This window comes from Dendrobium catenatum, unplaced genomic scaffold (genome assembly GCF_001605985.2).
Source record: "Dendrobium catenatum unplaced genomic scaffold, ASM160598v2 fragScaff_scaffold_648, whole genome shotgun sequence".
NCBI lineage: Eukaryota > Viridiplantae > Streptophyta > Magnoliopsida > Asparagales > Orchidaceae > Dendrobium > Dendrobium catenatum.
Window position 1 is genome coordinate 187916 of NW_021319110.1, and position 144179 is coordinate 332094.

Genomic DNA, 144179 nt, shown 5'->3' on the forward strand with positions numbered 1-144179 from the left:
TAAATACGTAATAAATTTAATTATCATGAGTTATCATTGTGAGAAATCCAATAATATTTGTTTTCATCAAAATTGTAAGACTTGAGTCTAGATCTGCAACAATCTCCACATTTTTCATGTTGAAGAACATTTTTGGTATATTATTCAAAATTGTTTTGCTTATCCCTAAGCTCCCCCTTACTAAGAAAATTTTATTAATTATGGGTGAGGAGTTATATAATTTTTATTTTTATTTTTATTTTAAAAAGAAAAATAACACCGAACAAAAAATCATGGAAAATTGGAGTAGGATCAATGAAAAAATTTGGGTACAAAAATTTTTTTAATTTTATTTTAATAGATGAAATAAAAATATTTCAAAGAAAAATACAAGCTACCAACACGTACTACTTCACCTTTTGACATCACAAAAAGAGGTGGAAATATCTACAAACAAATAGGATACTAAAAAAAGGGAAAAGTACAATGATCACATAAACTAAAAAACTAGAACAAGGAGGGGTCCTGATCATATGGAGGTGGTTGGATCGAGGAAAGTTTGTTTCCAAGACAATATATATCCTTATCATATTGTTGATACTGTTGGGCTACATACTAATCAAAGTGAGCTATGTCATTCTAATGTTGCTGATGCTACTCAGCTATATTTTCAAGGTATCAAATGATAATATTAATTGCATTAAAATTAATGTTAGCCATAATGTAATATTTTGCTAAGGATAAAGCTAGTGTAATATTGATACGATCTCCAGCTTTTGGAATTATCAAGTTGCAAAAAATTTGTTGGATGATTCTAGCATCTTGCACTAACATGTTGAAAATAGTATTATGAAAATTAATAGTGGATTCTCTAAGAACTGTATTTATTTGGGTCCAATTATACTCATTGTGTAAAGTTACATGGTAAACTTTCTCACCAATTGTGGAAAGGTGGAGAAAGTCATGGAAATCTTGGTAGGTGATTTAGACAGGTCTCCTATTAAGATAATATTAGAGGGTAGTATCCTCACTATTGATGTGAAGGCTTATGAAAAATTCAAAAATAAGTTCTGAATTGAATAGGTAGGTAATGATGAGGATAAAGCCAAGAGTGGTGTAAGCAAACATATTCAGTAACTGGAAGTTTAAAAGTTCATGGTTGATGATTTTGGGTGGTGTGATCCCGACCATTTTGTACCTCCCATTATCCTCTTTATCAACTACTTCAGGGAATTTATGATCTACAATGCATCAAAAGGAACTCCCAATGAGTGCACAAGAGCACTTGCCTCTATCCATTGCCAAGATTTAGAGCATAAGTGAGAGAAGAGGAGAGTTAGAAGTATTAGAGTGTTCAAAGAAAAAATTTGGATTATTTATATAGAATCTGTCAGCTCATATAGTATGATCATGATATCATATTGGACAATCGAGTTTAATCATTCTGTCCAATCTAATTAGTCAAAAAATTTGCCTCATAGTATAGCTCAATCAGAATCATACTAGATGATTGGAGATAAGCATTCATGCCAAGGAGTAGTATGGATGATTGTTAACTTAGCTGATCGTACAATACAAACATGTGTTCATATAGTATGATTTATTATTTAATATCGAAACGTTTGAATTTAATACATCCAACAGCTACAACATGGTGGATCATAAAGTTCGAAGGTGGCGATAATACATACGATCACTAATAATTGATGAATATGAACCATTAAATGCACTTTGAACTTATCTGTGATGATATTTGTGAAGACCATGTATTACGATGTGTATTATACTATACAATATGAGCAAAAATCAGATATACGCATGAATGGTCAAGAAATATACAGGAAATAAAATGAAGAAAAATCATAATAAAAAGACAACTAAAACATAACAAAAATCAAGTAATCAAGAGAAAATACAAATCAAGCGGGCACACACACACAGAAACACACACACACACACACACACACACACACACACACACAGATATATATATATATATATATATATATATAAAAAACACATCTGAGAAAAAATATATATATATATATATATATATATTTAAAAAACCCATCTGAAAGATTAAAATGATAAATTTACCTTATGATTAGAGCAAAAATTCAGAAAGAAAATAATTGACAATACTAACATCTATAAAAGTTAGAAATCTGAATTTTGTCGACCATAGCATATGCTCCTTATAGATTAAAATCCTTTTTAAACAAAAGCCTAATTTAGAAAAAAATTAGAAAGGAAATGTAATCTTTTTAAACTTGCTTTCAGATATATATCAAACAAAATATCATTGCAAAGTGATGAACTAGAAATCATAATTTTTAAATTCAAGTATAGACAATATCAATTGGCACATAGATTTGTCTTAGATTAAAGATTTGAAAGGAATGGAAACCAACTCATTAATGGATCACTTTGTGCCTCTTTTATCAGTGTTTGGCACACTTTGCATAAAATTTTATTTTGGATACACTTTGTGCATCTTTCAAATTTTGGCGCTATTTGTGCATATTTTCAGCTTTTCGTCTCATATTGTGCATCTTTTTTTTTTCTATTGCAAACTTGATTCCTTTAAAGGTCTTTAAAAACTCACTGCTGTGAGAGTATCTTTCAAATATAAGAGAATAAGAACTCACTCTCTTATAAAAGCAAGAGTAAACCCCAAACTAAATCCTAATCCATATGATATACACAAACAACTTGATCAAGAAAACTTGAAATATATTCAATGATTTGCAAAAAAAATATTCAAATGAGATAGAAGAGAGTTATAAGATGAAACATATCTCTATTTTAAGACACATTTTTAATTTTAAATTGATTTTGATTCAAAAGGAATTTAAACCACTAAAGGTGTTAGAGGAAGAGGGATAATTTTTAACTTTTCTTCCTTTAACTACTTTAGAGGAGTCAATCATTGCTTACAAAAATAGGTAAGATTTTCATTTAAGTTAGGTTTAAGTACTAAAGTGAGTAACGATTAGATTCTTAAATCTTAAATGAAAGAATCAAACAATGCTTAAAATAAAGACAAAAAAACATGAAATAAAAACAATAATTATATTTCAAATTTGCAAAGCATCCTGTTTATAGCATCAATATTTATAACACATAATTTGGTTTTAAATGTGCTAAAGGTTTTAAAAGCTAGTGGATTTATAAAGATATCTAAAAGATAATTTTTAGTGGCTATATGATGTAGCTCTATGTCTACATTGGTGATGTGGTCCCAAATAAAATGGTACTTTAAGTTAATGTATTTGGTCCTAGAGTGTTGGATTGGATTCTTTGAAATACAGATAGCTCTAGTGTTATCACATAAGATAAAAATGGTTCTTACAGGTAGTCCTTAATCTAAAATTTACTGCTTTAGCCAAAGGACCTATGCCACACCACTTTTTAAGGCTATGTTTTCTTCTTTTGTGATGGTCAGGGCTATGGAGTTCTATTTTCGATTAGATCAGGAGACCAAGGATGGTCCTATGAATTATTTGGTTCTAGAATGTTTTTCCTATTGACTCTACATCCTATAAAGATTGGATCAAAATATCCTATAATTTTAAAAGAAGTTCTCTACCTAGGATACCATATTCCCAAGTTTTTGGTTGCTAAGAGATAACAAAGATTTCTCTTAATAGTAGTCAAGTGGGATTATTTTTTATCAGCCTTTTTTTTTTTTTTTGATATAACCCATCGATGGGCCTACAGGTTAACATGAAAAAAGAAATACAAGGTCCTTTACAGGACTTCCATCTCACTACTGCTCCAATGAGCTTCAAGAGAAAAAAAAAAGATCCTAAGAGTCGTATTTCCCAACTAAGCACAACAATAAGGCAACCTAATAACATTTTTAAAATCAAAAATGGAAGCGAATAAATGAACATAATCATCATCGCCTTCCCAACCAAAAAAGGATCCTGCACAAAATGAGAATGAGTATCCGAAAACCTGAAAGACAAGCCTACAAGAACTCTAGATAAAATTTTAAAGAAAATTGATAATAAAAAAATGGCTATGATAAATACAACATTGGCCCCTAATTTTAACATACCAAAACCAAAAATCACTAAGAATTAAGCCACGAAGGAGATGATCCCAAAAAATTAAAGAAACACAAATCGTAGTATTAGAAAATGAGAACAATATGGCCACATAACTGAAGTCATATGTTGGATTATAGCACATATGTGCAATATATGTGCCATCATGAGATAACCCTAACTACCACTCAAATCTCTTCCCAAGGCAAGTCGATCCAAAGAATAATAAGAAACTAGATGTGGCACAAAAATAGGATGCCATACCACAACAACCTCAAATGAAAGACAAATCTATAAAACACACAAAATAGCCAACATAATCTAGAAACCCCACGGGCGAGCAATAGAGCCAAACATCCCACTCAAATTTAAACCCTGAAACTTCATTATGGAAAAGGCAAATTAAATAAAAGGAGCATAAAATATGAAACCTGAGAAGTCAATTAAATTAACCCCTTTAACACAATTGAGGAAAAATTGGATAGAAGGCTAACAAACCCCCCCCCCCCCCCCCCCCCCCCCCCCCCCCCCCCCCTAATGAATCAGCATAACCAATAAAGTACATGATTTGAAGAAAAGGGAGAAACCAACCAAACAACCCAACATATTCCACCAAAAGAAATGAGAGTAGTAGGATGGGGTGAAATCAATAATAGAATGATTCCAATCTTTGCTAAGACCTAACCAACTACAACAGTAGAGCAGCATCACAATAGTTAAACACCAACACAACAAAACATCTTCATAATAAAACACACAGTAGAGGTAAAAACCCAATACATCAAAAATAAAACTAAGGAGATATGACATAAGGAATACACATACTATCAAGTCTAGTTAAAACCAATAGTTTGGCTGGTAGAAGAATCCACGTAATATACAAAATTCATCAAATTGCAACCTAAATCAGCTAAAAAATTAGCAGCAGCATTACCTTCCCTATAAATGTGAAATATAGAATAAATGATAAGGTCCAAGAACTATTTAATCTCTCTAATGATATAGAAATAAGAAAAATTCATAATATATTTATATGTAATGTAATGAATAACAAGTATAGCATCCATCTCAATCCAAAAAATAGTAATCCCTAAGGAAAAACATAAACATAAGCCATACTTTGAGGAATTAATTTTTTCCATGACAGCAGTGTTGGCATCCCCAGAACCAACAAAAGTAGCTAGTACATGAAAGAAAGAATCACAGATAAGGCCACCAAACCAATTTCTTATTTTTGTAAGAATTGTTAGTATTGAGTTTTTGTCATCCCACAATGGGTAAAATCCACTTAACCAAAATATATTGAGAAGAACGGCTATAATTCTCAACAAGAATACAAAAAAAACTCAGTCGTATGACAACAACTTTTAAAATAACTAAAATTAATCAATTTAGCTAAGTATAGTTGCCTTACTTTATCTTTAATCTTGATAAAAATGGTCGAGGCATTCATAGTAATGTTTTCATGCTTCACCATATTCCTACTTTTCCATATAAACAAACATATAATAATGGGTAAAACATTATGAATATGCTTCTTAATAGGGACAATCCAATCTTGCATGATACTAAAAATGTTGGTATATGCCTTTTAAAATTAGGAAACAAAAATATTCTCAAAATATAACCAAACTTTAAGAGCAATGCGACCATTAACATAGACATTATTCAAATTTTTAGTATGATAACAACATTGGAATTTGGATATAATATAAAAACCTTTTTTTCCTAAAGATATCATCAATAGGCACGTAATTGTTAAAATTTTGCAAAAATAAAATAAAATAAGATATCAGAATACCTTCTTGCCAAATGGAGGATAAAATCTACAAATAAGGGTGAACAATCCTAATAGAATTCCAAATCATTTTGAGCACCAAGTTCCCATCATTGGAATTGGTAAATAAGATAGTATCTTCAAGATCAAGTTATAAAGGAAACTTAAGGATAAGATTAATGAAAAAACCAGGAATAAAATCTGCAAGATAATTTGCATTTCAAGTTCCCTCATGAATAAAATTAGAAAATTTACAGGAACTTGTAGTATGAGTGTTGAGCAAAGAGTCAATAGAAGAAAAACCTAACCAATTATCTTGCCAAAAAAAGATTTCACCTTACCGCAATCCCCATTGAATGAAATTTTCAGCATCCCATTAAATAGAGCAAAGCCTTTTCCAGTTAAAGGAATTTCCTTTTTTGACAAAGCAGTTAAGAGGATTTTTGAAAACACCGTATTTAAAGATCATGAACTTTGACCAAAAGCTCTTCTTACATCATAAATTGAACCATATTTTATAAGAAAAGCTAAGAGCCATGTTATCCCAGTTCTTAAAACCTATCTTACCTTCATCATTCATATTGGATCATCTATGCCATGAAGCCCAAATAATAACTGATTTACATGATTTGGCACCCCAAAGAGATTTGTTGAAGATTCTTTCAAGTCTATTGGAAGTATTTACAATCAGGGATAAAGTATGAAATAAGTAGGAATGAATAGAGCAAAGAACACTTTTAAATAACACTAACATACCCCCAAACGATAGGAAATTAAAATCCCAAGTAGATTTTTTTTTTTAATTTTAAAGAAAATGTCCCCAAATAAATACAATCTCTTTTACACTTAAAAAATAGTTTACCTAAATTTTTAGCACAAAGATAATTAATAAACATAATATCAAGCTTGCTAGCCGAAAAGTAAAGAAGTGATCTAATTATTCTTTTGCATATCTTTTGATCAAATAATTTTACATTTAAGTCTTTATCCAATTAAACTGTAGAGCTAATGGGAGTGTTAATTAACTTGGCTTTATCCATTTAATATTTTTTTAAGAATGTCCTTAATGTATTTTGATTGACTAAGTAAAATTCCATCATCTTTCTACTTTATTCTAAATCTAATAAAGTAGTTCAGTTCTCCCATTATACTATCTGAATTTCCTTACTCATTGTTTTAAAAAATTAATCAGATCGCTTTTTATCAGATAACTGAAAAAAATATCATCAACATATATCTAGACATTGAGTAGCTCTTCTCTAACATTTTTGAGAAATACAGTGGATTCTATTGTCCTCTTAACAAAGGTTCTATCAAGTAGGAATCTACTTAGCCTTTCATACCATGCTCTAGGGCTTATTTTAGTCCATACAAAGTTTTTTTTTTAATTTGAACACAAGATTGGAGTATTATGAATTTTCAAAGCCTCGAGGTTGTTCAACATACACATCTTCATTAATTACACCTTTAAGAAATTCACACCTAACATCTATATGGTATAGTTTAAAATCCGTAAAGTAGGCAAAAGCTAGCAGCACCCACATTGCTTCTAGTCTAGCAACAGTGGAAAAAGTATCTTTAAAGTAAATTCCTTTTATCTAGTTGTACCCCTTAGCCACTTGTCTTTCTTTATTTCTTACCACTACACTAGAATCATTCATTTTATTTTTGAAGACCCATTTTGTTCCAATAACACATTGGTGAAATTACTAAATGACAAGAGGGGGGGGGGGGAATTGTGCAAATCTTTTTCTCAATAAAAATAACCCTAAACAGGAGTTCTAATTTTTTTTGTTATTTTTGGAAATTTTACAACAAAACTTTAAGCAAGTTTTCTTCCACAAATTTCACCATGCAATAGTTATAAAAATTAAATGCAAGTAAAAAGTAAATGACGATAAGGAAAAAACACACCAAGAATTTTTATAGTGGTTCGGTCAAAATATGACCTACGTCCACTCCCCGGAGTCCTCCGCTCCGAGATTTTCACTACCAAAAATAGTTATCCTTTTGCCCCCCTCGGCAAGGCAGAGAAGCCTTTACAAACCTCCATTTCACCAACCCGACGTGGCGGAGTGCCTATCTCTATTTTTGCCCTCCTAGCGACGGTAGAGAACCTTCTCATTTTTCTCCCTCCTGGAGAAGGAAGATGTACGAACAGTTAAAAAAACAATTTCGTACTGTACGATATAATATCGTACGGTACGATCCACAAAATACTATTCGTACAGGACGATGGTATGGACAACCAGATGTCGTCTCTGTTCATCGTATGGTACGATCACTATCGTACAGAATGATAAGACAAAAACCAAGAGATCATCCAAGACGATATCCGGGACGATCAAACTTCGTCTCTGTTCATCGTATGGTACGATCTGATTCGTACAGTACGATGTTCAAAATTTAATTAGGCCTGGATTTCATGCACTAATCATGGGTTAATTTAAGTAAGTATTTAAAATAGATCGTACAGTACGAACGGCGTAAAATTATTTACTTAGACTAAACTACGGCTAGGGTTTTGGATCTGAACATATCATACAGTACGAATATATTCATACAGTACGATCTATTCACAGAATCGTCCACATAGCTCGGATCGTATGATACGAATTAAAATCGTACAGTACGATCTCCAGAGAATAAATTCTAATACATTTTGCATTTAAAAAACAAACTCTCCCCCTGTGTGTGTGCATGGTTGCTCTTACTCTTATGCATTTTGTGGCCAGACTCAATAAAATAAATAGAAAAATACAATGTCTGACTCATACTCCTAATCTACCCGTTCTTGAGTCTTCCTTTCATCCTGAGTCACTTGTGATCTTCCTGAAATGTTAGTACTCAAGGAAAATAGCAAATAAAATAATATTCAATGAAAATTTGTTCCAAAACACTCATTATTTGGCATCATGAAAATCTCAAACTCGGGGTCATGGGTTGCAACATTTGGTCCTTAGTTCATTCAACTAGTACCAAAACATCATTTCTAATAATGAATATAGTTCTTCTTGAATGGCTAGGATTAAGAATTAATTAAATAGTTCTTGATTTATATTTATTGGTTCAATCATTGAGATAAATGAAGACTGGTTAACTTCTTTACGAAGTTCATGCCTAGTTCTTACACCATCAGATGGGTCTCGTAAGATTAGTTCTTTAAAATAACATAAAAAAATATCTTAATTCTCTAGGAAAAAAATTATCAGGATTTTCCCTTTCTTCTAGATTTATAGATTCTACTCTAAGGGTGACTTCAATCACTTTTTCATCATCTACCCTAGACCCTCCAGAATTATAAGATTCATCAAAAACATTATGAGTGGTCACCTCTAGCCCGAATATCATTTTATTAAAAACTCCATAGGATTTTATAATAAGTATCTTATGAAGACTCCTTCATCAGACTTATGGTCAAACATTTTAAGTAGGCATTTCCCATTATTTAGAGTAAAAACTTTACATCCATAGATATGAAGGTGAGAGAGGTTGGGTGTCCTACCCTTAAGGATTTTATAGGATTCTTGTTTAGCTTGAATCTAACAATAACCCTATTCAGAATATAACATGTTGTGTTTATCCAAAAATATTTTAGAAGTGAGTATTATGCTAACATGGATCTAATAGCTTCTACTATGGTTCTATTCTTTCTTTCTGCTACCCCATTCTATTGAGGGATTTTAGGAGTTAAAAAGTTGTGATAAATCCCTTACTCCTTACAATAAGATTCAAAATTATCATTTTCAAATTCTCCATCATTGTCATTGTGAATGATCATAATTTCACACCCTAGCTTCTTGTAAATCCAAGTGGAGAATTTCCTAAATTCCTCAAATGGTTCACTTTTATGAGATAGAAATCGAACCAAAGTAAACCTTGAGTAAACATCAAAAATCACATACCCAAAGACTATCCCTCCTAGGCATGTAGCGCTAACATGTCCAAAGTGATACATGTTAAGGGCTTCTAATGTTTACTTGTGTTAACGTCCTAAATTAAATGATAGCAGGATTTAACTTATTTTCTTAACTAACGGGCATCACACAGGTGGTACTTAGTAAAATCTAGTTTGGATTTATGTCTCACTAAGTCGTTTTTGTTGATTTTTCAAAGACGTTTTATACTTTTATGACACAATCTCCTATAACATAACAAGGATTCATTAGTAACAATTTTTAGACAAAGTGAAGTAGCAAAATCAATACAATTCAGATCAAGTATGCAAGCATTATTAATTATTTTTCCTTATTAAATAATATTTCAATTTAAGATAATCATGTAGCTCATAGATAAAAATTTTATACTAAATTATTTATCACTGAGTTATCTAATGCTATGAAAATTATGTTTTAATCCATCTACTAGTAAAACATTTTAAATCATGATTTTTTTTTTAATTTCCAATCAAACCTGATCCAATCACCTACCTAGTGGTGTTATCTCCAAGTGTTACCTTACCCCATACCCTGGCCTCCATCGTGATGAATTGTATTACATGAATGAGTCATATGCCTTAAACATGCACTATCTGGGTACCACATGCTCTCACTGGGTCATTTGTGAGAGCATTCATATAAATTCATCAATGATTAGATTTGGGAACTTAAAAAAAGTTTGGGTTCCACCTTGTGGAATGATCAATGAAATACTTGCATATTATACTGTGATTTATGCAATTTTGGAATCTATAATAAATGTGTTCTATGGTGGATAGAGAAAGTGTAGGATATATGTTCTAGTATGGCAGAAGCATAGCACCTTACTTTTTGGAATAGATATATTAATCTATATGAGTTATGCGCCTCTTCCTAGTTTTAATTGATGCATGTAGTGGTGATGATTTGAAAAATTTTTAAGGTATAGGTGATAGTTTATTTTCTTAAAAGAAATTATTTTATATTGCAAAAATTTGTTTGTACTTTCAAAAGTTGAATTATAAATTTTTATTTCATGCTTCCTATCTTCAGCTTCATCTAAACATTCCTCTAAATATTTAAATGAATTTTCTAAATCAATGTGAGATGCTTTCAAGGAATCATGCTCAAAAGTTAAATTAAGGCACTTCTTATTTAATGCATGAAATTCACTAAGTATAACCATATGACTATTACCCAAAGTGGAGTGATGTTTCCTCAGGCATTCATGCTCCTTTGGCATGTTTAAAAAATCTGAATTGAGGCTTGCATACATTTTCTTTAGCTTTCTATATAGATTATGATTTTTTTTAAGAAAATTCAAATAATTCATCATGAGAAAGCTCACATACGTTCTCTTGATCAGAATGATCAAAATGACTATCTATCATTAAGCACAGGTTGGTTACCTCTTCTTCAGCTTATATCTCAGATGAGTCTAAAGAAGAGTGTTAGGAAAGTTGGTATTTGCGTGTTTTACATTCTTGCAACTTGTATAGTTTTGATGATTTCAAATATTATTATTTTATGTGTTGTTATCTCCTAACATTTTTTGGAAGGATTGTTTTTGCTCTTGTGTGTTCTAATATTTCAGGAAAATCGAACTCTAGACTACGAAGACTTCAAATCAAATTCAGCATGAAATACTTTTAATTTTGAAGCTTGTACTTTTTATTTGAATTAAATTTGAGATGGAGTGATTGTAATTGAGTGAATGAATTCACACACACTAAAGGAGATCTTGAAAAAGATTTGTTCTGATCGTACGGGACGATCAGATCTGTTATCTCCTTGTAAGAGCATTGGAACGGACAGGAACTAAATTGGAAAATTTTTTCTAAGTCCTGATCGTCCAGGATGAAACATTTTCATCCTAGGATGAGTTGCTCTCTGTAAAAAATTTGTCCAGATGAAGTCCAGTTTGTACCGGGATGATGGGAATCGACTATGGCAGTTTCTGGCAACGTTCTGCAGTTTTTAGAACCGACCTTTGATATAACAGTTCGTACCGGACAAAATTTTTCATCCTAGGATGAACCTATTTCATCCCAGGATGAAATTGGTTCGTACTAATGCACAAATGGTTCGTACGGGACAGTTTTTTACATAGTTTATACGTGCTAACTCAGGTTCGTACGGGACGATCCACTGTGCAAAAAAACTTGAAATTAGCAGCTTTTTGGATGGTTTTTCATGTCCTTTCAATATAAGGAGTCCTAGAAACTATTACAAGTGCCTTTGGAGTTGTTTTATCTTGAGAGGGATCATTGAGTGTGAGTGTTTGGGAGAGATTGTAAGAGTGAAGAGTGAGAGATCAAGTGAGGGGTTTGTGAGGGATTCACAAGGTTACTTGAAGAAGAAGATCTCTTTGTTTCTACCCATCTCCTCTGAAGGCTCTCAAGTGAAGTTCAACAACATCGGTCCAGTTCTCTGCCGACACATGGAGAGTGTAAAAGGATGACAAAGTGTATCTTTGACAGTCATTGTTTCTTCGTTCTTTTGGAGAAAAATAGAAGAGAGAACTTGAAAGGGAGAGAGGAAAGGTTGGAGTTTGAGAGGGAGAAGATCCTTGAAGGGGACTTCAAGGGAGTGTGGAGGGGATATTCACACGGTTGCTCCAGGGAACTTGCACCTCAGTACCATCGAATTCAAGGGTCGTCTTAAGGAAAGTTTTGGCTAGAAGAAGATTTCTTTGGAGTTAAAGAACCCGGCTACTCCGCCGTATCAGGGAAGGTGAAAGTGATTTTGTACAGGCTTCTCCACCTTACATTGGGGGCAAAAGGAGAGTCACTTTGTGGTATTAGTGCAATACTCAGAGGGTGCCTCCGGGAAGTGGACGTAGGTCATGGTTTGACAGAACCACTATAAATCTGGTGTTTTTTTTCTTATTTTTCTTCCGCATTTAATTTAATTGCAAGTTGTTTACTCTGATTGAAAAGTTTATTTTTAAAATTTAAATTTAACTTGCATTAATAATTAAAAAGATTTTCTAAAAATCCAAGAGTAGAAGTATAATTTTTAAATTACCAATTCACCCCCCTCTTGGTTAGCCTTGGGACAATCACTTATGATTAACATCCTAATTCATATTAAACGAGTTTCAACACAGAGTCTTCCAAAAAAACCTTATGGGTCTGTTGCTTGCTCTTCTTGAATTTAGTTTTTTCTTCATCCTTCTCTTGATTTGGTCAGCTTTATGATTTGGGCAATCAATCCTCATGTGCCATGGCTTCCTACAATCAAAACATATGACATCAAAAGAAGGCTTGGAATTTTTATTTGGTTTACCTTTATTTCATTACTAACATTGCTTTTACTTTTTCTTCAGAAAGTTTTTAAGTTGCCTTGTCATCATTGATATGTCATCATCATCTTTAGGAATTTAATTATCACATTATAATGAACAACCTTTGAAGATAAAGTTTTCTCTTTTCTTCTCTCACCTACATCTTTTTGTCTTTTGCTCACTCCTTGCTCGTAAGCAGTGATTGAATCAAAAAGTTATCAATTGAAAAAATATTCATGTCATTGGATTCAATAATAAGAGTTATATTTACATCATAAGAACTTGGAAGAAAACCCATAACCTTTTTATCTTTTTTCAGAATTTGTGAGTTCTCTACATAATGCATTAAGGGAACTGATAATTTGGTGAACCTAGTATGCATTTCAATAATAAACTCATTAGGTTTCATGAAAAACTATTCATAATCATGGATCAAAATGTTCAACCTAGATTATTTCACTTCTCTTGTTCCTTCATAGGTTATGCATAGTTTATCCCAAATTTCTTTACTTGGTGTAGAGTATCCTCCCTGAACTATTGTGCATAAGAGATAATCTATAGTTTGTAACAAAGTCGACATACATGTTTTCCGAAAATCCATAGGAATATTTTTAAATAAAGGTGGTCATGTGATTAAATACCCTTATGCAATATTATGATTACAAAATTTAGCCATGGATCATTTTAAAATGTTTTCTATAACTTAGTTTTTAATTCCTTCTCTGATACCACTTAAAAGTTTGAGGAGGATGTGAAACCTCAAAGAACAAGCTTGACTAACGAAGAAGGGGGTGGGGGTGGTTGAATCAATAATTTAAAAATTTTATTAACAAAAATAAAATCTTTTTATATTTTTTTAATATATGAAAACAAATAATTTAATACACTAATGAGGAAGCATATTAAATTTATAATAGTAAAAAATCATAGTTTTTCTACCACACAATAAATCACAAAATAATAAAAGGGAAAAAAATAATAAGAACAAATACAAAAGATTTTATAGTGGTTTCATCCAACCTGAGCAACATCCACTCCCAAGAACCCTCCGTTCCAAGTATTACACTGAAAGTTGTGTCTCTTATTTTTCCCCCACAATAAGGCAAGGAAGCCTTTAAAAAATATCTTTTACCAACCTAGTGTGGCATAGGACCTTACTCTTTTTCACCCTCCTGGTGAAGGAAGATAACCTACAATCCTTTTTCTCCCTCCAGGAGATGGAATATATCCAATAATTAGTGTTGTAGAGTGTATTCCTGGAGCTTCCAAAAGGTCAAAGAAGAAGTTTGAAAGGATGAGAAAGAACCTTGCCTTGTTTATGAATCCCTCACAAAATTCCCTTATAAAAACTTCCCCTCTCTTCTCTCTACCAAAGCTCTCCTAAGTACCACTTTGTTCTCACTAAGAACACCTTAATAATAAAAGTCTTTTAGGTAAGACATTATTAGAGTATAAATTGAAAGCCTCTCTAAAAGCCTTAAATTTTAATCTACCGACTCTGATTCTCCATTATGATCCAAGGTCATCTAGTAGGATTAGATCAAAGTACTCTTGTTCATACTACATAAACAGATAGTTCCTATATGATTAGTTGAAAGAGATAAACTGATCATCTTGGGAGATTAAGGTTATCACCCTATATGATTAGTATAAAATAACCGTAAATAGTACAAACTATATTATCCTATACAATCAGTTCAAGGTCTTATACTGATCATCTAAGATGATAGGAGATGATAAATTATCATCCAATGCAGTGATCTATTTGTACAGTATGAAAATAAGGTATCATCAAGTATGATTAGTTAAAAACTATGGAATTTTCATCTTGTATGATAGGCAATGATAAATTATCCTCCTATGAAAGAATTAATATGTTCAGTATGATTGGTCAAATCATTATGCACAATTTGTATAAATAATATAGATAATTATTCAGTATGATGGGTGCAATTAATTATCATCTCATATAAGAATTAGGTCGTATAATACCATTGATTAAATTATCCAACACAATTCAATAGAATAATTTAAACAAAATTATTCCCCAAATTACAAGATTAATTTAGACACAATTGTCATAAATTATACAATGCATGTATATCAAATAATACAATTATATATAAATGGGAATATTAAAATATTACATAAATTATGATTTGCTGCTAAATATCATTATTATAAATAATCATTTTGTATAAAAAGGATCATCCAGTACGATTTATTTAATCAATCTCAAGTAATAAAGGGTGTCTGAATTAGGGTTTTCTAGTTAACTGATCATCCAATATGATATAAATCACCCTGTATGATTGGTTAAAAAATAGAATCTCCTTTAACTCACTCCCTTGAGAGAGTGTGTGTGTAAGGTTACTTAGCTTTACGATTAGCCAGAATACATGATTGACACAACAAAGGTAAAAAGTGTAAAAAGACTAAAAATACATACTTTAATCCTAGTCTACCCTATCTTGAGTTGATCGAAGTTGCATGTGAGATGTAGTCCAAAAATGTTAATGAGAAGGGAAAAAAATGCAATAAATTCAATTATTAGGAAATAACATAGTGAAAAATCCAATAATATTTGTTATAATCAAAATCATAAGACTTGGGTCTAGATATGCAACACAGGGCCTCCAGATGAAATGTTTTCTATGGTGTATTTGGATTGTGCAAGCGCAAATAATTATTTAGTAAAAATATTTTAAAGTTTTTCTATCTTAAATATTATTAAAAAATAATTTTTAGTTATTTTTATGTAGGTGTCTCATAAAAGTGGAAAAACTCTTAAGTGTTGAATAAGTGTCATAGTGCTTCAACTACGAGTGCCTCAGCATCCATAACAGCCCAAAGCCAGGTCAAGGCTTTGCTGCCCAGAGCCTCAGGGTAATGCGAATTAATTTAGCCCCCTTATAGAGCCATGTTCAATATCAGAGCGCTTTAAACACCATAACTATAGAGTATCATTGTAGCACTAAAGTCCCTAGAATTTTAGTGCTAGAGCAATAAACTATATGATTCCATAGTGCCGGATTACACATTTAAATGTCATTGTTCTCAAAATTTTCAACATCATAGTGGAGTAAGTACCAAAATGAGGAGCCATGCTGACTCTTTCAAAAGACATGCCCGCTCAGCCAATAGACCCATTGAGGTAGGCTAACACTATAGTGGAGACCACATAGCAGTGTTAAGGTTCTAGTTCATTTAAAAACATTGCGGTGCCTTAGTATCAAGCTCCATGACATTTGATTCCATTTTTGTGTTAGTATAAATAATTTTTTAGTATCTTTTAGTGGGTAGTTGTGTCATTTTAGTGAATTTTATCAATTTTTGTGAGTCTTGAGGGCTTAAGTGTAGTGTCCTCTTAGAGTAAAGTCTAAAGGAGGCTTGAGGAGAAAAAATATTTCATCTCAAGATCCCTAGTCTATCTATTTTTAAGCATTAAAAAATTTGGAGGGGAAGCAAGTTTGTAGAGTATAGTATACTATCTGAGTGACATCTGACTTCACCTTTACTCTTACATTTTCTATTACATACAAGTAAGGAATTCTGGTTTGTTCTCTTTAATTTCTATGGCTACCTAATTTCCAAGTTTGGAACTAACGATGTGAATCCTTTATAAGCACTAGTATAAACTAAGCTTTGAATTCATAATGGTTATTTTCAATACCTCATAATTTTAATTTAATCCATATAATGGGCATTTATGTAGATATAGTTTAGTGTGAAAATTTATCTTAATATAGGAATATAGGAACTCTTAGGAGTGTTGGAATGGAACTTTTACGTTCTCATAAATATGATGTTTAATGTTTTAGGTTCTATGGAGATACAATTTTTATAAGAAGGCCATAAACCTCCCTCACATCTCTACAAGCTTGATAGTGATCCAGGGTTTTATATAATCTGATGCATATCAAACATAGAAGAGTCAACTTAGAAAAACTTAGGTAATTCAAAGTCATTAGTTCAAAAAATTTAATCATTTGGCATTTTATCTTTTCTTTTACATTTCTAACAGAGGCAAAATCTTAACCCTTACTTTCATTTAATAGGATGAACATTCTGGTTATAGTAGGAAGCATTAGTTCATTTATATGATAGCAGAACACTTTCCAAGGGATTGACACTGTCTCAAATCACATTATTAGTTGTTTGACATATGCACTTTAGTATTTAGTGGGTATTGCATGACAAAAAAATCTAAGCATATTTCAACCCATAGCATAAACATATTCTTGCACCCACAGCAACAAGATTTTGTCATAGTTACTGGGGAAGTAATATGCAAATGGTAAATTGTTCTATATTATTGAAAGAGATGAGTACTTAATTCTACTAGTATCCTATATCTTCAATCTAGTTTTTTTTTTTTTTTTTTTTGAGGAAATGCAGTATTGCATTAATTATAATATAAAAGACACCTATTACAAACTAGGAAAAGAAAACTAATGATACCTTTTCCACCAAGAAAAAGGATTCTTATTGAAAAATTTGTTAGTTCAAACTTTCCATAAATGATAAGAAATCCACTAATTCGTATTTTTAAACTGTTGAGATACAGGGGATACCAATATAATAAACAGCCCGAAGGTTGGTTAGTATCCCAGAGTTCCCATCCAGTTAGAGAATATGACTTAGTAAAGATTCCATAATCACTTAAAAAAAGGTTCAAAATAACAATTTAGAAAAAAAACAAAGATAAAAAAGTAAGTACAGTTTAACAAAAAATACCAGTAATCACTTAGGAATATATTTGAGAGATATTCCATAAGCTTAAAACAATATTCAAAGTCGGTATTAAAGGATAACATTAATCCAATAATTTTGATAAAAGCTCCATCTTCAAGTATCTTCCTTCAATGATGATATCAATGATAATACCTTCTAGCATTTTATTGAGCTAAAAGAGAAGAAGAACCTCTCATGTCGTTCTTCACTTTGATTTCAGTCATCCTTCTTCTAGGGCGATCTTTCATCGGTCCTAATGATTGAATTTCTTTGAACAACGGGTGTTTAGAACCTGGAGACTTACTCTTTATAAAAAGATTATTGTCTTTTTTAAGAGCAGCTTTTTTAAAATTTAAAGAGATATCCAAAGGTGGAGATGTATCTCTTGGTAAGCAAAGATTGATTTTGAATTCAGGATCAAAATCAATTTTTCCATCAGCATTAAAATTTGCTCCAGCCACCAATTATGTTATAGAAGTTGTACTCACATCCTGAAATTCTGCATCCTGAATTTCAGCAATTTGATAGGAATTGGCATCTATAATTCCTTCATTATTGGATACCTTAATATCTGGTAATTTGAATTCAAGTTTTGAATTCAAATTGTTGTTGAGAAACTGCAATTTGTCTTCTACTTCCACCGGATTATTGAAACTAATTGCTGTTTTTAAGTTCTGAATTTCCTCCTGAATTTCTGTAATAGCTTCATCTGTTTGAGTTAATTTGAATTCAGATTCTGAATTCAAATTGTTGTTCAGCAAACTGCCTTCCTCATACATAGGATCCGTTATTGCTGAATTTAAATTTTGAATTTCCTGAATTGTTTCAACCAATTCTGCAATAGTAGGTTCTTTGGGATAATCTTTTTCCTTATTTTCAGCAACCTTTATATCTGTCAACTGCATTTCAGCAACATCAGCTACAGAATTTCCGTCTCCTTCAACATCTTGTAATACACCATTTTGGATTTTAATACAAGCTTTCTTGGAATCAGCTAAAACATTAGAATGTTTTTTTTCATGGTTCAACCTTTTTTTCTTGAATTTCACATGCGTCCAAGGACCCAAATTCTCAGATTGCAAAGAACTGAAAAGAACCTCTTTAACCAGAGGATTTTGATTTTGGGTTGAATTAGGACAAACTGAATCAATTTTGATTTTGTTTATTATTTATTTCAATTATAATTTAAAAAATAAAAGAAATTTTGTATTTCCTGATGTCATATTATTTTCTTTAATTTATGTGTTGTTAGTGTGGGAGTCCTTATTATTTGATTTAGAGATTTAATGGGCTCTTACAAAAATTGAAATATCAAAAAATATTTTTTACTTCAAGCATTGCTAAATGTACTCACAATTAAGATCATTGAAGACCTCTTAGGGAGTATATCAATGTTGTGGTATATGAAATTCACTAGAATATTAATAAACCTACTATCCAGGAAAATAATTTTAAGCTAAAAACCACCATATCTCAGATGGTTTAATAATCGAAATTGGGGGGGGGGGGGGAACTCCTTTTGAGGATACCAATCTACACTAAAATAGATTCTTAAAATTTTTTATAATATTCAAGTATAGTGGTGCCAGTAATGATGCTATTAGGCTTCATTTAATTTTATCTTTACTAAGGGAAAAAGTTGAGATATTGTTGAATTCCTTTCCCCCAAGCTCCATAAACACTTGGAGTGACTTGGCAAAACTTATTTTTTTTAGATTTGTAATATACATTTAAAATGTCGCTTATTTTTCTTAATTTGAAGGAAATTCATTTATGAATATTGGGTGGGATTTAAGGAGATGCTTAGAAAATACTTTCACCATAATTTACCAGATTAGTAGATTATTCAGACTTTTTATAATGGGATGGTAGGTTCCCTGAGTTCATCAATTGATGTTGCAACTAAAAGATCTATAATATGTAAGCCATTTGATGAAGCCTATGCATGAATTAAGATGGAAACAAATACTTTTTAGTGGCCTTCTACTATGTTGAATCATAAGAGAGTAGCTGATGCATATGAGTTAGATGCTTCGTTAATTTTTATTGCTCAAGTAGTAGTTACTTTTTAAAAAGGGTTAATCTTGGAGTTAGTTTAGAATATGGATTACATATGCTTTTGGAAGATTAATATTTGAATTCTATTAGTGAGAATAGTTCTCAATGGGTTAAGATTGTTAATGTCATTGGAAGAAAAAATAATCCATATTTTAATACTTACAATCAAAGTTGGAGGAATCATCCTAACTTTAGTTGGTCTAATCATAATGTTGGTGGTAGCAATCAGTGGAATGCTAGTCAATTAAATCAGGGAGGAAATTGGAATAATCCCCAACAATCTTTAATCAATCTTAGACCTCCTTATCCCAAGGTTTTATTTAGAATAATAAGTTATAAGGTAGGAAGACATTTGAAAGAGATTGTAATTCAATTGGGAAATAAATTAAAAATCAAGCTGCTTAATTTAAGAGAACAATTATTAAGTCAGGTGACCTGACATAGCTCTACGTTTGGATGCGAATAACATGTCGCCATGTGGTCTTACTCAATACCGTGCGGCCCAACAACTTGACCCAAGATTTCTATGTTCGCTTAATGCTCTTGGTATTGCTCGGTATTGCTAGGTATTGCTCGGTATTTCTTGACAATAATGAAAAATATTGCTCTGTGAAGACCAATATCGAGTAATACCGAGAAATATCGAGCAATATCGAGAAAACTCTGTATTGCTCGGTATTGCTCAGTATTACTCAATATTGCTCAGTATTGCTCGAATTGGCCTTCAAAGAATGGTATTTCCTGTTATTTCCGAACAAAATTGACCAAAACCGAGCAAATACCGAGCAATACCTAGCAACACGCGAACATAGCCATCCCGTCTCTGTTCCAGGCCAGGGTTGTCGGGCTGCACCGTAAATAGTGAGAACACGTGGCACTATTTTAGTGGCGTCTGAACGTAGAGCTACGTTAGGTGACCGGACCAAATAAAAGTTCAATTTAAGAACTTGGAAAATCAAATATGTAGCTTGTAATCTTTTTTAGTAGTATACATCATAAAAAATTACATAGTAATACTAAAATTAATCCAAAGGATAAAGGGATGGATCTTAATGTGGACCAATTGAGGAGTGGTAGTGATGCAACCCAGCCAAATAAAATAATCTAAGCAAGTCTAGATTAAGACTATAAACTTAATACTGCTTGGGAGTTAACCCAAATCTGTTGATGCTAGGTCTTAGTTTTACTGTTGAAGTTTTTGTTTATTTATGTTATTCTAATATTGTTATTGTTGATATCATAATTATAAAAAATGTAATATATCTATGAAATGTGTATTAAGGTAGGAAGACATTTGGAAGAGATTGTAATTCAATTGGGAAATCAATTAAAAATCAAGCTGCTTAATTTAAGAACTTGGAAAATCAAATATGTAGCTTGTAATATATTTTAGTAGTTTACATCATGAAAAATTGCATAATAATACTAAAATTAATCCAAAGGATAAAGGGATAGATATTAATGTGGACCAATTGATGAGTGGTAGTGATGCAACCTTGCCAGATAAAAAAATCCAAGCAAGTCTAAATGAAGACTATAAACTTAATGCTGCTTGGGAGGCAACCCAAATCTGTTGATGCTTGGTCTTAGTTTTACTATTGAAGTTTTTGTTTATTTATGTTATTCTAATATTGTTATTTTTTATATCATAATTATGAAAAATGTAATATATTTATGAAATGTGTATTACTTAGTATGGTTATATTTAATATAATTATTTGTCAATTTTCTTACAAATCACAAAGTGTTAAATTTTAACCAGTGCTATAGTACCAGTTCTTAGAGCACCTCAACATTTTGATTGCCAAGTTTTACAACATTTAAATTAGGAACCACTATGCTGAAGTCTCAATAAAATTAATATTGTGTAATGTTTAGCACTGTCTACTTAAGCGTCGTAGCATATCTTCCACTTATATAATGCTAATCCATGTAGTGTGATAGTTACTACACTACTACAAATCATTATTAAAGATTATTATACGGTGCATCTACTTTCATTCTGATTCTTAAGTAATACAGTGCTTCCCTTAATGCCATAATGTTAGGTCAAAATTATAATTATTTCTTATAGCATCATAGTGGTGGTTGTTCTCAAGTGTCATAGCAGTTTTATGTTTCAAACACTATGGTTATTCCTTGGGTTAAAACTTAATGGTCCATTTTCCCATTCATGCATAGTTAACATGTGCCCTTCATTTTCGACACAATTATTTGTCTGCATGTCATCATTTATTATTTTCAGTAGGTTTGTAGCGATGCCCATTATAGTACCATTGTGCCAGCAACATTTATAAATAGGAAATACAAGTGTTCATTTTCTTTTCACCAAGCTTTGAGATTTCTTTCATCCCTTAATTAAGTTTTCATATTTTTTTTCATTTTAAGTCAAATGTACCTATGGCTCCTAAGGTTTGTGCTAGAAAGAAGAGGTTTGAAACTATGGTGCTACCCATTACACCCAACTATTTATGAATAGGTAATTCATCATTGAGTGAGGTTTTTTAAAATCAGGAGGGGAAGCCATCCAAATTATAGTGAATAGGAGTTGGGATACCCCTTGTGAGGAATCTCATGCTGCTATAGTAAATATTTTTTGTGAGGTTTTTGTAAATGATAAGGAAACCTAGAATAACAAGTGCAATGTTTGAGGTAAGTGGGTGTCTTTCAAGCCCTCTAGTACTAATCACACCTATAAGCTTAGTGATTCAAAAGATAATGTCAAATAAAATTTTAGTATTTCACTAATTTATCATCACGAGGCTTTGATATTACTTTGTTGACTCTTATGTGGGGCTATTTAGAAGGAGAGGTAAAATAAGGAAATAAATTATTTGACCACCGTTATTACCCGAATTTTTAGAACATAGTATTATTTTGTTTCTACTTATTTATTGCCAAGTAAAAATATTAGTGAAGTTACCATGGATCGAGAAGTTTTGAACTATTCCATTTAGGTTGGCCATTCAATCAATATTAGAAACATTATTCATTCATCTCTCATGTATAGCATTGAAGGATCTACCTCTGAAGGTTTAGGATACCCCACTCTTATTTATTCTCTGTGTATAGTTATTGAAGTTTTGGGAGAATCTATAGAAGAGCAATTGTTTCCCATTTTTGTACTCACAAAGAAAAAAATTTAGGGTTTTAAAAGGATTGAAGTAGAGGAAGAAGCCATACCAAATGAGCCCTATCAGAAAAGTCAACCTAATAGTAATCAGTCTAATGCCCATTCCCATATAACTTTAAGTGAGCAGGTGGCTATTAAGAGAGTAGCACGATAGAGTTTCTAATTTTTATGATGAGAGGAGTTGGAAAGCCCATTATGCTGATATGTTGGAAACACATTACCACTACACTTTTAAGTTTAATGGAGCATTTATTAGAATGTTTTGGAGGAGTCAATTTATTAAAAATATGGATCAACTTCATTTTTTTTTGTTACCCTTGTATATGACCACTTTTTTTGGCACCATTTTGTTTTTGATGATAATGAAGGGGAGGAATATAGAGACTCTAAATGATAATGTTTTCTTTATTTTCCTTTGTTGTGCTAATCATGCTTGGAGAAAGTTATATAAAGATCATGGTTTGTTGTTCTTCTTTATTTTCTTAATTACACGTTATTATTTTCATGGGGGAGATCCCTATGTTGATGTGATGATTTTGGATAGCTACTATAGCTCATGATGTGATTTTGTACTTATTGGTTCCATTGTAGTATTGATCACGGATATTACACTACACACTACATATTTGATTTATGTAGTATTATCTGTATGCCTTATGAACGTTGTTTCACTTAAATGAATGGCATGTTTTAGTTTTTTGTGCAGTTCTGTTCATTATATTAGTTATTGTATTAGTTTATTTGTACTCATGTTTTGTAGTTCAATTTATATTTAAGTAAAATTTCCTATATTTCTTGATTATTGGAAATGCCCTCTACACAATACTTGCATTTTGATTATCAATTAGCAAAAATAAAAATATAAATGAAAAATTATTTAATATTAGGAATAATACAAAACTCTAGTTAATAATTTTGATGAATAAAGAAACATAATTTTTAATTTAATAAAAATAATAATTAATTAAATAAGATTATCTATTTTTTTCCATGGCTAGCTAATTTCATAGTTTTAAGCCAATGATGTTAATTCTATACAAGTATTAATGTAGACTCTTGTGTTTTGAATGAATAATGGATATTTTAAGATCTCACATCTTTAATTTAGTCCAAACAAAGTCTATATATTTTATCAAAATTTAGTGTGATATATTGCCTCAATGGAGGAATCTTAGAATCATTAGGAGTGTTGGAATGGAACATTTAAAGGGGATATAAACCTCCCTTCAAATCCCTACAAGCTCAATAGAGATCTACAGATGCATATGCTATAATCCACATTAAACATAGAAGAGTCTACTTAGGAAAACTTAGGTAATTCATAGTCAATAGTAAAAAGAAAATTATCATATAATTTCTTTACTTTTCATTTGCATTCCCAGTAGAGATAAAATCTCAACCTTTATTTTTATTCTATATTAACATGTTAGCAGAATACTTTCTTGTAGGATCAACATCTTTTGAAATCACTTTATTACATGATCAATACGTACACTTGTGTATTTATTGGGTTTTTCATATCAAAGAAAAACTAAGAAAACTTCAGGCAATAGAATAAACATAATTCACACGACCACAATATAAGTAATGTGTCCTAGTATGCCACATGAATATCACATAATCCTTAAAAATGGATTTACTAGTCTATATGGGGGATGAGGTATCACTCTAGAGAAGGATGATGCATATTGTGTTCTAGGATACGACTTCCTACTATGAGTTGGCCCAAGTAAAGTTTGTTGAAGTCTAGTTATAATTTTAATAAAGTGTTTTTTTGAACTTTTTTAAATGCCTTGTTGAAATAATGCTTCATGATCATTAAAATTCATCTTGCTTTAGAAGCAAATTAAATGCTTCTTCTAGCTCATTATGCTCTTTGCTCAAGGAATCGAGCTTTTTTCTTAATGAAGTATATTTTTCACTTAATGCTACAGGCTCATTTTGTAGTACACACTGCTATTTAGTTCATGATTCCAATATCTTATTAATGTGATATGATCATTTCTTAGAATGGAATAATCTTAATTAAGTTGGTATACTCATCTTTTATTTTAGATTATTAAACATTTAGTTAAGAGTGTAGTTTTTTTAATTTTATTTATATGAATAAATATTTATTTTTTGATAGAAATAATAAATAATCAGATGTTAAATTCGACACCTCGACACTGTAAGAGCTACCAAAAACTATTTTTCTTCCATTCAGGATAAGTTGGCTTTCTCCTCTTTTAGTTTAATTTCAGTTGAGTTTGATTCAGAGTTTTTCGAGAATGCCTTTTATAGCGTTAGATTGCCATTCATTAAATTTGACTTTCACACATGCTTATCATTAGTTAGGTATCTCTTGATAATTAGGCAATCAGATCAAAAGTGTCCTAAAATTTTAAACATAAAATAAATCACATCTAAAGAAAGCTTATTAGATTTTTTTACTTTACCTTTCCTCCTGTCAAAGTGGATGGTATGCTTGTGTTTCAAGAATCTTTTAAATTATGAAGTCATTAGTGCGATGTCATCACTTCCATTCTGAACCATTACTTTTAATGATGGCATCCTTTAGCATTATTGTTCGCTTCCTCCATCATTCACATTACCTCGATATATATGAAATTGGCTCACAATTTACTCTTATGAAATAACAAAACCAAGAATATTGTCAATAAAGTAGACATTTAAATATTTTGATTCTGATATAAAATTTTGTTAACCATCTTAGAGTTTAAAAAATCTCTACCTAAGTTAGGTGGAGATGTGATGATCTTAGTGAACCTAATACATATCTAAAATTGATCCGGTAAGTTTCTTGCAAAAGAATTCATACTCATGTAACAATAAGTTTAAGCATGACTATTTAACATAGTTAGTTATAGGTAATATATAGTTTGTCTTTTACTTCCCTACCACTAATGAAAGTAGAAATATGCATGTAATCTTCAAATTTAAGTGTCCAAAAAAATAGTTCAAACACTTAACATTATGTTATGCAAAATCATATCTTCTAAAGACCATTAGTCAAAGCAGATTTCTACTTAACAACATTCAAAAGAAGGTAAGGAAAAAAAAAACTCAAAATCGTATCTTGCGCCATATGCAAAAATCAAATGATTTTGAAAATGTTGACATACAATTTTTTTGGAAATCTAATGGTATGTTATCAACTAGTGGCGATAGGTTCATTGAAAATCATTCTGAGGTGTTATGATTATAGAATTATTCTATTGGATCTACTCTAGATATTTAATCTAAAATATAATTTGAACTTATTTTGATATCAATCAAAAGTTCATAATTTGATTTAAAACTAATTTAAATTCATATGAACTAGTCCTAGAGGAGGTAGGAGAGGGGGGGGCAGTGAATTGGTGTTTAAGAATTTTTTCATAATCTTTTGCTTGAAAACAAAATCTTAAATAATGTTGACGTAAATAAGCAAAATTATGTACCAATTCAAAACAAAAACCAATTGTTGGTATTTATTTTTTATTTTTTGAAGCATATATATATAAAATATTTTAATACAATATAATTTACTCAATTTAAAACAACAATATTTAACAAAAAAAATGTTAAGGGAATGGAAAAAAATTACAAGTGCTAAATAACATGTAGTGCCATCATCATAAGTATTGCAACATAGACATTCATAGCACCCCGACATCTAATTCAGACATTGTAGAACCATTTTCAAATTCTAAGCTTCAGAGCACCAATATAATTAATATCATGGAATTACACAATATAACTGTAATAAAATTTATCCCCGCAACGTTAGAGCCTATGGAAATGAGCATCGAAGCTTCGATCCTTGTAGCACTGCAGCCTTAAAATTCACATTCAAGTGTTGCAACACTCAAATTATGGAGCACCATGATATAATAGTTATTGAGGTTAAAAGCCTCACCAACTTAACTAAAAGATAAGCCATTTCCATTATTAAATGTTCCATGTTAGCTAGTGCCCTAGTTGATCCAACATTATACAGTTGAGGTGTTAGTTCATTTTATAACACCATGGTGCCACCTTATCAAGTTTCATAATGTCGTGTCTAATATAAATAGTTTTTAAGTTCTCTTGCTTAGTGTATTTTGACACTTAAGAAAAATTCTATAATTTTAAGTGTCTTTCTTTATGGCCCACTTAGAGTAATGTCTGGGTGAGGCAAGAAAAGTGCAAGATACTTTTATTGTGGAGATATTATAATTTTTGTGTAAGAAAATCTATGGTTAGTGAAAGGAGTGTGGAGAAGATCATTGATCCTTTGTGGTAAAATTTTTCTTATTACTTCTCTTGTATCTTTTCTTTCAATAAATGAAATAAAAATGAGTATAATTATTGTATCTTCCATTTTTGTCTAATTCTCTAGTTTTTTATTGATGATGTTAAAAATATAGTATGTGCTAACATAGACTCTTGTATCTTGAATACTATATTGATATTTTCAATATCTCATGTTCTTTATTTATTGCATATAATGGCCATGTATGTAGTTAATATCTAATATGGTATATAACATCAATAAAGGAATGCTTGAATAATAAGGTTTAATAAAATGGAATGTTGGCATGCCTAGATATAAGATGATTGAATATTCTAGGTTTTATGGAGATAAAAAAATTATATGAAGTTCATAAACCTATTCTTCACCCCTAAAAACTAAAAAAAAGATTTAGTGATTTGCTCTAATCCACTTTTAAAAATTAAGAGTTACATTAGGAAAACTAATTTATTTTAATTCATTCATCCAAAATACTTTATTTTCATAAGTATTAAAATTTCCTTGCAAGTTTTTATATTATTGACAAAAACTCCAACACATAATTTTTACATTCAATAAAATAAGTTTTGCATTTGAAGTAGGCAGAAGTAGTTTAATTGCAATTATATAGAACACTTCCTTATGGGTTTGTCACTCTAATCTATCAATTTATTAATTGATTTAGCATTTATACTTGCATATTTAAGTGGGATTTTTAATTATATATCAAAGAAAAACTAAGCATATTTCAACTCAGTAATTCTCATCTTCAATTTTTGTGTTGTTGCTAGGGAAGTAATGTGCATTTTGAAATTATAACTATATTATTGAAACAAGTGTATATTTAAACCAACTTGTATCATGTATCTTTGTCCCATTTTAATTCAATTTTCAAAACAACCTAAAAATGTATTTTGTTGATTGATTAGTTCATTATTTTTTTTCAACCTTATTACATAGTTTGTAGATGTACTAAGGTGCTTATTTAATAAAAAATAGAAATGACTCTTACACAATTGAAAAAAAAAAAGATTTTTTAAAATTTTGACACATTGCAAGATCATGTAGAAGGAATCCATCAAAGTATAAATACACCTACCACCAAGGGAGTATTCTAGCCATGTAGTAGAAGGAATCCATCAAAGTATCAATACACCTATCACCAAGGCCAATAGCTTTAAATTAAAACTTTCCCAAATTCAATTGGTTCACAATTCCAAGCTTTGGGGAACTCCTGTTGTAGATGCTAACTTACACTTAGCCAATTTTGAGAATTTTCTACAATATTTATGTATAGTGGTATCAGTGTTAATGTTATTAGACTTAGACTGTTCCAATTTGTTCTAAGTGACAAAGCTAAGATGTTGTTGAATTCTAGGTGAGTTGCCAATTTATAGGGTGAGTCCAAGGTGAGTTGCTGGAGTTTACGAATTGAATGCTTTGCCAATTCTTACTACTGAAGTATCTAGAATTTCTTCAAAATTAGATACTATTAGAATTTATTCAGGATTAAGATAATCTATGTAATTAAAAGAGCATACTTTTTATTCTAATGATAATAGTGGTATTTTATGGATTAAAATTGTGAATTTGAGTAGAAGTTAAAACATTCCCAATTCTATTACAAACAATCTTGTTTGGAGGAACCACACTAATTTTAGTTGGTTAAATAATGTTGGTCATAATAATTAGAGGAATGCAAGTTAATCTAATCAAGGTGAAAATAGCAATAATGATAAACAGTCTGTAGTGAATCCTAGACCTTTGCATCTCACAGAATTTAATCAAATTAATCAATATTGGAGTAGGTATATAAAATTTGAATAGGTAATGATTTAATTAGGAACTCAATTGTAAAGTTAAGCCGCTTTAACAAAAAATTGGAAACCCAATTAGGGAAACTTATAATACCATTTAGTTGTAATCAACTTGGATCATTTCCCAACAATACTGAAGTTAACCCAAAAGAGAACCAAAAGGACCTTAGTGGAATTCACTTGAATATTGCTAGTGATGCATGTTACAATTAATGATCACAAGCATGTGATTTTGATGATAACAAACATTATTGGTTGTACTTTCATATTTCCAATCATTTTGTATTATACAATTTTTTAAACAATTTAGAAAGGCTAATTTTTTTTATTAATGACTTTGAACTATTCATAATGTATGATCAATTTAAAATAGAAACACTAACAATTAAAAAAAATTAAATAAATATTTTAATTTTTTATTTTTGAACTGATCGTATTATATGATGACATTCATACAATGAAAAGCTTAAAAATGTACTTAATTTAATCCCTTCAATTAGTCAATCAAATTATGGACAAATTAATTTTGCCGATCAAATTGTATGATGTTTATTGTACTATATTAAATATAGAGAAAAAAAAGGTTCATCTCAATGATCATCATGGAAAAAATCTTAATTTTGAAGCTAACCCTATGGAATGATGTAAATTATACTATAAGATAGGTTGAGTAATTTTTCAATCATCCCAAATTATATCATGCATGATTACATACATAATTAAACTAATCACATTATATGATCATTATATAATTTTTTCTTAGTTCATCTTGGGACTGTTCCGTCATACTGGATGTTATCTTTATTTTTTTGAACAAATCATAATATAAGATCATCAATCTACTGTATAAATAGTTTTAGCAGAATTAAAATTTTAGTACATTTGAAAACTTTATATAATTTTTTTTTTATTATCTCTAAGAGAGGCTTTTGGCTATTGAATGAATTATGTGAGAGTGCTATGAGATATCCTTGAGAGTGGAGAAGGAGAAGGTATGTTTTATGAGTGGGAGAAGTAGTGTAGTGATTTTTCCCAGGAGGGTGAAATGAGCTTCGAAGGATAATTTTGACACCAAGAGGGTGAAAAAAATTTCAATTCTCCTCCACATTAGTTTGGTGGAAATGATTCTTACAAGGGCTTCTACTCCTTGCTATGGGGGCTAAAAGAGAGACACTAGAGTTAGTGCAATACTCAAAGAGGATGGCTTTAGGGAGTGGATGTAGGTCATTGTTTAAAAAAACCACCATAAAATTTATGTGCGTTCATTCTAATTTTTTTCTTTATATTTTATTTTTTATACTTTCCTTTTTTTCAATTTATATTCTGTAAAGTTATAAGTTAAAATTGTTGTGGTTGAAATTAGTTTGATCTAATTAAATTATCATCATGATTATGGTTGTTATTATTTTTATCGGCTTTCACATTGGTTGATCAAAATACCTAATTCTTGTTTTTGAAAATATAAAATAGGCTTTTTTTCTTTGTGTTAAAGAAATTTTTAAATAACCAAATCTCCCCCCTCTTGGTGTGCCTAGGGCTGTTAAATGTTTCTTAAAACCATCCCAAATGAACTTTTTATTGGTATCAGAGCGAGTCTCACAAGTAGCATTTTACGAAACCTTGAGTAATATGATCCCTCAAATTCTTTGGAAATAGAAAGAAAATGTAGGGTTATTCTATCCACAAAATTTTTATAATATTTGATTTAACTTTTGAAAAATTAGTATGTTTACTTTCTTGCAAATGTATTGATGTTTTCATGTGGAATATGCTTCAAGAGGGATAATCTTCACCTTATAGATTTTTTAATGGTGTTAAAGTAGAGACACCTTTATTGAATTGTGTAATGATGATAGAGAATCAGTTCAATGGAATGTTAAATATTTACACTACTTTTTCTAAGCACTTATGTCTAAATTTTACATGAGAGTTTTTACCTATACCACTGGCAATGACATTTGGGATAGACTATGCATTATATACAAAGGAAATGGTAATGTTAATTAATCAAGTTTGAATATTTTATTGCATGATTATGATCTTTTATTGAAAAGATCCTAATGATACTATCTTAAATATTTATATTAGGGTTACTAAGATAGTGGCATCATTTCTTGATCTAGGTAGAGAACTTTCAAATAATGAGAAAGTTAATAAAATTATATATTATTTACCAAGTAAATATGTTGCCAAAGTCACTTAAATATATGAATCTACAGATTTAAAAGTTTATTATATTGCTTATATTTTCTGCTCTCTCGTTATCCCCGAGAAAAGTTTGAGTCAAAGCTTTTTGGGTATAGGTGATAAAAGGAAGGTAAAAGCTATGGTGTTAAAATCCAATGATTCATAAAGTGATAGTTCTACATCTAATGAGGATGATGACATATTATTGATGACTTGGAAATTCAAGAGCTTTCTGAACAGAAAGCAAAGATGTCATCAACACTAAAATAAAGGTAAAATCAAGAAAAATACAAAGGTTTTCTTTGAGGCTATGTATTTTGAATGCAGGAAACCAGGTCACTTAAAGTCATATTGCCCCAACCTAAAAGCTCAGCTAATCAAGGAGAAGGGCAAGGACAAGACTAAAGTCAAAAAGAGCATGCAAAGAACACAAAAGGCATTTTGGGCAAACTCCACTTTGGACTCATCAGAGCCAAAAGTCGAGGAGGAGGTAACCAATATATTCCTTAAGGAAATTCATAGTCTTGATCATTATGATCAAGATGCGGTAAGTGATATTTCATATAATGAATTATTTGAGATTTCTAAAAAATCATGATGCATCAAGAAAGCTAAAGAAAATGCATGCTAGTTTGAATGTTAATTATAAAAGTGCATGATTGTCTTAGAATTTATCATTCTAATTAAATAAAGAACATGGATCCTTATTGAATTCGATGACTTAAACAATAATCATATTATGTTAACCAAAGAGCATGAGTCCTTAAAATATGAGCATCTTTAACTAGTAGAAGAACACAAAGATCTATAAACACTTGCAACTAAACTTTATCAAAATGAGCATGCATTGAAACTTGAATTTAAAAATTTTGAATGTGCCAATGAGTTCCTAAAAGCAAAAAGTTCACGCACTTCAAAATGATAGAACATCACCTATAGAAACATAATGATATAACCCCACATCACTGCATGAGTTAAAAACTACTTGGAAGTGGTACAACACATTGAGTAGATTAGTGAATCATTTCCCTACTACTAGGTATTACTCTTATGGCATGTTAGGACACATATCCTGCACTTTCACCATACAACATATAAAAAATCTAGCGTGGTGATTAAAATCATTTTCATCCCAGCATAATATGAATGCAATTCATTCATTAAAGCATAAGGTGTAACCCAAATGATTTAGGTTTCCATAACTAACCTTCGTTTTAATTTGTAGGGGTACTCTAATAAAAGGCCAAGTGAGGGCATGTAGTACCTGGAGTTCGTGCTCATGACACATGACTGGAGGTATGAAGCTATTCATTATGCTGGAGGCAAAGGCAAGAGGTAAGGTAACACTAAAAGACAACACCACCAAGAAATTGGTGGGCTTAGGTATGATTGGAAACTCAAAAAAAATTTATTATTGAAATTATCCTTTTAGTAGATGGATTGAAGCACAGCCTGTTTAGTATTTTCCAAATGGTAGAAATTCTTCATATAAACGTTTTTGGACCTATTAGTATAACCATCCTAGGAGGGAAGACCATTGGATATGTGACTATAGATGATTTTTCCAGAATCACCTGGGTTAGATTTCTAGCACATAAAAGTGAATCATTTATAGAATTTACAAATTTCTTCACTTGGATATTGAGAAGCATAAGATGTGAAATATCGACTATCCATAGTAATCATGGGGAAGAATTTAAAAATGATACATTTGAATCATTATGTAAGGAGCATGGTATATAATAAAAGTTTTCTCCTACAAAAGCACCTAAGTAAAATGAATAGCTAAAAGAAAGAATAGAAACCTAGTAGAAGTTACTAGAGCCATTTTAGTAGAATATTCATTTCCTAGATATTTTATGGTAGAAGAAGTTAAGACTACTTATTATGTTTTGAATAGGGTAAATTATAGATTAAAACTTAAAAAGACTTCTAATATGCTACTTATGGATAGAACACCCATTCTATCTCACCTTCATGTCCTTGGATGTAAATGTTTCATTCTAGTAAATGGAAAATCTCTACTAAAAAAATTGACCCTAAATCTGAGGGAGTTTTCATAGATTTTTCTTTTGTAGGTAAAGATTAGAGTTTTTAATAAGAGGAAGCCATCCTTTTAGTATTTGATGAATCAGATAAAATTGGTGATCCTTGGTTAGAAGAAATAGAAGATGTAGAGGTTAACCAAGGAATAAAATCCATTGACCTTGGAAATAGAGAATAACCTCAGGAGCCCTTACCTAGAGAATTAATATATGCTTCTAGACACTCTAGACAACTTATCTCAGGAGATCCCTCTAAAGGGAGTTAGGATTAGGTATGGACTGAGGAAGGAGATTATTCATTCTACTTTATATCTATGATAAAACCCACTAATATAGATCAAGTCCTATATGATGAAATTTGGATCCTAACTATCCAATAAGACTTGAACCAATTTGATAGAAATGGTATTTTGGAATTGATTAGTAGACCTAGGACAAGTGTGTTGTTGAAACTAAATGGGTTTTTAAGAGCAAGATGAATGACTTTATCATAGTAATTAGAAATAAAGACAAATTTATATCTAAATGGAAAAATCAAATAGAATGTATTGATTTTGAGGAGCTTTTTCCCCTATAGCTTATTTAGAAACTATTAAAGTGCTATTAACCTTTGCTTGCTTTAGAGTCTTTAAGCTGTACAAATGGATGTAAAGAGTGCCTTTTTGAATAAGTTAACTATAGAAAATGTTTATGTAAAGCAACACCATAGATTTGAAAATTCAACCTTTCATAATCATATCTACAAGTTGAAAAAGGCATTTTAATGATTAAAGCATGCACTTAGGGCATGGTATTAAAGGCATAGCACTTTTCTTATAGAAATAACCTTTATTAAGTATAGTGTAGATACCACCCTATTCATTAAGAAAGTAGGAGAATATCTGCTCATAATTCAAATATATGTAGATGATATCTTATTTTGATCAACAAATGAAATATGTGTAATTAATATACAAGAACCTTGAGTAGAGAATTTGAAATGAGTATAATGGGAGAGCTAACTTATTTCTTTAGTTTTATTGTAAAGCGAATGGATGATGAAACTTTTCTATGCCAATGTAAACATTCTAAAGAAAAGTGAGATTGAAAATGCTAGAGAAATTAATACACCCATAAGATCTTCCATTCAATTAGACAAAAAAAATGGAAGTAAAAAGTCAGTAGATCAAAAGAAGTATAATGTTTAATAATATCATTTATATATTTGACTCCTAGTAGGCCTTACATTTAATTTGGATTTTATCTTTATGCCATATTTCAAGCATATCTTAAGGAATCATCAATGAAAGTTGTTAAGAGAATCAATAGATACCTTTTAAGCACTTAAAATTTAGGTATATTGTACACTCGAGAAAGCTCCTCACTTGAAATTATAGGATATTCGACCTTAGACTTTTGAGGAAATAAGATTGATAAAAAAGCACCTCTAGAAACTATCAATTCATAGGTCAATACTTGGTTTCTTGATCTAGTAGAAAATAAATCTCTGTAGCCCTATCCATCACAAAGGCAAAGTTTATTGCTATAGGAATTAATGATGCTCAAATATTATGGATAAGGTAATAAATCCTTATCCTTGGACTCCCTGTATATATATTCCCTTAAAAAAAAAGAATCTCATATAGTACGTGGGAGATTAGGAGAAAATACAAGTTTCTTGTAATCTCAACCAAAAATGTTTTCCATCATAAAAAAGGGGGAAGTTATTGCAATCCATGATTATGATCTTTAGATTTTGATAATAATAAATATTATTGATTGAACTTTCATTTATCTTACTAATTTATATTGAGTATATATTTTTGTGTCAAATTTCTGTTAAAGGTGCATGCTATTTTGATGACTGTATACACACATATGAAAGTGAAAAGGTAAGCTTTTGATTATTTGAACTAATTATAACGTGTGATGAAATTATATTATACAATTAGTTAAATTTGAAAAAACTTAAAATAGTTTATTTCATAATTAATGTATTTGAACTAGTCGTATTGTGTGATTAGTTTAAAAGAGAAACATCAGCCATCAATCAAAATTAAATAAGTATTTTACTTTTTAATTTTTAAATTGATCATATTGTATGATGATGTTCATACAGTATTATGTTTGAAAACTTTCTTAATTTAATCCCTATAATTAGTAAATTAAATTAAGGTTTAATTAATTTTTTTAATTGTATTATATGATGTTTATCATACGGTATGGTCAGTAGAGATGAAATCCAATCATTTAAGCTATCATCCTTGAGAAAAATTTAATTTTTTAACTAATCATATGGTATGATTTTAATTGTGTTATATGTTATGAATATATGATTTTCATTATCCTCAAAATCTTTATGTGCATTCACAAAACAATTAAACTAATTTTACTATACGATCAATATTTAGTTTTTGAACAGTTTATTCATGGTCCATTCCTTTGTACTAGACATTATCTAGTTTTTAAACTAATTATATTATACGATCGTTAATCTTACAGCATGAAATGTTTAAGCTAAATTGGAATTTTAGGGTTTTTTGAGACCGTACATAAAAATATTTTCTTACTTATCTCTAAAAGAGACTTTTGGATGATGAAGGAAGTCTATGAGAGTGCAATGAGAGATCCTGGAGAGTGGAGAAGGAGAAGGTAAGGTTTATGAGATGGAGAAGTACTATGGGGATTTTCACATGTTCTCTCCAAGCTAGCTAACACCTTGATTCCTCCATCGAGCTCTATGGATATGTAGGAGTTGCTCTGAGAAGTAAACTGTTAAGGTCAAAAGTTAAGGTTCTCTGCCTTTTTTAGGAGGCTGAAAAAGTATTGCAACATTCTCTACCCTGACCAACAGGGTAAAAAGGGATTGTATGGTATTATACCTAAACTAGGAAGGTGGAAAAATTTCCAAGTATTCTACTTTGGGAGGAGGGTGAAAAGAGCTTTTAAGGTTCTCTGCCTTACCATGAGGGTGAAAATGATCTTGATTCTCTGCCACACTGGGTTTGTGTCAGTAATTCTTATAAGTGCTTATCCACCTTGCTATGGGGGTTAAAGAGGAGACACTAAGAGTTAGACCAATACCATGAGAGGGGAACTCTAGGAGTGGCCGTAGGTCATCATTTGAGTGAACCACTATAAAATTCTGGTGAGCTCATTTTTAATTTTATTTATGTACTTTTATTTTCCACACTTTAATTATTTGTAATTTTTTTTTTTCAAGAAAAATGCATGTTTAAAATTTTGTGGTACATATTAAATTGATTTGATTAAATTACCATCACCATTATGATTATTGTTATTTTTATTAGCTTCCGCATATGGTGATCAAAATATGTAATTCAAGTTTTTTAAGATAGCAAAAAGACTTTATTCTTCATGTTAAATAATTTTTTAAATAACCAATTCACCTCCTCTCTTGGTGTGCCTAGGACAGTTTAATAAGGCTTAACACCATGCATTAAACTTTTTAGCACACCCCAAGAAAATTAATAAATCTAGGTAAGTCAAGTTAAAGTCTATAATGTTAACATTAATGGGAGGCAAACCAATTGTGTTTGTGTTTGAAGTTTTTTCAGTTATTTAATTCTTTTCATATGTGTGGTGCTATTTTATTTTGTAATTTTCATTTGATGTTTCACTTTTGTTTACTATTAGTTTACACTATGTTACTTTGTTATTTACATTTTATTAAAATTTCTTTCTGATTAAAGTTGTTATACACTATCCTTTCTAGATACTTGTATTTTGATTTTTTTAAAAAAATAAAAAATAATTTACAATTTTTGTAAAATTATGATAATAATAAAACTCTAGATTATAGTTTGAATGAAGAATACATAATAATTTGTCCTTTGAAAATCTTAATTATTAACTAATATAGATAACTTAAACTATTGTCTTGAATTGAATTTTGAAACTATAAACTAGCGTATTGATCACTAAATTTAAAAATAAGTAATTAAGTTTAGTAAAAAGATGTAACTTAAATTTGAAATATCATAGTTTACTTGAAAATGGAATTAATGATCTTATTAAATCCTTAGTCTAAATCAATTAGGGTTGTAGGAGGATGAAAGCTAATTTGATATTTAAAAACATTAAATAAGTACTCCATAAATTGTGTAAATATGAAAAAACTAAAAAATGTAAAAAAAAAAAATGAAAAAATATGTGAAAAAGAGAATGATGACTACATTAAAATATCGGTATCAGTTGAAGTTTAAGTTCAAATGCATCCTAACACCTAAATAAAAAGGAATAAGATAAGTGATCTAGTGTATATTATGGTGTACTAATAAACTTCCAATTAAAATACAAGAACAACCAATCAAAGTTATTTTATTAATTTATAAATTTAGAAGAAAATTTTGTATATATATATATATTTGAATCAACCAATAACAAGGGTTGCTGGTTGGGATACTTACTATAACTTTTCAAATTAGTATAATAAATTTGTTCTTTGCAAATTACTTATAGTGTGTGATGTATTATCATACATTTTAGTGATTTTGAATTATTAATTTTTTACTTTGGAAATTAAATGATTAATAAGTGTTTTTTATTGTTACTTAAGGATAAGAAAGGATTTAAGATGGCGGGAATTTATTAAGTTTAAATTATGTATTATTTATTGTATTTAAATTTAACAAAAATATGTTATTTTAGTTGATTTTTACATGAAATACATAGGAAAATGAAAAAAAAGGCAAAAACTATAAGTGTTAAACAACACTATAGTTCCATCATAACAAGGACCACAACATATGTATTCATAGTAACCCTACTATACATTTAGACATTATAGTGATAGTTTCTATATTTTTAAGTGCTGGAGCATCACTAAGGTTAGCATTCCAACATTAAACAATGTTGTTGCACAAAAATTCAGCATCTTAGCATTGGATCCTCTAGAAAATGTGTGCTTGAGTGCCAATCATTGCAATGATTCTATTACAAAATTCATATTCAAGCTTTGCAGTGCTAAAATTCTAGAGCACTATGAACGAGTAGTTGTCAAGATGAAATGTTGTGACAACTCAACCAAAATATGCTCCATTTTAATAATTAACCATGTAAAATCAGCCAAAATTTCAACATTAAGGCACTATTTTTTTTTATACAGCATGTGATAAGTGTAGATAATGCTACAATTTAAGTGTTAATTTCTTGGTGAAAACAAGTTATTTTAGTTTTATTTAAACAAGAAAATACAATAAATGGGAAAAATTTTTAAGTATGGTAAAACGTCATGGCATCAGATATAATACTGCCATGGCTCCATGATTGACAACGTTAGAGCACCTAAATATGAACATAGCAACACCCAGCCTTTGTTTGATAGCATCAGAGAAGTTAGGGATGTAAAGTCCAGCAAGCTATGCCAGCACCGCAGCATTAGAGGAGTTAGCACCGTAAAGCCCAGTCTCTATCTACACAACATCATGGAGAAAAATTTATGCATGACTAAATGAAGGGTGTGCCACGTGGATGTTACAATGCTAAATCATCAGTAGCACCCCGTTGCAATAGTTGTAACTATTCAGGACACAATTTTCTAGTGAAGTGATGTGTCAATTCATTAAATAATGGGTCCATGTTAGTAATCATCGTAGCAGAGGAAACCCTTTAGTTTTGTGACAATAGTTCATTTTATGAGTGTCATAGTGAAAGTGTCTATGTGTCGTGACTCCATAATTATTTTTATAAGTTTTTTTTATGAATAGTAAGTTTTTAATGTTAGTATGGAGTTTAGCTAGATGATTAATTTCAGTCTCTATAGTGCTTCTCTATGTTTTCCTTATGAGTGAAAAATAAGGGAATTTGGGGAAGTATTAGATGCATTCCGTTAAATTTTTTGTCTGATATTTCTGGAAGCAATTATGTAAGTTCAAGGAGGAGTGTAGAGGAGATCATTGAACCCATGCACGATATATTTTTTTTGTACATTCTTTCTTTGCATAATTAATGAAAATGAATATGCTTCACTTGTTCTTCATATTTGGCTAAATTATTTAGTTTTTTATTTATGGTGTAAATGAAATATGGAGTATTAATTAGTTCTCTTAATTAATAATTTTATGATGTTTTCACTATACCAGATCTTCATTTAATGCACATGGTGGGCCTATGTGTAGTTAATATTAGGTATAACTTGGAGCCTAGGAATAAGAAAGTAGGTTTAACTTTATATATTGGATTTGTATGATGCAAACATAGGGATAGAGCTTATCATGCTTCAAATTTATAGAGATGAATTTTCATGAGGGGTTTTAATAGTATATGCTTTGCTCACTCTTCTAAGAATTTCATATGGTGACAGACTATGGGAGTTTAGAGGGGTATTGTGGATAGAAGAGTTTAATGTCTCTTTTGTCTCTTCATTCTTAATTGAGTATTTGGTGATGCGTGTGATCTGAATATCATCCATATAAAAGATAATTGTTAGGAAACCTGTAGCATTTACATTCCATCAATCAAAGATAAATTATCTAAAAAGTGTTTCTTTTAATTATTTTTTTTAAATTAAGTGATTGAATCTCCCCCAAATCTTATTTTAATGGAGTAGGATAATTATTATAGTTGAACTAAATAGTAAAGAAAGTAGAGTGAGAAAGTTTGGGATTTCAAAATTCTATTTTTCAAAATTTTGATTTCGCAGCTTTATCATCGGAGTCTAATGACGACGAACGATCGCCGACCTCCTTTTGCTAGTGGTCTGTTTGAGGAACAACGTTCATTTGGATGTCCCGTAATTAGTGGTGTTCGTGGTGTGACATCATCCCCTCCAGCGTTCAGAGATGACATATTAAATTTCGTCCATGGGGTTAATGTAAATGCTAAGATGAGCAAGCTATTAATACTTAATGAGGGAGCTTTGCTTTTGAAGAAATAAATATCGAAAGTTGATGGTAAGGGAAAGGGAATTCTACTTAAAGATAATATGGAGACTTTTGGTTTATCTGGAAAGGTTCTGTTGGCTAAGGGAGAGATGGTGTATTCTCTATCATCAAACTCTAATGCTAAAATTAATAAAGAGTTTCATGTAGCTAGAATGGTTTCTATAAGTTGTGAGAAGGGAGGTTCTCAATCGAAAGATGCTATTGGTATGAATGAATTTGATGGTTATGGAATGAAGAAAGGTCTGGCAGTTGAACGTAATACATAATTAAATCTGGAGGAGGTTCGGGAATGCTTAACAGCTGATCTGGGCAGATCTGATGAAGTTACTGTTGATTTTCCTAAATGGCCTAATTTTGGAAATCATCAGAATGTTTGGTTAAAAAATGATAACATAAGAGTTACTGAGTTGGAATTTGGTAACTGTGTATCTAAGGATGGAAAATCTGTCAAACTTTATGTGGGAAAAGTTTTAGAGAACACCAAAAAGCTTGAAAAATCTTTGGTGCTTAAAATATTTGGTGGAGATGTTCCATTTTCTTCAGTTAGCTTTGAATTGAGGAAACAATGGGGACAATATAAAAAAATCCATCTCATGGTGCTTGGAAAGGGATGGATTCTATGTTCGTTCTACGAACCTGAGCATATGGAAGCTGTGCTAACTAATGGCCCCTGGTTTATCAATTGAAACATAGTGGTGATTGAAAGATGGACTCAAAGGTTTGATCCTAAGTCGCTTAAAGGACTAGCTTCTCTAATTTGGATCAGGTTTCCCAACATACCACTGCATTTTTGGGATGAAATAAACATATATTGTATAGCATCCATGGTGGGCAAGCCTTATTTGATGGACGACAATTTGTTTCAATGGTCTAGAAGAGAATTTGGGAGGGTATGTGTCCATATTGATTTGAATGCTAAGCTACCTACAGGTGTTTGGGTAGAAGGAGAAGAAGACAAATTCTTCCAGAGAATTTAGTATGAGAGGCTGCCTAACCTCTATTTTGAAAGCAGGAAAATTGGCCATGGTAAAAATAATTGTGCCAAAGTTATCATGGAGAACAGGGTAAATTCCACAAGGCCTTTTAATTCAATTTCTACTAATATGGTGGAAAATGAAACTGCTAAAGGCAAACAAAATTTGGGTAGAGATGGGTTGATTGAGAAGGAAGAATATGGGCCATGGATGTTGGTAATGTATAGGAAGAAAAAATTTAACAATACTATGTGAAGAAGACAACTTTCTTGGGTTGACAGTAGGAGTAACTTTGTGCCCTTGAAGCAAAGTGATAAAATAAAGGAAGTAAGCAAGGTAGACAAGCTAATTGAAGATCAAAAATCTGGGCAAGAAAATCTGTCTGGTAGCAAATCAGATATCTTTAGAAGTGGGGAACAACAAAGGTCAAGCAAATTTGGAGCCTGTGAGTGATTGGAATTGCTTTAGCGCACTTGTGGATCTGGAAGAAGGAGAGTTTGCTCAATCAATAAAGGTTGTCATAGTTGAAGAGGAGGTAAATACATGTGATGGTAATAATGTAATTGTAAATGCTACAGGGAGGGAAGATAAAGAAGGTCCTTTTTCAGTATTCACTGAAATTATGAATACTGGAAGTGAAGGGAATGTGGACTCTTCTCAACCTACAAAGAAGAAAATACCAAAACAGTTGAGGGAATTGGGACCAGTCAACTCTTCATCTAGAAGTTGGAGATTAGAGTTTGATAGAAAAGGTACTTTGGGGATTAATCCCCCAAATCTCATTTAATGTATTCTATAGCTTTTTGGAATTATAGAGGAGCAAGGAAGAGGAGTGCTTCTCTATACCTTACGGAATTTGTTAAAAATAATGGTATGTTATTTTTGGGTTTTATAGAAACCAAATTAACTGAGATCCATAGAAGTGAGACTAATAATATGATTGGAAATGAATGGGACTTTTTCTTTGTTCCTTCATCAGGGTTATCTAGTGGCATTTTCATTTTTTGAAATTCTAATCATGCTGAGTTCTCGGTGGTGGATTTTTCTTATCAAGTTCTTATTGGATATCTTAAAATGTTCAACATAGGTATGTGGAGGGTGGCCAAAGTTTATGGAAGCAGAGAAGTGCAAAAGAGAAGAGAGCTATAGGATATACTAGACAAGTATTCCATTAGAGATTTATTTATAGCAATAGGTGGAGATTTTAATTGTATAATTGGCAAAGAGGATAAAATAGGAGGTTTAAGGTTCATTTTCTCTCAAGGACCAAAGGAGATGAAAGAGTGCTTGCTCAATAATGATTTACATGAAGTTGGGTTTATTGGGCCTAAATACACATGGTGCAACAATAAATGTGGTGGAGCAAGGATACTTGAAAGACTGGATAGGTGTTTAATCAACTTTACTGCATTGAGCTCACCCTACCATTTGGTAGTGAGACATTTGGCCAGGATAGCCTGAGACCATTGTCCAATCATTTTGCATTTTTAGAATTTTAACTCAATCTCTAAAAAGAACATCAAATTTGAAAACTGTTGGGCATCTTATCAAGCATCATTTGGGGTGGTGAGAAAGGAATGGAGGAAAAATTATAAAGGTAGTTGTTCTCAAGTTCTCAAAAAGAAATTTAAAAGGCCCTTGGGGTCTTTGTTCTTTTGGAGCAAGTCTAACTTAAAGGATCTTAATAAGCTTAAAGATGATCTTATGAATGAGATTATGGAACTTTAAAACAAATAATATTCACATGGGTCTCTCTCAGAATTTGATTATTGGAGTCTTAAAGCAGAGGTGAATGAATCAAATTCAACCATGGCTAGATTGAATTCTTGGTGGAAGAAAAGAGCTAAAGTTAAGGGGTTAAATGAAGGAGATGGGAATTCAAAATTCTTCCATTCCTATGCTAGTGCTAGAAGAAACTCCAATAAAATTGTCAAAGTAAAGGATGAGAATGGGATGTTGATGGAAGAGAAAGACCAGATGGAAGAAGTTTTCTTTCAATTTTTCCAGAAAAAATGGGATACAAGAAGTTGCAAGCTAGATGAATGGCTGGTTTCTAATATTTGCCTGGATAAATTGGAAATGGAATTCCCAGAGAAAGATTTTACTATTGAAGAAGTAGAATGTGTTCTGAATCAATTGGGAGGTAATATATCACCTGGTAATGATGGAATTTCAAACTCTTTCATCAAAGCACATTGGGGCATCATCAAAACTAATTTTTGGAGGGCGATAAGTCATTTCCTTATCTATGGGGAGCTAAATAAATAATGGAAGGAAACATTGATTGTGCTTATACTGAACGTATCAAATCCTATTCTCCCATCTAACTGTAGACCAATAAGTCTATGCAATACTGTGTACAAGGTGGCAGGAAGGCTAATATTAAATAGACTAATTGTGGTCATTCTCAAGCTTATCTCTAAGGAGCAAGTAGCATTCATCAAGGGGAGGTCTTTGTCTGACCATGTGTTGGTGGTACAGGAAATTTTTCACAAACTAAGGTTCTTAAAATATTCTAAAGGTCTTGTATCCTGCAAGGTAGACATGGAACAAGGTTATGATTCCATGACTTGGTCTTCTCTTAGGAAAGTGTTGGAGTATTTTAACTTTCCTTCAAAGATATCCAAACTCATCATGGAGTGTGTGGAAGACCCAACATTTTCTTTAATCATCAATGGCAATTGCTCAAATTAGATTCAAGATAAGAGTGGTTTTTAGCAAGGTTGTTCATTGTCTCCTCTTCTTTTTATACTTTTCTCTCAACTACTTTCAAATGCTTTTGCTCAAAGCTCTTATGGTATCAAGATCAACTCTATTATGCCAAGAATTTCCCATATACTTTATGCAGATGATGTGATAAAGTTTTCTGAAGCTAATAGGAAGGATGTTAAGGAAGTTAAGAACATCTTAAATAACTTATGTGAATTGAATTGCCAAAGAATAAATAAGAGCAAATCTGCCATGTTGTTTGGTAAATATGTAGGGAGGAAGAAGAAGAAAAGCATCTAAAGAATTATGGGTTTCAAAATGGTAAAATAATTCAACTATCTTGGATCGAAGATATCTTTAAGAAGACTTACAACTGATGATTTCTAGTTCATTATAGATAGTGCCTTGAGGAAGCTTAATCTATGGGGAAGTAAAATCTTATCTCTGGCGGGTAAGTTGATATTGGTAAAATCTGTAATGTTATCCCTCCCTACTTTTCATGCTACATACTCACTTGTTCCAAAATGAGTATTGGAAGAACTTGATAAAATCTATAGGAACTTCATTTGGAATAAGAAGAATGGATCTATGGGGTTGCACTATGTCAGTTGGACTGAATTGTGCTAACAAATTGGTAGAGGTGGTTGAGGGTTGCATTCAAATGTCACAAAAACTCCTGCTTTGAGAGCTAGATTGGCATGGAGATTCATACAAGACAAAGACTCGATTTTACATATGGTAATGGTAGCTAAATATGGTGTAAGGCTTGACAAGGGAAGTGGTAGAGGTAGATGCTCTTCCTCTTGGAAATTATTGAATGATGGATGCAAAATATAAAAACCTATTATGAGATGGTTTTTAGTGAATGGAGATTCAGTAGATACATTTAAAGATAATTGGATATTGGTTAAATTTATTAATATGTGGCCTACGTTTGTTGTTCCACATGAGGATGGAGCTTTTTTTATCAAAGAATTCATACTTGATGGTTGTTGGAATGAATCGGTGCTGCTGGAAACCTTTGGAAGGGAGCTGGTAAATTTGATCTTACAAATAAGGATTATACAATATGGGGAGAAGGATCGAATGGAGCTGATTCATCAAAAATTAGGAATTTCTATTTCTGGATTAGACTTTAAAGGTCCGGTACAAGAGAGTTGTGATTTTTAGAATTGGGAATGGATTAAAAATGCTAAGCTGAATGCTCTAGTGGAAGTGTTTTGGTGGAGATTAAGTAGAAATGCAATCCCGTCTCTTCAATTTTTATGTTACAGAAGACTCCAACAAAATGCCAATTGTCCTACGGGATGCAATGCAATTGAAGATGTTGAGCATATTATGTGTAAATGCTTGAAGTTTAAAGAGGTAATTTACCATTTAAACCAATGGAGATTTGGAATTCTGCTTTTTGTTAAGATTGAAGAATGTCTTAGATAGCTGGAAGCTAATTCAGTAAAGAAATGTATAATTCTTAACCTGCATTGAAATGCAGTATTCCTATCTTGGAAAGGTAGGAATAAAATGATTCACAAAGGAGTGGTGGATAGTCCTAGTTTTATTGCTTCCAATGCATGCTATGCTTTGGTTTCACACAGCTTTAGTCACTTTCATTTAGGCCACTGGGATTTTAACCAATCATTCAGACTGTCTAATACTTGGCATCCTCCTCCACCCAAATGGATAAAGGTTAATATAGATGCATCTCTACTTTCTTCTTACACAGCAGGGATAGCTGCAGCTTTTCGGGATTGCAAAGGGAGATTCCTATTTGCTTATGGTAGATCTTGTTTTCATTTGGACATAGCATAATTGGAGCTTCTAGAAATTCATTCCTTAAAGGAGGAAATCAAGCATTGGATGTTCAAATACAAACGCATCATTATAGAAGGGAACAATTCAATTATCATTTCTTTTCTTCAAAGAACTTGGAAAAAAGGAAACCACAATGAAGAGGGTATGTAATTTCTTATGAATTTTAATTTTTGTCATTTTCAATTGTATAGGTTGGGAAAGTAATAAGTTATCAAATTTATGTGCTAATTATGCTCTCTTTAGTAGTTTTAGTTGGGATGAATTTTCTTTGAATAAGGTTCCTCCTTCATTCTATAATACATTTTGAAGGAGGAATCAACCTTGTAGTTGCTCTTATTTTCTCGTTTGTTAATGTAAGCTATCTCCGGCTTTTCTTCAAAAAAAAAAAAGAAAATCTAGATAGTACAAGTATTTACTAATAGATATTCTTTATTATGGGATCAATGCTATACTTTATCACAATATTACTTGATTTGACACCTATACTATGTGTTTTAATTTGGGTTTCATAAAATTATATCAAAGAAAACCGAAGATTTTTTTAGGGATTGATAGAGCCTTATATCATTTTCATAATTTGTTAGCCTACTCCACTTCCCCATTTGGTGCCGTTGCAGGGGAAGAATTAGTTTTACTTGCAAATTTACTATATTGTTAAATCAGTTACATAATTTGTCGATTTTTTTAGGGATTGATAGAGCCTTATATCATTTTCATAATTCGTTAGCCTACTCCACTTCCCCATTTGGTTCCGTTGCAGAGGAAGAATTAGTTTTACTTGCAAATTTACTATATTGTTAAATCAGTTACATAATTTGTCATACTATATTCATTTATTCTTTTATTTAAAATTTTTTATAGCATATCTATGGTTTCTTACTCACAATATATAGAGGAGAGGCACATTTAAATTTTTATTATGAAATTGAAAGAACCTTTTCTAAAATTAGAAGCCCAAAAAATATTTTTAAAATGACTGTCCCTATTCAAAACATAGTTTATTCTAGACAACTTAAAGATTTTTCAAACCCTTAACTAGACACAATTCACCATACCATAAATAGACCTTCCATCCATGAAAATAATTTTGTATTAAAACCTATAATAATCTAGATGGCATAAAATTCTAAGTTGTGAAGGACTCCCATTAAAGTACTAACTTACATTTAATAAGTTTCTTATATATTTATGTAACATTTAAGTAAAATATTATTAGTAATGATGCCATTAGGCATAGATTGTTCCCCTTTTCTCTAAGAGATAAGGCTAAAATGTGGTTAAATTCTTTAACACTAGACTCTATTACCACTTGAAATTAGTTGGCCCACAAATTCCAAGTAAAGTATTTCCCACTTTTTAAGACTACCAAGCTTAAAATGACATTACTTCTTTTGAACAGTTAGAAGGAAAATCTATTTGTGAGAGTTAGGAGAGACTCAAGGAGATACCTAAAAAGTGCTCGAACCATGCATTACCTAATTGAATGATAATTCAAACTGTTAACAATGAATTGGTGGATCCCTTAGAGCCATAATTTATGTTATAGCCAAAGTTTCTTTGATTCCAAAGCCTTTTTGAAGATGCTAATGAATTAATTAAAGAAATGGTAATAAATTAATTTTGGTGGCCTGCTGATAGGGTGAATTCAATGACAGTGATTGGAGTTTTTGAAAATGATTCTTTATCAACTTGGACTACACACAGTGTTGAAATATCACAAAATTTAGCACATTAGGCTTAAATTCTGGTTCATCTTTACATTTTGGAAGATAAGAGATTAATGGAATTAAATGATATCCAAGGGATTGAAAATATTAATTTGATAGGAAGAAAAAAAAGTCCATATTCAAATATATATAATCTAGGTTGGGGAAATCACCCAAGTAGAAATTGGTCAAATAATAATAGAAGAAATCAAGAGAATTCTGGTCAAATTTACTAAGGAACAAATTGAAATAATTAAAATATAGTAAATAATATTCTAAGACCAGCATATACTTCTAGATTTAACAAAGCAATTAGCATGGATTTATAATGACATATTAATAAGTAGTGGTCATACAATTAAAATTTTAATTCTAAAATCAAGCTGCTTGAATTAAAAATTTGGAAACTCAACTAAGTCAGAGTACAAATTTTCTCATAGAAGGTAGACTTCTCCAGACATGATTTTTTTTTTCTTTTCATGATTAGAAAGAGTTTATTATGTAGGCTTTCAAAAATCCCTATATTTCAATTTAGGTGACATCATCTCAACTTTTTAATTTAATTAAATCACAAAATGTCCAATATGAGCAATGGGATGCGCTAAGTTCATCAAGCAGAGCGCTTTTTCAATTGTCTTATACAATCAACATCAGAACACACAATCCTCATTAGTAATTAATAATGATTTGATTTCTTAATCATCAAGATTAAATTAGACAATTTAATTAAATATCACTTAGTACAAAAAAGTTTGTACTATATAATCAGAACAAATTTCAAAATTTCAAATTTCTTTGTTTTAAGTAACAAAATTTCATTGGTGGGGTTTCTCTGATCATCCTGTACAATATTTAGATTGTATATTATGATTAATTTTATTAACTTTTAAATTAGTCTTTCTTAATTAATTTTTTTTAACTAATTTATATTTGAACATATTATATAGTACAATCATGATCATTCAATCTAAATTTTAGAAAAATAATAAAATATTTAATTTGAAACCTCTGCATATGTTTGTGTGGTTGTTAAGAAAAAAATCAAAAGGTAAGTTACACACAAATAGAAATATCAAATATATAATATAATAATAATAAAATAATAATTTAATAATGTTTATAAAATCCAAAATAAAATGCCAGTCTCCCACATTACAATAAAAGGTGTACTAATTGGTTGTATGCAAGGATTTAACTAAAGATTGATTGATTTATCCAATTATAGTAGAGTTGGCCAGGTGCAATTTTAACCTAGGCAACAATGTAGAAGAGGGTGACAATTTCAGAGCTTTAGTAAATTCTATTTGATAAGTTTTATGTTTTTAGTAAGCTATTTATAATAAACATATGGGTTAGACAAATATTGAGCTTATTTAAACTAGCTCAAGTAGGTTGATTGGACTAACCCTTAACATAAGAAGATAGGGTTGGTGGGTTTGATGTATGAATATCCTATGCTTTTTTTTGTGGGGTTTAAAATTAATAGGCCATTATTAAGTAGAATGAACTCCTTTTTTTTTTCTAAATCCAAGAAAATAATTAAGTATAATGAAGTATACTAAGTATGTAGTGTGTGAGTCAAGGTTCAAATTTTGTTTTTGTTAAATCAAGGAATGCTTTAGGGTTTAAAGGGGGTTTATGGGAGTTTAGGTAGACTTTATGGAACTTAGAGTTTCAATAAGTAAGTATAGGTAAATTACACCAGTTACCAAACTCATGGAATATGTTAATTATGATGAGAAAGGGATTTGAATTGTAAAGAGTAGTTGTTTGAGAGGAGTAGTGAAAAACAAAAAAGAAATAAAGATAACTACCTATTATCACCAAAGAAAAAGCACACACTTGAAGCCACTAAGCTCTAATAAAATTAAGATCACTTATCCATCAAAAATATTTCATTCCTAAAACTAAATATTATAATTCATATTAGAATATATTCATAAATATTATAATACTATTGCGTAACGACTTTTAGTGGGTAAAAATAGATGAAAAAAGGGAAGGAAAGAGGGGTTAGTAGACATTAAAGAAGTGTTATAACAAACCTTTTTTAATAATTCATCCATATTAAACCATGTGATTGATAACCATAAAGTCCATCGGTGAAAATAAAATAGGCAAAAAAATTATATTTAAAAAATTCAAATTATGTACTCTTTACTGGGCTCTTAATTAAGCATTTATAAGTGTAACTCTTTGATCTTTTACTTGGTTTTAGCCTTAGATCTTCAAATTGCAATAATTATACCATTTGATGTGTTAAATTAATTATTCTTTATTGTCATGGTGACTGATGGTTTCAAGTGTGCATATTTTCTTTGGTGAGAATTGATAGTTAACTTTATTTTTTTTGTAATTTTTCACAACTCATATATAACACCTATTTGAACTCATATTTTTTATGTCAATTTGTAGAGAGATAAGGTCCACATTTGTAGAGAGAGAAGGAAATTTTTTAAATTCATTATTCGTGTAATTTCAATTGTCTTTGGATGTTGACGGAGGGTCGCCGACCTCTGTCGGCCGGCAATATCATGATAATCTGAGATCCGGTGGTGTTCATTTTACTCCTTAGGGGATTAGTCCTGTTTCTCTACCGGCATTCGTTGATGGTAAATATGGTTTTAATCATGAAGTAAATTTAAGATTCAAATCTGGAATGTCGTTGAAGATTAATGAAGGAGTGCTTTTGGTATCAAAGAAAGTTTTTGAATGTGTAGGCAAGGGCATGTCAGTTTTGGTGGAATCGTTGGAGAAATTTCCTTTAAAATCCAATCCAGTTAATGAAGTTCCTTCCAAATCTATTTCTAAGATTGTTATAAATGATCATGGTGAAGATGATTTGTTTGTAAGATGGTCTAAAGGTCTAAAAGAATAGGAAGCTACTGAACCAAATGCAATTATGAAATATAAGTTAGTTGAATATTCAGGCAAAAGAAATTTTGATGATCAGCTGTCAGAGGTTTTAATACAAAATGAAGCATCAGTTAAGGATGATGAAAAGGTTCATAATTATGATTTTAGTTTCGTGTGTAATTGTAACATGGGCATTAAGCAAACAGAGTCTCATATTCAACAAGCTCGGACATCAGCTTGGAATGAAAATTCAAATATTAGAGCTCTAAATGTTAATTATGGTGAACGTTTTATTCAGAATGACACAGTGGTGAAGTTAGGTTTGGGAAATGAGTTAGAAATTCTAAGAAGCTTAAAAAATCTTTCGTAATTAAAATATTAGAGCTCTAAATGTTAATTATGGTGAACGTTTTATTGAGAATGGCACAGTGGTGAAGTTAGGTTTCGGAAATGAGTTAGAAATTCAAAGAAGCTTAAAAAATCTTTTGTAATTAAAGTGTTTGGGGAGAACTTTCCATTGCATTTAATAGGTTTGGAACTAAGAAGACAATGGTCCCAATTTGGGAAGTTTCACATGACATTGCTTGGAATGGGATGGGCTCTTTGTGCTTTTAAAGAAATTGGTGCTTTGGAGTCAATTTTTTCTAGTGGTCCTTGGTATGTCAATGGATATAATATAGGAATGGATAGATGGTCTCCTTCCTTTTCTCCTTCTTCATTGAAAGGGTTAATGGCTCCTGTTTAGATTAGAATTCTTAATATTCCATTGCAATGGTGGGATGAGGTTAATGTTCGTAGAATTTCTTCAATTGTTGGAACCCCTTATCTAATTGATGGGAATATGTTCCAATGGGAGAGGAGATAATTTGCTAGAATTTATGTTTGAATCAAGCTTGATGACAAGTTACCTTTGTTGAAACTTGTTAATTATGAATTAGCTTGTTAGACCTAAGCTTATGTCCTAGCGGCTAACCAAGAGGGGGGGGGGGGAATTGGTATTTTAAAATTTCCCTTTTATATCTTAAACCAATAAAAATCTTATAGTGAAATTTTCTGAAGAAGATTTTTCAACCACTGATCAACAGAAAACAATAAAGTAAAAATCAGCAAAAAATAAAAACACAAAAGATTTATAGTGCTTTAGTCAAACATGACCTACATCCACTCCCTGAAGTCTCCCACTTCAGGTATTGCACTATTACCACTTAGTGTCTCTCCTTTTGGCCCCACAGCTAGGCGGAGAAGCCATCACAAAAACTCTCTTCCACCACTAATCGGTGCGGCGGAGAACAGTCATCCTTTTACACCATCCAAGTGTAGGCAGAGTACCTCCCACTATTCACACTCTCTAAGTGTAGGCAGAGAACCTTCCCGCTATTCACACTCTCCAAGTGTAGGAAGATAACACTTCAACCTTTCACACTTATCCAAGTGTAGGTAGAGAACCCTTCATCCTTTCACACTTCTCTAAGTGTCCTGATGTTCACACTCCTCGAGTGTCGGCAGAGAACCAGATCTCCTTGAAAATATCTTCTCACAAGAAATTTGGAAGGACAAGAGAAAAGAGTGAAGTAATCACATTTCACAAATGAAGATCCTTACCTTTGAGTACCAATTGAACTCTTAACGCTCCAGTAGTAAGAAATATCCTTCAAACACTCTCTCACACTCTCTCCTTCAATATGTCTTCAGTTTGCATGAAAATCAGTAGATAAAAAGATTTCAAGATAGCTTTAAGTGGACCTTTTATAAGAAAGACACGAAAAATCATCCAAAAACTACAAAATTTCAATTCAGTGCATACTCGATTATCCTGTACGATCGAATTTCATACGTACAAACAGTGTAAAAGCTATTGCGTATGAACTCAAAGTGAATTGGTACGAAATTCCTTCGTACCCGATCATCATCTCGTAAAAACATAGTTCATCCAATATGAATAATTATTTCAAATGTTCGTTGGGATGAAAAATAGGATAAATCACAAGTTCAAAGAACAAAGAACATCATCGTGGGAAGACGGTGTCGATTCATTTGGACAAACAAAATAAACTGAAAATCCAGAGGAAATCATTCAGGGATGAATGGCACTATTTATCTGGACGAACAGTTCAAACTGAAAATCTAGAGGAGATCGTCCAGAGTTGAATGAAAATATTCGTCTGGACGAACAAATCAAACTGAAAATCTAGAGGAGATCGTCCAGACATGAATGGGACTGTTTGTCTAGACAAATAGTTCAAACTGAAAATCTAGAGGAGATCATCCAAGGACGAATGGGACTACTCGTCTGGATGAACAACACTTAGAAAAAAATTTACTCACCCTTTGTTCATTCCATTTTTTCCTGGAGGTGTATAATTGATTTGATCGTCCTTTACGATCAGTATTAAAAATTATGAATTTTAAAGTTCTCCCCCGGTGTGTGTGTGCTGAGTTACTTAATTATAATCACACACTCTCTAAATCAAGTAAAACAAATATAGACTCCAAGTTATAAAAAATTACAAGAAGATATTTTATTTGAAGTCTTCAACAATCTGGAGTATTATTTCCCTGAAATGTTAGTACACACAAGAGCCAAAAAACAATTCTTCCTAAATGTGTTAGGAGAAAGTAAAACAACAAACAATAAAATTTGAAATCATCAAAACATATAATTTGCAAGAATGTGAAGCATGCAAAGTTAGTTAGTAACTCTCTCAACAAACTCCCCTTTTTTATGATGGAAAAATAATTATTATTTGTATAAATTTCAAATTCCTAAGTTTCTCCTAAACTCTCCTTGAATAAATAAGCATGTGAGAATAAGGGGCATATTTGTTTAACTAATCCCAATTTTAAATTTTTATAAAAAAATTACAAACACAAAAATACGAACAACATGTTAAAACAGTTACGAATAACACATTTAAAAAATACTTCAAATAACATTTCTCTCCCTTTTTGATAATGGTAAAAAGAGAAGAAGAGACAAACCAAACTAATCCAGAAATATAAGAAGTCATATGAAAAGCCTTTGATAATCGATCCTTTAAAGAGATTGAGCTATATTAGCAAATAGAAATTAAATGCATTAGAGAAATAGACAGATTCATATGATTTAACAATAGATATATTATATACAAGAAAACAAATATCAAAATCATGAATCAACTTAGACAATGAAATGAGCAAAATTATTGCGAAGCAGATGAATAAAAAATTTCTATATTTCAAAATTCAATACAAAATAAAATTGCACAGAAGATTGATTTGAATTTAAAGATTAAAAGATTGTGGAAAGAGCATATACTTGTGGCGCTTTGTGCATCTTTATAATTTTTGTGGCACACTTTGTGCATCTTTTTATTTTTTGGCTAATTTTTTGCCTCTTTTTCAATTTGCGAACCATGGCGCATTTTTTAATATTTTATACATTTATATATTTTCATGTGTATTCTTGATCTTTCCAAAATCAATAATCTAAAATCTCAAATTTCCCTAATTACAACAATATTTATATTAATAATAAAAATACAAACTAATAAAATGTCATAATTGCAATAATAATATAAAAATTATGTTAGTCTAACTAGAGACATGAGATTGACATTCTTTAACTAGATCAAGTTATAATCACAACTTAAATTTTTGAAAAATTAGATTTTCTAATGAAATCAGTTTTATATTGCAATTCTAAATATAGCACTTGTGAGATCAATATTTCAAGGATGATCATCTAGGCTAACACACATTTTTGAAATGAAATAAAAAATAGTAAAATAAGACAGGATAACTTATATTGATATCATTGATAGAAGATAGTATATTATTCATGGATGATATCAATATAAAGACTCAAATACATAAACACATCAACACTAACAAATCACATTACAAAAAAAAATAAAACATAAACATCAACATCACATAACATGACATGAAACATAAAAATATAACAGCTAAAAATCACATCGCATCACATCTAGTTGAGAGAATCATAAAGAAGTACAATCATCACTTAGAGGGGCCCTGATTTGAAGGGGGAGGTGGTTAGTTGAAGAAGTTATAATAGCTACTCATCATAGCCATATTCGAGCCTATAGCATCCAGTTGGCCTCGCATCTAACCCATGTCCTGCTGGTGTTGCACATCCTACTACTATAGATAAGTTTCAATTTGATCAAAGCATTGATCAAAATGAGTCTCAAGACTATCAAAATGCTGGAACAAATCCTAAAAGTTTTATCTAACAGTAAGAGTAGGTGCAGGTGTAGCTCTTCTACTATCCTCCTTAGAGTCACTACTTAGCACATGTGAAGCTCTATAAAGATTTCTCGGAAAGATCCATCATTGTAGTAGATAAGCTCTTCTAGATTTTGAACTAGATGGACTAGGTCATATTTCTTCTCCAAAATTTAGGTCACAAGATGTCCTAAGGCTATATTTTTTTTTCTCTTGTGGAAGACATGGCCAATCTTAGAAAGTCCATAAATGTAGTCAATGATCAGTTGGGCTTCATCTATTGGTTGATTTTTCATAATCAAATAAGTCATTATGGAAAGAAGAGGGGTAATATTTACTCGATCCCTAGGAATAATAGAGGTTCGAGGAACATGCTAAATGGTTCGAGCATTATGATTAAGAGTGGAAACCTTAGGTAAATGGACTTCATTTCCAAACCCTCTAATAACCTCGTTTATCACAGTCCAATCAAAGTTGGAGGAAGAAGTCAAAGTATGGGCTCTAATTCCTTGAGTCCTTAAGTTTAAAAATATTCCCAAATCTACTTTTGTTATCTCTACTTTCTTCTTAAATACATACAACCTAATCACATTTATGTTAGAGTTAAAAGACATATTTTCAAGGAAGTAGTGGAAAGTTTCCTTGTTGTAGAAGTGGACTAGACTTAGAATAAGTGCAAACTGTATAGAAGAAAAAAGTTCCATAATTTTAAAAGTGATTTGTTCATAGAGAAGATTTGAAGGGAGTGATCTTGGCGGATATGAACCTAGGGAAGGACTCCTCATTTGCTTTTGATAGAAAGTTTTCTCCAAGATTTCTAGAGGTGGGTCCCTTAGTAAGTACATTTTGCCTGTCTCTTTTGCTTGAACTAGCCATGGAGAATATCCAGCAGATTTAGAGGATTAAAAGAGTTTTTGAAGTGAATGAGGTTTGAGTTCGAAACTTTTCAATTTAAAGAAAAAATGAATTTTTGTACGAACGAAAATTATTTCATCCAGGATGAATTTGGGTTCGTACGTATGAAATAAATTTCTTATGTACAAATGAATGTGTCCAAAAATGAAATGACTTTTCATAAACATGCAAGTTATAAGGCATCCCTTCGTACAGATTATTGACAAAATGATCGTACAAAAGAACAGGTGTTCATCGAGGATGATCAGTTATTTAAGATCATTTTTATGATGGTTGAAACGTCCCCCATATTGAATTGCCACGTATTCAAATGTACGAACTGAATGTTCATACGTACGATCAGAAATAAAAAAAATGATCTTATCCGTATAACCATCTACATGCGTACATACGATTGAATACATATCAGTAGGATGATCGTCATAATTATACAGATGAACAGCATTAAAAAAAATTGAAAAACTACATGCAAAACCATTCGAATCAGCAGTTAATACGCTACATGATTTGTCCCGTACAAAAATAGTTTCATATAGACGAATTTCACACTTTGAAATTTTTATGCCAAAACTCCAAAATCATGAATCTTAATGTGAAAGTACACAAAACTAACAGACAGGAAATTGCATAATCAAACACGAACAAAACACTGAAAACACTCATAAAAAATTCAGAAAATCAAAAGACACACAAATAAAAATATCAGTGTCGCAGAAACATTTAATTAAGCATTCAAGTCAATTACACAAAGATTTCTTCTTAATGTACTGAAAGTATCAAAGGCTAATAATTTATTAAAAATGTCTGCAAGTTTATTTTTCGTTGATACATGATTGAGTTCAATTTCTCCTTTGGTTACATGATCCCTTATGAAATGATGCCTAATATCTATATGTTTGATTCTTGAATGTTGAATAGGATTTTTAGAGATACAAATTGCACTAGTGTTATCACAATAATTGGGAATTTTTCCCATTATTAATCCTAAATCAATCAACTATTGTTTTAACCAAAGCACTTGTGCCACACAACTTCCTAAGGCAATATATTCAGCTTCAGCAGTAAATAGGGCTACTGAATTTTATTTTCTACCAGACCAAGAGACTAAAGAATTTCCAATGAATTGATATGTTCTAGAACTACTCTTTCTTACAATCCTGCAACCTGTAAAATCCAAATTTGAATATCAAATTATTTCAAATGAAGAGCTAAATTTAGGATACCAAATTCCTAAGTTTTGAGTTTCCAACACATACTTCAAATGTGATTCTTTTGGATCTAATTGAAATCTAGCACATAAATAAACACTAAACATGATATCGGGTCGGCTAGCTATCAAGTAAAGCAAAGATCAAATTATCCATCTAAATTTCTTTTGATCAATAGATTTTACCTTAGGGTCCTTATCCAACTAAACTGAAGAACTCATAGGTGTATTAACAAGTTTTAGCATTATCAATTTCATATTTTTTGAGGATATCCTTAACATACTTCGACTGACTATGAAATTTACCCTCCGCAGTTAGCTCAATGCTAATGCAAAGAAAATAGCTCAAATCTCTAATTAGACTCATCTCAAATTCACTACTCATTATTTTAAAAAAATCATCATAAAGATTTTTACTTGTAGATCCAAAGATGATATCTTCAACTAAAATTTATACAATGAGTATTTCCTCGCCCAATTTCTTCAAAAAGAGATTTGTATCCACTCTTTCTTTTTCAAAGGACCTCTCAAGTAGGAAGGTGCTCAACCTCTCATAATAAGCCCTAGGAGCCTATTTTAATCCATTTAATGCCTTTTTAATTTGAAAATATTATTTGGATGTTTAAAATTTTCAAAACTTGGAGGTTGTTCCACATATACATCTTCTTGAATTACCCCATTTAAAAAGGCATTTTTTAACATCCATTTCATATAATTTAAATCTTCTAAAATAGGAAAAGGCTTATAAAACCCTAATTGCTTCAAGTCTAGCTACATGGGCAAAACTCTCCTCAAAATTAATCCCTTCAATCTGATTATACCCCTTAACAACCAATCTAGCCTTATTTCTAATTACTACTCTTGAGTCATTCATTTTGTTCTTGAATACCCATTAGGTCCAACTAATCTTTGATCCTTTGGCCTTGTAGTTAATTCCCAAACTTGATTTCTTACAATTTGAGTTAATTCATCTTGCATTGCTAATATCTAAAATTCATTCTGAAGTTCTTGATCAATATTTGTGGGTTCTATCATTGAAATAAAGGCTAAATGATTGACTTCTTTGTTCTGTCCATACCAATTCCTAACACCGTCACTAGGTTCATCTATAATTAATTCCTTTGGGTAGTTTTTAGAAAATCTCAAATATCTTGGAACTGGGTTTTCTATCTCCAAATTTTCTTCCAAATTTATATTCTCAATCTTTTGGGAGTTAATATCTATCTCATCCTCTTTAATAATTAGTTTTTCCAAAATTCCAGATTCATCAAATACAACCTGTGTGGTCTCCTCAATTACTAAAGTTCTTTTATTGAATACTCTATAAGATTTTTTAACACTTGAGTATCATATAAAAATTCCTTTATCTGATTTTAGATTAAATTTTCCTTAGGAAGATTTTTCATTGTTATGTATGAACACGTTACATCCAAAAATATACAAATGTGACAAATTAGGTGTTCTTCCCTTTAGTAACATATAGGGTGTTTTATTTAAGTTTGATCTAACATTCACCCTGTTCAGAATATAACATGCTGTGCTAACCGCCTCAGCCCAGAAATATTTAGGAAGTGAGTACTCTGCCAATATGGCTCGAGCGACTTCTATTAATGTTCTATTTTTCCTTTCGACTATCCCAATATGCTGAGGGGGTTTTGGTGTAGAAAAATTGTGATCAAATCCTTTTTCTTATAAAAATTCTAAAATTTTGCATTTTTTAATTCTCCTCCATCATCACTCTGAATTATTAAAATTTTACATCCTAGTTTTCTTTGAATCCAAGTCAAAAAATTTCTAAACTTCTCAAATGATTCACTCTTATAATATAGAAATCTAACCCATGTAAATCTAGAAAAATCATCCATAATTACAAATCTGTATACCTTACCTCCTAGACTTACAATTCCAATTGGTCAAAAAAGATCCATATGTAATATCTTCAATAGTTTACTAGTTCTAAGATCCTTATTGGACTTAAAAGAGGAGTTCACATATTTTCCTAATTGACATGCATTGCAAAGGTGATCCTTAGTAAAGTCTAATTTTAGTATACCTTTCACTAGATTTTTTTGGGTAATCCTCCTAAAGTTTTTCATGTTAGAGTAACAAAGTCTACTATGCCAAAGCCATGATTCAATAGAAATAGTTTTTAAATAAAAAGCAGGAGTTTTGATACAATTTAAGTCTAGCATATACACATTATTTACCCTTATTCCATTCAAAACATCATTATCTTTAGGCTTAATATGCAGCTAGTATGGAAAAATTTTACACAATATCCTTTATCACATAGCTAGCTAATACTTAAAAATATATGCTTCAAGCCTTCTACAAGTAGTACATTTTCAAGAAAAAAGTTTTTAAGATTTCCAATCCTGATCCTACCACCTTCCTTGTGGTGTTATCTCCAGGTTTAACCCTGCCTCCACTCTTGGCTTCTAGCGATATGAATTGAGTAGTATCTCTAATCATATGCTTTGAGCAACTGCTATCCAGGTACCATATGCTCTCACGAGGCCTTGTGTGAAAGCTATGCTCTTCTTGATCAGAATGTTCAAGATTATCGGCCATCAAGCAAATATTGGTGACTTTTTCTTCCTTTTCAATCTCTAACGAGTCTGAAGCTAAGTCCACCCATAAAACTCTTTGGAATTTCTTGTTGCCCTTCTTAACCATTGGTTTCTCCTCTACTTTCTCCATGCTAGGAGTATCTTTGAGTTTTGAGCAGTCTGACTTAATATGTCTAGGTTTCCTGCACTCATAGCAAATAACATCATTTAAAACCTTGACAATTCTATTAAATTTACCTCGATTCAATTGCTGACGTCTCTTTTGCTTCCTCTTCAAAAAGCTTCTAAACTATCTAGTCATTAATATGACATCGTCCTCATCCTTAGGTGTAGATTGATCACTCTCTGACTCCTCCACCTTGAGTGCAATATTCTTCTCCTTCCGTTGTTCTCCTGCATCAACCTATCTTTGACTCACTTCTTACTCATAAGTAATTAGTGATCCAAGAAGATTGTCAATAGAGTAAATATTTAAATCTTTAGACTCTATAATCGTAGTTATTTTAGCATCATAAGCAGTAGGCAAATAACAAAGTATCTTATTGATCATTTCAACATTCGTTAGTTCCCCTACCCAATATATATAAAGAGGTGACTATTTTTGTGAATTTTGTGTACTTATCAAAAATGGATTCATTTGGTTTCATGTGAAACAATTCATAGTCATGCAATAAGATATTTAGTCTGGATTATTTAACTTCATTAGTCCCCTCATAAGTTATACAAAGTTTATCCCATATGTCCTTTCTACTTTTACAAGTAGAAACTTGCATGTAATCTTCAGATTTAGGAGCACAAAAGAAATTATTCAGGCATTTAGCATTAAGTTGTGCTAAGTTACATTCTTCAACTATCCAGTCCACAAAGGGAGTTTCAACTCTAACTCCATCAACTAATCAAGTTAGTTTTATATACCCTTCATGAACTAAGATCCGTATATGATAATCTAGTGACTGTAAAAATGTAGACATGCCTGTTTTTCAAAAATCTAAAGGAATATTGTCAAACAAGGGAGGTCTAGTTATTGAGTAACCTTCAGGTGTGTTTCAATTTTCAAATGTAGCCGTGGTCGTTAATCAAATAGTAGTCTAAACTTATGATTTTGAAACTAAGCTCTGATACCACTTGTTCAAACTTGTTAATTATTAATTAGGTTGTTATACCTAAGCTTCTGTCCCAACGACTAACTAAAAGGGGGGGGGGTGAATTGGTATTTAAAAATTGCCCTCTTATATTTTAAACAGATAAAAATCTTATAGTGAAATTTTATGAAAAATGATTTTTCAACCGCAGTTCTACATAAAATAATAAAGTAAAAAGTAGTAGAAAATAAAAATATAGAAGATTTATTGTGGTTCAGTCAAACACGACCTACATCCACTCCTTGAAGTCTCCCACTTCATGTATTACACTATTACCATTAGTGTCTCTCCTTTTACCCCCACAACAAGGCAGAGAAGCCTTCACAAAAACTCTCTTCCACCACTACCCAGTGCAACAGAGAGTAGTTGTCCTTTTACACCTTCCAACTGTAGGTAGAGTACCTCCTGTTGTTCACACTCTTCAAGTGTAGGTAGAGAACCTTCCCATTGTTCACACTCTCAAAGTGTAGGTAGACAACCCTTCATCCTTTCACACTTCTCCAAGTGAAGGCAGATAACCCTTCATCCTTTTATACTTCTTCAAGTGTAGGCAGAGAACCTCCCATTGTTCAAACTCCTCGAGTGTTGACAGAGAATCAGATCTCCTTGAAAGGATCTTCTCATGAGAAATCTAGAAGGACAAGAGAGAAGAATGAAGTAATCACAATTCACAAACAAAGATCATTACCTTTGAGTACCAATTGAACTCTTCACGCTCTAGTAGTAAGAAATCTCCTTCAAGCACTCTCTCACACTCTCTCCTTCAATCTCTCTTCAATTTGCCTGAAGACACGTTGACAAAAATATTTCATGATAGTTTTAAGTGGACATTTTATATGAAAGACACGAAAAACCATCTAAAAACTATAAAATTTCAATTCAATATGTATTCAATCATCCCGTACGATCGAATTTCATATGTACGAACAGTGTAAAAATTGTTGCAAATGAACTCAATGTGTATTGGTACGAAATTCCTTCGTACCCGATCATCATCCAGTACAAACATAGTTCGTCCAATACGAACAGTTATTTCAAAGGTTCATTGGGACCAAAAAATAGTATGAATCACAAGTTCAAAGAATAGAGAACATCATCCAGGGATGAAGGTATAAATTCATCTAGTTTAATAGAATAAACTGAAAATACAGAGGAGATCATCCAGGGATGAATAAGAATATTCATCTGGATGAATAGTTTAAACTAAAAATCTAGAGGAGATCATCTAGAGATGAATGGGACTATTCATTTGGATGAATAGTTCAAATTGAAAAACCAGAGGAGATTGTCCATAGATTAATGAAGCTATTCATTAGGATGAATAGTTCAAACTAAAAATCTAGAGGAGATCGTCAATACATTAATGAGACTATTTGTCTAAACGAACAGTTCAAACTAAATATCCAATGGAGATCGTCCAAGGATGAATGGGACTATTCATCTGGATGAATAACACTTAAAAAAAAATTTAATCACCCTATATTCATTCTGTTTGCTCTTGGAGGTTTATAACTGATCTGATTATCCTGTACGAAGATAGTTTGTCCTACGATCAGTATTAAAAATTGTAAATTTTAAAGTTCTCCCCCGATGTGTGTGTTGATTTACTTAGTTATAATCACACTCTTTATGACTCAAGTAAAACAAATACAAACTCGAAGTAACAAAAAATAATAGGCATATCTTTATTTTGAAGTCTTCAATAATCTGGAGTATGATTTCCCTAAAATATTAGTACACACAAGAACCAAAAAATAATTCTTCCAAATGTGTTAGGAGAAACTAATACTCAAAACAATAATATTTGGAATAATCAAAACATATAAGTTGCAAGAATGTGAAGCACACAAAGCTAAGTATCAACTGTCTCAACAACCTTTGGGAGTATGGGTGGAGGGAAGCCAAGGTAAATTTTTTGAAAAAATTAAATATGTGAAGATATCAAATTTCTTTTTCAAATGTGGGAAGATAGGGCATTTGGAAAAGAATTATGTGGAGAAATGTTTAGATTCGTTTCATGGATCTAAGGAAGTGAACAATCATGCAAAAAGTGCTGACACTATTAACAAGGAGGCTTATAAAGTTGCAGGGAAAATGTTGGAAGGAGGAACGGTATAAAGTAATGACATTTGTGGACCAAGTTCATGTTAAATATGGAAAGGGAAGATTTAAAAACAAAAATTTCAACAAAGTATGGACAACATCCTTGAAGGAGGAAGTTAAAGTGAAAGTTCCTATTGATACTCCATCAAAATAGAAGAATTCTGAAGTGGCTGAAAGAAGGAAGGATCTTGAAGGTAAATCAGCAGCTCCTGTAGCTGAAACAAAATTCAATGCTAGTGAGCAATTCATCACCATGAATAATTCTATCAAAACTAGGAGAGATTTGTCAGATGACTCAGGTAATGCTCTTATTGTACTTAACAAGTTTGATGTTCTTAATCATGTGGTGGAGGAAGGGTAAATATTATGTATAGAAAAAGATGTTGAATTGATTGCCACTGAAGATTTTGTCTTCAGTAAGGTTTGTGTGAATAATTCAAATGGAAAAGATTTGTAACTTTGGAGGTGGAGATGGAAAATATAGAAGGAGGATCTTCCAACATTAAGAAGAAAAGTTCTAAACAACTTAAGGGATTGGGACCTATTAATTTGGCAACTAAAAGTAGGAGAGGAAATGCTGATCAAAAGGATAAGTTGGGGACCTCATCCCCTCTTATTCAATAATGTATTCAGTTATCTTTTAGAATTGTAAAGGAGCTAGAAAGAAAAAAACTTCTCTATTGGAAGAAGGGAGATAGATTCTATGATTGGTTTGGATTGAAAGTACTTTCAAGTTCCTTCTGAATGTTTGTCAGGAGGAATTTGGGTGTTATAGAAAGATAATTTTGCTTCTTTCAATGTATTGGATTTTTCTTCCCAATTGGTTATTGGAGAAATTGATGTACCCAATAAAGGAAGATGGAGACTAGCTACTATCTATGGTAAAAAAGATGTGTACAGGAGAAGATTACTTTGGGCAAAATTAGAATTATTTTCTAACAGTGAATTGCATTTGGTGATAAGGGGTGACTTCAATTATTTACTTACTAAGGAGGACAAAAGGGGAGGAAAATATTTTCTTTTTCCCGAGGACCTAAGGAGATGAAATCCTTCTTGTCTTGCAATGACTTACATGAGGTAGGATGTGTTGGGCCAAGGTTTAGATGGTGTAACAACAAAGTAGGTGCTGAAAGGATTCTCGAAAGACTTGATAGATGTAAACTCTATTGCCTTTAATTCAACTTATCATATGGTGGTGAGGCACTTAGCTAGAGTTGCATTTGATCATTGTCCAATTTTATTAAATTTGCTGGAGTTCAGTCCTTGCTCTAAAAGAATCATAAAATTTGAAGCTGTATGGGCTTCTATACGGCATCTGAGTTGGTGGTGAAAGATGCAATGAGGAAGAAAGCATTTGGTATCCCATCTCAAGTTCTTAACTAAAAGTTGAAAAGAGCCTTGAAGGATCTTTTCTATTGGAGTAGAGCCAAGTTTAAAATTTAAATCTTGCTAAAGAAGATTAAAAGGAGAAATCTCGAAGCTATAAGAAAAAGAATCTGAAAGAGGTTAGCTCTCAAATGAGGATAGTTGGGTTCTTAAAAACAAAGTTAACGAGCTGAAATCCACATTGGCTAGTTTGAACAAATTGTGGAGGAAACGTGCAAAAATCAAATGGCTTGAAGATGAAAATAGAAATTCTAGATTCATTCAAGCTTTTGCTAGTGCTAGAAGAAACGCTAACTTCATTTACAAAGTCAAAAATGATGGAGGATTAACATCAAACTGAAGATGTTTTGTTCAGCTTTTTTAAGAAAAATGGAGAATTAGAAGATGCTCTTTGACTGGATGGCCGACTACAAACAACACTTTGGATGAAGATGATTATTATAAGTTAAGCAAAGAGTTTTCCATAGAGGAGGTGGAATCCGTGATCAATGAGGCAGGTTGAAACATCTCTCCGGGAAATGATGGTATTTCCTACTCATTCATTAATGCATACTGGTCCATCATTAAGCAAGTTTTCTGGAATGCAATCAATCATTTCTTTTGCTTAGGCGAGATGTGTAAGGAGTGGAAAGAGACAATTATTGTATTGATTCCTAAGGAGAGCAATCCTTTAACTCCTTCAAATTTTAGGCCTATTAATTTGTGCAATATGGTCTATTAAGTGGCGGAAAAGGTTCTTTTGAATAGATTGTCACCTATTACTCATAATTTGGTATCTAAAGAATAAGTGCCATTTGTGAAAGGAAGATCATTTTTTGATCATGTTCTTGTAGCCCAAGAAGTTTTCCATAAGCTTAGGTATTCTATATCAATTAAAGGTCTAGTTTCCTTCAAAATAGATATGGAGCAAGCTTATGACTCAATGGAATGGTCTACTTTATAAAGAGCTCTAGATTACTTTGGATTTCCATTGAAAATTTCTAAGCTTATTTTTGGAATGTGGTCAATACCCTTCCTTCTCTTCGTTGATTAATGGGAATCTAACAAGTTGGATCAATTCTTGTAGTGGCTTTCGTCAAGGATGTCCTCTATTGTCATTTCTGTTTATTCTATGCTCACAACTTATAATGAATGCTTTTTCCCAATGAAGTAATAATATTAGGATTCATGTGAATCCTTTGGTGCATAGAATATCACATTTTCCATGTGCAAATGATTTGGTTATCTTTTCAGAAGCAAGTTTAAAGGCAATTAAAGAAATTAAGAGCATCTTAATGAACCTTTGTGATTGGACATGGAAAAAGATTAATTATAGCAAATCATTTATCTTATTTGGAAATAAGTAAGAAGAAGAAGGAAGAAATCCATTTCCAGAATCATGGGATTCAACACAGTCAAAGAAATGCAATATTTGGGTGTCAAAATTGCATTTAGGAGGTCAGTAAAATCAGACTTTCAATTCATCATAGATAAAGTATTGAGGATGTTGAACATTTGGGGAGGTAAAATTTTATCCTAAGCTGGAAGGTTTACTCTAGTTAAACCGGTGATGCTCTCCTATCCTACTTTTCACTCTACTTTATAATGGGTACCTAAAGGTGCTCTCCTATCCTACTGTTCTACAAGAAATTGATAACCTTTCTAGAAGGTTTATTTGGAGTAAAAAGGGTGGAAATCCTAGAATTCATTATGTAAAATGGGAGATGATGTGCAAATCCCTTATTAGTGGTGGTAGAATTCTTCATTCTTTTTCAAACAAAGTAGGACCTTTAAGGGCCAAGCTAGCTTGGAATTTCATTCAAAACACAAATTCTATGTTGCACAAAGCATTGTATCCAAACTATGGTTCTCTTTATGATGCAGCTAGAACTTTGCTGTTTCAGTAGCTTGGAAACTGATTTATGATGGTGCCATATTTTTAAAACCTATTTTTTGATGGAGCATAGCTAATGAGAAAATGACATATGTATTTGAAGACACTTGGATTATGTATAAGTGTCTAAACAGATAGCCTACTTTTGTGATACCTAAAAGCAATAATTTTTAAAGGGTAGATAGTTTTATTTCTGAAGGAAGATGGGATGTGAATAAACTGAATAAAGATTTCAAGAATGAACTTATGGATTTCATTTGCAAAATTCAGATTAGGCCGGATCAGTTGGAAGGTAAAATGGAGCTCATTTACAATACTTTCGGGAAGTCTATAACTGCTCTGGCTGCTGAAGTGTGCGTGGAGCAGGTTGATCAAGATCTTAAGTATTACAAATGGATTAGAAAAGCTGGTATAATCATGCGGATAGAAAATTTTTGGTGGAGGTTGTTCCATAACGCTATCCCTACTAATCAATTTTTAACATATAGAAGATTGCAAAATTATAACAGTTGTCCAAGAGATTGTGATGAAATAGAAGATGTTGAACATGTGGTAATCAAATTCATGAAGTTGAGGGAAATTGTTAAAAATTTAAACAAATGGGGATTCCAAATTCCAGACTTTGATTCTTTCAATAACTGTTGCAAATTGTTGAGCTCTCAAAACTCTTGGTTAGTAAATTTATATTGCAACATTATTTTTCTTTTATGGAAATAATGAATAAATGGGTTCATATGGGTATTGATGGAATCTCATTGGTTATAGCGGCTAATGCTATCAATTATGCTGTAAATTCAGCAAAGTCCTTTTTAAGTAACATGGGTAACTTGGGTGCTAATCGTCATATGCTGTTGGACAATCATTAGCATCCTCCTCCACTCGATTGGATTAAATTTAATGTAGATGCTCCTCTTCTACCTTCTAATAGAGCAAGAATTGGTGGTATTTTTTGAGATAACAAGGGTAGATTTCTTATGGGATTTGGCCAACAATATGTCCATTGGCATATCTCACATTTGGAGCTCTTATCTATGCAAGCTATCAGTGAAGTTTTGAAAGATTGGATGTATGATTACAAAGAAATCATCATTTAAGGGGAGAACTATAATATCATCATATTTCTTCAGGATATCACAAAGAAGGAAGGCAAAAACTTGGTAGAATTCTATTTTTTAAATAATTTCAATAATATCATTTTTAATTGTATAGATAAGGAGAATAATAAGTTAGTCAATTTATGAGATAACTTTGATATTTTTTGCTCTTTTATATTTTGAAGACATCACTTTGAGAAAGGTTCCTCCATCTTTTGTTAAAATTTTAAAGGAGGAATCTGATGCTTCTCTTGGGTAGTTTATATTCCTTTTATTGTTCTTTATAATATAGATTTATGCTTTTTTTTTCAAGAAAAAATAAATATATATGACACCTATTCTAAATTCTCCGTGCATTGTAATCAATTTCATAGTCATCCTACAAGACTAGATAATTACTAACAAAAGCCTTAAATCCATTCCTATACTTCTTTATTGCTTCATCCAAATTAGAAAACACTAGGACCTAATCTCATCCTTGCACCTCAACATCCCCATAAAGTTTCACCCAACTATACTATCAACTCTTGATCATGCATTCCAATCCAAAACAAACCCTCCAACATCATTTTAAAACTTGTATAAAAAAATCCTCCACCTAAAGTGATCTTCTAAATAATCTAAAATTATTCTAAACTTGACTAGTCTTAGCATTCCTATAAATATACACATGTAAACTCCATACCATTTAACCAAACACCATGCACTCCAAAACACATCTTTAAATATTAAGTAAAAGTTTCAAAATTATTTTTATCCATTAACATCGCCAAAATAGCTATTCATCAACATCATATTTAGTATTAGAGTAAACTTGGGAAGGTGCAAATATGTGAAAAAATTTTTAGATAATCAAAGAAAACATTTTTTTGTTGGACTTGCTTCTAAAGCATGTGGTATACTAAAAAAAGTTTAAGGTAATTTAATTACTTTTTAATAAAATAACATTTTTTATAGGGATCATATTAAGTACATTACTTATAAACCTATTTTCATAGCATAGAAAAACCACTTATGAGTTCTATATATAGCCTAAACAATAACTCTTTTGTGAACCTATTTTAAATATTTTCTAGTGTGTAACACTTTGACAAAAAAGTTTTATACTTTAAGTGAATAAAAAAATAAACCTTTACAGAAACAAAACTTTATGTAACCTTCTTCACTTTCCATGTTAATCAGATAAGGCAAAAGTAGTTTTTTGTATGTCAAAATTTAAATAGTTTGTGCTATCTCAAAGACCTAGGGCCATAGATGTTGTCATTTTTTATTGTTGTTAAATTTATATACATAAGAATATTTGTGTATTAAACATAGTGTATTTGAAGTCAAAAGAATTATTAATGAATAACATATTGCCTAAGAAAAGCTTGGGGCGTAAGATGTCCTTTTATCCCTCTCCTCACTTAATTTAACTTCCATCTAGAAATTGAGACTAACCAAAGGAAATATTCAAGTGGTTAGAAAAGTTGAAAATTAATTTTATGACAATTTTGTTGGATCAAACAAAATTTTTGTATTAGTTCTTTGAACTGACTATCTTTAGACAAGACTTTTATATCAAGATTTTCTTTGAATTGAAACTATTAAATTCTAAAGAAAGAATAATGATGGAGGTAGGCTTTTATATTTTAAGTAGAATTGATGTTAATTAAGTGTATCAATCTAAATAATGCACCATGATACAAAGGGAAATGTATTTGTATGACCAATATGTCAAACAAGTTGCACTATACGTCTACCCAAGCTGTATCTTACTCTCCAGGACTCCAAAAAGGTACTTTTGGAACACCAATGGGCATTAAGATAAAGAAAAAAAGATTTAGTCACAAATAAAGATAGATAGAAAAACCAAACCCATTAGAATCATCATAAAATAATATGGGAAAATATATCCCCATTAGATTTAACTTTATATTTCTATAAATAAATATGCATTGCCAACAATATAGCATCACAAAAGACAAAAATTGAGTATTACTATAAATTAAAGAATAGAAATGGCTTTTATAATTTCATAATCAAACATAATATAGAAAAATATCATAATATCTCAAATGATAAAATAACATTCGTCTATCTTTTAAAAAATGAACATACACAATGAGAGCAAAGAGATTTTTTCCCTCGTATTAGCAATAATGTTGATTTTATTTTCTAGCTAGGGTTTAAGGTTCCCCATGAAGGTAAGCTTATATAGTTACTTACATCTTAGAAGAAACTGATAAGAAAGTACTTGATTAATGTGGCGACTAAATCTTTACAGTTTATGAAGATTATAGAGAAGGAATTGATTTTATATTCCTACTAATATGTTTGGGATCAAAGTTAAAAATTATAGAGAGTGCTTAAGTTTTAAGGATAGCCAGAAACACTCTAACCTATACTAAGGTTGGTCTATATTTATTTATATAAAGATAAAATTTAAGTTTAAAATTAATAATCTAACAGAAAATTGGGACAAAAAATCTTAGAAGATAGTGCAGAAATTGTGCAAACTAAGCTAACATCAATCTGGACTGGATATATAGCTAATCACCATGTCATTTTTATAAACAAATATGATTTTAAATCTTATGAATATAGGTAGACAACTATTAACATAAGAATCAAGGTTTAAAGATAAGAATTTGAATTATGGTTTTCTAAATGCTAGTAGTTAAAAAGCACTTAACTATTGCAATTTGAAATGAATTGCTCCCTAGCGTCTAAAATTTTATGTTGATTAATAAAGACTGCATGAGGGGCTTTCTACAAAAAAACTTTATATCGTAAGATCTACTATGATGCTTTAGCTTTTGACTTGTGTCCAATAAAATTAATATTTATGCAATAAATATAGGAAAATAAATAATTTACATTTTAAAGTATAAAGATCAAAGAGTCCTAGGAGTTAATGTACACATAAAAGAAAGAGTACATGTACCCCATATAAACCTAGGAAGAGTGAAATTTTTACTCCTAAAGCATATACAAACAATTTATCAATTAGAGCAATATTTATAAAAGAATGTAAATAAATTCCATAGAAAGTAACATATATTAGATAAATTAGGGTAAGTTGGAGAGTAAAGATGTTTAAGATCTATCAATAATAAGCTTAGATTTTTACACTATACATAATGCTAGTCTATTAAAAAATATATTTAATTATTTTAAGTGTTCAAGCTCTAGGCTTTTTGTATGGATACACTTTGGTTAAGTTCTTCAAAGTAAAACAGCAAAATAGGAAGTGCAAATTGTTGGATTGGCCTGAGGAGAATGAGCGACAAAAAATTGACATAATTTAAAGAGAGATTCTAGATGATGATTTAAGCAAAGAAGAATTTAGAATAGCAATAAATAAGTTGGGCACCAACATATCGCTTGGGTTAGATGGTATTACAACTTTTTTCCTCAAATTCATTTGGGTAATTATTAAAGAAGAAACATGGAAAGCCATAAAATGTTTTTTTTTTTAAACTAGAGTGATGCATAATGAATGTAAAGAGACATTAGTTGTATAAATTCAAAAATCTAAAAATATGTTTTATCCTTCAAACTTTAGACCTACAAGTCTTTATCAAACTATTTATAAAGTGGCAGCAAAAATGTTTCTAAATAGACTGAAAGGGTGTCTTCCTAAGATTATTATTAAAGAAAAAGTTACTTTTGTTCTGGGAAAATTAGTGTCTTATCATTTTCTTCTTGCTCTAATTTTTTTTTATAAATTTAGATTTTTTTACTCAAAGAAAGGACTTATGGTGGTCATGTTGGATATGGACAAGGCATAGGATAGTATGCGTTGGCAATTATTAGATAAAGCACTGAAATGGTTTGGCTTTCCTTCCAAGTTCTCAAAATAGATTATGGCATGTCTGTTGGAGGTTTGGTTTTCCTTTCTAATAAATGGAAGGAATTCTAATTGGATTCAAAATAGGATGTCCCCTGTCTTCTTATCTCTTACTTATGTCTTCCCAACTATTGCAAAATGCAATTCAACATGGAGATGTTGATTTGGGTATTAAAATTTCTCTTGATGCTGATAATATTTCTCATATGTTATATGTTGATTATGTGCTTATATTTTCAATTGCATCTCTTAAACTTGCTGAAGTTTATAAAAAAATTGTTATGGAGTTCTGTGGATCGATGGGCTAGAGGGTGAATAAAGCAAAGGTCAGATTTTTTTGGAAAACTAGTAGATGTTAAAAGAATGAAAAAGATTTCCAAAACACTTTTGTTCAAAGTTGTGAAAGAAATGAATTACTAGGGGTAAACATGGGGTTGAGAAGATTAATGAAATCATATTTTTAAATCATTATGGACCATGCATTAGAAAGGCTAAATGTTTGAGGAAAAAGATGCTTATCCTTGGCTAGAAGGATATTACTTATAAAATCTTCTTTATCACTTCCTACATTTTTAATAACCCATTCATTACTAGATATGGGTTTATTAAACAATTTTGATAAGCTTTGCAAAAGTTTTATTTAGCAAAAGGATACAAGAAGACTGGTAATCGTTTCAAGTATAAGGTTATTCTGGTTCCTTAAAAAATTATAAAATTTGGAAATGTTTTGTCTTCTTTTCATGTATCTTGTGGAAGGTGGCTAGTAGTCCTTCGGATATTCTTAATACCCAGTGTAGTAGAGCATTGAAACTATTAATCATTTGGAGAAAAGCAAAACTAAAGAGTTTTTTTTTTAGTTAAATGATTGTCTCTTGAAATAGATATGGGAGTTGCAAATGAAACAAGATGATATAGGTGTTCTATCTCAAGAGGAAAGCTAGAATCTGAAGGTGAAAGTGTCAGTGTTAAATTCTACTTTGGCTTGTCTAAATTCCTAGTGGAGGCTACGTACAAAGTCCAAATGGATTAATGAAGGTGACATGAATACTAAGTTTTTTCAATAATTTCTAATGCTAGTAGGAATTCTAATTGGATCTTTATGGTCAAAGATTATAATTGAGCCTTGATAGATGATCAAACTCATATTAATGAATTATTCATCGAGTTTTTTAATAAGAAGTGGAAGGAAAAGGAATTTATTTTGGAAGGATGGCTGTGTACTTTAAGTGCTCTTGATGAAGTGATAGAAATCTGTTGAGCAAAACTATTTTTTTGGAGGAAGTTGAAGAGATTGTGAATCAATCTAATGCTAATATTACTCCTTATAATGATGGTATTTCTTAGTCCTTCCTCAAACCTTATTGGTGTATTATTAAGGAGGAGATCTGGGATGTTATTAACCAATTTTTGTATTCTGGTAAAATGAATGTTGTGTAGAAAGATACATTAGTGGTGTTTATTCAAAAGGTAAACATTCATATTCTTCCATCAAATTATAGACAAATCAGTCATTTTAAAACCGTCTATAAGGTGGTTGCCAAGGTAATTTTGAGTATATTAAGTCCATTATGCCAAAGTTGATTTCGATTAAGCAAGCTACTTTCATTAAGGGAAGATCATTATCAGTTCATGTGCTTGTAGCTCGAGAAATTTTCCTTAAGTTCAGATTTTCTAAATCATCTCAAGGTTTAGTTTCTTTTAAAATTGATATGGAGGAAGAATAAAATTTCATGTGTTGAGACTCCTTGAGGAAAGTTTTGGAGTATTTCATTTTCCCTAAAAAGTTCTCTAATCTTATTTTCGAATGTGTGGAAGATCCTAGGTTCCGTTTGATGATTAATGGTCCTTCTTCTAATTTGATAATGCTAGGAGAGGATTTCATCAAGGTTGTCGTCTCTCGACTTGCTTGTTTATTATTTTCTCTCAACATTTATCAAATTCTCTTGTTCAAAAAGCTGAAGCTATTGAAGTTCATATTTATCCAAATGGTCCATATATTTCTCACTTGTTCTATGCAGATGATACTATTATATTTTTTTAGACTAGTAAGAAGGTTGTGAAGGATGTCAAAAGTATTTTGAAGGATTTCTATGGTTGGACAGGTCAAAGAATTAACTTTAATAAGTTTGCTATTCTTTTTGATTAATCTATTAAGAGGAGGGGAAGGAAAGCCATTACTTTTATTATGGAGATGAAACAAGTTGGAGAATTCAGATATCTTGGAGTAAAAATAGCTTTTAAAAGATTAGTTTGTGCTTTGTTATCTACAAAATTGTGAGAATGCTAAATATTTGGTTGAGTAAGTTCATTATATTGGGAAGGAAGTTTATTCTTGTGAAATATGTTATGTTATCCAATCCTACTTTTCCTTGAAAGCATTATGTTGTCCATAAACGAGTTCTCGATGTGATTGGCAAGATGTGTAGAATTTTTATTTGGAATAAGGAATGTGGAAGGCTTAGTCTTCATTATGTTAGATGGAATGTGTTGTGTTATCCTATTAAATGTGAAGGTCGTGGTCTCCACTCTTGTTCTAGTAAGGTTGGTACTTTAATAGCTAAGTTGGCTTCAAAATTTGTTCAAGATAAGGATTCATTTTGACAAAAAATTCTAGAACCAAAATATGGATCTTGTTTAAATCATGTTGGATCTTATAAGGGAGCATCGGCTTCTTGGAAAATTATATAAGAAGGAGGGAGATTTTTTAATTTCATTAGTAAGTGAGAAATTACAATTGGATGATCTATAGATGTGTATAAGGATGTTTTGATTTGGGATAAATGCATTAACAAATGGCCAACATTTGAGGCATCTCTAGAATCAGATGATGAAACCGTTGATAAGCTAATTGTAGATGGAGTTTGGTATGTTCAGGAGCTTAGTAAGATTTTTGGCTTGGAGCTTGTAGAAAAAATTTGTCAAATCCAAATCATGCAAGATTTAGTTATGGATAAAATTGAGCTTTTATTTGAAAGTTTAGGGAAGTAAATTTTGTCATTAATTTTTGAAGTTTTACTGTAAGTTTAACTTTGTGTTCCTTACTGGAATTGGACTAAAATGAAGAAACTTTTGCATTGTGTTGAGGTATTTTGGTGAGATGTATTTAACATTGCTATTCCAACTTTTAACTTCCTCTCATATAGGAGATTGATGAATGATTCTTCTTGTACAAGAGGTTGGAATGCAACTGAATATATAGATCATGTGACTAAAAAATGTATGAAGTTGTTGGAGGTTTTAAATCATTTAAATGGTTGAGGCTTTGGTATTCTGGTTTTCTATTCTTTTGATGATTGTTGTCCGTGGTAGCTTTGGATTAGTTCAACTAATGTTTTCTTACTTAATTCGTTTTGCATTGATATTTTTCTTTCTTGGAAGGCTAGGAATAAATATAATCATGAAGGTGTTAGATATTGCTCTTCTCTGATTGCTGCTCAGGGGGTTAGTTTCTCGTCATTTTCTTCCTCGATATATGACTATTATTCGAGTAACTTGGGTGATAATAAGTCGAACATGCTGTCGAATTAATGGCACCCTCCTGCACCATATTGGATCAATATAAAGTTTGATACTTCTCAACTTTCTATGTATAAAGCTGGTGTTGGTGGTGCATTTTGGGATTACAAAGTCATATTTCTTCTAGCTTTTGGTTCTAATTTTATTAATTGGGATATTCCACGATTGGAACTGCTTGCTATTCAACAATAAGGGTTTCAACATTTATGGTGATAGTTATAATATCATTAAATTCCTTCTTAATTCGGCTAAGAAGGGAGGTCATTTGATGGAGGACTTTGCTTTCTTAAAGAAATTCAGTAATGTTATTTTTAAGTGTATTGATAAAGTGTAATAAGTTAGTGGATTTATGTGTGCTAACTTTGCTTTGTTTGGTGATTTTCTTTGGGTTGATTTTAGTTGTAATAATGTTCCTCCTTTTTTTTCTAATTTGTTTAAGGAGGAACTTGAAGCTTTGGCTTTGTAGGTTGTAATTGTTTTTTATTTTAACTAATGCAAGTAGTTTTCTTTGTCTAAAAAAAAAACTAATGGGAAGACAAGGGCTATAGTACATGTCTTGGGAGCAGCTTTGTAAACTCAATTGTCTTAGTGGATTGGGTCTCCATTTAGCTGTGAATAAGATTGGTCCATTAAGTTCTATGCTGACTTGGATATTTCATCAAAATCTATCTTCGTTGTTGAATCATAATATCATTTCTAAATATAAACAGGATGTTTGGAATGAAGGAATTAAGAGAGGATCTTCTTCATCTTGGAATATTCTTTTGGATGGTGTCAAGTATATTAAGCCTATTATAGGATGGAGATTTTCTAACAACAACAATGTAGATATTCTAAAGTATGTTTGGATCTTGAACGGTGTAATTAGCAAATGGAAAACCATTGCTTATTTTCTTTACCTACTAGATAAACATGTTAAGAAATTTATTAACCGAGATGGAACCTAGATTCAAGAAAACTCCTAGTCATTTTTTATATTAATCTAACTTCTTTGATAAAGCAGCTTCTATATGTCCTAACTTGGAGGAAGATAAAGAAGAATTGATATGACAGCATTCAAGATAATCCATTACAGCTTTAACATATGAAGCATCAATAAAGTTTAAGGTGGTAGAAGAATGGGCGGATGAGTGGATCTAGAAAGTTATGCTCAAATCAAAAGTTTGGATGCTCCGGTAGAGAATATGTAGGAATTCAATTCCTACTAAGGAGTATCTTAAGTATAGAAAGCTTCTACATAGAGATACTTGTGCTAGAGGTTGCTATGAAGTAAAGAACTTTTATCATATTGATGTTAAATGTAAACACTTAGTAGATATTATTATCAAGCTAAGAGAATGGGGGTGTCAAGTTTCTATTTTCTATTCTTTTAATAATTGCATGATAGAGTTTAAAAGAATATCAAAGTTTAAGTAGAACATTGATAGATTATATTAAAAATCTATTATATATTCTTGGAAATTATGAAATGATGTTATACATGGAGTTCCAACGCCTTCAATTGCATTTTCTATTGCAAATATTTTTTTCAATAGCTCTACACCCAACTCATGATCAAATTCTACTTGACTAGGATACTAATCTTCAGTTGGAGTTTGGAAAAGTTTGGCATCCCCCACCACTAGAGTGGATCAAAATAAATGTTGATGCAATTATTACGGAATACAATAACACATGAGTTGGAGGAATTGTCATAGATCATAAAGGAAAATTTATCTTGGCATATGGTAAACATTTATATTGTTGGGATATATCCCATGTGGAATTTGTGGCCGTAAAGATGATAATAGAAGACCTCAATGTTTGGATGTTTCAATGCAAGGGGGTTGTGATTGAAGGTGATAACAAAACACCATCAACATTCATCAAGATATAATGAGGACATCAAAATGGCAGCAAGATAAAGTGGTAAATAAAGTTGTGGATTAATGTGCTAAATTTGCTTTAGGTAGTTCTTTTATTTGGGACACTGTTATTTGTAACTCCATTCCTTCTACTTTGTTTATGTCTTAAAGAAGGAATGTGAAAGTTGTGTTTTTTTAGTGGGTTGTAATAAGTTTTATCAATGCAAAGTTGCAATCTAACAAAAAAAATATTAATACGGATATATAGAATTCAAGAACATAGGAACTTCAAAAAAGAAATATTCTTTTTGCTTATGTACTACAAAATAAGTAACGATATATTATATTTTAACAATTTATTTGTTTATTTACTATTATTATTTTAATTTTTTTAGGGGAAACCCATAAAGGGGCCTACACGCTAATTAATGTAAAATTGTACACAGTCCTTAAGGGGACCTCAAGCTCGCTACTGCTCAAAGAGCTACAATAATAAAGAAAAGAAAAACCTAGGAGCTCGAGTTCCCCACTAAAGATCAGTAAATAAAACCCTAAGTACATGGCACGGTGCTTAAGAAAAAGCACCCAAAAAAGAGGAGCTAAAAAAAATATCTAAAATGCTCCCAGCAACCAATCCCCATGGCGACCTTGCAATCAACCACCCAAAAAATAACCTGCAAAAAAGACTGATAGACACCAAAGATATAGCAATAATATGGCCTAAATAAAATATAAGGATAGTCTAGAAGAAATATAACAAGAATATTAGAATGATTAACAAATGGAACATAGGGAGCAAAACTAACCACCTGTTTAGTCACCACCATAATAGCAAAATAGACATTATACTCAAAAAGCATTAACAGAACAAGGCTAAACTATCAAAAACCTATAAAAACCAACTACCATAGTCCAACTCCACAAAAAATGGATACAACCAATAGAAGACACCAATGCTCCCACCATAAAGTCCATACCAGGAAAGCAGCAGTAAAAAGATAAACTCAACCTAGGACGAAACCTAGAGCACCAGGAAACACAAAAAAAAAAAAAAAAACTAAATTGAGAACAGTCACAACCTACACTCCAGCAATTGACCAGGAAGAGGCATGGAATAACCCTACAATAGCTTAAGCACAACCATCCGAACCACCTGGTAATTCAACCAATAGAAGCAGAACACCCAGCAGGATAAAAATATACCAAAAAATCCACCATATATGATCCAAAAAGAACTCAAAATAGTAATACAACAAAAGGAATAGAAATAAACCAAAACTGAGCTGAGAGGAAGTAAGAACACCCCAATGCAACTAAAGAGGGGAGTCCCACAACCACCAAAAGACTATAGAACCACCAAAATTAAAGCTTAACAAGATAGCAAGAACACCCCAATGCAACCAAAGAGGGGAACCCCACAGCCACCAAAAGAGAAAAGAACCACCAAATTAAAGCTTAACAAAAGATAACCAAAGTTGATCCAGCCTTAAGAGGCATTTAACAACAATAGTAACTAAGAAAATGAAAGCTTAATCAAACCATTAAAATCACAATCCAACTTGGCCATAGCCTGTGCACATGCATTCCCCTCATCCACAAGGATATAAAAGGAGCAGTTGAGAGAGTTTAAGATCTCCCTAATGTCCCCCTGAATATAAAATAGGGCAGAGGAACAAATGCTATCATTTTTAACCTAAAGAAAATTGAAGTCAAAATAAGAACCGACCTCTTTTCTTTTTTTATAAGTGCAAAGTTGCATTAAGGAAAACAAAAGAAACTAGTTACACTTCATAAATGGGTAAAATTCCTCATTTCTTATATCCAACAAAGAGGATGGAATGTTACCAAAAGAAAAACTATCAAAGGTAAAACTACTATCTAAAGCGAAAGTAGCACAAAAATCAGCTACTGTATTACATTCTCTATTGACATGGTGAAAAATGACTTTATTGAAATCATTAAGGAAGAAGAGCTCCTTACTCGGCCATCTCTCCAATTGCCATTTTGCCTTATTCAAAGAATCTTGAATGAATGCAATAATATTGAGATTGTCAATCTCAATGATAACACCTTTACTTTCAAGCATCCAACTTTGAATGAATTCCCTTGTTGCTAAGACTTCCTCCATCTGTAATTATGTAACATCCCAATGAATTCTATTCTTTCCAATTGCTAGAAGAAGCCTTCCTTTGTGGTATCTAAATACTCTACCAATGCCAACAAGATTTGAACGCAAAACTGAAGCATCCACATTAATCTTGATCCAATCTAGTGGTCGAGGGCGCCATGTTTTGTGGAACTCCCTAGGGTGATTAGCACCCTAGCTATCTAGATATGGACTAGATTGTATCATAGCCAAAGATAATACATTGGCTACAACGAATGAAATGGACAAAGCATCCTTTCCATGCTTCACATCATTACAATTTTCCAGGAAAGATAAACTGTTGCACAATACAGTTTAACCATACTTGAGTTTCGAAATGATAAACATCTCAGTTCCTCCAAATAGCTATCCATGGAATGCAAAACCTGAATAGCAAAGCCCCATTCTCTAATTTTTAAAATTACAACAACAAGATATTTTCAATGAACCACTATGTGATCGTAGTTTCCAACCTCTTGACACCCTACAGCACAATAATCTTCAAAATAAATCCTACGATATCTGAGAATCTGATTTGTCGGGATAGAAAACTTACTTAAACACCACCAAAAAAGTTCCACCCTTGAGTAGAGTTTTAATTTCTTAAGCCATTTGAAGAAACCACCATCATCCTCTTTGCTTCTTCCTTGCATCACAAATTCATATGACAAGGAAGAAATTGTTCTACCCGAGTACTGGAAAAAAGTTTCCATCTAATCCTCCTTCTAGATGAAATCAATATGTATTTGCATAATCAACATAAAAATTTCTCTATGAAAATACCTTTGCAACTTCAATACATCCCATTCACTGTTACTTTAAATGAATTGTTGAAGCATCATTTCCTCCAAAGCCCCAGAGTCAGCAAATGTAGGCCAAGCATTATAGCATTTGTCAAGCAACCAAATGTCATTTAAGACATTAATTTTATCACCTCTACCCACTTTTCATTTGATAATGGTAAGATGTTTACCACCATTAATAAATATTTGCTAAGCAATAGAAGAACTATTTTTGCATGTTCCATTCATGATATTATCACCATATTCAACAATTAAATTTCTGTGGAGTAAGGGTTCAAGATTTTGGTTAAAGTTCCATGCCAACCTCGCCCTAAGAGGGCCACATCTAAGCAATGTTAAATGCACCACAAACCCTCCATCACTTCTTGGATTACAAACCTCCTCCCAAGCAACATAATGCAAACCTTTCTTCTCATTCGATTCATTCCATATAAAGTTCCTACAAAGTTTCTCCAATTCATACAACACTGTTTTTGGAACCAAAGAATGTGTAATTAAAAAATTTGGCATTGATAATAATGAAGACTTAATAAGAGTAATTCTACCTCCCGAAGATAAGGACTTATTTCCCCACACATTCAACCTATCCAGCACGTGATTCAATAGATCTTGAAAATCTGCCATACCCAATCTTCTTAAAGTAATTTTGATGCCCAAATATTGTAATTCCTCCACAATTTTAAAACCAAATGTTCTAGCAACTTTATTCTTAAGAGAACGTTCAATAGCCCTACCAAACATGATTTGGGATTTGTTAATATTTACTCTTAGGCCTGCCCATCTATAAAACTCTGCCACTATAGTCTTCAATATTCTTGCCAAAGTAGATGTTACTTGAGAAAATAAAAGCACATCGTCAGCATAGAGAAGGTGTACCTAATGGCCAACTAATGTCCCCTTTGTTCAAATGAATTGGATAGAAATTGGGAGCACATAATGACAAGTATGGTGAAAGTGGACATCCCTGCCGAAAACCACTATGAGCATTGATCCATCTTGAGTTCTTCCCATTCAAGATAATTGAGAACCTTGAATTCACCACACATTCCATGATAAGATCGAAAAACATAGAGGGGAAACCATACAATTTAATAATTTGATGCATAGTCGGACATCCCATGCTATCATATGCCTGCTCTATTTCCAACTTTACAGCCATCATGCCTTTTTATTATTAGAAACTTTAAACTTGTTAAAGATCTCTTGAGCCAATAGACAGTGTTCTGACATTGATCCCCTAGAATAAATGCCATTTGTTCCTCAGAATTCATCTTGGACATACATCTTTCCAAAATATTGACCAACATAGTAGCGATCTTGACAAAGACTTGTTGGCCTATAATTGGACGGTAAGATCGAGTTCTTCACCTTGGAAATTAAGACAATTAAGGTGTCTTTTCACTCCTTATGCATAACTCCAGATTTACAGAATCCATTGGCAGCATTCCAAGTAGTCTGCCTCATAATGCTCCAATAGAACTTATAAAAAGAAGAAGTCACCCCATCCGCTCCAGGTGCTTTATTATTTCCTTGTTGAAAAATAGATTCCCTAAACTCCTCCATGGTAAATTCTGCAGTCAATAATTCCAAATCTGAAGCTATAAGCCTCTGTTTTTCAGAAATCAAAGGCTAATCTTAAAGTTTGCAATCTCTGTATTTCCACTTTTCCTCAAAGAAATTTAGAAACACCTTCTCAATCGGATCTCCCTGCTCGAGCACATTGTTGTCAACATCATTGATTTGCCTAATCCAATTTTTGTTTCTCCTTATCAATGCAAAGTTATGAAAGAGCTTAGAATTAGTATCCCCTACCTCATGCCATCTTGCCTTAGCCATTTTGTTCCACCAAGTTGAAAGCTTTCTTAATGTTCCATTAAGTTTATGCAACTTGCTTCTAAGTTAAAATAGATTTTCCATAGAGATACCTCCATCCGTGGCTTCCTTCTTCTGTAATTCCAAAATTTCCCTCTTCAAATCTTCCTTTAACTTACATAAATCTTTGCACTTGTTTTTATTCCAAAAGAATAAAGCTTTTAAAGTTCTTCTAAGCTTTCTATGTAGCATATCCAACTCACTACAAAAATCAGCTTTCTTCCAAGAGTTTTGCACAATACTCCAATATGCTGGGTATGATCTCCATTTGTCATCAAATCTGATGATCTTTTCATTGTTAAATTGATTTTCTTCTAATTTAAACACAATGGGACTATGGTCTGATGCCACCCTTGCAATATGACTAACTTTAGCTGAAGGAACCATTTGTAAAGATGCATAATTCAGCTAGCATTTATCGAGCCTCTCCCAAATCCATGAAGCACCTTCTTTATTGTTACACCAAAGCTTCGTCCAACAAAGCATACATCATGAAAATCATTATTAGTCATAAAGCCTCCATCTCTATAGGTCCAATAGAAAAGGGAAATCTCTTTCCACCTTACTTCTCCTCCTTACATAAAATAAAATTAAAATAACCACCCCCCACAATGGATGGGTCACTACCCACCATACACTTCTCAAGCATACTCCATAAACTCCATCTCTCATTACAACACTTATTCCCATACACAGTAGCAACCCCCCAAGACCCCATAGAAGGAGTAGATAGGACACCAAACACCATCTAAGAAGAATTCTCAACAGCCACAAAAAACACCACCTTCCTATTCCAGACAACCTAAATCCTACTAGAAGTACCCTCAGCAGGTCGGTGGAAAAAATCCCAATCACTCCTAATGAGGCAATTAACATCCCTCCTATCAATACTTGTTTACTTAGTCTCAATCAACCCAACAAAAAATACATCATTTTCCCTCACAACCTCCCTAAGATACAGAGAGGCCTCCTTCTTCCTATCCCCCCTACAATTCCAATAGACAAAGGTAGACATTAAACATCCAAAGGTCAAACGTCCTCGCCTAACAAATTCCCCTTCCCATCTTTCCTTTTCTTTCTATGCTCAGGCTCCAAGGGACCTAAAGACCTCAGCTCGTTAGCCAATTTGATTTTGGCTAAACTGCCTCTTTGAGTATCAGCAACCTCCTTTCTATCTGGAATAGAGACAACAACAACAAAAGCCTTCAGATTCTCCACCTTGAGAGGACTAACATCTTCCACTTCTTGAATAACATCAGTCAAAGCATTAAAATTATTTTCCACGACAATATCCTTCTCCTTACCGCCATCCAAATTTACTCTATCTGAAATTATATCTTCAACCTGTAGGTGTTGATCATCAATTACCTTCTCTGTGTCCACACCATCCTTGTTTTATTGGTCTGGTTCCTTCACAATAGCTACTTGGACTCCAACCACCTTGCCATTAACATCATTCACAATTCTTCCATTCCTCCCTCCACCATCATACCTTATGTTTTTAAATCTTCCAATCTTAAAATTAACATTAATCCAAGGCCCATATTCATTATTATGCAGAGAAGATTTGTTTCCAGCAGGTACAACCAGATCCTCAAGCCCTTCTACCAAACCTTGCTTCTTCACAGACTGAGAATTTCGAGCAAGTAGCACATCATCAGGACATTCCACTCTATCATGACCCACTTTGCCGCAATGATAACAAAGCAGATCAATCTTCTCATACTAACTTTTTGAAAGAATCTACCTGCTATTCCATCCACCCATACGCCAATAGGAAGCTTGTTCTCTAGATTTATTCTCACACATACACGAGCAAATTCTCTTTTACCCCATTTGAAGGAATTTCCATCCACATACATAGGTGCAACAACAAAAGATGCAATTCTTTCAATATTCTCCTCATCCCAACAATATAAAGGCAAACAGGGAAACTGAATCCAGACAAGTGTTGTAATACCTTTAAATGAATTTGGAGAGAACAAAGGGGACCATTTGTCCATACCAACTATGTGTCCTCCAACATACCAGGGACCGCCATTTAATACTTCATCCATAGCTTCAACTGTCTTGAATGAACCTAGAATCCACATCATATCAAGCGTAGTCATATGGAAATTTCCAAATTTAGTCCACTGCCTTCTCAGCTCCAGGCTACAAATAGAAAATGGCATCTTATTTCCCAAAACTTTAATCACCAGAGAATTCTTCAATATTTGTGAATTCATGTTTTCCAAATCATCATTTAATTTTACTACAATCCTGTCATATGACATCTCTGTTTTATCACTTTTGTAAGAAATCTTGATATGCTATTGTTTCTTCCATGCTGTAATAAAACTCTCATTCACAACAATTCTTTTGCTAATAAAACCATCATCGTTTGAAGCTTTTGCATTAATCTCAAGTTTCGTCGCTTGATTGCGGTTCATATGATTACCATCGGCTTCTTCTTGATTTCCCATTAACTTATTCGCATTTAAAGCCAAACCAGCATATGAAGAGGCTTCAGGGTTATAACTACTTGAATTAGCGTTTGAGTCTATACGCTCTTTAACATTTCCAGCATCACGATCAATCACCACTTTTTTCCATTCCCTTTAACAACCACATCTTGCCAAATCGAAGGTCTTACTCCTTTTATAATCACTATATTATTATTGGTTCTTACAATGTTACGATTGGTACTGAATGGATGATTAGATGCCATGATCCCGTCCGAAGACAGCCGACGAGCAGCTGTCATCAGCTCCGCCGTCCGCGAAAAAACTAGGTAACTCCAAAATTAAAAAATCAGAAGATGAGACTTCTCTCTCTAGAATTGTAGACATTCTCTCTCTAGAATTATAGACGTTCTCTCTCATTCCTTCATCTAAAAGAACTGACCTCTAGAATACTATTAATTTGAGAAAGGTTAGCATAGAGATTTAAGTCATGAAGCACATTAAAGAAAATAGAAAAATTAATATCACCATTAGTAACAGTCCCAACATAACCCAAAATGAAAGTGCCATTATAATCTCTAATAAAACCACCACAACAAATAATATTATCCAATTTCGCACTAGCCACATTCAACTTAAAAGAGTTCGGGTAAGGCTTACTCCAATAAATTCACCTTGTTTCCTTATGCAACTTATCCACCTCCAACTTAATACCAAAAGTAGGGGAAGTAAATAAAAAGTTCTTAAAATTCTTCAACAAGGGTAAATTAGCATAATAAAGGGTTGCCACTTTATACATAACTTTATGGATAATTCTCTGGTGATTGATAACAACCCCATTGAACTGAGAATCATTTCTCTCTAGCACAACAAACCAAAGGATAAGAGAGGGGAGAACATTTTTGACATGGCCTTTAGATTTAACAAACCAACAATCAAGCAATTAGTAAATAGAACTCCTTGCATTAAAAAAGTTAAGATGAAAAAAGCCCTCAAAATAAGACCAAACCTTAACAGCAATGGAACCAGAGATGAGAACATGAAGAATATTATCAACATAGTAACAACATTGGCATTTACTAGGAAATAAAAAACCTTTTTTCCTCAAATTCTCATCCGTAGGAAAAAGCTTGTGAGGAGTTCTCCAAATAAAGATAGAAAACATAAAGGGGAAACTTTTGTGCCAAATCATTTTAAAAAGCTTAGAAGACTCATTTTTAGATCTAAAGGAATGCCAAGCATCCTTAATTCTAAAAGAGCCATCTTTATCAAAAGTACATAGCAACACATCCTTAGAGTTAATGTTAAGAGGAATCTTTAAAATAAGATAAATAATAAAGTTAGGGAGAACATCAAAAAGTTTCTCAAATTCCTAGCCATAATTAGAAAAAAATAGTTAACCTTCACCTTAGAAATGGAAAAAGAGTTTAATAAAGAATCAATAAACTGGACATTCTGCCACCGATCTTGCCAAAAGAAAATATTGCCTTTACCAAGACCCCACACTAAAGAAGGCTCCACATTCCATTTAACCACGCAGAGCCGCTACCAAACTTTAGAGTGGCCTTTAGAAAAACCACACATGAAAGGATGTCTCCCCTTATGGTACTTGGCCATCATAAAATTAGAAAAAAGTCTCACATTGGACCTATGATTATAACAATGTTTGAAATAAAAAGTGGAAGCCAAATCAAACATAGTTTTATATCCTAAAGCCCCTTCTTGCAAAGTCTCAAAACAATTACACCAGGAAGACCAATGAATCTTAGAATTGTTCCCAGTACCTTTCCAAAAAAAATATTAAAGATTTTATCAATTCTATGGCACACATTCTTAGTAGGAGAAAGGTTTGAAAACTATAGATTGGAATAGAGCAATGAACACTTTTAATGAGAACAAGGCGGCCGCCAAAGCTTAAGAAGTTAGAATACCAAGAAGACAATCTATTATGCACCATAAAAGTTAAATCATCAAAAATAAAAGATTTCTTTCTTCCCTTATAGAGGGGAATAACCATATATTTTAAAGGAAAAACACCTTGAGTAAAACCAGTAAGGTTCTTAATATCCACAACAAGATTAGAAGAAACATTTATAGACATAATAAAACCACACTTATGCTTATTAAAAGCCAAACCACTAACCAATTCAAAGTGATCAAAAAAGCTCAAAATTTTATCAATCCTATTCATCGAAGCATTTGAAAACACAATGAAGTCGTCAGCAAAGCATAAATTAGGAATTTTAATATTACCTAAAGTTCTGAAATATAGACTAAAATTTTATTAAAAAGATCAGCAAGGCCCCTATAAAGATAATCCACAGTAATAATAAAGAGCCAAGGGGAAATGGGATACCCTTTACTAAGGCCATGAGAAGCCATAAAGAAATCATGGCTCTTACCGTTCACAACAATGGAAAAAAGGGCTTTCAATACAAGTCTTAAAAAGATTGATGAAATTGTAATCAAAACCAATTAAACTCAAGATATTATAAATAAAATTGAAGTTAATATTATCATAAGCCATAGCAATATCCAATTTCATAATCATATTATCACCTCTAACCTTGACATCCAAGTCTTTACCGAATTCTTGAGCCAGTAGGATATTGTCAGTAATGACTTACCCATTGACAAATCCCAATTGAAAGGGAGATATACGCATCGAAAATAAAATAGTTAACCAATTCATCAAGATTTTAGAAAGCATTTTATAAAAAAAAAAGTACACAAACTAATAGGTCTAAATTCGTTACAAGAATTCACAACATTGTTCTTGGGAATAAGCACAACATAAGTAGAAGAAAAAAAACTTCAGAATAGGATTACCCTTAAAGAAATCAGTGATAGAAGAGAAAATTTCAATAAAAATAATAGGCCACATTTTTTGAAAGAACTTAGTAATAAAATCATCCTAACCAGACACTGAATCCGCATTCATACCAAATAAAGTATCTTTAATCTCTTCAAGAGAAAGAGACTTAGATAAACCATAATTATCCTCTTGAAAAACAATATTAGGAATAACCGATGGGTTAACAATAATAAAGGGATTAAAATATTTATTAAAGTGGTTTTGAAAAAAATTAATAGCCAGATTATTAATCTCATCAGTATCCTCAATAATAAAGCTATCCTCACTAGAAATTTAATGAATGTAGTTAAAAGCACGTTTCTTATTCACCAATGCATGAAATTATTTAGTATTGTTATCATCTTCTACCAAATGCTTGACAGCCACTTTCTGTTTCGAAAATATTTCTTCTTAAGCTTGAAGCTTATAAAGCTCCACTTTAGCCTCATTCAATAGAAAAAGGTTGGACATAGAGGGGTCCAACTAACAAAGATCCTTAGTAGAGTTAACCCTATTTTATGCAAGTAAATATTAGAAAAAATATTTTTAAAAACATTATGATTCCACCAGTTCAAAACTTGCTTAAGCCTTTTTAGTTTAAGCTAAAGTATACTCATACCAGAAATAAAATCATTTGGGAAAGGGGGAGCTTGCCAATTACTCTGGACAACCTCAAGAAAAGACTCATATTGCAACCACATGTTTTGAAATCTAAATTGGGGAGGAGTACCCCTAGTTCTATTTTTAATTTTGATAAGAAGAAGAGAGTGATCAAAAAGGGTGCTGCTAAGTTGGTCAACCTTAGTCAAACCAAAAGAGTTAAGCCATGCATTATTAAAAAGAACTCTATCAAGCCTTTACCACAAATGCCCATGATGCCAAGTAAAATTATTGCTAGAAAGGCCAATATCAATGAGGACGCACAATGGGGTTTGTAATAGTGTTAAAATCACCACCAACAAGTCAAGGAAGGTTGCAAATACTATGAAATTGAATGATTTGATACCATAAAATCCTTCTAGTATAACGAGAAGAAGAAGTATAAATAAAAGATGCACAACATTGGAAATTAGAACTTTCAATATTACAATACAAAACTTGAGTATAGTCCCAAATAATATATATTCTAACATAATCTTTCTTGAAAACCCAATTTTTTTTGGCAAAATTCTACTTAGTGTGTTTAAAACCTAGATATTTAGCACTACCAAGTAATTTATCCAAGGCCAAGTATTATGTGGGTCACAGCCTTCTTGATTCTCTTGCTATTAGAGAGAGAAACTCCTACTGTTAGAGAGAGAAAGGGCTCAGATTTCAACTTATGTTTTCACAGTTTTGTTGGCTATTTTCAAGGACCTGGTGTGGGAGATGGCGATTGAATGCCGCTGGCAATCTCTTTCCTCGGCAACGAGGTCGCCGTCTTTTGTTGGCAATACAAATCTAGGTTTGGAAGGAAATTATTGAATCCTTGTTGGCTCGAAATAGAGAGATTTAAAGCTGTTGGATAGACTGTAAATGGTCTTTTGGTGATTAAGGATATCACTAATTTTGCTCCGAAAAAGATCATTCATGTGGAAGGAAAAGGTAAGTCTATTATTAAAAATGTGGAGTATGTTACACCTAAAATGGATAAAGTTATTCCTGCTAGAAATTTGATTGAATCTTCTACTTCGTCATCTAGATTGAAAATTTTTGTTAATAGATTTGGTAATTCAAATGCAATCCCTTGACACAATATGATAAATGTGAATTCACCAATTATGGTTAACAAAAATCTTCGAGAGAATAATGTTATTTTGGGTGAAAAGGAGGACGCGAATGTAAATAAAGTGTGTGCTGGAATGCCTAATAGAATTGGTAAAGAATCCCTGGAGTAATAAGACATATATTAAATTGAACTTTAAGGATGAAGATATGGTTTTGTTAGAAGATGGTAAGGCAGTTAAGTTGTGTGAAGTGTTGGAAATTGAGAATTCAAGCAAGTTGGTGAATTCATTGGTAAATAAAGTTTTTGGAAAGGAATTACCATCACATATGGTGGCATGGGAATTGAGGAAGTAGTGGAGTCAATTTGGACAATTTCATTTTACTTCTCTTGGAAGGGGGGTGGTTCTTATGCTCCTTCAATTCTCAAGAAATGATGGATGTTGTTCTTTCAGGTGGGCTGTGTTTTGTGAATGGACATATAATTGGTATGGAAAAATGGACTTCTAATTTTCAGCATCAACAATGAAGGGCCTGTCCTCTCCTATATGGGTAAGAATGCCTCATCTTCATTTACAATATTGGGATGTGGTTAATGTAGCAAGGAATGCATCTAGGATTGATAAAACATTAATGTTGGATGGAAATATGTTCCAATGGGGGAAAAGGGAGTTTGCAAGGGTATGTGTTCGGGTGAAGCTCGATCATTGCCTTCCTTTAGGAGTGTGGGTGGAGAGTATTCCAGGGAGGTTTTTCCAAAAAGTAGAATATGAAAAAATCTCTTCATTTTGCTTTCACTGTGGAATGATTGGGAACGTGGAGAAGGAATGAAAGCTGGGAATTTCTGTCACTATGGAGGTGGATGTTGCTATTAGTAAAAGTGGGTCGGATGTTCTAATTGGGAAGTGGCAAGAGATAGTAAATTGACCTACTTATGGTCCTTGGGTCTTGGTCAATCATATGAGAGGTAGAAGAGAAATTTAGAGGAACAATTTTGTTATGCCATCAAATCTAAAGTATGTAAAAAAAATAATTGAAGCCTATTACAGGAATTCATAAGGATAGGATTGATGAAATATTTGCTGTCCAGAATGATAATTCTTAGGTGGAGCTAGATTGTCTGAATGATGATACAAATCAATAGGAAGAAGGTGATTTCAGATTGGGACAACATCAATGTAGGGAAGAAATTCAAGTTGTTAAAGAAAAGGAGTTTGACAGACATATCGACAAAGAGGTGCAGATTTTTGATGGGGACATGGGTATGAACTTTATCACTGCTTGTTCTTTTTTACCAACAACTATAAATAAATTTGATATTCTGAGTGTGGATGGTGATAATATGTTAGAGGGTGATTTAATGGAGGGGAAATAAAGTGTTGAAATCAATATGGCAAAGCTTCTGTGGTTGATGATGTTTAAACATGTAAGGTTGTGGGTTGTGGAGAAGTTGAATGCATAAACAAATATGATGTTGGTAAGGTGAAAGAGTTCGATAATTTTATAGAGTTTACAAGGACTAAGCTTGCTAAAGAACTCAGATCCTTAGGACCAATAAAAAATGTTTCTCATGGTAGAAGTATGGATGGTGTTAGTAGTAAAAAGAAGGTTGGGGGACAACCCCCTTGGGTGATTTAATGAATTCCATTGCTCTTTGGAATTGTAGAGGGGCAAATAAGAAAGAAGCCTCTCTCTATCTTAGGGAGTTCATTAAAGATTTTAATATTTTGTGTGTGGGTTTTGTGGAGACCAAAATCAATGCTTTTGATATAGTTTCCTTTGAGAATATTATGGGTCCTGATTTGGATTTTTCCTTTCTGCCGTCAGATGGGTTATCTGGAGGAATTATGATTTTATGGAGAGCTAATTTGGCATCCTTTTCAGTTGTTAAGACATCAGATCAATATGTTATTGGGGATATGAATGTCTTTAATAAGGGTGTGTGGATGATTTCAATGGTTTATGTAAGCAAGGAGGCGAACAAGAGAAGGTTGTTGTGGGATTGTATTCATGAGGTTCCTCATAGGAAAGTACCTTCAGTTGTGTTGTGGGGAGGGGGGGGGGGGGGATTTCAACTATATTTTGTCCCAGGATGAGAAAAGAGGGGGAAGAAAATTTGTGTTTTCTTGAGGTCCCAAGGAAATGGTTAATTTCATGAACAAAAATGACTATCATGAAGTAGGGATTACTGGACCAAGATTCACTTGGTGTAACAATAAAAGGGGTGGGGGACGAATTCTGGAGAGGTTGGACAGATGTTTTCTTAATTCTTTGGCCATCAACTATGTTGAAGTGGCAGTTGTTGCACACATTGCCAGGGTGGTATTTGATCATTGTCCTATTGTATTGATAATTTTTTACTCTACTATAAGGAAGAAGGGGGTTTTAAAGTTTGAAGATGTATGGATTTCTTATAAAGTTTCAGCTCATATAATTGCTAAAGTATGGAAGAAGGCTGTTCGTGGGGATAATACGCAAGTTCACAACAAGAAATACAATATAACTTTGAAAGATTTGAACTATTGGAGTAAGGAAAATTTCAGAGAGTTCTCTAAAGAAAAAGATAGATTGGAAGTGGAAATTGTTAAGCTTCAAGAGGAGGAAGCTAATGATGGTGTGCTAAGTGAAGATAAGGTTTGGTTGCTTAGATCAAAAGTCAAGGAACTGAATGCTAATATTTTCTATTTAAATACTTGGTGGAAACAAAGAGCCAAAGTGAAGTGGATTGAAGATGGGGACTCTAATACAAAGTTTTTTCCTGCATTTGAAAGTTCTAGGAAGAATGGTAATTGGATTTCTCAAGTCAGAAATTTAAATGTTGTTCTCATCGAGGATCCTAAGGAAGTGGAGGATGTTTTCTTCAGTTTTTTTCAGGAAAAATGGAAGACGATGTGCTTGTTGGAGAATTGGCCTTCCGAATGGAAGGTTTTAAAAGAAGAAGAAGACAGGGGAAAAATATATAGAACTCTCGGAATATGAAATTATGGAAGTGGTCTAATTAATAGGAAACAATAAGGCTCCTGGATGTGATGGGATAACCTGCTCCTTTTTCATAACTTATTGAAGTATTGTAGGAGAGGATGTGTGTAGAGCAGTAAAGAGATTTTTTGTTTCAGGAAAAATGTGCAAGGAGTGGAAGGATACTTTTATTGACCTAATTCCTAAAAGAAATAATCTTATCACTCCATCTGGTTTTAGTCCAATTAGCCTTTTTAATTCCATTTACAAAATTGTGGCTAAAGGCTTACAGAATAGATTGTTATTGGTTATTCCAAAGATTATCTCTGAGGAACACGTGGCTTTCATAAGAGGAAGATCTCTATAGGATCATTTCTTACTAGCTCAGGAGTTGTTTAATAAGATAAGGATTTCCAAAGCAAATAGAGGTTTGGTGGCCATTAAACTGGAAATGGAGCAAGGCTACGATAGTATGTGTTGGACCACTCTCAATAGGATATTGATTTTTCTAGGCTTTTATGATAGATATTTGAACTTGGTGATGGAGTGTGCATTGAAATCGAGGTTCTCTTTATTAATCAATGGTGGATGTTCTAGATGGATTGTGGGAAAAAGTGGCTTCCATCAAGGTTGCCCACTCTCACCATTTCTATTTATTATTTGTTCCCAATTGCTCTCTAATCCTTTTTCTACTAAAGGCAAGGATTTGGGCATTGAAATTGCTCCAATGGCACAAAAGATTTCTCATTTGCTTTATTTAGATGATGTGTTATTATTTTTTGAAGCTAAGATGAGAAGTATAAAGAAGATGAAGGGCATTATTAATGACTATTGTAGCTAGACTGATCGAAGAATAAATATACAATAATCTGCTATGATTTGTGGTAAGGCACTTGAGAGAAGAAGGAAGAAAAAAATTGTAAAGATATTGGGGTTTAAGGTAGTTGAAGAAATGGAGTACTTGGGAACCAAAATTGCTTTGAGAAGACTTAAAAGAGCTGATTTCCAAATTCTTATGGACAGGTCTATGAAGAGGTTGAATGTTGGGGAAATAGGTACATTTCCTTGGCTAGAAGATTGGTGTTAGTAAAGACTATTTTTATGAGTTTGCCCATATTCCTTATGTCTCACTCTCTTGTACCTTTGAGTGTATTGAAGGAATTTGAGAAAATATGTAGGAATTTCATTTGGAACAAGTTTGATGGAAGTCATGGATTGCATTATGTGGCATGGGAAGTGCTTTGTAAACTGAAAGCTTTGGGAGGATGGGGAATACATATGGCATTGTCCAGCTTGGGTCCACTAAGTGCTAAATTTGCATGGAAACTTTTGGAAAGTCCTTCTTACTTACTGAATTGAAATTTATTGGTCAAATATGGTGAAGTTTGGTGGAGTAATGAGGCAAAGAAGGGTGGTTCTTCATCTTGGAAGATCATTATTAGTGGATGGAAAGCTCTAAGTAGTTTTGTTAGATGGAAAGTTTTTTTGGGTACTACCATTAATGTTTTAAAATATGTGTGGTTAATGGATAAAAGTTTTCTCAAGTGGCCCACTTTTGTTGCTATCTTTGAAGATGACAATATAACTCTTGATTTACACATTCAAGAGGGAAGATGGAATTATGACAAATTGATTGTATACTTTGGGGAAGATCTTGTTTATTTGATAAGAAAAATCAAATTTGTCAAAATCAGGATGGTGACTTCATGGAATTGAAAAGAAGGGTTAGTGGAAGATCTATCTCAGCAATGATAAAGGTGGATGGATTAAAGGATGAGTTGGTTGAAAATCCTATTTCTTGGATTCAAAAGTTGAAATTAAATTCGAGGGTAGAGTTGTTTATGTGGAGAATTTGTAAGTCTGTGATTCCAATTGCAGATTTTTTAAAGAGAAGGAGGCTTGGTACCATGAACTTGTGTCTTAGAGGATGTGAAGAGGTTCAAGACATCAATCATATTACCACTTCGTGTTCTAAGATATTAAAGGTGATTGATATATTAAGAAGATGGGATTTCATGGTTCCAAAATTCAAATCATTTCAGGGATGTTTGTATCATTTGAAAGAATGGGTTAGATCTAATCCATTGATGGTTATGATATATTTTTCTTTGTTATGTTTTTTTTTTTTTGGAGAAACAGAAACAAGATAAAGTATGGGAAGGTGGAGGATAGTGACACTATGATTGCTACTACTATTATCAGCTTTGTAAATATGTCTAAACTGAATCATAAACTCTCAGATCACTGGGATGACAATCAGTCCTATGGACTTTTTTCTCAATTTTTGCAAGCCTTCCCGAGTGATAAAAAATAAACATTGATGCTTCTCTTTAGGACAAATATGAAGTAGGAATTCGAGGTATAGTTCGGGGCAACAGAGGAAGATTTATATTAGCTTTCAGCTTCTATGGAGTTCATTGGGATGTAGGACAATTGGAGCTTTTGGATTTCAGTTCGTTGAAGGAAGTGTTGAAAGGAAGATTACTTGACGCTAAAGGTATTTTTATTGAGGGAGACAATAAGAATGTGATCCAACTTCTTTATAAATTTTATAGCAAAGAGAAGAAGTTGGTTGGAAGCATTGAAGATGAAGATCTATTGTTTTTAGATAGATGGAATAACATTTTTTACCATTATCTTAGTCGTGATTGTAATAAGTTAGCTGATTATTGTGCTAACTTAGCTTTTTCATGTGACTTTTTTGGGATTTCTTTTGTGAGAATAACCTTCCTCCTTCTTTTATTCAACTTGTGAAAGAAGAATGTGATAGGGTGGTTTACTCTCAATAGGTTGTAAGTAGGCTCTTTGGTTTTTTTCCTTATTAATGCATTTATCATTCTTCAAAAAAAAAAAAAAAGTAATTTATCCACAGAAATAAGAGGTTCAAGTAAAACAAGAATAAACACATTATGAATACGGCATAAATTTTTAACTCTAAACTTAGAGGAAGGGAAACCATTACCCCTGATATTCCAAATAAGGGTGTTCAACATACAATACACAATTAATGAGAAGTATGCAAATGTGTACTTCTAGGAGATTGTAAGAAAACATTTTTGGGTTTTCTACCTCTCTTACCTCGGCCCTTGGAGAAACTCAAATCATGATCTTCTCTAGCATAATATTTAGCCAAAATATTCACTTCCGTATCAGTAAAAGCATCACAAATATAATGATCAGATAATGGAAGCTTACTATAATTTAAGTTACCTGAATGCTCCTTAGAAAGAGGAAGCTCACCTTCTACATAGAAAACACCATCTTCCAGAGTAGAAATATTCCTCTCAACACCTCCACATAATTCCTTCCCACACTCGGTTTGGGCCATAGGAAGATTCACTTGAGGAGACAAATCATACTCTAGCAATAAAGGCTCAGCCCTTTCATGAATTAGATCATTAACCTGCTCATTCTCCAAAATAGATTGGCTAGGATTAGAGCAGCTAGTATTATTATCAGACACAACCAATTGAGACAAAGTTTGTAATGATTCATAAGGAATAGATGATGAGGATGGATTATATATATGATTAGAGAGATTAGGTAATCTTTTTCCTCCCCAACTGACATAACAGAAATAGAAGCCATAAATGGTTCCACGATTTGAGCACTAATAAATTCACCTCCACAAGTGGATGGGGGAGCAGCCTGAATAAGATCAGGCTGAATATTAACCACCTCATTACACTAAGGTATAACTCCATTACCTTCCACCTCAGTATGATTCATAATAGCATTAACATATTTATTCTAATTTCCCTCTTGCATTTTAGAATGCCTAACCATTTCTTTTTCCTTCTTCAAATGTGGGTGCAATTTAAAACATTCACTCAAACCATGCCCATGCATCTTACAATGAGAACAAAAGATCATATAATTTTAAAATTTAACCTTTTGGAAGTAACCATTCAATTCAGAAGCTATCCATACCTCCGTAGGATGCTTTTTGGAAATATCTAGCTCAACCAAAAGAGGAACAATTGGTGATTCCTCATGGACATCAAACTCTGGTGTCCAGTTAAGGAGCATCATTTATCAAGCCTGAATATAATAAGATCTCCTCAAAAAAATCTAACTATACTCCAAATAATTACTCAATTGGATCCCCACATGCAAAAGCCAGTGGAGCGAAGCTACCGTGTGCAGGATTATGACTAAACTCCTTTAAGTAAGAATTTGTGCTAAAAATGTGGCACCTGAGCCTATCATTTGCCACTGACCATTAATAGGGGCTTCAGCCACCAGGGGCATGTGACATGGGATGCTTTTATGTAAGTCATCTAGATCACTAGCACGGAGGCCCTGAAATGTAGTTTAAAATAGACGATGGGTTGAATCCTTTGTAGTTGATTTAAATTCATGGCAGGGCATTGTACGTGGCATAATGGTCTTTGCTTCAATGATTCACTGAGATCCATCCCTATGTTGTTGTAGATTTGTATAAATGTCAAAACCAAAAAGGTTCTTATTAGATCAAATTTGGAATACTTCTCAGCAACAAGCATGCGGTACCCGGTCAGGATGCTGCCATCCTCTGGTAGCCCAAAAGATACAAGTTGCCGGGAGAAATATTACATAGGCCTTGCTGACGAGTGCGCCATGGGCCCTACTTATCAGCGTGCCCAGGCCCTGTATAATAGCATATCCAAGGCCCAACTCGGAATTGTGCCCCAGGCCCTACCTAAGAAGTACATTGGTACTGTCGATCCATAACACTCATTGTTTCTTTGCCTTATCGATAAATGCATTGGTAGTGTCAATCCAAAACATTCATCATTGGTTGTCTGATGCATGCCTTAGAAGTTGAAATATCCCAAAACATAGGCAAGCATGAGAATTTTGAAGAATTATTTCCATATGGGGATCTTTATGCCCTCATGCATAAAGAGTGAGGCGACTTAGTGCTTGTGCCTTTGATTGTTGGATTCTAACATAAAATTAGATGCCGTCGACGTGCCCGGGACCTTACCGCCAGTGTGCCCGAGGCCTCATCGCCGGCGTGCCCGGGTCCATAGCCTACCAAATCAAGTAATCCAATATGAAAATAACTAGAGAGCTTCAAATTCATGAAAAATTTGCAAATAAGAACTAGGTTAGGACACCTCATAACAAAATTACCCATAAGAGTTAGAGCCAAAGGGGTAGCTAATTGAGCCCCAACCATATCGTCAAATATTATGGCGGGACATTGTTTAAATGTTAAATGAACAAATTGGAAGGGGGGAGAAGAAGCAGAAGATCTAACAAGCACATCCTTAAAAGAATAGGATTTGCCATTTGGAATAATAGCCAACGGAGGGAAAGAAGATGACAGGGTCATCATCCCCTAAACACACAAAACATGACTGACAAAATAAAATGGAAGCTCAAAAATAGCTCAAAAAAGTCAGTAAATACAAGATAAGAGCAAAACTGAGAGAAGAATCCACAAACCTCTCAAGAGACAGCCCGAAATAAGACCATACGGTAAGCCCAAGGACACGAAGCAAAAACCCAAGGTAGTAGAGAGAAACAACACCAAAAACCAAAGGTAAAAGGTCCAGGAGATCCAACCAGGAAATCACCAAATGATTGCATGAAGAGGAACCCTAAAATCGCCTCAGAATCACCTAAGAAGCCAGAGCCAAAGAGAAGTTTAAAAAACGAGGTTTTGGGGGTTTAATGTTTTAGTATAAGATTTTAACAATATACTATTACAATCTAGTACAAATTTGGATGTATCCTTAATGGATTAGTGATTGAATATATACAAGCTTAATTTATATGATTCAGGACAAAACATTTAATATAAGTTTAAGTTTTAATAGATTATCCTTTAATTCATGAATTTTAATTGGTTTAAGTTCATTATTTTATGTTTTAAATAACCAAGTTAATTCATAACTCCAATATACGTTGAAGCCATTAATCAATAACACATAGCCTTTCAAATGAATAAATTTTTTTTATCCCATTGAAAAAGCACATAGAAACATAATTTTATTTTAATTCTATAAGGTTGATGTATTTAGATTAATTTGTTAAAGACAATTTATTTAAGAATTTGATTTATTACTTTGGATTATTTGAAACTAAAAAATTTAAGTTTTATTTATTTTGGTTAGCAATTTATTTATTTAATTTAATATTTAAATTTAAAATTTTATCATAATTTAATTTAATTTTAAATTAATTCCATTTATTTATTTATGTATGATAATTTATTTTTATTTTAATTTTCTTTTATTTTGATTTATTTCTTTTTACCTTTTATTTTATTTATTTATTTTAAATTACTTTTTAATTGATTTTTCAACTTATTTAGATTTTATTTTTTTTTATTTCTTTATGTTATATTCAATTTTACTTATTTCTTTATTTTTTAATATTCAATTTATATTTCATAAGGGGAGGGTTAAAACCACAAAGGGGCCTAAATATGAAGAAGTAATTACAAGTCCTTGAAGGGATCTAATGCTCAGCAACTTCTAAAAGTGGTAAAATTCAAAATGCAAAAGAAACATAAGAGAATTTGATAACTACTATAGCACTAAAATAATTAAGAGGGTTAGCAACAAGCTAGAACCCAAAAATAAAGCCCAACATTGATTGCCTTTCAACACTAGGTATCACCAAAGAATTCCTACAAAAAAGACTAAGCCTGTAGGGACAAAGAGATAAAAGTGGAAACAAATAGAGTACAAGATAGTAAGCATTAAAATAATTAAACAAAATTAACCTAAGCAATGATATCATAATAACATCTTTGAACATCCAAACAACTCTCACAAATGCACCCTAGCCACGTAGAAGAGAAACATAATAGACCAAAAGAGCAAAAGCTGACAAAACAAAAACAACTAATGTTGAAATAACACAAACTTCACTTAATAGGAGAGCCAAAGAAAATCCATACTTAGCTAGATAGGAGCCAGTTAACAAGATCTAATGACTTGACATATAATAGGGAAACTATATGTTTCATAAAACATGAAGCATATCTAATAAAAACCATTCAAAAATAGTCATTGCAAAATGAATAACGTAGAAACAAAAATCTTAGGATATTATAGGCATTAAGACACTTAATAACCACCTCACAGCACAAAAAACCATAATAACCACAATCTACCAAAATATTTCCCTCCATAATCCCTAAGCTAAAAACAAACAAAATTAATTCAACCATGCAAAGCAGCCCACAATGAATTGACTAAGAAAGGAAAGCCAAATCTAGCTCAAGTGAGTAATATAAAAAAGGATTTTGTAAAGACTACCTAGTTACCACTCAAACCTCTTCCAAAACAAGAGAAACTGCCTCAATGAAATGTAGTTGATGGAGATAGAATTAGACAAGACAAAGTTGTAAAAAGGTAGAGAAAGCTTGAAAACTACTAACACCATAACAATGCTTCAACAAGACCATTGCTACTATAATAAAGAAATAAATAATAGCTAACCAGTAAGAGAGATAATAGTACACATAATTAAAACCAATGTAAAAGTAGAAGTAAGAGTAGCATGTGAGATGCCTGAATAAAAACATGATAGATATCCTAACACAACCAGTGCACCTATTAGGGAAAAAACTAGAGCTAAAACACACAACATCCCATACAAAAGGCCAACCTTTCCAAAGCAATAAAACAAAGTCTTAGGTGAGAAATAATTTGGTACTAAATCAATAACTCCTAAGACCCGATCATTACTAGAAATAAACCAACGTAACTAACCTAAAATGGGGATAACCTGACTTAGATAATAGAAAAAACACAAAAAATGTCATACCCTTAGCTATAAGATACACTAAAGCTGTGAAAATCATCCAAGAAAGATCCAAGAGTGGCCAAAACTATTTTCATACAATAAACATAGAAGAGCCATAATCTAGGTCATAGGAAAAAATAGAAAAAAATCAATGCCCAAGTCCAACTCGTTAATACAGGGAAACAAGAAATAGAATGTAATGCCACAAGGACAACCACTCAAAATAACATAATTATAATTTAACATAAAGAAGATAAATTTTATATAGTATAATGAAGCCTTTGAAGAGGACATGAAGATTAGTATAAGTAAAATCCATAGGTAAATAAGCTTTCAACCATAATTGTCTTACCAATCACCATAAGAGTTACCTTCCTTAAAAATGTGAGAAAAAAGGATATTAAAAAACACCAAGGGTTGCTTGGTATCCCTAATAAGGTAAAATAAATCTAGGAAAAACACATAACTATTAGATTCCTTCAAATAATAGAGGTTATATGTAGAAACCATCTCAATCCGAATGTTAGAGATGCCTAAAGATAGATAGAGCTTAAGTCCATATAAAATAATAGAGAGCTCCACATAAATATCAAAATAAATTTAAAGGAACAGCATAAGATATAATAGTGTTTCCCAAAGAGTTCCTTATAATGTCACCACAACCACTGTCAAAGTTCTTAAAAGAACCAACATTATTCAATTTAAAATTATGCGGGTTGGGCTTCATCCAATAATCACACTTAGGCTAAACAAAAGTTTTGTTAGAGAACAACATAATGCTTAAGTTTTAAGCCACAAAAGAACAACCCCTAAATATTTTTTTTTCCATAATGATTAGAAGAAAAAAGCATAAGCACATTATCTTTAATTTTAGTGATAATATGCCAATGGTACATACAAACATTATTGAATAAATAATCATTACAAGCAAGCCATAAGAACCAGGGAAAACGTTAGTGGATAAAATTCTTAATGTGGCCATTACAGTTGGTAAACTAAAGGTTAAACATTTAACAATGATAGAAGAGCCACTGAAATGATTAGAACAAAAGATATCATCAAAATAAATCCATGCTTTGGAAATAATAGGGCATGAAATAAGGGCATGAAGCATATATTTAGCATAACATAGAAATTTGCATTCAGAACATAAAATTAAAAATCAAGCCATAAGATTACCATCATTAAAAATATAGTTATGGAGCCATAAGTTTTATTATAACATCTTCACCAAACATAAAAGTCAGAATGCAATTGAAAGTTATTTTGGTCTTCAAAATGGTGGGGAAGAAGAAGAAGCAGCAATAGAGAGAACATTCTTGAAAGACTAATATTTAGTGTTAATACAAACTCAAGAAGTACTCACATAATTACCTGGAAGTTGAGCATCACAAGTAGCCCTAGGATTAGAAGATAATAGAGTCATCATAATCTAAAAGAAGCAAGAAAAAGAATAAAAAATTTAAAAAATGAAATAAAGTTAAAACCACCCAAAGGATAAAAATGCACTACACCATATTTAGTGTTAGAAAGGCTAAGAAAAAAATAAAAGAAGAAATAAAAAAAGAGACTAGGATGGACGCCCTAGAATCACTAGGGAATATGACAAATGATTTATTAAAATTCCTAGGCTCATGATTTATTGAATTTCCTTTTTTATGATTTATCGAACTATCTTTTTATTTGATTTTTTTTTGGTAAAAACCTACCAAACGGATCTACACATTAATATAAAAAAGGGATCACAAGCTCTTAAGGAGATAGCTAGCTCGCTACTGCTCGAAAGAGCTACAAAAGGAAAAGCAAAAAAACCTAAGAGCCAATGATCCCAGCTAAGCACGAGTAGAAAACAACCTAATAATATTCTAAGAAAATGAATGGAATAGGAAAAAGAAACGTCATTTAGCACCGCCTTTCCCATCCGAAGAGGACCCTGCACAAAACGATCACTAGTTTCCAAAAAAATTATAAAAAAAGGATGAAAGAAAAACATAACAATAAACCACAAACATTAGTAACATGAAAGAAAAACATTATAAAATCACTTGAAAAACCTCATTAGAAACAACATCAACGAAGTACATCTAAAACTTGAAGGGGCATTGATCTCAAGGAGAAGACTAGTTGAACACTAAAAAATAGCAATTCATCATAGTTACATTTGTATTTATCATGTCAAACTGACCACGGATCAAACCCATGTCATCCAAGTATCTGACATCCTTTGAATTTAAAAATGTTAATCAAAGTGAGTCTCCAAACAATCAAATCACTAGATGATTTCCTAAAAAAAATTTTGGTTGGGTCCTAGTGCAGGTGTTGGAGCTCCCCCTTCTTCTTAAAAATTATCACTCAAACTCTAATCTCTCCCAAAAAATGATCAAAAATAAGTATTAGAAAAATAGAACAAGAGTTTAGTGGGAAGATTAGGATGAGTAAGGTTGTACTTCTTATGAAGGATATAGGCAACATGATATCCTAAGGCCACATTCTTTTTTCTCTTATGGTGTAAAAGTCCAATTTCAGAAAGGTTATAAAAGTAATCCATAATGGCTTCATCAAATGGTTTTCAGTCATAATAAGATATGTGACAGTGTCTAACTAACTCTCATGTTGGCTTTGAAATAATAATATATTTCTTTGTGATATGCATACATATGAGTGACAATGATGGATAGTTGAGTGGAGGCAAACAAAGGCGTTATAGAGAAATGAAGATCATCCTGGATTAGAAGTCTAGATGGCATGATCTTCATAGCAATTTACCCAAAATATACATCTTCATACTTCTTAAATAAGAAATTGGAATCAATAGTACTAGAAGAAGAAGAACCCTTAGAACCATGAGGGCTTTTGTTGGAACTGGCAATTTTCTAGACAAGGACTCATGAGAGTTTTGAAAGAAATAAGAAAGTGAATGAAAATGATTTCAAAAACCAAATATATATAGAAAAATGATAAAATCGTATTGCACAAAGTTTTCTTCGTACATATAATTGTGAAATCATACGGGATGAAATTTTCTTTTTACGTACGATTGAAAATTGCCAAAAAAGAAATGGCTTTTTGTAAAACCTTATTTCTGAGGCATCCTTTCATACAAGCTTTTTGACCACTACATCATACAGACAAACAAGTGCTTGTCTGAGATGATAACAAAATTAATGATCATTTTAAAGAAGGTTAGGTTCATCCGCTATAGAAATTGACACCAAGATCATACAGACAAAGATGATTTCCTATGTACGAACAATAATAAATAACTAAACCTAAATCGTAAAAACATCCACACTATATAGAAGAACCAGTGCAAACCATACAAGATAATGATGTCATTATACAATATGAAACCTTTGAAAAACATTAGTTTCGTGTACTCAACAGCCAAAACTACCATATATACACTACAAAATTCATACACGACGAAAAAATATTCGTATAGTATGAAAAACACATTTAAAGAACAACACATAAAGCAAAAAAAAAATTACTTAAAAATAATTATTTCAATTAAGTGACATGTTTCCAATTTTAACACACATAGAAACGAAAATGAAATAAAAAAAAACACACATAAACAAACAAAACAATCAAATAAAAACAAACTAAAACATACATAAAATATAAAACATATCAAGTTTACATAGCATTTAATTTAAGCATTAAGATAAATCACATCTATCCTTGTTCTTAAGGTGCTAAAAGTGTTAAAGGCTAGTAGTTTTGTAAAAATATTTACAAGTTGATTTTTGGTAGAAATGCGAGTCAATTCAATTTCTCCTTTGGTTATATGATCTCCAATGAAGTGATGCCTTATGTCACTATACTTGGTTCTAAAATGTTGAATAGGATTCTTTGAAATACAAATGACACTATTATTATCACAAAAAATAAGAATTATGTTAATTATAAATCCTAAGCCAATCAATTATTGTTTCAACCAAAGTACTTATGCCACACAACATCCTAAGTTAATGTATTAAGCTTCAGTAGTAGATAGGGATACAAAATTCTATTTCCTACTAGAAAAAGAAAATAAGGAATTTACTACAAATTGGCAAGTTCTATATGTACTCTTTCGATCAACCCTACAATCTGCAAAGTCTGAATCAAAGTATCCAACAATTTCAAATAAAGCATTGTACTTAGAACTCCAAATTGCTATGTTTTGAGTTCAAAAAAGATATCTCAAAATTCTTTTAATGCTATAAAAGGTGATTCTTTTAGATCAAATTGAAATATAGCACAAAAACAAATACTAAATATTATATCTTATCTGCTAGCAGGCAAATAAAGTAATTATCCAGTTATACCTCTAAATTTCTTTTGATCAATTGATTTTCCCCTTAGGTCCCTGTCAAACTGCATTGAGGAACTCATTAGTGTAGTTACTGGTTTAGCATCATCCATTTCATATTTCTTGAGGATGTCCTTAACATACTTTGACTGACTAAGAAAGTTTCTCTTCTTATTTTGTTTAAGGCAAAAACCATGAAAATAACTCATATCTCCCAATAAAGTCATTTCAAATTCACTACTTATTATTTTGAAAAATTATCACAAAGATTTTTATTTGAATATCCAAAAATGATATCATCAATATATATATATATATGAATAATGAGTATATCTTCTCCTAATTTTTTTCATAAAGGGAGTGGTATCCACACTTCTATTTACAAATGATCTATCTAATAAAGAAGTGCTTAACCTCTCATACCAAGGCCTAGGTGCCTGTTTCAATCCATATAATATCCTTTTCAATTTAAACACATGATTAAAGAATTTAAAATTTTTAAAAATTAAAGGTTGCCGAACATAAACATCCTCTTGTATCACCCAATTCAAAGTCTCTTTAAAATCAATCCCTTCTATTTTATTATACCCCTTAGCCACCAATTTAACCTTATTTCCAATCATAAATTCTGAATCATTCATTTTATTTTTTAACACCCACATAGTTCCAATAATACTTTGATATTTTAGCATTTCTATTAATTCCCAAATATCTTTTTTTCACAAATTGATTCAATTCTTCTTAGATGGACAAATTTGAAATTTCATCTAAAAGTGTTTGATTAACATTTATGGGTTCAATTATTTATATAAAGGAAGAATGGTTCACATCTTTGCTAAGTCCATGCCTAGTACTAATACCCTCAATAGGTTAACCTAAAATTAATTCTTTAGGGTGATTTTTAGAAAATTTCAATTATCTAGATAAAGGGTTTTATATTTCTACTTTGTCTTGCAAATTAATCTTTTCTATTCTTTGGGAGTTATTTTCAATATGATCCTCTTCCAAATATGTCTCTTCTAAAATATTATATTCAACAAACACAACATGTGTGGTCTCCTTAACTACCAAAGTTCTTTTGTTAAAAACTTTATATTATTTTCCAACACTAGAGAATCCAGAAAAATGCCGTCAACAGATTTTGAATCAAATTTTACTAAATGATATTTTCTTTTATTAACAATGAACACCTTACATCCCAAAACATTTAAATGTGATAAATGTGGTATTCTACACTTAAGAAGCTCATAGGGTGTTTTATTCAATTTGGATCTAATGTTTACCCTATTCAGAGTATAACAAGTTTTACTAATCGCTTCAGCCCAAAAATCTTTTGGAAGTGAATACTCTACTAACATGTACCATTTCATTTAATGTTCTACTCTTTCTTTTGATTAACCTATTCTGCTGAGGGGTCCTAGGTGCTTAAAAATTATGATCAATTCCATTTTCTTTACAAAACTGCTTAATTTTTTTATTTTTAAGTTCACCTCCATGATCACTTTTAATTGATATTATTTTACATCATAATTTTCTCTAAATCCAAGTCAAAAAGTTTTTAACTTCCTCAAATGATTCACTTTTTTGATATAAAAATTTATCCCAAGTGAATCTAAAAAAATCATCAACAATTACAAATCCATATACCTTACCTCTTAAACTTACAGTGCTAACATGTCCAAAAAGATACATATATATAATCTCCAATGTTTTGCTAGTTTTAAGATCCTTAGTAGAATGAAAAGAGGATTTCAAATATTTTCCTAGTTGACATACATCACACAGGTGACCTTTAGTAAAGTCTCTTTTTGCTACACCTCTAATAAGTTCTTTTTGGGTAATTTTCCAATAGTTTTTCATGCTAATGTGACAAAGTATCCTATGCCATAACCATAAAGCATAAAAAAATGTTTTCAATTAAAAAACATTAGGCGATTTAATATAATTTAAATCTAGCATATAATATTATTTACCATAGTTCCATGCAATACATCATTTCTATTTTGGCTTAATATGTATTTAGTGGGAAAAAATTTAATACTATAACCCTTATCAAACAGCTGACTAATACTCAACATATTATGCTTTAAGCCTTCTACAGGTAAAGCATTCTCAATGGAAAATTTATTCAAGTTTCCTATCATACATTTGCCTACCACTTTCCTAGTGTAACCTGTCTCCTTTCCTAGCTTCCAATGATATGAACTGTGTCGTATCTCCAATCATATGCTAGGAAGATCCATTATGTAAGTACCAAATGCTATCCTGAGGTCTTATATGAGAGCAATTCTATAAGATGATCAAACCTTAGTCTTGGGAATCCAAACAAGTTTGGGTTCTCCTCTTGGCAAAATTAATCTAAATGTATGTATGATTTGATTTATTTTATACATCTTTCATCTTCACACTAGATATAATTTGCTATGAATAGTGCAAGTGTGTGATATGTGCCCAATAATGCCGCAAGAAAAATATTTAACTCCAGGAAAAGGATTTTTAAACTTATATGGGTAAACTTGTCTTTTCCTAGGTTTTATAAATTTTGGTTTCTTTTCAAGATTAAAAATTTATTCAAGTGTAGGTGGAATCCTGTTCTTTTTATAAGAATTCAATTATTTTGTAAAGAATGAGTTTGCACTTACTAATACAACATTGTCAACTTTCAAATAGTGTTCTTTACTATCAGATTCATCCATGAAAGTTTTGAAATCTTTTTCAAGTTAACTGTGGGATGATTTAAATAACTCGTGTTATTTATTCAATTCATCGTTCTCATCTAACAATTTTATGTGGTTCCAATCAATAAGTGCATGATTTGTCTAAGGATTTCATGCTCTTTTTGTAGTTCAAGGAAATATAAATTCAACTTATCATGTATCTTTTTAAATTTTCTATATGCAATGTGAATTCTTACAGAAACATCAACTAACTCATCATATGTTAAGTCACATACCACTTCTTGATCAGACTGATCAAGCTTATTGGCCACCAAATATAGGTTTGTGAATTCTTCCCCTACTTCTATTCCTGACAAATCTGAAGTTGAGTCCTCCCAAAAGGCTCTTTGTAACCTCTTCTTTCCCTTCCTCGCATTTATTTTCTCATCCACTTTTTCCTTACTATGATTGGCATTGAGATTAGGCAATCAGATTTAATGTGTTTAGGCTTCTTGCTTTTTTCTTCTCCTTTCGCTTTTCACCTCCATCAATCTATCTTTAAGTCACCACTTACTCATAAGCAATTAGTGATCCATCAAGATTGTCAATGGAATAAATCGGTAAATCTTTAGACTCTATAATAGAAGTTATTTTTTCATCATATGTAGTAGGTAAATAATGAAGAATTTTATTCACTTTTTCTATATTCGTTAATTCCCAACCTAAAGCATGCTAGGAGGTGACTATTTGAGTGAAACGTGTGTACATGTTACTGATCGATTCATTTAGATTCGTAATAGTTTATAATCATGCAACAGAATATTTAATTTAGATTGTTTCACTTTGTTAGCCCTTCATATTTGATACAAAGTCTAACCCAATTTTCTTTTGAAATTTTATAGTTAGAAACATACATGTAGTCTTAAGATTTAAGTGCAAAAAAGAAACTATTCAAACATTTTTCATTAAATTGAGCTAAGTCTCAATTTTTTTACTATCCAATTAGCAAATAGTGTTTCAACTCTAAAGCCATCTGCAAGTTTAGTTTGCCTAGTGTATCCTTCTTGTACTAAAATCCACATGCAATAATCAAGGGATTGAAGAAACGTTGACCTAATTATTTTCAAAGAATCGAAAGGGATGTTATCAAATAATGGTGGTCTAGTGATCGAATACCCTTCATGTGTGTTATGGTTTCTAAAATTAGTCATAATTAAATTTGAAAATGTAATCTAAACTTTAAATTTCAAATTGGCTCTAATACCACTTGAAAAGTCTGTATAGGTTATTAGACCTAACAAAATTGTCTCAAGGCTAACCGAGAGGGAGGATGAATTGGTAATATAAAAAATTCCTAATTGAAATTTTAAGAAAACTGTTTAATAATTTTAACATAGTTTAACTTTTTTAAAATAAAATTTTCAACTGCCAAAAATAAAGTTGTTTAATATAAAAATGCAAAAAAAAAGAACTTAAAGATTTATAGTGCTAACTAGACCTACGTCCACTCCCTTAAGACTCCCTCTTTAGGTATTACACTATTATCAAAGTGACTCTCCTTTTTCTCTTTCAGTAAGGCTGAGCAGCCTTTACAGTTACCATCTCTTCCGTGCAAAATATTATCGTCCTTTCACACCCTCCCAATGTTTGAAGAGAACTATTGTCCTTTCTTACTCTTCAAGTGTCATCAGAGAATCAAAATCCTTCCATATCCTCCTGGTGTCAATACAGGATTAGCATCTTTTCACAACCTCCTGGTGTTGACAGAGAACCAGATATTCTTCAAAGATCTTCCCTCGAATGTCTTTAAAGAAGTAAGGAAGAAATTTGCAAATAATACAAAGAGATTCTCTCCTTTGAGAAATCTTGTGAAACCTTCATAATCTTAATTTGCAAGAACTCTCTCACAAACTCTGTCCCAAATCACTCTCACACTTTTCCTCTCAATAAAATTTAGAAGGATTCATCCTAAGTCAGTTTTAAGAACTTTGTACATGAATGACACAGTATGACTAACACTTAGAAATTTTATCCATCCATGATTTGATTAAATGTTTTCTAGAGGAAATAACTGAACAAATCATCCCATAAGATATGACATCGTACATTATAATCACACTTTCACAAACTCAATAAAATTATATATACCAACTCCATTTATAATGAACCCTAATTTAATCTAATTCGAAGTCTTCAACATTCTGATGTAAAATTTTTTAGAAATGTTAGTACACATAAACAATAAAAACAATATATCCAATATATGTTAGGAGAAATAGTAATCAAAATAATAATATTTGGAATCATAAAAAATACACAAGATATAAAAACATAGTTAATAAAACTAAGTTGCAATATTTGAGACTTGTTAGAGTAGACTAGTGCATCATACACTAGAGTATTTTCTTTAGGTGTTATCATTGCCTGACTGAATTATATCATTCTTAAATAAAATGGTATATTTTTTTCATTTGCAATCTTTTGTATATGTTAATGATTACTAAAAATATTTATGGTATTTTTAAGTTAGCTAAATTTACTTTTCATTTAATCCTTACTATTCCTTAACTCTCAAAAATGTCTACAATGTAGAGTTTGAACTTTGACTGCTTATTTAGCCGAAAAAAATAATATTTAAAATTAAGAATAATAATAAATATGCGGGATAATATGGAAAATATGGATGAATAACAATTTACAATTTTTAATTTAAAAATCATAATATTTAACTAAAAAATCAACCAAGTCATTGTCTCACATTGAACATAAAAACTATAATTGAGTTTATAGAAAGGGAGTGTATATATTAAATAATGATAATAGTTATAAACTTCACTAAGGAATTAGTGATCTTACTAATGTCCTTACATAAATTTATGTTAAGGTTACAAGAAGGAAAAGAGTAATCAGATATTTAAAATCATTGTTAGTACTCAAAAGATAAAAATATAAAAAAATACAAAAATTAAATGAATGGAAGAAAAATAAAAAGAATATGATTACTTCAAAAATTAGTATTGGATAAAGCTTAATTTCTAAAGGTATCCTTATATTTAAATCAAATTAGAGGATTAATGTAAACTAATACATAGGAGGGATGAATAGTGAATTTTTAATTTAATAACAAGAACAAATAATTTTTAAAGGTCATATTATTCATAATTTAAATATCAATAAAATCTTATTTTTAGTTGATGTAGTGCAAAGAAATGCTCAGGAGAAAAGTGAAAAATTCACAAGTTTTCAACCAATTCAACAACACTCCCACAACCAGCACCGTAGCGTTCATAATACCTCAGTGCAAGATTAAGAAATCATATCATTATATACTTGAGGAAAAATGGTAATTGATTTAGAATCCCCTCCCTGGATGGAGCCAAGCCAGTCTATTTTCCAATACTGTCATGCACAAAATCAACACTATAGCATTTGAGTCTAAGAAATTTGAGCACTATAGCACAAAGCATTACAATACCACAACACTAGATTTTGTATTCAAGCATAGTGGTCCTCAACTTTTGAACTACAATTGTGGCGTAGTTGATGAATGATGGAGCCATACCAAATGAGCCATTGGATGCAGTTTCTGTTATTAGAAAAAGTTTTATTATCATGTTTCTTATATTTTCTCTTATAATCTTTTGTGATGATGGAATCTCAACCTAGATCTTCTATTCGTTAGATAAATTTTATAGTTTTTGTAGGAAAGACTAGCATGCTTGCAAGTTAGCAAAAAACTTGCTCATGTTATTGACGTTTACATAACTACTTTATTATTTGGTTATTTGGTACACTTACGTGTTTAAGGGGTATTAAATAGAGCTTAAACTTAATCTATATATTGAACGGAGTTCATAAGAAATCTCCCGCACACCCCACAACTTGATCTAAGTTAAGATTATAAATCTAGTAAACTTATCCCTTCAGATTGTAAAGGTGTCAAATGAATGAAATAATATAACTACCTTTGACTAGTACTATACCATTGTTACAAATTTTCTTAGGAAATTTTTATCACCATCAACTAAAACTATAGGTGAAGCTCAATAATTTCAAAACATGTGTAATACAATGTAATATAAACCAATATAAAAAGTAGGTGTTGGCTTCAATACTATTTCTTTATTTGATGATGATGAATTGCTTGGTCCTTATTCTTGAGCATCATAGTTTTTATATTGAATGTTAAAATCTTTATAAAACATAATTTAGAGAATTTTGATGATTTTAGTTTCTCTCATGTTTGGGATGCAACCACCAAACTTAAAGAGGAGATTATTAAAGAAGTAGTTGAATTAAAATAAATAAACCTAAGAAGTGATGAAAATCCTCGTGTGATCTTCATTAGTTTTTTATTAAATAAGGATGAAAATAATGACCTGGTCAATTGTTTTTTGTAATTTAAAAACTTCTTTGTATAGAGTTATGAAGAAAAGCCTTAATTATCTCTACATATATTGGTACAAAAAGTCTAATATAAACGTCTCATGGTTTCTATATAATAAGCACCCCAATGCATGTGACTAAAATAAATCTAAAAGTTATAGATGAATTGATTAAATTTATTGAATCTTTCTTTATAAGAGAAGATAATTTCAAACCTTGTTGAGAACAGAGGTCAGATTTCTGCATGCATCAAACTTATATCCCTATTTAAAGCATATCATAATGGTGAGTTTTCATTTCACACACCAAAACTCATGGTAAATATTGCTTCTTTTCATTAATGGATTTCTCATCATGTTATAATCAAATTAATATAGCTCCTTGAGTTAAAAATTATACAACTTATAAAATGGAGAAAAGAGTATATTTCTATAAGTTTATGCCCTTTGTACTAAAGAAAGCTGAAGCAACATATATGTAGGATATGATTAGAATGTTTTATGAATTAGTCCTCTAATAAATAGAGTGAATTTTGTCGATGGAATAGTGAATAAAATATTTGAAAGAAAATACCATATGCAAGACCTTAATTATGTTTTTAAAAACTACACCCGTGTAATAAAAAAATTAACCTTCTAATGTGTGACCTTGGCCTTATGTTAAGAAATTCTAGGTTTCATGGTATAGCATTGCAAAATCAAAATTGTTCCTCCAAAAATAAAGCAATCTTGGATTTGGAACTTCCTAAAGTTTTACTAAATTGAGATCTTTTTAAGTTTTTTTTTTTTTTGAAAGAAATGCTAAATGCATTAATGAATAAGAAAAGCTATTACAAACTACTAAGTGATAGAAAAGCTATCACAATCCTCCTTTAATAAAAAACTAAATAAAGGAGGAACCTTATAGCCACTAAGATCTTCCGAACAAAAATCACTATTTAATGTAAAGTTAGCACAAAAATGTGCTAACTTATTACAATTTCTATTAAGAAAATGGAATAAAATGTTACCGAAACCATCCAAGAATGAGAGATCTTCAACTTCTTCATCATGTACAATCTGGCTTCCTTTATTCATTGATTTTTGCAAATGCTTGATGATGTTTTTTTTTTTTTTTTTTTTTTTTTGGTTTGTAAATATGATTAGTCTTTTTATTCACTTCTTGAGCAACTTCAAACATAATAGAAAAGACACCTATTACAAACTAGGAAAAGAAAACTAATGATACCTTTTCCACCAAGAAAAAGGAATCTTATTGAAAAATTTGTTAGTTCAAACTTTTCATAAATGATATGAAATCCACTAATTCTTATTGAAACTGTTGAGATGCTTGATGATGTTGATATTATCCCCTTCAATAATAATCCCCTTTGCATCCAACATCCATTCAAAGATAATTTTCCTCAATGAACGAAAAGCAACAGCTCCAACAAACCACTATCCTAAAGAAAGCAATTGATTCCAAAGGCAAGTTAGAATATCCCTTTTGAATCTCTAAAAGCTCCACCAATCCCACCATTATTGGATCTTGTTAAAGAAGCTTCAATATTAACCTTAATCCATTCTGGGGGAGGAGGGTGCCAATGAGAAAATAGCCTATCCAACTAGTTAGCGCCCCAGTGATCCATGAATAGATTAGTATTTGAAATTGATGCAAAACTAATAGCATTATAGGCTATATAGATTAAACTCAGCTCTTGCTTTCCATGTTTAATCAAATTTCTACTTTTCCATGAGAAATATACTAACGAACAATATAATTTTGCAATGAGTTTATTGACCACAACTAGCCGTTCCAATTGATTTTTACAATCACTGGAGGAGGAGAAAATAGGAACTGAAAATCCCCACTCCTTTAGAACGTCTATAGCTTGATGTAGCTTTAAATAATGAACCATAACATGATCTTAATTTTCTAGTTCATTACAACCTCTAGGACATAAACAATGACCCATCAATCTTCAGTACATCAAGAATCCATTTGTAGGAATTGCATCATTGAAGAGCCGCCACCAAAAACATTCAACTATAGGATTCAGTTGAAGTTTTTTTAGCCAATTTCCATAGTCCACTGACATAATCTCCATATCATATGAAAGAGAAGCCAATGCAATTATGCTCTTACCCTAGAATTTATTCTTCAACTCCAAGCTATCCTCATTTTGTTTAGGAAAAATATCAATTTGTAGATTAAGATCCACTAGTGCCTCCCCAAAGAAGATATTTAGAAGATCCTTCTTCCAAATAACATATACTATAAAGTTTTCAAGAGATGAAAAATCAAAGTTTCCTACTGCAATAAAAGTATGCCATTTCTCTAGACATCTATCTAGAATCCAAACTTCTTTGAGAATGTCTATACATTTACCTGATGCAATCTTCCATTTTGTGATCGAAAGATGGGATTGAGCTCCATCATCAATGATCTTCCAAGTAGTAGACTTATTTCCTTTGCTAGTATCTTCCCAAAACTTAGTACCATACTTTGCCAACAAAGCCTTGTTAAGCAAAGAATCTTCTTTATTTAAGAAATTCTAAGCAAATTTTGCTCTAAGAGGTCCTATCATAGATACCACCGAATGTATGCCTTGTACTCCAACCTTGTTTTTGCACATTTTCTCCCAAGAAATATAGTGTAAGCCATGAAATCCTCCTTGTCTATTCCAAATAAAGTTCATAGCAGCCTTGTCCAATTCTTTAAGAATACTAGCTTGAACCAATAAATGAGTAGTCACAAAAACCGGTAATGAAGACATGAATGATTTAACTAATAAACTTCTTGCAGCAAAAGAAATCATATTATTTCCCCAAACTTTAAGTTTTGAAGCATCCTTCTAAAGGATATAATTTAAATTTGAAGCAACCATTCTTCTCAATGCCATCTTAATGCTAAGACAAGTCACTTCATTCAAATATTTAAAGCCCCATAGCTTTGAAATAGCTTTCTTTATCTTCCTTTAATAGATTTCCTAAACATAATTATAGATTTTTGTTCATTAATGGACTATCCCGTTCGAGTGCAAAAAGCTGAGATAATTCTTTTAAATTTCCTCATACAACTCATTCTTGCTTGGGAGAACAAGAGGATATCATCTGCATATGAAATATAAGATATTCTAGGAGCATTTGCAAAAATCTTAATACGCAAATTGTTGCAGATCTATGGCTTATGATTTTTATAATAGCAAACATTCTTTTTTCTCTACAACTGCCTTATCTACTGACATTTCAGGTTCACACGATCAGACTCCGATTTGGAATCAGCTTAAGATTGGGTAGACTAGGTCTGAGTAAGTTTGTACATTTTCCCTTTCTTGACTCTATTGTATTTGGTGTGGATCCTGATGATTTGTAACTTTGAAGATTTTCTGACTGTTCCCTAGAGTTTACTATTTTTGGTAACATCGTCCGGGATGATATTTATATCGGCATGTACGATCGGTTCAAAAGCAGAAACCCTGATTAGGACATCCTCATTAAAGCAGCCATCATTATGAAAAACACATCGTCCAGAATGATTTTGTATCGACCAGGATGATAGGCTCAATTCAAAAAGAATCTACCGCCAAATCTACTTAGGAAATACTTATTTTTGGACATCGTCCTAGTGGATCAACCAGGCCTATCAGGATTGGCCTGGCCGATTTAGACAATTTTACTAAATAAATCTGGCAATTAAGGAAAGCAATTAATAGTGATTTGCATGATCACATTGGCCAGGCCGATCGCAAGATTGTCCAGGCCAATTGGACATCGTCCAGTTTCATTTCAGGGCGATGTTCAGGACCATTTTCCTCTTATTTGAACTAATCAGTCAGGATGATATGCCTATCGGCCTTGACAATAATGTCGGCAACTTACATTAATAAGCTCATTTTTAGCTCTTCTATTTAAGAGATATCAATGCACTTTGAAAAGTGTCTTTGGCAGCCATTGTAGCTTCGTTCTTTTGGGGGATATTTGAAGAGAGAGCTTGAAAGGGAGTGAGGAACGGGTGAAGTCTGAGAGAGGGAGAAGATTCTGTAAGGGGTGACTCAAGGGACTGTGGAGGGGGATTCCACATGGTTGCTTAGGCAGGCTTGTACCTTAATACCCTCGGATTCAAGGCTTATCTTGAGGGAAGTTCACCAAAGAAAAATATCTCTTGGGTGTCAAAGGACCCGATGACTCCGTCGCATCGGGGAAGGTGGAAGTGATTTTATAAGGGCTTCTCCGCTTAGCTGTGGGGGCTAAAAGAGAGACACTTAGTTTAGTGCAATACTTGGAGGGTGCCTCCAAGGAGTGGACGTATGTCAAGGTTTGACCGAACCACTATAAATTCGGTGGGTTCTTTCTTTATTATATCCGCATTTTAATTTCAGCATTTGGTTTTTATTATGGTGATATAGGTTTTTTTTTTATTTTTTGATTTAAATATTCTTCTTTTCAAATTCACTCTCTCTTTACTAACCTTGGGCCAATTCATAAAGGGCCTAACATCCCTAACGAACTTTCAAGTGGTATCAGAGCAGTGTTCATAAAATCTAGTTTTTAAAAGCTTTTGAATTTTGATCCATGGCTAATTTTTCAAATCATAATATTGTGGAAGTTTAGTCTATCACCAGACCACCTTTGTTTAAAAATATCTCATTTAATTTTTTGGAAAATTCACATGTCTATTTTTTGCAATCCATTGATTTTTGCATGTAGCATATGATTTTAACTGGTTATTCATTACCGTCACGTATTTTAGATGTAATTAAAACTGACATTCCTTTTAGTAAATGGAATAGAGATGAACGAATTGATGCTCAATTGAATGCAAAATCTTTAAATTGCCTTTTTTGTGCTTTAAATTTTGAAGATTTTATGTTAGTATCCACGTGCACTACTGGTAAGGAAGTTTGGGATACACTACACACCATATATGAAGGCACTAGTGAAATCAAGCAATCCAAGTTGAATATGTTAATTCATGATTTTGAACTATTTTCCATGAAACCTTATGAGATGATCTTAGACATGTATACTAGGTTTATTCAAATTGTGACATCATTGCATGCTTTAGGAAAAGAATTTTCAAATTTTGAAAAAGTTAGCAAAATTCTTCGTTTTCTGCTGGATAAGTTTGATGCTAAAATTTTTGCTATTTATGAATCAAAAAATTTGAATGATTATTCTATTGATAATTTAATTAGCTCAATCATTACCTACGAGCAAAGTTTTTGTCAAAGACTTTTAGATGCAGGTGAAACGATTGTTCTAAAAGCTGAAGATACGGAAAAAGATAGCTTAGTTGGTGATGAAAGCAATGACTTGAAAGGCAAATTAAAAAGCTCACTAAAGCATAAACATCAACAAAAATGGAAGAAAGATAAAAATGATAAGGATGTTAATATTTCTTCTGATGTTATTTGCTTTTGATGTAGGAAGCCTCGACATATGAAAAATCAGTGCCCTAATTTAAAAATTCTTCCTGTGAAAGAAAAGGGTAAAGCGAAGCAAATTTTAAACTGGGAAAATAATGAAAAGAAAAAAATCTCTCGGGTAGACTTGGTCTTTGATGCATCGGACTAGGAGCAAGATGGTTCTTAAACCTTTGTTTGCTTTAATGTTTACATGTTTTGTTTATCCTTTTGTTTTTGTGTTTTTTCTATTTTTTTATTCAATTTTTCTTACTTTTATTTTTTCGTTAAGTTTTTATGTGTCTTTTCTCTAATTAACACACACATCACCTTTCTAAAAATGAAAACCTATCTCTTATTTTTTTCTTGAATTCTTATGAAAATTGTATTTGACTTCTCTAAAAACAGTCAAAGGAAGGAATCATGATTTTAACTCTCAATCTCTGTTTCCTTAAATAGGTTATTCTACTTTTGATTTAAAATCTTCATCATATTTTAAATTAGATTTTGAAACTGAACTTTTTTCATCTCCCTACATTTTATATATCGCATAGGAATCTTTTGTAAGATTATTTAATCTACCACTTAATTTTTCTAATCAAGTAGTTCGTTGTGTCAATAGAATGGATTTACTTTCATTTTTTAAATTTTAGAAAGGTAACATATTAAAAAAAAAGGCCAATGATGCCAAATAAAAAAAGGCCAATGACGCCAAATTGAAAAAGATACACAAAGTTTATCAAAAGAAAAAGATGCGCAAAGTGCGCCAAAAACTTGATAAGAGGCATAAAATGAGCCCACAAAGAGTATGGTTACTTTTTCTGTTTTATTCAAAGCTTAAAGAAACCCTTGATATTTCGATACTTGATTTTTAAATCTTGATTCCTGATTAAACAATTCAAGCATTAATCTTCTATTAGATATATTTTATGAAAGGAGTTTTGAAAAATGATTATTTCTATCTCTAATTTATTCCTTGATTTAGATATTCAATTAAAAAGTTTTTGAGCCTTTTTAAAGAACTTGAGTTTGAATTATCAAATTCTGAATTTCTAACATTTTTTGGGCTATGCGTTGTCAATCCAATTCTACTAAGTTTCTGATTAAAACTAAGAGGTAACTTTCTCATTTTAAGAATATTTATTTTTTCACTAGATCAGGGAACGTTTTTATCTTTTGTTCGTTTGGTTTTTTTTTGTACCTCATTTCTTTTTGATAATGTCAAAGGGGGAGAACGTAATGTTTAATTTGTATCCTTTTTTTTCAAAAAATTTAAATCAACAAAAATATTTTTATCTCCCTATTTTTTAAAAAAGTGTTATTTTAGTGAGGGAGAGATTAGGAGAAAATATTCCTTTTTAAAAATTCAAATTGAAATGTTTTCCATCATAAAAAATGGGGAGATTGTTGCGAATCTATGGCTTATGATTTTGATGATAGAAAACATTCTTTTTTCTCTACAACTGCTTTATCTACTGACATTTCAGATTCACATGATCGAACTGCAATTTGGAACTAGCTCAAGATTGGGTAGACTAGATCTGAGTCAGTTTGTACATTTTTCCTTTCTTGAGTCTATTGTGTTTTGTGTGGCTCCAAATAATTTTGTAACTTTGAAGATTTTCTGACTGTTCGCTAGAGTTTACTGTTTTTGGTAACATCTTCCGGGATGATATTTATATCGGCCTGGATGAACGGTTCAAAAGTAAAAACCCTAATTAGGTCATCCTCATTAAAGTAGCCGTCATTATGCAAAACACATCGTCCTGGATGATTTTGTATCGGCCAGGACGATAGGCTCAATTCAGGAAGAATTTGTCGCCATATCTACTTAGGAAATACTTATTTTTGGACATCGTCCTGGGGGATCAACCTAGCCTATCAGGATCGGCCTGGCTGATCCATAAAAATTTTTCTTAAATAAATCTGGCAATTAAGGAAAGCAATTAATGGTAATTTGCATGATCACATCGGCCTGGCCGATCGCAAGATCGTCTGGGCCGATTAGGCATCGTCTAGCTTCATTTCAGGGCGATGTTTAGGATAATTTTCCTCATATTTGAACTAATCGGCCAGGACGATATGCCTATCGGTATGGACGATAAAGTCGACAACTTGAATTAATGAGCTCATTTTTAGCTCTTCTATTTAAGAGATGTCAAGGCACTTTGTAAAGTGTCTTTGGCAACCATTGTAGCTTCGTTCTTTTGGGGGAAACTTGAAGAGAGAGCTTAAAAGATATTGGTTTTGGTTTATGTTTTGATTTAAAGATTCTTCTATTCCAATTCACCTCTCTCTTTATTAGCTATGGGCCAGTTCATAAGGGGCCTAACATCCCTAACGAACTTTCACAAATTCCTTCCTCTATGCCAAAAGTCATTTGTCAAAATTTGAGAACAAAGAATAAAAAAATAGGGAGAAAGTGGACAACCTTGTCTAAATCCACTATTTGCTTTGATCCCCTTCTAAATTTTACCATTAATCATGATAAAAATGTATGCATACTCCACACATTCCATAATTAGATTAGAAAATCTGATAGGAAATCCCATGCTTTTTAATACCAATCTCAAGGTTTCCGAAGCCATACTATCATAGGCTTGTTTCATATCAAGTTTGATAGCCACCCATCCTTTCTTGGATATAGAAAATCTGAGCTTATTAAACAATTCATGAGCTAAAATTATATGATAAAAAGGGATCTACCTCTTAAAAAATTAGTTTGCACATCAGAAATAAGCCCACCAATAACCTTCAACAGCCTATCCAATAGCATTTTGGCAATAATTTTATATAGAGTACCATAAATACTGATAGGATGGAATCTAGATGGAGTAATTTGATTGAGAAATTTAGGAATGAGAACCACCAGAGACTCTTTCCACTTAGAACAAAGCTTCCCTATCATAAAGAAATGCTATAAGCCATGCCAAACATCATTACCGATTATGTACCAATAGTTTTTGAAAAATGAGTATGTAATGTTAAGAGAGTTGCTATTTGGATGATTTACATTCTTGCAACTTGTATAGTTTTGATGATTTCAAATATTATTGTTTTATGTATAGTTATCTCCTAACACCTTTTGGAAGAGTTGTTTTTACTCTTGTGTGTACTAACATTTTAGGAAAATCAAACTCCAGACTACAAAAGCTTCAAATCAAATTCAGCATGAGATACTTTGTGTATTTAAAAATTTGTATTTTTATTTGAATTAAATTTGAGAGGGAGTGATTGTAATCGAGTGAATACACACACACACCTTAGGAGATTTTGAGAAATTTATACTGATCGTACAAGACAAACATAGTTCGTACGGGACGATTAGATTAGTTATCTCCTCTTTTTTATTTTTTTGAAGAAAAAGCATAAAAAGCTTTATTAATCAAACAATTAACCTATACAATCATCAGACTCCTTCTCCAACAACTTAATGAAAGAAGGAGGGATGTTGTCCAAAGAAATATTTTGCCAACAAAAAGAACTAAAACAAGCAAAGTTAGCACATAAGTCGGCTAACTTATTGTTCTCTCTACTAGTACAATTAAAAAGGACATAATTAAAAAGTTTAATAAAAGAAAGGTCTAAAGAATTAAAACCTTCTTCGTCCACCACTCCCTTAATGAAAATAATAACATTGTAGTTATCCCCTTCACTAATGTTGCCTTTGTAATCAAGCATCCATTCTTTGACCATCATATTAATTGCCAAAATCGATTGAAGCTCCAAAGCCGCTGCATCCCAAAGAGTGTGAGACATACCGAATGCTAAAAGAAGTCTTCCTTAATGATCTCTAAATACTCCTCCAATACCAGCCTTGTAATAGCTATGTAGAGCCGCATCTATGTTTACCTTGATCCAATCAGGTGGAGGAGGATACCAAGAATTAAACAACCTAGATGGATGATTAGCATCATCATTACCTGAATACAAGTAAATGGAATTCTTATATATGGCTGAAGAACATACAGCATCCGAAGCTATCATCAATGTGCTTTTACTTTTACCTTCATTAACAAAAAGATTTCTATATACCCATAAGTGGTAAATAGAATTACAGAACAAACTCCTTTTCCATGTGTTTTGATTGCCATACATTCCATGCAATAATCTATTGAATAAAAAGCAGGAATACAAAAACCCCATTTGTTTAAAACAGCAAAAGTTTCTCTGATTTTCCTGCAACCATAGATGATGTGCATATTGTCCTCTACATCCTCACATCCTCTTGGACATTTATTCAACGTTTGCAAATTTTTGAAGCATAGAAACTAAAATTTAGGAATGGCATTATTAAATAATCTCCACCAGAATAGCTTAACCTTCGGACAAAGTTTCGTCTTGCTAAACCATTTCCAATAGAAGACCTCTATTTTATCATCCACCATGGCTTCAGAAGCAAGAGCAGTTATAGTTTTGCCAGATAATTGATTGATCAATTCCAGCTGATCATTTTCTATAACTCCTCGAATTCTGATAGATGTGATCAAATTGATCAATTCTATACCAAAGAACCTCCTTAGCTTATTCTCATTCCATTTCCCTTCACTGATAAAACAATCCACAGTAATATTCTCTTCATCATGAGGATTGACAAAAGTAGGCCAACGTAACAAACTCTTATCTAAAATCCAATTGTCTTCATAGGTTCTGATATCTTTCCCATTACCAACCAACCATCTAGTAATGGGTTTCAAGAATTTACCTCCATTACATGTAAGCTTCCAAGAAGTAGAATTCTTTCCAGCAGCTGAAGCTTCTCTCATAATCAACCCATATTTTTAAAACATAAATTTATGCATAAGAGAATCCTTACATCTATTATATCTCCAAGCCAATCTAGATCTTAACGGCACAGCTATTTTTGAGAAAGAATTTAGACCAAGACACCCATATCTTCTCGATTTGCACAACAATTCCCAGCTGGCATAATGCATCCCAGCTGACCCATCATTTTTATTCCAGATATAATTCCTGCAGATCTTGTCCACTTCATACAAAATTTGTTTTGGAACCAAAGAGTGAGAAGAATGGAAAGAAGGATAAGATAATAATACTGAACTTGCCAAGGTTAATCTACCAGCGAGTGAAATGAGCTTATTGCCCCATACGCCCAACATACTCAATACTTTGTTAATGATGAACTGAAAATCAGTTCTAGCCAATCTTCTTAGAGTGACCTTGATGCCCAAGTAATTAAATTCTTTAACCTCTTTACAATTCAGAACTTTAGAAAATTTCTTCCTTCTTTTAGTTCTTACATATTTACCATAAAGGATTCCCGATTTATGCCAATTGATTGTTTGACCCGTCAATCCACAAAAGTCATTAAGGATATCTTTGATAATTTTGATAGATTTCATTTGGCCATTAGAGAAGATGATGATATCAACAGCATACAGTAAGTGAGATACCTTTGGACCATTGGTAGAGATACCAATTCCTATAGAATTCCCTCTTTGACTAAAGGCATTTGAGAGTAGTTGAGCACACATCACAAGTAAAAAAGGAGAAAGTGGACATCCTTGACGGTAACCACTTTTGGCCTCAATCATTCTAGTAAGAGACCCATTAAAGATGATTGAGAACTTTGGATCACTTATACATTCCATAACCAAATTAGCAAATTTAATAGGAAAACCAAAGTAGCCAAAGATTTTATTAAGAGTTTTCCAACCCATAGAGTCATATGCCTGTTCCATGTCAACTTTGAAAGCTACCAACACTTTATTGGATTTGGAATGTTTAAACTTATAGAACATCTCTTGAGCTACAAGAATATGATCCGAGAGAGATCTACCCTTAAGAAACGCCGCCTGCTCAACTGAGATAATCTTTGGAATCACCAATAAAATTCTATTGAGAAGAATCTTAGCAACAATTTTGTAAACCAAGTTGCAAAGGCTAATCGGTCTATAGCTTGAAGGAGTTAAAGGATTTTTAGTTTTGGGAATCAAAACAATATTAGTATTTTTCCAAATACTATTCAACTTCCCAAACTTGAAAAAGTGATCCAAAGCATTCCATAAATCTTTATTGATTATGTGCCAATAATGTTTAAAAAAAGAGTATGACATACCATCTTGACCCGGAGCAATATTTTTCTTCAAATCTTTTATCACCTTTTCCAATTCTTCAAAAGAGAAATCTCTATCTAACATTCTTCTATCTTCGTCAGTTAGTTTTGACAAAGTATCAGGCCATTCCTCTATAATGAGCTCCTCTCTTCCCATTTACTGTCAAAATATCGGAATAAAACATCTTCAATGTCTCTTTGTACTTCAACCATCTCACCTTGTTCATTTATGATTTTATGAATGTAACTGGAATTTCTTCTAGCACTTGCATAAACTTGAAAGAACTTGAAATTGGAATCCCCCTCAACCATCCATTTAATTTTTGCTCTTTGTCTCCACCAAGTGTTTAACCGGGCCATAGTTGTATTCAGCTCTGCCATTTTAGCTCTCAAGATCCACTGCTCTTCCTCTGACAAAAAGCCAAACTCTGCTTCTAGTTCTTGCATCTTGAGCACTTCAATTTTAAGTTCTTCTTTTTGTTCATTTAGAGTCTTGAACTTAGCCTTACTCCAATAAAAAAGATCTCTTAAAGATCTCTTGAGTTTGGTAATCAAAATCTGAGACGGGTCTCCTCTTGTATTTTTCTTCCAGGATTTGTTGACTATAGCAACTGAAGCTGGAATAGTAATCCATACCTCTTCAAATTTTAGAATCTTCTTAGGAGGACTGAAGTTCAACAATTTTAGCATAATAGGACAATGGTGTGAAGCCAAACTTGTCAAGTGCTTTACCATAAGTCTGTAGGAAGAATTAAATGCATTTGCATTAACCAAGCAACTATCCAACTTCTCTAGAACTCTCTCAGCTCCTCTCTTGTTGTTACACCAAGTATACTTAGGACCTACACAAGTCACCTCGTGTAAATCATTATTAGTAATAAATGATTTCATCTCGCTTGGTCCCAAACCAAAAACAAAATTCCTTCCACCTTTCTTCTCTTCCTTGGAAAGCAAACAATTAAAGTCACCCCTAATACCATAGGGATATCAACGGTCATAAATTGCTCCATATCCTCCCACAACTTCCTTCTTCTATAAACATCCTTACTACCATAGATAGTAGCAATTCTTCATGTGCCTTTATTGATGATATTGAGATCACCAATAAGGAATTGAGATGAATTTCCAAGTATATTAAATTTGGCCAGATCATACCTCCAAATAACCAGGATGCCTCCAGAAAGATCTTTAGATGGAACATGACAGTAATCCCATCTTTCTCCCACCAAAGAACTAACAGACTTCTTTTCTACCGAAGAAATTTTTGTCTCTACCAATCCTAGGAAGAACAAGTTATTCTCCCTAATGAACTCCCTCGCATACAGAGAAGCTTTAGATTTCCTAGCTCCTCTACAATTCCAGAAACCAATTGTAGACATTAAAGATTCAAGGGAAAAGGTCCCCAACCTTTGAGCTTCCATCTCCTTCCAACTTCCTACTTCTCAGGTTAAGTTTGATAGGTACCAAATTTTTTTGTTGTTTGGCCCCTTTTATTCTTCCTTTTTTTGAACCACCTTCTTCAAAGCTGAATAGATCTCCCAAGTTGTTCACCTCTCCAATAAATTCTGTTTCTCCTTCTGAAATAGGATTCTCAGGTAAATTACCAATAATAGATCCTTCTTGATCATTTTCTTCAATCTCTCCTTCTTCTCTTAGGCTGTTAAGAACATCAAATTGATTGGATTTGCATAAACTTTCACCTGTTGTAATTCCATTTCCATCTATGCTGACAACCTTAGTTTCCTTTATTGATGAAACTGCAATAAGCTTCTCTATCATGCTGGCATTATCCATTTTACCGAGGTCAATGTCTTTAGTAACTGGATGATTTGTAACTCCTACTTTTTCTGATTTATCTTCAATCATAGGTTGCCGTATCCATTTATTTTGAAATCTGATTGGTTTACCCTTCTTACTATTGTCCACGTGAATCCATGGACGTATTCCACTTCCTTATTTTTATTTCCTTCATTCTCCACCTGAGTAGAATCCTTTGGCATAGATTCCACTATTTCTGCAACAGCCAATGGAGCAGTCCTGATAACATTTTTCTGAACATTTTGTTCCAAAGAAAACTTCTATAAGTGACCAATCTTCCCGCATTTGTAATAAATACTAGGCATCTTTTTATAGCAAATTTTTTGATAGAACTTCCCTAACGAGCCTTCCACCCATACACCTGACAATAGTTTGCCATCCAGTTTCAATGTCACACACACCCTGGCATATTCACGTCTCCCCCACTGAAACATATTCTCATCGATCATATATGGAATTCCAACATAAGAAGCTATTCTACAGACATTGATCTTGTCCTAGCTTTGAAGAGGAAGATTAGGAAGTCTAATCCAGAAAGGTGCTGTCAAACCATTGAGCGTAGATGGATTGAAATCTGGTGTCCACCTTTCAAGACCAAAAATACAACCATCAACATACCAAGGTCCACTTTTTAAAACAGAGTCCATAGATTCTTGATCTTCAAATGCACATAGAACCCATCCTTCACCAAGTAGAGTCATATGAAATCTCCCAAAAATGTTCCACTGTCTTCTTAGCTCGGAACCTATGACGTGGTAAGGAGTGTTTTTACCAAACACCTTGACTACCAAAGATTTCATTAATCTATCTGAATTTTCCTTTTCACTTTGTTGATGAAGCTTGACTGTACCATCTTCAGAGAAACCTTTTCCAAAATTGAAGTCAATGATTTTAACTTTAGACTTTGTATTCCAAACATGCCCTATCACAGGATGCGGAGGAATTAAATCCTCCTTGTTACCACAATTGCCTAGATTGGCAGATTCACATTCTCTAACTGTTTCTAGATCTCCATTTCCTTGAGCAAAACCAGTTTTTCCAATAACTTGCTTTACAGCTCCTCTTCCTACATCACAGCTAGAAGACAATGCCTTATCAGATCCCAAAAAGGGATTCTCCACAAAATAAGAATTACCTTCAACAGGTGTTACAATCACCTTTCTTCGTGATCAATCTTCCTCCAAGATGTTATTTTCACTGGTTCTGGTTACAGATTCTTCAAACATCACCTTCTTCCCCTTTCCAATGCATTCTAACTGTTTCTTAGGAGACTGGAGAGCACCTTCCCTGATAACCAAAGGTTTAGCAGATTTAAACCTTCCTTTAAAATCCAGATCGGAAACCTTGTTTGATTCACCAAATGCTGGAGGAGAAAGAAAATAAATGATACGAGGAGGGACCCTGACTGAAGTTGAACTGACGAGTCGACTATCTCCGACGCCATCGGAGGGCGGACGCCGACCATCTGCCACCGCCATCAGGGGCGAACGCAAAAAGCGGGAATACGAAACTTCAAAATACCGTTACTTTTCTCACTAAAATTGTGGAGCTTCTCTAACTAAAATTTCTCTTAGGAACCTAAAACTTATGAATCTAGTTATCTCCTCTAAAGAGCAATGGAACGAATAGGAATTGAAGAAAATTTTTCTAAGTCCTGATCATCTAGGATGAAGTGTAATTGTCCCAGGATAAAATGTTCTCTAGAAAATTTTCATTCAAGAACGAAGTGTATTCATTCCTGGACGAGTAAATCTCTGGAATATTATGGTCCAGGACAAAGTGTATTCGTACTAAGATGACTTGCTCTCTGTAAAACTTTCATCAAAATGAACCTTAACTTCGTCCCAGGACGACGTGAACCAACTCTAAAAATTAAGTGTCGTTCTGCTGTTTTTGAGAACCGACCTATGGAATAACTGTTCATATCAGATGAATCTATTTTGTACGGGACGATGTGTGTGTACGATGTCATTTCGTACCCAAATACATTAGGTTCGTTTCCAACACATTTAAGTAAAATAATCCAGGAGGATCCACGATCATACGGGACGATCCAATTCGTATTGGCTTGAAAATTTGTAGTTTTTGGACGATTTTTGTGTCTTTCCTATAAATAGTCCAAACTAAACTTCCATATAATATTTTTGCCTATTGATCTTCATGCCTATTGAAAGAAGAGTCAAGGAGAGAGTGTGAGAGAGTGTTTGAAGGAGATTTCTTGCCATTGGAGCGTGAAGGTTTCACTTGGTACTCAAAGGTAAGAGTCTTTACTCTTGGTTTGTGATTACTTCACTCTTTTCTCTCTTCCTTCTAGAATTCTTGTGAGAAGATCTATCAAGGAGATCTGGTTCTCTGCCGACACTTAGAGAGTGTGAACAGCCGAAGGGTTCTCTGCCCACACTTGGAGAGTGTGAAAGGATAAAGGGCTCCCTGCCCACACTTGGAGAGTGTGAACAGATGAAGGGTTCTCGGCCCACACTTGGAGAATGTGAAAGGATGAATGGTTCTCTGCCCACACTAGGAGAGTGTGAAAGGATGAAGGATTCTCTGCCCACACTAGTTGAGTGTGAAAGGATGAAGGTTCTCTGCCAGCACTGTGGTTAACATAAAAGGATGACGGTTCTTTGCCGCACCAGGTAGTAGTGGAAAGAGTGTTTGTAAAGGCTTCTCTTCCTTGTTGTGGGTGCAAAAAGAAAGTTACTATTGGTATAGTGGAATACTCGGAGGGTGCCTCCGGGGAGTGGATGTAGGTATGATTTTGACCGAACCACTATAAACCTCGTGTCTTTATTTTTCCTCTTCCTTTTTTATTTCTGTGTTTTTTACTTTTAAAACTGTGGTTGAAAAATGTTTTCTACAAAACTCATTAAAGTTAATTTTTTGATTTAAAAATTAAAAAGATGGATTAATTTTTAATTACCAATTCACCCCCCTCTTGGTTAGCCACCAGGACATAAGCTTAAGTTTAACAACCTAATTTATAGTGAATGAGTTTCATCAATTGGTATCAGAGCTCTGTTTCAAAACCATAAGTTTAGACTACTTTTTGATTAACATAGATGGCTACATTTGGAAACCAAAATACACACGAGGGCCACTCTATAACTAGACCTCCACTGTTCGATAATATACTTTTTGATTTTTGGAAAACACGCATTTCTATATTTTTACTATCACTTAATTATCGTTTGTGGAACATAATTCAGGAAGGGTATACAAAACCAACTAGATTAGTTGACGGAGTTAAAGTTAAAACCCCTTTTGCTGACTGGATAGTAGAAGAACGTGACTTAGCATAATTAAATGTCAAATGCTTGAATAGTTTCTTTTGTGCTTTAAAATCAGAAGACTATATGCGGGTTTTCACTTACAAAAGTGGAAAGGACATATGGGATAGACATTGTATAACCTATGAGGGGACTAATGAGGTTAAGCAATCTAAATTTAATATCTTGTTGCATGATTATGAACTATTTCGCATAAAACTAAATGAATCCATTTCTGATATTTACACAAGATTCACATAAATAGTCACCTCTTTGCATGCACTAGGTAGGGAACTAACGAATGCTGAAATGGTTAACAAAATTCTTCATTATTTTTCTACTACTTATGATGCTAAAATTATCTCAATTATAGAGTCAAAAGATCTAAACATTTACTCTATTGACAATCTTCTTGGTTCACTAATTGTTTATGAGCAAGGAGTTAGCCAAAGAAAGATTGATGCAGGTGAACTATGAAGGGAGAAGAACATAGCACTAAATGTGGAAGAGTCTGAGAGTGAACACTAGCAACATGAGGATGAAGACGACATCGCATTGATGACTAGACAATTCATAAGCTTTCTAAGGAGGAAGCAGAAGAGACGCCAGCATTGGAATAGAGGTAAATTTAATAGAAATGCCAAGGTTTCAAATGAAGTGATTTGCTATGAGTGCAAAAAACCTGGTCATATCAAGACTGATTGCCCAAAACTCAAAGCTACTCCTAGCAAGGAGAAGGTATAGGAGAAACCAATTATAAAGAAGGGCAAGAAAAAGTTTTAAAGAGCCTTCTAGGCGGACTCAGCTTTAGATTCATCAGAGATTGAGAAGGACGTAGAAGTCACTAATTTATGCTTAATGGCCGATAGTCTTGATCAGTCAGATCAAGAAGAGCTATGTGATTTAACCTATGTTGAACTTTTTAAAGTTTCTGAACACATGCATGATGCATATAGGAAAATAAAGAAAATGCATGTTAGTCTAAGTTTAGAGTTTGATGAATTACAAAGAGAACATGAAATTTTTAGGAAAGATCATGCTTTAACTGATGACAACCACATGAAATTACTTGATGAGTTTGATTACTTGAATAAAGAACATGAAAATTTAAAATCATCCTATGCTGAACTTGAAAAATATTTTTAAAATTTTAAGGATGAATCAGAGAGCAAAATTTATAGATGAAATTATACAAATCGAATTTTTGAAGATATGAATTCATTTTACAAATTAATGATAAAATCTCTCGAGGATAATAGGATACCCCCTAAACTTGAAGATTTTACTAATCCAATTTTGTATCCTAAATTTATGCAATCCATGAATAGACAGATGAATGTTAGAAGACTTAGGAAACCATTTCCAAAAGTAAAATGTAATAATTGTGGATTGTTTGGACATATAGCTCACACCTGTACTTTGAAGATGAAAACTTATTTGGTGTGGAAACCTAAGATGCATAAACCTAGACATATCATACATGCATCTGATTATAAATTACCAAAAGGAGAACCCAAACTTGTTTGGATTCCCAGGTCTAACGTTTGATAATTTTGCAGGGTCGCTCTCACACAAGACCTATGTGAGAGAATATGGTACCTGGACAGCGGATGTTCAAAGCATATAACTGGAGACACCGCATAATTCATATCACTAGAAGCTAGGAGTAGAGGCAAGGTTACACTTGGAGGCAACACCACAAGGAATGTTGTTAGATAATGTATGATTGAAAATCTCAATAAATTTTACATTGAGAATGTGTTATTAGTAGAAGTCCTAAAGCATAACCTGTTAAGTATAAGCCAGCTATGTGATAAAAGATATTTTGTGAAATTTTTTCCTACTAGCTGTATATTAAGCCTAAATGGTAAAGATGTTTTGAATGGTAAAAGAGTAAATAATGTGTATATACTAGACTTAAATTATATTCAATCTCCTACTACTTTTTATTTAAAAACTGTATATGATGAGTCATGGCTTTAACATAGTAGACTTTGTCATTCCAGCATGAAAAATCTTAGAAGGATTACCCAAAAGAACTTAGTGAGAGATATACCAAAACTAGACTTTACTAAGGACCACCTTTGTGATGCATTTCAATTAGGAAAACAAGTGAAGTCCTCTTTTCAATCTAATAAAGATCTTAGAACTAGTAAACCTTTAGAGATTTTGCATATGGATCTTTTTGGACCTGTTGGAACTATGAGTCTAGGAGGGAATGTATACAGATTTGTGATTGTGGATGATTACTCAAGATTCACATGGGTTAGATTTCTATTTTATAAGAGTGAATTCATTTGAGAAATTTAGAAACTTTTTAACTTGGATTCAAAGAAAACTAGGGTGTGAAATTATTTCTATACAAAGTGATTATGGAGGAGAATTTGAGAATGAGAAATTTGATGAATTTTGTAGGGAGAAAGGAATTGTTCATAATTTTTCTGCACCAAGAACCCTTCGGCAGAATGGGGTAGTCGAAAAGAAAAATAGAACATTAATAGAAGCCGCCTGAGCAATGTTGGCAGAATACTCACTTCCTAAATATTTTTGGGCTGAGATAGTTAGCACTGCATGTTTTATTCTGAATAGGGTGAATGTGAGATCTAAACTAAATAAAACACTCTATGAGTTACTAAAAGGTAGAACACCTAATTTATCTCATTTGCATGTTTTTGGTTATAAGGTGTTCATTCATAATAATAAAAAATCTGCCTTAGGAAAATTTGATCCAAAATCTGATGAAGGAATTTTTGTTGGATGCTCAAGTGTTGGCAAATCTTATAGAGTATTCAATAGAAGAACTTTGGTAATTGAGGACACCACACATGTTGTATTTAATGAATCAGGAAATATGGAAGAGCCAAATGTTGTAGAAGATGAGATTGAGATTAACTCCCAAAAGATTGATAAAATAAATTTGGAAGAAAAATTGTAAGAAAATATGGATAAAAATTTGAAGATAGAAAACCCTTTGCCTAGAGATTTGAGATTTTCTAAAAACCACCCAAGGGAATTGATTATAGGTGAACCAAGTGAGGGTGTAAGGACTAGGCGTGGATTAAATAAAGAAGTCAATCATTCAGCCTTCATTTCAACTATAGAACCCACAAATATTGATCAAGCACTTTCAGATGAATTTTTGATTTTGGCTATGCAAGAAGAGTTGAATCAATTTATAAGAAATAAAGTTTGGGAATTAACTACAAGGCCAAAGGATCAAATTGTAGTTAGAACTAAGTGGGTATTCAAAAATAAAATGAATGTCTCAAGAGTAGTCATTAGAAAAAAGGATAGATTAGTTGCTAAGGGGTATAATCAGATTGAAGGGATTGATTTTGAGGAGACTTTTGCCCCTGTAACTAGACTTGAAGCAATTAGTGTTTTGCTAGCTTTTGCCTGTTTTAAAGGATTCAAATTATATCAAATGGATGTAAAAAGTGCCTTTTTCAATGGGGTAATTCAAGAAGGTGTTTTTGTAGAACAACCACCAAGTTTTGAAAATTCTAAATACCCAAGTCATGTTTTCAAGTTGAAAAAGGCATTATATGGATTGAAACAGGCACTTAGGGCTTGGTATGAGAGGTTGAGCACCTTCTTACTTGAAAGATCTTTGTAAAAGGAAGTGTGGATACAACTCTATTTTTGAAGAAATGTGAAAAGGATATACCCATTTTTTAAATTTATGTGGATGATATCAGATTTGAATCTTCAAATAAAAATCTTTGTGATGATTTTTCTAAAACAATGAGTAGTGAATTTGAGATGAGTCTAATGGGAGATTTGAGTTACTTTCTAGGATTTAGCATTAAGTAAATTGAGGTAGGTACTTTTCTTAGTCAGTCAAAGTATGTTAAGGACATCCTCAAAAAGTATGAAATAGATAATGCTAAACTTGTTAGTATAAAAATGAGTTCCTCAGTTCATTTGGATAAGGACCCTAAGAGAAAATCTGTTGATCAAAAGAAATTTAGAGGAATAATTGAATCTTTACTTTACTTAACTGCTTGTCAATCTGATATTATGTTTAGTGTTTGCTTATGTGCTAGATTTCAATCAGATCTAAAACAATCACATTTGACAGCATTGAAAAGGATTTTAAGATATCTGTTAGGAACTCAGAACTTAGGAATCTAGTATTCTAAGTTTAGCTCTTCATTTGAAATAATTGGTTATTTAGATTCTGACTTTGCCGGTTATAGGGTGGATAAAAAGAGCACTTCTGGAACATGTGAATTTATTGGAAATTCTCTAGTCTCTTGGTCCAGTAGAAAATAAAATTCAGTAGCCCTATCTACTACAGAAGCTGAATAGATTGTATTAGAAAGTTGTGTGTCACAAGTACTTTGGTTGAAACAATAGTTGATTGATTTAGGATTGACTATAGGCACTATTCCAATTTATTGTGATAACACTAGTGCTATTTGTATTTAAAATTCCTATTCAACATTCAAGAACCAAACATATAGAAATAAGGCATCATTTCATAAGGGATCATGTATTCAAAGGAGAAATTGAACTCACTCATGTTACTACTGAAAATCAACTTGCAGACATTTTTACAAAACCTTTAGCCTTTGATACTTTCAGTGCATTAAGAACAAGGCTTTGTGTGATTGATTTGAATGCTTAAATACAAATGTTTTTGCAACATTGATGTTTTTTTACTTGTTAAATGTGTTTGTTTATTAGTATGTGTTTATGAACTTGTTTTTGTGATTTTATTTATTTAGAGTTTGTGTTTTTTCATTGTTTTGTGTTTTTAGTGTGTTTGTGTTTAATTTTTTTGATTGAGTACAAAATTTAAAAATTTTGGTGACAATCATCCAGGAAGAAATATTTTCGTACGGGACGATTTATGTAGTGATGAACTGTCGGATTTTGAACCGTTTGAGTACAGTTTTTTAGTGTTTTATTGTTACTTCGTCTGTACTATCATCACGATCGTCCGCGATGAAATGTTTTTCAAACGTCGGGATGAATGAATAAAGCGGTTGAATGGATAAGGTAGTTTTTAATATGAACTTCATACGTACGAACCTTTGGTTCGTCTGGACAAACAAATGTCTGTTCGATGTAGGGGACAGTTTCAACTACCATTAAAATTATATAAGTTCTGATCTTCCCAGGATGAACACGTGTTTGTTTGTACGATCAGACTGGTCAAAAGTCTCTACAAAGGATGCTTCGTAAGTTGTGTTGATTAAAAAAAGCCATTTCATTTTGACGCTTTGGAGCGTCCAAATGAAATGTTTTCGTACAGGACGAATTGAAAATTTTGTACGGGATGAAATTTTTTTGTCTAGTACGAACGTATCATTTTTAATAAATAGAAGGGCTTTTGAACTCATTAGTCACACTCAAAACTCCACTTTCAATCTCTTTCGTACTCTAGATACTCTTCCAAATGGCGAGTTCAAGCGGGAGACAAAAGGTCCTGGCAAAGAAACCACCTCGAAATTCCTCTGAAAATTTCCTTTCTAAGGCAAATGAGGAATATTTTCCTATGTTTGCCTCTACGAAGATCACACCCTCTCGAATCCTAATCCAAGAACAACTTACTTTTCAGGTAATGAACTTATTTAACTTAACATAGTTTGGTTTTATCCTTACCCTAGTCTATCTCTACAATAAGGAAACCTTCCACTATTTCCTCGCCAACATGTCCTTTAATTTTGACCACTCTATAATATGTTCCTTTGTTTTCAAACAAAAAGTTAAAATCACCAAGCATGACTTAGAAGCCTTTTTGAATTTAAGGATGGAGGGAGCCAGAGCCCATCACTTGATCAACACTCATGATTATTCATGGTCTGAAATTAATAATGTGATTAGAGGGAACAATGTGAACGAACATGTGGCTAGAGTATCTGGTCTAGTTCATAATGCATGAATTATTCAGCATGTCCTTAGAACTTCCATAATTCATAAAGCTGGTGATAGAGTCAACATTACCCCTCTTCTTTCTATGGTGACATTCTTGATCAAGACTAAAGAACCTATAGATGAAGCCCAACTTATCCTTAATTATCTTTATGGGCTGTCTGAAATTGGATATGTAAAGCATAAGAGAAAGAAGAACATAACCTTAGGACATCTTGTTGCCTACATTCTGGAGAAGAAATATAATTTGGTTCATCTTGATCAAGAGTTTGAAGTACCGCACTACAACAATGATGGATCATTTAGAGCAATCTTCAAAGAAGAACCAAGTAAAACTCATGTCATTAGTGATACAGAAGAAGAACCAGAAGCTGCACCTGCACCCGCCAATGAACAAAATTGTTAGGATTTGGTTCAAAGATTTGATCACTTAGAGACTCATTTTGATCAACGCTTTGATCAAATTGAGGCTCATCTTCAGCAGCAGGCCGCACAGTATCAGCATGACATGAATTTTATGAGGGATCATATGAATAATATCAGTACCAATGTGCTTATGATTAGTACTTACTTTAACATCTTTGGTGTTGCACCTCCTCCTCCTCCACCAAATCAGGTTCCTTCTCAGTGATTGTTGTACTTAGTTTTATGTATTTTATGTAGTTTGTGTTTTAGATGTGTTTTAATTTTGTTGTATTTTCTTTTCTTTAGATGTTTTGTTTCTGTATTGATATCCTAACCTTAAACTGTAATATCTTCTTAGTGATATCAATATATGTTCACGTATTTTGGATTTAATTGTATTGAAATGTGTGTTAGCCTTTATGACAATCATTAGATCTTGGATCTTAATAGTGTTATACTTTGAAGTGCAAGTCTAAATTAAATTAATTAGAAAATCTAATTTTTTCTAAATTTAAGTTCTGCTTAAAACTTGATATAATTAGAATTGTCAATTTCATGTCTCTTATTTAGACTACATTAATTCTAATATTATTATTGCAACTATGATGTTTTCTTATTTTATATTTCACTTATCAATAAATATTTATGCACTTAGAAAAATTTGAAATTTTTTATTATTGATTTTGGAAAGATTAAAATTACTCTTGAAATAATGTACAAATGTACAAAAATCAAAAGGAATACGCAATGGTTTGCAAGTACAAAAAGAGGCACAAAATAAGCCCAAAAATAAAAAGATGCACAAAAATGTTCCAATAATTTGAAAAAGATGTGAAAAGCGCCTCATGTGGTAATTCTTTCTTTCGATTATCTTTTAATCTCTTAATTCAAATTGATCTACTGTACATTTATAATCTGTATTGAAATTTAAAATATACAAATTTTCTATTCAACCTTTTTGTAATGATTTTCTTTATCTTAGTGTCTAAATTGACTCATGCTTTTCATATATTCTTTCTATTATCAATGTTATATCTCTTCTTAAATTATATGAATTAATACAATTTACCTAACACTTTAATTTTATTTGCATAACATATTTTAATCACTTTCAAGATTGAATTATCAAATAATTTTCATATGTCTGCTTACATTTCAAGTCTTTTTCTTCTTTTCTTTTTGCTGTTGTCAAAAAGGGGGAGAAATTGTTTATATCGTGTTCTTTGGTTTTGTTTGATCTGTCTTTTTTTTAATATTTTGTGTTTGATGTATACGTTGTGTGTGTTTTTTTTATGTGTATATTTCTAAAAATGCCTCCTTATTTACACGTGTTCATCAATTCAGAGGGAGTTTATGAGATTTTTTTAATTTGAAAATTATACAAATAATAATTATTTTGCCATCATCAAAAAGGGGGAGATTGTTAAGAGAGTTATTATTTTCATGTTTTACATTCTTGCAACTTGTACAGTTTTGATGATTTCAAATATTACTATTTTATGTATAGTTATATCCTAACACCTTTTGGATAAGTTGTTTTTGCTCTTGAGTGTACTAACATTTCAGGAAAATCAAACTCCAGTCTACAAAGATTTCAAATCAAATTCAGCATAAGATACTTTGTGTATTTAAAAATTTGTATTTTTCTTTGAATTAAATTTGAGGAGTGATTATAATTGCGTGAATACACACACACACCCTAGGAGATTTTGAGAAATTTATACTCATCGTACCGGACGAACATAGTTCATACGAGATGATCAGATCAGTTATCTCCTCTAAAGAGCAATGGGACAAACAAGAATTGAAGAAAAGATTTCTAAGTCCTGATCGTCCAGGATGAAGTGTATTCATCGCAGGATGAAATGTTCTCTGGAAATTTTTCATTCAAGAACGAAGTGTATTCGTTCCAGGACGAATTGCTCTCTGGAGTACTATCATCCAAGATGAAGTGTATTCATCCCGGGATGATTTTCTCTCTGTAAAACTTTCATCCAGATGAACCTTAACTTCGTCCCAGAATGACGTGAACCAACTCTGTAAATTAAATGTCATTTTGCAGTTTTTGGGAACTGACATATTGAATAACCATTCATATTGAACGAACCTATTTCGTACGGGATGATGTGTGTGTACGAAGTCATTTCATACCCATATACATTAGGTTCATTTCCAATGCATTTAAGTAAAATCGTCCATAATGATCCACGATCGTATGGGACGATCCAATTCGTATTGACTTGAAAGTTTGCAGTTTTTGGACAGTTTTTGTGTCTTTCCTATAAATAGTCCAAACTAAACTTCTATATAATCTTTTTTCCTACTGATCTTCGTGCCTATTGAAAGAAGAGTCAAGGAGAGAGTGTTAAAGAGTGTTTGAAGGAGATTTCTTGCCATTGGAGCGTGAAGGTTTCACTTGGTTCTCAAAGGTAAGAGTCTTTACTCTTGGTTTGTGATTACTTCACTCATTTCTCTCTTCCTTCTAGAAATCTTATGAGAAGATCTATCAAGGAGATCCAGTTCACCACCGACACTTGGAGAGTGTGAATAGCCAAAGGGTTCTCTTCCCACATTTGGAGAGTGTGAAAGGATGAAGGGTTTTTTGCCCACACTTGGAGAGTGTGAACAGACGAAGGGTTCTCTACCCACACATGGAGAGTGTGAAAGGACAAAGGGTTCTCTGCCCATACTAGGAGAGTGTGAAAGGATGAAGGGTTCTCTTCCAACACTAGGAGAGTGTGAAAGGACGAAGGTTCTCTACCAGCATTGGGGTTAGTGTAAAAGGACGACGGTTCTCTACCGCACCGGGTAATGGTGGAAAGAGTGTTTGTAAAGGCTTCTCGGCCTTGATGTGGGTGCAAAAGTAGAGTCGCTATTGGTATTAGTGCAATACACAAATGGTGCCTCTAGGGAGTGGATGTAGGTCTGGTTTTGACCGAACCACTATAAACCTTGTGTCTTTATTTTTCTGCTGCCTTTTTTATTTTTGTGTTTTTACTTTTAAAGCTATGGTTGAAAAATGTTTTCTACAAAACTCATTAAAGTTTATTTTTTGGTTTAAAAATTAAAAAGAGGGATTAATTTTTAATTACCAATTCACCCCCCCCCCCCCTCTTAGTTAGCCATTAGGACATAAGCTTAGGTTTAACAACCTAATTTATAGTAAACGACTTTCAACATGTAATACCACCAAGACATTAGGAGATGTTTCTCCCACTATCTTTAATAACAGATTCCAATTCAGCATATGAGAACTCATCTTCTAATAGTTTATAATCTGGTCCAAAGAGAGTCTTCAATACAAAAGTCCAACCATTCATGTTGCAGCATCTACTCTTCCAATTATTGCTAAAGAAATTCATCAAGATTTCTTCAATTTTGGCAATCTTCTCTACCAAAATCCCATCTTCATTCTTCATTTGATAAATAGAGTTTCCCAATCTTCTACCGTTAGCAAAAGAATGGAAAAACTCAGTATTCATATCATTCTCCTGTATCCACTTCAACTTTGATCTTTGTCTCCACCATGTGCTTAGACGTGCCAAATTCACATTGAATTCATGAATTTTAGTCCTTAATAGCATCAATTTTTCGTTGGAAAGACCATGCCCAAAGGATTCTTCCAGCCGTAGATTTTCAATCTCCTTCTTTAAATTATCCTTGATTTCTTGAAAATTCTTGAGTTTTGCTTTGCTCCAATAATGAAGAGCTCTCAAAGCCCACTTACAGATCTTTCTAAGGTCGATTAACATATTTAAGAAGATTGATATCCAACTTACCCAAATGATGTCAACAATTCATTTCCTTGTGAATGAAAAATGTTTATTTTCAATAGATTGACAAATTCAAAATGGCCTTTGGAAGTAAAAAAAGTAGTACCTACTGACTCTTTCAATTTTGGTAGTTCTAATGCTAAGAAGCCATTAATTTTTTTACCTAGCTTTAATGAATCTCTTAGTGTCTTGTAAGCACAACGTAATGAGGATGGAAAGCATTATCAACTTTATTAATCAAGCAGATAGTTGTTTCAAACAAAACACAATTATCCACTAATTTAGAAACATTATTTAACCTTCATCTTAATTGCTAAAAAGTTTATGCATTACGTTTTATCTAATAAATCAAATTTAATTTCCCTTGTAGTATATCATGTCTCACCCGATGTTATCTAGAATTTTAGTATGATTATCAATGATCATGCTATAATTTGATATTACATTTATTACCGTACAAGGTATGAAAAGTCAGGCCCTTGAAGTTTTCTTGGCATTACATAAAATTCTTACTAACTCTCTTTTAAATGATACATTAATTGATGAGGAGTTTATAAAATTATAATTAAATAGAAACTCTTCTTGTGAAAAATATTTTGATGGTAATGCATCAAATAAAAAAGATAAAGAAATATAATATCAATTTGGTGTTCCTCATCAATTCATATCTAATTATGGTCCATCATTTAGAAGAACCTAAACAAATAACTTTGCTAGACATCATAAAATTGATTAGAGATACTCAATCATATGTTACCCTCAAACAAATGTATTTGCATAGGACTTTAACCATACTTTGATGTAGATTCTAAGGAAAATTATATATGATAAAATGCATCAATGGCATGAAAATTAGGATAAGCTTTGTGGACTTATTTCATAATATATAGAACTCTAAGATAGTCTACAAATGTTAGTTTATTTTTAGGATAAGGGGTTTTTATCCCATTAGAAGTATTACTTCTCTGTTTAAGAATTATAATAAAATGTCGTATAAGTTTAGAATAGAAAGCTAGATTTTGTTTAAAAGAGCTTGATGTTTTAGAACAGAAGATCTTTCAGGCTCAATAGAAGCTCAGGTTTTAAAACCATACATGATTTAAGCATATGATTTATGGTTCATCTAAGAATGTTCTAAGTAGGAGTCTTGGTCTTAGTTCTTAAGATCCATTTTGAACCAATGTGGGTAGGTCCATTCGTGGTGGAGAGCAAATATCAAGGAGGATCTATTTATTGGTCGATTGTAAAGGAGACCATCCCAAGTTTTTTATTAATGGATAATATATAAAGAAGTAATATGTTGGGTTGATGTTGTAAAATAAAATTCTTAAAAAATAAGATAAGTTCTTGTATATAAATTGCTTTCATTGTATAATTTATCATAAGAAAATAGGTCCAAGTGATAATAATTTAGTTAAGAGATTTATACCAAAACTTTTACATTTTTTAAATCCCTTTACTTGCCTAAACTTAGCCACTTAAAATTTTCCTGCTTTAACCTTGTCTGTTAAAATTTCTTGCTTGTTTTTATGTATTGATATAGGCCTCCAAAGTTGCATCCTTTCCTTAGAACTTTGATTGATCAGGTGATTTGTTGCCTTACAATTTTCTAATCTAACTAATCCATTCACCTGATTAAATCTTTTTATTAAGGATACAACTCCCTTTCAATCTCCTCATATGCTTAATTCTGCCTGTTTGAGATGACTCCCCTTTCAAGAATTTTTCTTCATAAATCTTCTTCTAAGAAATGATTCACCTTTTAAGCATTTTTATACCTAAATTATCTCTTTTGAGATGATTTCCCTTTCAAGCATTTTCCTACTTAAATCTACCCATTTCTTGTTGCATAGTAAAATTTTCTTGTTAAGGATTATTTCCTTTCAAGTTCATGCTTGCTAAAATCAACCTTCATTGCCATATAAATATAAAGCTTATTAATATAGCCCACTAAACTCTTTCGAATTATGTTGAGTTTTTTTAGTCAATGCCAACATGAGTTACTTATTCATTGAATGTCATTACACTTGTTGGGGGGCCAATTTTTCTCTTTATTGTGTAAGAAAAAATTGAAATTAAATCCATAAAATAATGGAATCCTTTTCAGTAAGGATACCCATAGCATTCTTAGAACCCTCAATAAAGCCTTTGGAATGTGATTTAAAAAATTTCATTTTCATCAATCATCTCCTTAGGGCCTCCCTAAAAGCTCAACCTTAAAGCATGAAATCAAAATTTGCATATATTTACTTGTCATTCCACCTAACATGCCATTTATGTTCTAACATTTTTGTAGTCCTCTGGATAAGATTTAAAATTGTTCATAATCCTCATTGAAATAATTTGAACCAATTATGGAGCATGGTTGACTATTATTGACATAATTTGACCAAGTTTAATTTTTTGATACATTAAGCCCTAAACTTATAACATATGTATGAAACCTTGTTCAAATTTTAGTCCAAGCCTTTGGAGTTATTCCGAAAATCAATGCAATCATTTTTATACATGCCTAAACTCACCTGGACAAATAGTTAACAATATTGATCCCCTCAGAAATAAAATTAAAATTCTAAAATACAATCCAAAATAAACCCAACCAATGCATTTTAAACCTCCCAAACAATCACTAAACGTGTTTGAGTGCATTGGAGCACATGGTGGTCCATGGTTAACCTTGTTTGAACAATACTACCAATAATGGATATTTTGACCTAAAATAGCATTTAATACATATTAATAAATGTAGACCTTTGCATGACCTCAAATAATGTTCAATCTATTGCACAAAACATTTTAAACCCAATGTACCCATCCATTGGGCCTAGTCATTAATAGCTGACATATTCAACGAAGGTCTATTAAATATCCCATATTACCTTCCTCTTTGAACTCAAGTAACCCTATTAGACCTTTGGCACCGAAAGAATACAAATAGGTCCATTAGGTCCCAAAGAAATTTCCATAGATTTTCCATCCCATAGGACCATTTGATTTAGCTAATTGGGATGGCCAGAGTGAACTCAATGTGGATTACTTAAGTAATTTTATCCTTATGATCAATTCGGCTAGACAATTGCATTAGTTACATAAATATAGAAACCTTGCACCTATCTTAACAAGGCAATTCCATACGCACACCAAGTCTAGGCAAGGATAACCTAAGTGAAAAAAAGTGGGGTTTTAGGTAATTCTCTATTAGAGCTAAATTAGATTGAACAATTGCTTGTATTATCTTCCCACATACCCTTGAAACAAGCTCAGCCAATTATAAGCCTTAGACCTACACAAACTAAAATGAATCTTAAATATATCAAATAATTTATCCTTAAAAAACTTCTAATGTCTTATCCAGGTAACCTTATACATGCTACTTCCTCTAGTAAGCTGCTAGAGTCCTATTGGACCATCCCAAACCTCTATTTGATACACCTTTAAAAACTCTATAGATGGCCATTTTTTTGTGAAGATGGGTTCATATTCTTGTATCCTAGAACTTTACTAAGGGATCAAGATTGTTTCTTAATTTTCTTCAGCCTCCAAAAGGCCTCTAAACCTAAATTTGATGAAGCTTTATTAACCACCATTGAACCAAAACATAGCTAATGATCATAATCTCCCCAAACTTTAATTTCATATGCAAAGTTTCCCTTTAATCATATTTGATCACACTTTCCCTACCCCTTCTCCATCCCTATGTATTTAGTTAATTTCATAACTTGAAACTCATTGGCTAGGATCTTCGATAGTGTGATGTATATTACCAATGCACTATAATCCAGCTTATGAATTAGTGTTTACTAGATCATGTAAAATATTGCTGATGAATGAGAAAATTAGTAGACGATCAAAGATGACATCATAACCATCTATCTTTTTTAAAATCATAAGATTAATATGATTATGTTAGATTAATAACCTTACTTTAATCTTATTATTTTAAGCCATTTAGCCTTGATCATTCAATCATAGAAGGGATTATTGAGGATCAAGCTGTGGTATTGCTAGCTCTCACCATCTTAAATTCAAATTATGTAGTACTTTTATTCTATTAATTATAGTAAAGAGTGTGCTTTAGTTCAATTTATTCAAACTGTTTTAATAAATGGAGCAACATTTACAATGTTTAGAATAAGCACCATAGTGTCACAACTTTTAGCATTACAAAATCTTTAACCCCCGAGGGCCACTCATTATGATTGAAAGAATCTTCCTTAGTTTGAGAGAGAAACTCCCGTTAGAGAGAGAAACTCCCCTTTTTTAAAATTTTCCATTTCCTGATTTTCTTCCACCTTCATCGGCTCTCTTTAGGCGATGGCAGTGGATAGTCATCGGCCATTAGTTGATGTACCTACAACTGAATGTCAACCTGGTGGATTAAGTGGACTTGTTATAGAAGATGAACATCATCGCCAGATGAATCTGGGGATGGATGCAAATGATGCACGTATAATGATCACTGCGCACCTTCAGTTATCAAGGAGGTTAGTGATTCTCCTCTGAAGAAGAATGATTTTGTGGAAGGAAAGGGTAAAGGTATTTTGACTATGTCTACGTGTATTAATCCTTGGCTTTTGAAGTCTAGTGTTGAATTTCCTCTGAAATCAAATGATTGCGAAGCTTCTTCATCAGATATAAAAAATTATGTTAATAAATTTGGTTATTCAAATGCAATCCATGACCACATGCCAGGGATAAATGCACATTTCTTGAATAAGGATAACAATGATTTCCATCCTAATGAGAAGCTACCTGCTTGCGATAACATAGACTCACCTTCTAAGGTAAATCCACCAATCATCCAAGAGGAATAAGGATAACAATTGATTTGAAGAATTGTTGTGATCGTCCTACGAACGAAGCTGTCAGTGGTCCTAATGGAAATTTCTTGAATGCTTGGAGGAAGATTCAGCACATTAAGCTAAATTATAATGTGAAATCTACTCCTATTACTAAGGATGAGTAGCAGTTGTAATGAATTCCAATTTTGAAAATGCCAATTCCCAGGTTTTGAAGAATTCACTTGTAATTAAAGTTCTTGGTGATAACATCCCTTTTTGAGTTTGTAGTATGGATCTTCAGCGGCAATGGACTAAGTATGGTAATTTCTACTTAACAACATTGGGTTTGAATTGGATCCTTTGTTCATTTAAGAATCCTAAAGAATTGGAAGAAGTCCAAGGTGGTGGCACTTGGTTTATTGGAGGAAATATTATTTGCATGGAAAAATAGTCCCCTTCATTCTCCCCTGAGTCACTTAAAGGCCTCACAGCACCGGTATGGATCTGTATTCCTTGCCTACCGCTGCATTGCTGGGATGAACTGAAAATTTTGAGAATTGCAACTATAATTGGAGTGCCTCTGTATCTTGATGGAAATTCATTTAAATGGGGTAAGAGAGAGTATGTCCGAGTATGTGTCCGAATTGAATTAGATAAAAAATTACCAATAGGTATATGGATTGAAGGATTACATGGTAGATCTTTTAAAAATTTTGAGTATGAAAAGATTTCATCTCTTTGTTATCATTATGGTAAAATTGGGCATTTGAAGACTATTTGTCCTACCAACAATAGTCTAACTATAAAAACAATTGATGTTGTTCCTTCTGAAAGAAGAGTTGGGGAGATCCAAGATAAAGGCAGCTCTATTGAGCATGATGAATAAGGACCCTGGATACATGTTAAGTTCAAAAATAAAAAATAAAAAATTTCAAGAAGGTTGAAGGTACTTTAATTCATCAGAATCAGAATTCTGGTAATCAAGTTAAGAGTTCAGTTATCCATAAGCAATCCAACATTGAAGATGGACAAAAATTTGAAAATTTATCAAAGGACAATAATGCTAAAGATAATATCCCAATTACAAGTCCTTTTGTTGAAAGGAGCTCAAAGGGTTTGATGTAAACTTCCAACAATTATGAACTTTGTTTGAAAAACAAGTTCAGTATTTTGGGAGAGGAGAATCAAGATTTATGATTGGATGAAGTCATGGAAGTTGAACACATTCATAATTCGGTGAAAGGTAGTATTATTTGTCCTAATAGTATAGCAAATAAAGATGAACGGGTTTCACCAGAAGATTCTACCAAACATGATATATTACAGACAGGAGATGGAGTTTCTAGTGGTGTTGTTGGTAAGATTTCAACTTCAGGTAAATTAAAACTTGCCAAAGAAGTGAAGTTTTTGGGTCCGGTTGATGGTGCTTGCAAAAATGGAAGAGGTGTAACAAAGGATAGAAAGAGAGGCAGGGACTCATCCCCTCTAGGTAATTAATGTCTTCCTTTATATTTTTGAATTATAGGGGGGGCATGAAGAAGGAGACCTCCCTTTATCTTATTGAGATAATAAAGGATTATGAAGGATGTTTTGTTGGTCTTACAGAGATTAAGATATCTAAAATTGATAGGGTTGATGTTGATAAGGCTATTGGAAGTGAGTGAGATTTCTTTCACCATCCTGCCGAAGGTACATCTGGTGGAATATTGATTTTGTGGGATAGGAACAAGGTGTCTTTTGATGTTGTGGATCATTCTTCTAAAGTTGTCATTGGAGTGCTTGAAGCTCCTTTGATTGGTTCTTGGAATGTAGCTACTGTGTATGCTAACAAGGACTATCATGCCAGGAGAAGTTTATGGGAGATGCTTGAGAGGTTTGTTGGGGGTAATAAACCTTAGGTGGTTGGTGGAGACTTCAATTGTATACTGTCCAAAGATGATAAGAAAGGAGGCAAGAGGTTCCTTTTTTCTAAAGGGCTTCAGGAGATGAAGTTGTTTATGACTAATAATGATTTTCATGATGTTGGTACTATTAGAACTAGATACCCTTGGTGCTATAACAAGGAAGGTGCTTTAAGAATTTGGGAAAGACTAGACAGGTGCTTGATGATTGTGGCAGATCTACAAAAAGTTCCTTTGGCATGTATTACTCATTTAGCAAGGGTGGCATCTGATCATTGCCCAATTGCTTTGAAGGTGTTAGAGGCACAGTACAACTCTAGATTTATCAAATTTGACGAAACTTAGAAGTCCTATCTGGCAACCTGGAGCATTGTTTGAAATTCTTGGAGAAAATCTGATCATGGTAAGGATATGGATGTCTTGCAGAGGAAGCTAAGATGATCATTGAGATCCTTATTCTTCTGTAGAAAGAAGAAATGTAAGAGTTTGAATTTGTTGAAATAAGACTTAAAGAAAGAGATTTTGGATCTACAGTTGGAAGAAGCTTTAGAAGGTGGCTTGATGGTGGAAAGGCTAAACCTACTCAGAATCAAAGTGCATGATCTTAATGTAACTTTAGGAAGGTTAGAAACTTGGTGGAGCCAAAGAGCTAAGGTAAGATGGCATGAAGAAGGTGATGTTAATTCAAATTTCTTTCACAAGTTTGCTTTAGCTAAAGGAGTAGGAATCTTAAAAGATAAATTAGGGATGGAGATAACATCTTGGTCGACAACTTTGAGTTGATTTTATCTATCTTCCAGAAATTCTTTGTAAATAAATGGAAATATAGATCATGCATCCTAATGGGTTGGCCTGCGTTTCTAGAGAACCTGAAGCTTAATTCTGTGGATGTAGAGCTTCTAATTGGAGATTTTACTCATAAAGAATTAAAAGCTACAGTTTTCAGCAAGGTAGGAATAAATCTCCTGGGTCGGATGGGATCACACCTTTATTTTTTCAATTCTTTTGGAGCATTGTGAGAGAATCAACTTGGAAAGTTGTTGACAGTTTCTTTAAAACTGGTTCGAAGAAGGATGAATGGAAAGACACTTTGATTGTGTTAATCCCAAAGGTTAAGAATCCTATGGTGCCATCAAATT